Here is a 144179-nt window from a genome sequence, read left to right as displayed (position 1 = left end):
AAAGTGGGATCCTTCATCACTTATGATGGCATGAGGAGTGCCAAAACGAGTGAAAATATTTTTCTTCAGGAATTGGAAGACTACCGTCGCATCACTTCCGGCGCATGCTATTGCCTCTACCACTTGGAGACATAATCGATGGCCAATAAAATGTAATGCTTCCCATGCGAAGGAGGGAATGGTCCCATAAAATCAATCCCCCATACGTCAAATAATTCCAGCTCCAAGATAGTGTTCATTAGCTTTGTGTTTTTCCATGAAATATTGTCTGTGCGTTGACACCGATCACATTTCATTGCGTAGTCAGCATCCTTGAATAATGTGGGCCAAAAGAATCCATTTTGCAAAACTTTGGCTGCAGTGTGCTACCCTCCAAAGTGTCCACCATATGGTGAGTCGTGGCATTGTGACAATATGCGTTGTTGAGCAGCATTTGGTACGTATAATCGAATAATCTGGTCTACACCTCTTTTATACAGATTTAGCTCATCCCAATAATAATGTTTGCATTCGTGCTTGAGCTTCTTCTGTTGGTGATAGGTGTAATCTTCAGGAAATTGCTCACAAACCAAATAATTAACGATGTCCGCATACCAGGGTAATTCTTCTATGTGGAACAGCTGCTCAACCGCGAATACAACACTCACCTCAGATTCATTGCGATCAACCTCGGGATTTTCCAGTCTGGACAAGTGATTCGCAACTTGATTCTCTGTCCCTTTCCGATCAATTATTTCGATATCAAATTCTTGGAGGAGGAAAACGCACCTGATCAACCTTGGTTTTGCGTCCTTTTTTGTCTTTAAGTATTTGATCATCGAGTGATCGGTGTGGATGAGTACCTTGGTTCCCAACATATATGCCCGAAATTTTTCCAACGCAAAAATCACAGCCAGGAGTTCCTTCTCTGTGGTGTATAATTTGTTTGAGCAGGGTTTAAAGTTTTACTCGCATATGTGATGGGATGCAAAATTGTTTTTCTCTTTTGCGCTAAAGCTGCTCCCATCACATACCCGCTTGCATCGTACATGATTTCAAATGGCAATGTCCAATCTGGCGCAATCAATATAGGTGCGGTAATCAGTGCATCTTTTAAAACTCTAAATGCATTGAGACAGTTGTTGTCGAACTCAAATTTTCTGTCAGCCTCTAGCAATGCACTCAGTGGTCGTGTTATCTTAGAAAATTCCTTGACAAATCGTCTATAGAATCCAGCATGTCCCAAGAAGCTTCACACAGCCTTCACGCTGGTTGGAGGTGGAAGCTTTTCAATTGCGTCGATCTTTGCTTTGTCCACCTCAAACCCATCCCAAGAGACTTTATGTCCCAACACTATACCCTCCTTGACCATTAAATGAATTTTTCCCAGTTGAGCACCAAATTCGTCTCTTTACATCTTTTTAGAATCTTCTCCAAGTTGGCTAAGCAGACTTCATAAGTGTTCCCATAAATGGAGAAGTCATCTATAAATATTTCCACTGAGTCCTCGAGATAATCTAAAAAGATCGCCATCATGCACCTTTGGAACGTAATTGACACATTATAGAGGCCAAATGGCATGCGGCGAAAAGCGAATGTCCTATATGGGCAGGTGAATGTGGCCTTGTATTGATCTTCAGAAGCTATCATGATTTGATTGTATACGACATACCCATCCAAGAAATAGTAAAAATCATTACTTGCTAGTCGATCTAGCATTTGATCGATGAATGGCAGGGGGAAATGATCTTTCTTTGTGGTCGTGTTCAACTTGCGGTAGTCGATACATATGCGCCATCAAGTGATGGTCCTTTGCAGTATTAATTCGTTGTTCTCATTTGGGACTACAGTCATTCCGCCCTTTTTCGGCACACATTGCACAGGGCTAACCCACGTGCTATCTGCTATGGGGTAGATAATGCTCGTGTCTAGCCATTTGATAATCTCCCTTTTCACGACCTCCTTTATCGCAGGGTTGAGTCTACTGATGTTCAATTGTTGCTTTGTGGTCGTCTTCGAGACGAATGTGGTGCATACAATTTGCGGAGCTAATTCCTCTGATGTCAGCGAGCGTCCAGCCAATTGCTCACACATGTTTCTTGAGAATGCTCATCAACGCATTCTCCTGATCTTCGTTGAGCGTAAAGGAGATAATAACTGGCAGCTTTTTATTCCGCCCCAAAAATGCGTACTTCAAATGGGTTGGTAGGATCTTCAGTTCAAGTGTTGATGGCTCCACCAGGGAAGGTTGCGTTGTTTTTCTTTGATCTATTTCTGTTGGCTCTTCTTCTTGCTTTGCGATCATTTCTTCTTCCTTATTTGTTTTTGTTGTGATTGCATTGCAAGCAGCAACAGATGCACTGGCATCCTCTTCTTTATACTCTTCATCAGACTTTTCTTCTTCAATCAAATTCAAGTCTGATGGAACACGAGACATACACAGTGGAATTAGGATCTAATTACACTCTAATTGCTTTTAACTTAAAGAAAAAACATGCAATTTGAAGGGAAAAAAACAGTAATTAACTTACCTTTGAAGCTTCCGAAAACCACTTCTCCTCATTGAATCTCGACCCGAACTCTTCCAAACCACCACTAGAGTTGATCTACTATCCTCTGGACTCAGAACCGGGTTGTGGGACCCAGTGGATGAAGAAAACCGAGAGAGAGAAAGAGATGGAAAAAAGAAATGGAATTTTGGATTAGGTTTGGGTTTTAAATTTTTCTCCAAAAAAAAAGTAATTTTTCTAGCCCAAATTTACAAAACAATTCAAACTCTTTTCATTTAAAATGAAAGCCCATTTTATAGAAAAAATCATGCAAAAATTGCATGAACCAAATCCATAAAAACCCAACACTTATACTTCACTATCTTAGTGGGCTTAATGTCTCCACTATAAGCCAACACCTAGTCCACTATTTTGTTAGTGGAATTATTCTACAAAAGTTTGGATTTTCCCACTAACTTTGGACAAAGGGCAAAATAGTCATTTGGTCAAAGTCAAACTTTGACCAAAAAGTCAACAATTTGACTTTTTATGATTTTTTTCGTATTGACTAATTTTGACCTCCCGAGCATGAATCCACATTCATTTTCTCGAAATTCAAATCACATTTGAATATAAGGTCGGTCAAAGTTTGACTTTTCAAAGTCAAAAGTCAACTATTTGACTTTTTACATCTTTGACCATTTCCATTATTTTTGAGCTTACGAATATGAACGTATTCATATTTTTTATATTTAAATCACATTTAAATATTAAAGCTGTATCTCTAAACTGAAAAACCCGACAACTATATCACAAATACTTGTCGGTTTCTCTCTCTTCACCTAATTCGAACAATTCAAATCATTCTATCATACTGTTCTAAGTTTATTCCATATGAGCTAGTAGGGGAACCTAATGGACCTATAGATCATGGGCTCCAACGATCTGAGTTTAGCTGGCTAAACTCTTTAGACGGAGCTAATCAACATTCGTCAACTAATGGGTCATTCCACTATAGTCCCGTAGTTGCACTCCCCTCACTATAGATATATTTGTGTCCATTTGATATAACCATGATTAGTAAGCTAATCCTTCACAGGTTGTTCGTAATCTCGACTAGGTCATGAAAATCGTTTTACCCCCAAGACTACATCTTGTTCCTTAAGTTCCACTGTTCCTCTAATAAACAATTGGTTTAAGGTCCAACCTATAAACCGAATCCCTCTCAGGCCAAGGAGAGGGTGAGGCCCCTTGTTCAAGACCTGGATTCAGTACTAAAGGAAACAACCTATTTACTATCCTTATAACGGGTAGGAGTAAATTCCATCTTGCACCCTATGTTTCTAGCTATCCATCCGATCTTACCCCTGAAATGGGAGGCTTATTGAGCCAACGATGATGAGCTGCCCTCACCTATGCAGATTTAGGATAATTCCAAGTGAATAGGAGTTTATAGTTAGCTCAGGATTAAGATTAAGTTACCTAGGTCATCAATTAACGAAATAATCAGTTTTATACATAAAACGACATTTATAACGTAAAAAGTGACTATTTCATGGTTCAGTCTTATGCAAACTCATTGCATAGGATGCCCCCACTCATATATCTCTATATGAACGATTCCGGATCACATCGTTTGTACTAATTACAAAGTGGGCCGCATCCATAGTGAACCCAGAATAAGGCACCCAATCTTATTCATATACTATAGACCATTTTGGCTATATATTTGAATTTGATCCATATTTATGTCACTACATAAAGTTCAAACTACATTAGATAGCCTCTGGACCTTAGTTTATTGGATTCAAGATTACAATTTCAATAACAAATTTATCGAAAAACAAAACAAAATATGTTTATTAATTTACAAACTACGAGTTTTAGGACATAAAATCCAACAAAGTCATCATCAGAATCTTGCAGGTCTTCTTCATCAAGAAATTTCATGGCATGAATTATATTAAATTTGAGCTTCTGTCCGTTGATACTCAGAGTGATTTTCTCCTTATGCACATCAATTTGAGTACGACCCGTTGATAGAAAAGGTCGCCCCAAAATGATGGGCACATCTTTGTCGACCTCATAGTCTAAAATGATGAAGTCAGCTGGCAGGATAAATTTGACAATTGTTATCAGCACATCCTTCACCTTACCTTCTGGATGGACCAGAGATCTGTCAGCCAATTGGAGAGTCACTGATGTGGGCACAAGTTGCCCCACATTTAATTGTCTAAACATTGATAGCAACATCAAATTTATGTTGGCCCCCAAGTCACATAGGGCTTGCCCAATGTAGAGTCCTCCTATGGAGCAAGGAATGGTAAAGCTCTCAGGATCGCTCATCTTCGATGGGATAATTGATTTGGAACTTTGCGTTAACGCCACCGTGGCAAATTTTCCAGCTCCCCTCTTCTTAGTTACCATATCCTTCAGAAACTTGGCATACGCAGGCATTTCCTCAATTGCTTCACTTAAAGGAATGTTAACATATAATTGCTTTAACATAGATAAGAAACGTTGGTACTGTACCTCTTCGTTTCTCTTCTTCCTTAGTCTTTAAGGGAAAGAGGGTAACTGAACTCTCATGATTCCCATTTCATTAGGCTTCAAGTTGATGCAACCTCCAGTTCTACTGCTTCTTCTTCTTTTTCTTCTTCTCGCGTTACCGCAATCTCAAGTTCAGCTGCAATGGAAGTTGTTCTACTATGCTTCTTCTTTTCTCCCTCCACAGCCTTCCCACTGCACAATGTCACAACCTGACATTGCTCCTTACCTGATCCCCTTGGGTTGCGTGGAAGTTTGGTTGAACTTGGCAACGCCCCTTACGGTCTACTTTTCAGCTCACTCACAATCTGGCCCATCTGTAATTCAAGGTTGTGAATGGACGTGGCCTGACTTTGAAGCACTGTCTCATTTTTCTCTATATATTGCTTCAATAGGCTCTCCAAAGAAGAAGATTGCGGTGGTTGTTGTGAGCTACTTGCTTGATTGCTCGGTTGACTGTTGTTGCGTTGAAAGAATCCTGGTGGCCCTTCTTTTTGCGCCACAGGTTGAAAACTTTGCTATTGATTCTTCCAAGAAAAATTGGGGTGGTTCCTCCACCCGGGGTTGTAGGTGTTTAAAAAGGGATTATTCTTTACAAAGTATACAGATTGTGGATTTTGCGGGCAATCTTCCATCGCATGCCCATCACTGCAAGTCGCACACCTTGCGGTGTTTTGACTGATTGCATTGATTGCCCACCTTGCGGTGTTGGGCTACTGATCGTCATTCCTTGGATCAAATTCATCATTGCGGTCATTTGATTTTGTAATGAAACAATAGCATCGTTGTTTGCGTCAGAGTCTTTAAGTCTCAATCTCTGGTCACTCTCTCACTAGTCTTCATGGTTCTTAAAGATGCGATATAGGATATTCTTCGCCTCATCGTATGTTTTGTCAAGCAGACCACCAGTGGCTACCGCATTGGTAGTGGTCTGCGAAGCGGGATTCAAACCATGATAAAAAATCTACATTTAAAGGTAGTCTGGTAACCCATTATGTGGACAATCCCGAACCAACCTTTTAAACCTCGTCCAAGCATCACTGAGTGATTCGTCCATGTCTTGTTCAAAATTTGTGATAAGTTTCCTTCGTCTTGCGTTCTCGGTAGGTGGAAAATACTTCTTCATAAATTTCTCCACTACCTACTCCCAAGAAGTGATCTCTCCCGGTTCAAGAGAATATGCCCATTTCCTAGCCTGATCACAGAAAGAAAATGGGAACAACGTTAGTCGAACTTCTTCAGCAGAGATGTCCGGGAACACAAAAGTATTGCAGATTTCAATAAAAGTTCGGAGGTGAGCGTGCGGGTCCTTGCCACGTCTTCCTCCAAATTGACCTACAGTCTGGAACATCTGCAGCATCACCAATTTCATTTCAAATCTGCTTCCGTCAAGGGCAGGCCTCATGATTCCCGGAGAGAAATCATAGAGATTTGGCGATGCATAGTCCCTGATGGGCCTATTGCGATCGTTTGCCAATAGAATTGGATTCGCCATGACATTATTATCATTTGGTGCTCCATTTCTAAGCTGCTCCACCATCTCTTCTTTGTTTGATTGTGGTTGCTGTTGGCGATCTCTCAATCTTCCTCTAAAAGTCCTTTCAATCTCCGAGTCGTAATGCATCAGAGATTGAGAGTTCTGCAAAGAAATAAAAAAAATACCATTAACAAACTATTTTGCCGAGTCCCCGATAACGGCACCAAAAACTTGATGCTCGTATTTATGAAGTGGAAATATGGATGATATGCATTGATGGAATTGCATTGTGCACTCAAGTTTCCCCAGCGGAATTCAAGTGTAAATTCCTCTGAGTTTCCTGGTAAGTCTAGGGTCGAACACAGGGACTTGTGAAAACAGATTGCATTGGTAATTTTTATAACAACTTTGCGGTAACCAAGTAAATAAATAAGTGTTGGGTTTGTTGTTTGCGTTGATGAAAAAGAAATAAACAAATGTGACGGAGGTTAGAAAAGATAGTTGTGTTGATAGATGCAATGAGTATGCGATGAACGGGTTGAGAAGATCTTTAGTTAGCGTTACTAGGGAATGCATCAAACTATGCGATCATGTTACAACCATGCACAACAAGTCATTTTCCAATGTAAATGCGATGCTCCTAAATCTAGGACGCATGTGTTGAATGCAAAATGTCCATAGAGCTCATCCCTAAGTCTCTACTCTTGTCCTATGCGATGATGCAAAATGCATGAAAGCAAAGTGACCGCATATAATCATATCAAATTGACCGCATATAATCATATCCTATCTCTAGGATGTCTGCGATGAGTTGATAACAAATAGTGCTCATTCCTAAGCGCCTATCTCTTGTTTATGCGTTCTAATCTGGCTCTTCCGAGTCTAGAATCAAACCTGACCTTCCCAAGTCTAGATCCTGTCCTTAGACTACCCTCCCGAGTATCTCTAATGGAAGAATGAAGCATACATAAACAAGATAATCGCAAAGAATGAAGATTCCCTAGTTGTGCTAGCTAAATACTTCTCAACCCATTCAACTGATTTAGCTACTCATGCATGAATAAAGAGAGTGAACAAATATAGAGAAGGAAATTCCATTTTCATAAATGAGTTGAGTACAAAATGACAATGGAAAGTAAAGGTAGAGAGCCTGGTAGAAATTCCTTGCTGACAGAGGCTTTTTACACTAAAATCTCTATTCTGATCTAAAGATGTTCCCGCTTCTACAGGCGTCAGCCCTCTCTCTGTCCTTGGAGATCCGACACTCTCCCAAGCTTACTAGAACGATCTACCGGCACAACTTTCTCCCTCGCGTCTGCCTTAAAATGAAAGAAAACTAAGAACAAAGACGTGCGAACTGATCAACTGGTTAACTTGTCAACCCCTTCTCTGAGAATGCCCTTGGTATTTATAAAGCATCCATGGTGAAAGGCAGCTTCTCTCTCCTGGTTGTACAGATGGGACAACTTTAATTTCTGACTGATGTGCCGAATAATCGTTACCGATAAAGCTGAATGTACTTTGTGACCGTTATCGGCTGTCAGTTTAATTTGGATTCGACTGTCATCAGCTTTCTATCCCATCACTCTTAATTATCCTTTCACCCGGATGCGCCCACCATGTTGCGCTAACCAAGTTGCGTCGATCCTTCTCGAGCGAATGTTTGCGAGCATGATCGACGTAAAGCTTTGCGGTGAAGTTGCGCTCGACCAATAAATTCCTATGATCGCAATCTTTGCATTGTGTTAACGCATATTCTGCACAAAAATACAAAAATCAACTGTTCTAATGCGTTGGACGCATGTGACCACAATATTAAGAAACTGATGCCTAATGGATGTTAATTAACATATTTCATCAACGCAATCCAACATTATTTAAGGACTTAGCACTATGATAATGTGCATTTCTGCCCGTTATCAATAGCTGCATTTGATATGTCTCAACCAGAAGGATTTATTGAACGGGGACTTAGGACTTAGGACTTAGCACTTGAGAAGAGTATCTATATGTCTCAACCAGAAGGATTTATTGAACGGGGTCAAGAGAAAAAGGTTTGCAAGCTTAATTGATCCATTTATGGATTGAAACAAGCATCTCAATCCTGGAATATAAGATTTGACATTGTAATCAAATCTTATGTCTTTGACCAAAATGGTGACGAATCTTGTGTTTACAAGAAAATCGTTAACAAAACTACCACTTTTCTGGTTCTATATGTTGATGATATTCTACTTATAGGAAATGAAGTAGAATTTCTAGTTGACGTCAAGAGATGGTTTGCTACGCAATTCCAAATGAAATATTTGGGTGAAGCACAATATGTTCTTGGGATCTAAATAGTTCGAAACCGAACAACAGAACTTTAACATTATCTTAAGCATCTTATATAGACAAGATGTTGTCTAGATATCGAATGCAAAATTCCAAGAAAGGAATGTTGCCTTTCAAAAATGGAATTCATCTGTCTAAGGAACAAAGTCCTAAGACACCTCAAGATGTTGAGGTTATGAATCGAATTCCATATGCATCAGCAGTAGAAGATTAATGTATGCATAACTATGTAATCGGAATAGTCAGTAGATTTCAGTCCAATCCAGGATATGATCATTGGACTACCGTTAAGAACATCCCCAAATATCTATGCTCATGTATGGTGCTAAGGATCTGATCTTTACTGGATACACTAATTATGTCTTCCAAATAGATATTGGTTTAAGGAAATCATCTTCAGGATCAATATTCACTCTGAATGGAGGAGCAATAGTATGGAGAAGTATTATGTAAAGTTGTATTGTTGACTCCACAATAGAAGCTGATTATGTAGCTGCAAGTGAAGCAGCAAAACAAGTAGTATGGCTCAGAAAGTTCCTAATTGACTTGGGAGTGATTCCAAATATGCACATGTCGGTCAGTTTATATTGTGATAACAGTGGAGCAGTTTCAAACTCAAAGGAACCTAGAAGCCATAAACGTGGATAGCACATTGAACGAAAGTACCATCTCATCAGGGAGATTGTACACAGAGGAGATGTGATTGTCATGCAGATAGCCTCAAAAGACAACTTAGCTGATCTATTTACAAAGGCCCTTTCGGCTAAAGTGTTTTAGGGTCACCTAGTGGCACTAGAACTGTGAGATACTTTATACTAGGGCAAGTGGGAGAAATAATGGGTATACTCCCTAGTTTATTGTATTTATTCTTTTTGTTTTCTCTCATTGAATTCAACATTATATATATTTATCCACTGGAGTTTTCGTCCAAGTGGGAGTTTGTTGGGTTGTATGTCCTAAAACTCGTAGTTTGTAGAGTTAAACATTTTATATTATCAATAAAGATGTTATTCAATATTTCTTCAATAAACTTGTTATTGAATTTGTAAATTGCACTTGTAAAGACTAAATCCAATAAACTAAGATCCATGGCTATTATATGAATACTTGAACTTTATGTGGAGACATAAAAGCAGATCAGGTTCGAGTAAATAGTCAAAATGATCTATAGCATACGAATAAGTTCGGGTGCCTTACTCTGGTAACACTATCGGATGTGGCTCACTCTATAGTTCTTACAATTTGTTGTAAGATGCTACAAACGAAGTGATCCTGATTCGTTCATGTATTGACATGATGAGTGAGGGTGTCCTATGCAATGATTTTTCCTAAGATCGGACCAAGAAATAAGTCAATCTTACTTTATAACGTTGTTTACTGTTTAAGACTGATTTTTTCGCTTAGATGACCTAGGTAACTCGATCTTAATCCTGAGCTAACTATTAAACTTCTATTTATTCGAGATTATCTTTAGATTTACATAGCTGAGAGTTGGCTCAACAACCCGACTCAATAAGCCCCCCATTTCAGGGGTAAGACCGGGTAGATAGTTGGAGACATAGGGTGCAAGATGAAGTTCACGCCTACCCGATTTAGAGATGAGGAAAGTTGTTCTCTTGAGTACTGAATCTAAGTCTTGAACAAGGGGCCCCACCCTCTCATCGGCCTGAGAGGGATCCAGTTTAGTGATTGAATCATAAACCAATTGTTCTTTAAAGGATCGGTGGAACTTAAGGAGCAAGACGTAATTTCGGGGGTAAAACAACATTTAACCTAATCGTTACTACGAACAACTTGTGAAGGGTCAACTTACTGATTATGGTTAAATCAAGTGGACACAAATATATCTATAGTGAGGGGAATGCAACTCTAGGCTTTAGTGGAGTGACCCAGTAGTTAACGAATGGGGATTAATTTGATGTAAAATGTTTAGCCAATTAATCTCGGATCGTTGGAGCCCATGATCTGTAGGTCCACTAGGTTTTCTTACTAGTTCACAAACGGATTAGCCTTAGAGTAGCGTGAGAAGTTGATTTGAGACGTTCAAATTAGAATTAAGGAAATGAGTAATTATATGTGATATAATTATACGTTTAATTTTGGAATTAAATAAAATTGAAAAATCGATTAATATTTAAATATGATTTAAATATTAAATTCATGAATAGGATCATGATAGTGGAATTGATGATTAATTAATTTAATATTTGATATTAAATTAATTGAAATTAATTAAATTGTTTAATTAATTACTAATTATAATTTTATTAGAAAAAATAATTATTGAATTAATTTTTGTAAAATTAATAAAAACTCAATTTGAATTAAGGAATTAAAATTGAAAAGTTAATTTTTAATTTTAATTTTTGGAAAGTTTCAAAATTGAAATAAAAATGAGACAAATTAGAAAAATTGGAAAAGTGGGAATTTCCCACTTCTTCACCTAGCAAGTTAGTCACAATTCCATTGCATTTCCAACTCAAATTCTCAAGGTGGAGCTGTAATTTATACATGTTTGCTTGATTGCATGATAGTCATGCAATATATAGCTCAAATTTTAAGTGGAATATGCATGCATTGAAGAGATTTTTTGTTGAAAAATCTTTTTGAAGAAAGTCTTCATACTGCTGAAAACTAGAAAACCTTTCTCCTCCATTTTCCTAATTCAAGCTTATTTTTAGTCCCACAACTCACCAAAAGAATAGTAGGAAAGACCTTGTGGTGGTTCACATCCAAAGGAAGGGAGGTTCTTAGCTAGAATTCGTGATTCAAAGGTATCTTAAAAGGTTAGTGTTGAAACCTTCTTTTTAGTTTACGAGCATGCTAAATTTGAAGCCAAAATTAATAAATTAGAATGCTTAATGATCCTGGTTTCTTCTACTCCTTGTTTTTGTATTCCAACAAAGAATGTGGAGCCTATGGAGTGGCCAGACATACTTTTGAAACTTGCCCACAAGCTTAAGTGAATGCAATATGAGGCTTCCAAAGGAAGTACGATTTGATGGGTAAACTTACAATCAAGAGTAGAGAGATCATCCTAATCTCAAGTGGAGATCTCAAGGACAATTTGAAAATCTTCCTCATCATCTTCCTCAAGTATGTCTTTAGAGGATGTTGTAAAATCACTAGTTGACCACTCTTTGAAATTTCAACAAGAACTACATCAATTTCAATAAAACATTCCATTGCAACAAGAGACCAAATCACTCCAACAAGACACCAAATCTTTCCAACAAGAAACAAGACAAGGCTTCACCAATTTAAGGACTCAAATAACCCAACTAGCAATTGTGGTAAGCAAGCTAGAAAGCATGTCGTCCGGAAAGTTTCCCGCCCAACCAGAGCAAGTGAATGTAAGTGTAATAACTCTCAGAAGTGGAAAGGAAATTCCCTCCTCCTCTCCTCTCAAGATGAAAACCTGCTTCAATCCCATTCAAGAAGGAAGAAAAGGTAATGAAAGTACAAGAGAGCAAGGTAAGTGAACCAAAGGAGACTCCTAGTTTCCATGAGGTATGTGATTACTCTCCTCCTAAAGTAGAACCCTATGTACCTAAGGGACCATTCCCTAGTAGATTAGCAAGGCCTGAGGGAGAAGATATCGACCTAAAGCTCGTTGAGATGTTAAAAAATGTACAAATTAACATCCCTTTGCTTAATAACATTCAACAAATACCAAGGTATGCTAAACTTTTGTAAGACTTATGTACTAAGAAAAGAAAATGGAAGGAAGAGGAGAGAATAACCATTAGTAAGAATGTCTCTGCTTTGTTAAAAAAGATATGCCCAAAAAATGTAGAGATATGGGAATGTTTACTTTGCCATGCAAAATAGGAGAAAGAATCATTACGCATGCTATGCTAGATTTAGGTGCTTCAATAAATGTTATGTCTTACCATATTTATGAAGACCTAAAATTGAATGGCCTACAAAAGACTGATGTTTGCATACAACTTGCCGATAGGTCATACCTACAACCTCTAGGCATAGTTGAGGATGTCTTGTTGAGAGTAGGTGAATTGATTTTTTCCGTTAAATTTTATATCTTGAAAATGGATGAACCTTACACTACGTCTTCTTTTACTATCTTACTAAGAAGACCCTTCATGAAAATCGCAAAAACTAGAATTGATGTAGATAAAGGGTCTTTGTTGGTAGAATTTGATGGAGAAGTAAAATCATTGAACATTTATGATGCCATGAAATTTCCAGAAGAGTACTTGCCTCTTTGCTCCATTAATACGCATGATGAGAGATGACAGTGTTGATTCTATGTTGTACGAAAATTTTAATTGTTTGGTAGCTCTATCTATAGATTATGACTTTGATTAGATTTCCTATAATTCTTCTCATGCATCTCTTAATTTTTGCGATCATAATGTTTCAAACAAAAAACATGTTTCTAATTTTTCTCTTGAAATTTGCAAAAAAAAAAAAAAAAATGATCAATCTTCTTCAAAAGATGATGATTTAAAACCCTCCAACAATTTTTGCCAAAATGTTGATACTTCAAAAATAAATTCAAAATCTCAAAACAAAGTTTGTTTGAAAGAAAAACCTTCAATTCATGATTCTAATTCTAAATTTGTGTGTAGTAACGAAAACAAAAATAAGGCATCTAACTTTTGTCCTGTTTTTAAAGTGCAGTTAAAACTAATTGAGTCCAAGACTCTCCCATCTCCTAATAAAAGAAAATTCTTAGGTAGTTGTTTCAAGAATCCCAAGAAGAAAGGACCTAAAAAGACTGAAAATTTTAATGTTCTTTGAAACGGGAAAATTTTTCAAGGTAAACGGGCATGAGCTTAAAGTCTACAACGAAGGGCATGCAAAGCAAGTTCAATCGGAGTGCATTTGACTAATCCCTCATACATGGGATCCCCCTCTTCACCAATTTCGAGTAAGTGATACTAAAAATTTGCAAAACAAGATGAATTTTCTCTTTCTTTTCATTGTTAATTTTTTCTTTTCTTTTTCTCTTACTTTGTTATTTTTTTTATTTCTTAGCATAATCTGTTAATAAATAAAAGAATGAAAGAATAATTGATTTTTCTTTTTCTTTGTGTGTAAACTTTCAAAAGAAAAAGGAAAGCTCAACCAAAGAAAAACAAAAACAAGGAATTCTCACAATTAAAAGAATAAGCAACCATAAAAATCCGGGAAGTTTCTCTCTTCACCCTTTACTTTTTATTCTTGAACCTATATGCATAGTTTAAACATTGAGGACAACGTTCAATATTTAAGTTGGGGATGGAAAACATTGTTTGTATAATTTTGATATTTTTTCTTAGAAAAATGAGCCTTACTAAAACTTTTGCTCTATAATAATATATAAATGCATGTCTGAAATCCTCGAGCATCTGAGCTCGAGTTAGATTTAAATTTTGTCATTTTGATATTTTGATTTCTTGATTATATGTTTGTGGCTCTATGATGATGACTTTGAGATTGTGAATCATGATTTCTTTTTTATGCTCCAAATACTATTTTGCTATAAATGAATAAATGCATGATTAAATGAATGCATGAAAACACAAAATAAAAGAATCGCTTTCATTTTTTTTATATTCTAGATTTCTACACAATCATTTCTTTCTTTTCGATGAAAATTTTGATGACACACTCGTTTTAGCAAAGATACAAACAAAATTTTAGACATTTTAAAATTTTCTAACAAAATTTTGCAATATTTGTTTCAAATGAAAAATTCTTTTCCTTTTAATTTCATAAAGACTCGAATGCCTTAATTTTATGTTTATTTAGAATCTTAGACTTTTAGAAATGTCATTTCTACTTGATTTTCTTTGTTACCCCAATAGGACAACTTTTGGTCTTTAGAACAACCAACTTATTTTAGAAGCAAGTCTAGATAAAAAGAATAAAATAGAGCCTACTAAAAAAAAATTTCTAGCATATAAAAAAAAAATTTTAAAAAAATAAAGCAATCTTGCAAAATAACATAACTTTTACTAACACGTGTGTGTGTGCATGGATAGAGGTGAAAAGAGCTACCTCCATCGTGTCTAGTTAGGACCCACAAGAAAAGAGTGATAGTTTTCCGACCGTCGGAGTGTAAAAACTATCCCTCTAGGTAAAATAAATGTCAATTAAGATCTGTGTGCATGAGTTTATAAAAGGCACCCTTGTCTTAGAATTGTCTTTTTTTTTTTTTTTTTTTTTTTTTTTACAAGTTTAGGTATATCTTAGACCAATAACTGAGCTATTGTAAGGCAAAGAAGAATTGAGAGTCAGATAGAACCTTTTCACTAGCCTTAGACTCTTAAATAAACTAAAACTTTGCACTACTTCTTTCATGATTTTGCTAGAAAAAGAATTTTCTTTTAAAAAACAAGTCTCAGTTGATTGTTAGTAAATTCTAATTTTTTAAATGCTTGATCAATACTTCCTTGATTGTTAAGAAAAGAGTTAAGAATCAAATATTTGTGTAAGTCAAGTGAGCATATAAACAAATTGAATGAATAAACAAATGAATAAACAATTAAGTGATTCATAATTTGACTGAATGTATGTTTTCAATTTTACTTGCTCAGGACGATTATGAGATAAGTTGGGGGTATTTTGATAAGTCTTGAAAAGAATTATATTTTACATGTTAACTCCCACAATTTTGTACTATTAATTTGCTTAATATGGATTTTATACTATTAATTTGCTTAATATGCCAATTTTATAGGTAAAATAGTCCCGAGAGCATTTTAGAGTCATTACAACAAAATTCGATGAAATGGGAGCAAAAAAGACAAAAATATATAGCCAAAGAAGCCAAAATCGATCAATGGATCAAAGGAATAGAAGAAAAGAATGAAGAAAATATGAAGATGTGCAGTTTTTTGCCAACCGACATCTTTTGTGCGTCATTAAAAGTAGATTTCTGTTGTTTGCCATATTTTGCCTATCATTAAAAGGTCAAGGCAGAATGCTAATATACAACAGCATTGCAATGCTAAAAAACAGAGTTGTAATGCTATGAGTTTTGACAGAAAGATAAATAAATGCGTGCGCCTATGCAAGGGAGCGTTGCAACATTTCCTACCAATGCTGCAACCCTTCAACATCTGTGTAAAAGCAATTTTTCAGCCATTTTTACAAGAGAAACCCTTTTTTATAATTTTGAGAGCTTTTATCTCTATTTTTTAGAGAGATTTTCCTAATTTTCTTCAATCTTTGTACAAATTCTTGCAAGACTCAATGGATTTCTTGAATATTTTGCCACTTCATAAGTAGGTAAGTTCTTTTATCTTAGGGATTATGTTTGATTAATCAATTCTTGAGGATTTTCTTTTAATTTATTCTTACAATTTATTGTTCTTGAATGTTCTTGCTGAAATTTGAGTAAAATCTTTTAAAGATTGAATTGACAACTTAATTTTTATAGGTTTTTATATATAAAATTACATAGCTCTATAACAAATTTGTAATTAGGTTGCAAGAACTAGTAATCTTGAATGAGAATTTGGACTTTTTCATATTTTCTTGAAAATATTTACTAGTTTAAAACATTCAAATTATTCAATCTTGATTTTAGTCTTCTTAATTTCAAGAATGTCATAGTTAAGAAAACCCAATAATTCATGCAATTTAGGAATTAAATGTGAAATATCTTTAGGAAAAATTTATAAACTAAATTAGCGTTAACTGACCAATTTAGTTTAATTGGATAATTAAGGCATTAGGGCTTAGCATTAATGAACTACAGAACAATTGAATTGCTTGAAATCAATTAAGTATGTGATAGAATTAGGTTAATCTACATAAAATCTCCAAGATCCATTTTCCATTGAAATTCTCGCATAATTTCTTTCATACTCTTTCTCATTAATTTCATTACCAAAATTTCATATCAATTCTTGTTTTACTTTTACTTTGTTTCTTAAAACCAACAAACTCGCCTCCCCCCCCCCCCCCACCAAGTCAGTGGGAGTTTAATAGCATACGTGATATGTTATTTTTAGCTCTCGCGTCCCTAATAGTTCACATCAAGATTCATGCTTCGCTTCGTGTTGATTATACCTCAACTGCTCCATTCAGAAAGTGTTTGCATGAATCAAGATCTAGGTGAATAGGGGAAGTTGTTCACAGTAAAATCAAAAGTGATGTTTTGATTTTAAATCTCAAGTCCTAAGATGTTCATACCGTGAGATCTGTGCAATATTTCGTGTCAATTATACCTCGACTACTCCATTGGAAATTGTTTACATGGGATCAAGATCAAGTTGAATGAAGGGAAGTTGTTCAATGTAAAATCAAATATACGATATATTGATTTCAACTCTCACATCCCTAGAAAATTCACACCGTGAGGTCCATATAAAGCTTCGTGTCGATTATACCTTGACTGCTCCATTCGAAAAGTGTTTGTATAGGTCAAGATCAAGGTGAATGGGGGAAGTAGTTTATAGTAAGTAGGTGAAGGATATGTGTCAACACATCCTGCGATCTCTTCCATTTGTTTGGACTGAAAGATTCCTATGTTGCACCTGCTGGCTAGCTTTAGGTGGCTCTTGCTAGTCGTTTAACGACGGCTATCCCCTCGGAGGGTTGTAACATAGGATTCGGAACAACTCAAACTCCAGAAATAGATAGGATTTCTTAGCTCGTTTTCCAACCTTGACTTTCCAATTCAGTAGAATCGTTGGGGTTGACCTCTGAGGTCTGTAAATGGAGGTTTATACTTATGAAATTACTAGAGTGTTAGTAAGTTTTGACAAAAAAAACGGTAGCTAAATGATTATCGAATATGAGTTATTCTGGAGATAGTATTTAGTCAAAAATGTCTTGCTTTAGTGAAGGAGTATTTGACTGCTCTCGGTAGCACTTATTCTGACTCACTATAGTATCGTTGCAAAAATAATGAAATTTGGGTACATTATTACTTTGCTAAAACATGATTAGGTTTAAAAGTAATTCACTAACAAAGAATTTGTTTATATTCTCAGAATGACTAATTCATTATTACAATTATTGGCTTCAAATAAATTAATTGGGGACAATTATGCTACATGGAAATCAAATTTGAACACAATACTGGTGATAGGCGATTTAAGATTCGTTTTGACAGAGGAGTGTCCTCCCATCCCAAGCTCAAATGCAAACCGAACTGTTCGGGATGCATACAAAAAATGACAGAGGCGAATGAGAAAAACTATGTCTACATTCTTGCCAACATATCTGATGTCTTGGCTAAGAAACACGAAAGCATGTATCAAGGAGATTATGGAATCTCTACGTGGGATGTTTGGACAACCATCCTTCTCCCTGTGGCATGATGCTATCAAATATGTTTACAACTGCCGAATGAAAGAAGGGGCCTCTGTTAGATAATATGTCCTGGACTTGATGGTTCATTTCAATGTGGTAGAGGTAAACGGAGTTGTCGTAGATGAAAGAAGCCAAGTCGGTTTTATTCTAGAGTCTCTTTCGAATAGCTTCTTGCAATTTCACATCAATGCGTTAATGAACAAGATAGAATACAACCTGATTACACTTCTCAATGAGCTACATGATTTTCAGTCCATTTGGAGAACAAAAGGACAAGAAATGGAGGTAAATGTTGCCGTTGTTAAGAAAAGAGGATTGTCCTCTAAAAAGGCCGATGTTGCTTCTTCTTCTAAGAAGAATAGTATTCCCATGAATAAGAACAAGGGGAAAAGGAAAAATAAAATTTCTACTGGCAACAAAGGCAAGGCCAAAGCTGCAAACAAAGGAAAATGTTCCTACTGCAGGAAGGACGAGCACTGGAAGAGAAACTGCTTACAATACCTTGCAGAGAAAAAAGCGGAGAAAGCAAAACAAGAAAACTAGTTCCTGGAGATTGCTTGCAATGAGATAATGCTCCAGTTGTGAACATGGGAGAATATCTCAAAAAGACTAATGGGAGATTTTGGAGTTGCTGACAAAAGATGAATCCGATTACTTTTATTATTGTAATAAAAGTTGTTTTATCTTTTGTAAATGACATATTGTATATAATCTTTTGTTATAAATGAAATGTTTATTACCAAAAGTTACATTTTATATTTGTTCTACTATAAAACAACTTCTGTTAAAACCAACCAAAGTTCAAGCCATTTCAAATATTTAGATATTTAAAACGGCTGAAAAATAATAAGGTAAAAGATGTATTATGGTACTTATCTTTGGTAATTAAGATCATTGTCATATCATGTCTTAATGAGACTAAGAAGATTAAAAGTGGTCATCTAAATAAGTATGAAGACAAATCTTTTAACTCTATGTGTGTCTTATCTTGAAGATAAGATGATTAAAAGAACCAAATAACCCTTAAAAGCTTATACATTCAGATCTTTGTGATCTGGTGAATGTTAAAACATAAGGAAGGGTATAAATATTTCAATAGTTATTCTAAAGTATAGTTGTATTTACCTATGTTGTAAGTTTAGAAAACTTGAAAGATTCAAGGTGTATAAAACTTGTTAGGTAAAATAAGCAAAACACTTCGATGAGATTGAAGTAGAGAGTACAGAGAATCAAAGATTTTCAAGGCTATTTTGATAGAATATGAAATCTAGTGACAATTCTCTACATCTAGTTGCCTTAATTGTTTTGAACGTCATTCCTTTTTAAGGTGTTTCTGAAACTACATATGAGATATGGAGAGCTCACAAAAGCTATTTATGATATGTAAAAGATGTTTACATAGTTTAGAAATATGAAATAGATCGGCACATGTGTTAGTGTCGAACCCTTAAGTATTGGAATATTGTTCAGATGACATGCCTATCTGTAGACAACCCAAGAGTAGTATATTCTTCAAGTAAGAGAAAATCAAGTGTTTGTGTTGACAAATTATAAATTTTTCTTAGTAAAGTATACAAGATCACCATATATTATTTAGTTTCCATAAAAAGCAAAGTGTATATCAATCAGAGTTATTGATTATAGCTAACATTGAAACAAAAGTTGTTTGGACAAGTCAGATGCATCTTACTCAAAGAGTTGAGGGTACCTCGATGTAGTGGGACGAATGTATGACAACCTAACCATTATATGGGTTTAGTGGAAACTCAAGTCATCAAGTCTTGGTGGCAGTATCAAGAAACAAGAAGTTGTGGAAATAAGGTGCATTTCCTATATTGTTTTGAATCGAAGTCCGTTGGATACTAATATGTTTACAGAGATCCTCTCGGCTAAAGTGTTTGAGGATCACCTAGTGAGACTAGGACCACGGGTTGTATATCCTAGGGTAAGTGGGAGAAAAACCCATGGGTATGTGATACCTAAGGATGGATATGTGATACCCAAAGGCAAACCATGGGTATGTGATGCCCCAAAGCATTAAATATAACTACATATAAATAACTCATTGTATGTGATACATATAAATACAAACTATAAAGGCAAACTCATTCTGTTAATTGAGTTTGTATGTTACCAAAAACTCATTGTATTTATATGTATGTATGATACATATACATATGTATGTTACCACTAAAGGCAAACTCTCTATAAAACTCAAAAACTTATTGTATTTATATATATGTTACCACTAGAGTTTTAGTTCAAGTGGGAATTTGTTGGGTTTTATGTCCTAAAACTCGTGGTTTGTAAACGATAAAATCATTCTGTTAATTGATAAAGTTGTTATTGAATATATGAATTGCTTATTTCTTTTTAGAAATAAATCCAATAAACCAAAAGATCCATGAATACTACATGAGTACTTAAACTTTATGTGGAGACATAAGAGTGGATCAGGTTTGAGTAAATAGTGAAAATGATCTATAATATATGAATAAGGTTGGGTGCCTTATTCTGGTAACACTATTGGATGCGACCCACTCTGTAGTTGTTACAAGGAGTTGTAAAGTGTTATAAACGAATTGATCCCGATTCGTTCATGTGGTGACATGAGGAGTGGGGGCGTCATGTGCAATGAGTTTATATAAGATCAAACCAAAAAATAAGTCACTCTTACTTTATAACGTTGTTTACTATTTAAGACTGACTATTTCAAAACGATGACCTAGGTAACTTGCCTTTAATTCTGAGCTAACTATGAACTCATGTTTACTTGGAATTATCCTTAGATTTGCATGGGTGAGAGTTAGCTCAACAGTGTTGGCTCAATAAGCCTACCATTTCAGGGGTAAGATCGGGTAGATAGCTGAGGATATAAGGTGCAAGACGGAATTCACTCCTACCCACTTTTAGAGATAATAGAAAGGTTGTTCCTTATGTGCTGACTCCGAGTCTTGAACAAGGAACCCCAACCTCTCATTGGCTCGAGAGGAACTCGGCGTGATGATCAGATCACAAACTAATTGTTCATTAGAGGACCAGTGGGACTTAAGGAAAAAGAGGTAATCTCGGGGGTAAAACAGCCTTTTGACCCAGTCGTTATTACAAACAACCTACGAAGGGTTAACTTACTAATTATGGTTATATCGAGTGGACACAATATATCTACAGTGAGGGGAGTGCAACTACTGGGCTTTAGTGGAGTGACCCGATAGTTAACGAATGAGGGCTAATTCGGTGTAAAGAGCTTACCCAATTAATCTTGGATCATTGGAGCCCATGATCTGTAGGTCCATTAGGTCTTCCTACTAGCTCACAAACGAATTAGTCTTAGAATAGTATGATAAATTTAATTGAAACATTCAAATTCAAATTAAGAGAATTAGTAATTATATGTAATATAATTATACGTTTAATTTGGAATTAAACATGATTGGAAAATCAATTTAAGTATGATTTAAATATTAATTTCATGAATGGGATTCATGGTGATGGATTTGATGACAAATTAAGTTAATATTTGATATTAAATTAATAGAATTCATTAAATTATTTAATTAATTATTAATTATTAATTTTATTAGAAAAATTAATTATTGAATTAATTTTTGTAAAATTAATAAAATTTCAATTTTAATTAAATAATTAAAGTTGGAAAAAGTTTTGATTTTGAAAATAAATTTTAATTTTTTTTTTTTAAAAAAGAAGGAAATTGAAAATGGGAAAATCCAAATGTGGGATTTTCCCATTTTCAAGCAAGAAGGTTAGTCACCTTCTTACAGATAATTCCACCACAATTCAAGGAATAGCTAAAATCACTTCAAGTGATCAGTTTGCATGAGAGTCATGTAATAAAACCACTCTTGATTGAGTGGAAAAGCTTATGCAATTGTTAAATTGCTGAGTTTTTGAAGGTTGAAGAAGTTGTTCTTCAACAAGCTGGAAAGCCTCTCCTCCAATTCCCTAAGTTCAAGCTTGTTTTGAGTCTCACAACTCAATCTAAGGCTCCTAGAGAATAGTAGGAAAGCTCTAGTGGTGGTCCACAACAAGGATAGAAGAAGATTGCAGCTCAAATTCGTGTTTAAAGAAGATCTTTAAAGGTATGTGTTGAAACCCTTTTAATTCTCTATGAACATGCTTATTTTGATGTCAAGATTAAGGAATTAGAATACTTAATGATCCTGTTATCTTTCGCAGCATGTTTCTGTATTCCAACTTCCCCTTTGTGCGTTGTTGCAGCTCGACCAGCACACCCACGACCTGTAGCGACCAACAACCACCAGAGAGATATGATTACGGTGTTTGTTCAGTGATATGTGCAGTACAAGCAACCATCTTCAAATCTGATGCAGCCTACAACCACGAACGACATTCACGAAGGCCAACCCACGACGTCGTGACATTTGACAACCATGAAGCAGCTACCCACTCAACACAAGGCATACCATTAGTAGCATTTTTCCCTATTTGGTGTGTTTTGTCACTTACCCATTGAATTTTGACAAGGATTTGAATTACCCACTTCCCAATTCCTCCAAATATACAGGATCAAGTGAGTTCAAACACCAACCAACGAGGTTTTGGGTCGTTTTGGGTCTGATCCAGTGGGTATATAAGTCTAAATCCCTTTTTGAAATAGTTTAAGGTTCTTTATATTGGTCTCTAACGCCTGGAAGCTTTTAATTGTAGATTTGGAATGGCTTCAGAGTTATTTGAACACTCTTCAGCATGGACCCAAGCCTATTTTGGTGAGTGTTAAGCGTTATAGCTATGTTTAGAGCCTTTGGAACCAAGTCTAAATGGTGTAAATTAGCTTTTAACTCTTTGTTTTTCCTTGTTTGTATTTTAGGCTTGATTTGAGGTGTTCAGATTGAAGTTTAAGGTTTCTTTGGATAAGTTTTCTCTTTCTGAATACTTTTTCAACCAAGGTTGCGAACGAATTGTATTTCACTATCTCAGGAATGACTACACTTTTGTTTTTCTGAACGACTACAATTTTCACCTTGTTTGTAGTTTTGGTTTTTTGGCAGGTTAATGACTCTAAATTTCTTTTCGGACTAGCTTAAAGTCCTTTAGATTTGTCTCTAATGCTTGGAAGCTTGTATTCACAATTTTGAAACAGATTCATAACCGTTCGAACACTTTTCAGCAAGAGTCCAAGCCTTTTTTGGTGAGTTTTAGATTGAAGAAATCCATTTAAAGCTACCCCAATTAAATTTAGATGCTCTTTTAACCCTTGGATATGCTTTGTCTGTAGTCTAGACTTGATTTGAAGTGTTCGGATTGGGGTTCAAGGTCATCGTAGGTAAGATTAATCGTTCTAAACACTATTTAAGTTTTTTTTTATTAAGGTTTCAAACTGAGTTCTAACTTTGAGAACTTGAATCTATAATTTTAGGAGTGTCTTAATTAAGTGTTGGATGATGATATCTTATTTCTCTCCAAATGTAGTGTAAGGTGATAGTGGGTATTTATGTTGTAATTATGTATATTCCTGTCATATTCAACCATCGATTTTCATGGACAAAATCCATGTGCATGTTTGGTATTCCCTTTTTATCTTCAGATTTGGTGGTATTCAACTTCTTTTTTACGTGATGTTTTATCTTTGGGATTTCTTTGTGTTATTGAGTTATAATTTTGGTCTAATATTGTGTATTTTTTCAATTTGTTGATTCTTTTTTTTTTTTCCTTTATAGTTTATGGTTTCAGATGTATCTTGGACCCTAAAAATGTATATTCATATGTGTGCATCTCAAAAAATGTACATTTATATGTGTGTGCATTTCCTCATTTTTTTCCTTTTTTTTTAAAAAAAAAAAATTAGATATGTTAATTCCACGATTATTGTTGCTGTATCTATTATTTTCTCTTTCTTTTCTCCCTTTTTCTCAGCTTCTCTATTTCATATGTGTTTGTTAAAAAAAATTATGTTCTCTCGACACAGACAATTATACAAAACAACAAGAAATATTGTCGAACTTATAATCGTAGAGCAAATCTCCAAATTTAAGATTGATTATTTTGCATTGGAGTCTTTGTTGTCGACTTTTCAAGGTATTGATGTAATTCCTCTTTTTAGTTCAATATTAAAGGAATTTTATGTGAAATCACTGATTTCATTTGATTCATGTGCTCATTGGACTTGATTTTTAAGAAGTCTTCCATTGCATCTCAGCTTTATTTTGTGAATTTGGGCAAAGCATTCTATGACAAAGTTAAATTTAGTTGGAAAACAAACAGTAATTTTGTAACGTTCCATTAACTACAAAAGGTTCGAGCATTTGGTGTTCTTTTACAAGTGATCATTCGGTTTATAAAGAGTTAAGTATAGTATTGTTTACTTTATTTGCAATATTACAACTTCTTGAATGGCTCGACTCTATTCCATTTCCCATTAGTCAAAAAGTGGAAAACAAAAGGGGAGAAATTGATTTTAATGTTTGTTTATGTACATGTGTTATTTTTGTAGTGATTCATTCTATGCGAATACCATTTTGGCTAGGTGTTTTTGTATGGGGCTTAGGTGGTTTCTTGGAAGAACGGATTGGGAGAGGAATTGCTTTTTGTGAGCACAAAGGTAAATTATATGTTGGTGATAGATAGTTCCATTGTATATGTGTTGTCTGTGTTTGAAAGTTTGCTTGACAAATATTAATTTGAGGCCTGTTTCACAAAGGTAAATTATATGTTGGTGAAACAAACTTTGCAGGTATATTTGTCATCGTTATTATAGCAGTTCCTTTACTCTAATATGTACAATAAGCATGTCAATCTGTCATTGACTTGACCCCTGGTGATATGAGTTATTTTCTCATACATCAGTTTTAAGATTTTATAATGTGCTTTTAAACATGTATAAAATTTAATATTGGTTAGCTTGAGTTCATAAATATGTCTGAGATTCATATATGTTATTTTGCAAGGATGTTCCTTGTGTTGATTTTAATATGTAAAACAGACTGAAATGTTATTTTGTGACTTGGGAAATATGAGCATGTTGTGGAGTTGTTTGAACATATGTATGGTTAATGTTGAAGAGCATGTTATCATTTATGTGGTTTTATATAAAGCACGCTTAGAGGAACATCGATGACCTTGTTTTTAGAAAGTATAAGATGTTACCTTGTGAGTTTGTGTACATAGGAAGTCAGGTGGGTATGGGGGGCCTTGGGTGAATTTTGGTTATTTTGAATATTTGGAATTTGAATCTATTCTAAATTTAAGTTGGTTCTTAATTAGTTTTTTTTAGTTAAAAACTTGTAATAGGTATTAGTTTAGTTTGCTTTAGTTGCCATTGAATACAGTTGGTTAGTTTTTATCAAGTTTTGTTGGATTTGTTTTATGAAGTGTTGAATATTTATTTTTTCGTAATTCTGGTAGTTCTTTGAAGCACATGAGTGAATGATTAATTTCTCTCTTGCCTGCTAGACTTAGTTACAATCTTCATCATGGCCATCAGTTCTCAAGGTTGAAAGATATACAATTTCAATCTTTACAAGACCCATCCAAGTAAGGTCTATCTTTGATTTTTTTAGGGCTTAGAAATTGGGTCTATATTTTTCTTAATGGGTTGTCTTCCATTTATTCAACTATTGAGTTTTCTTGTTTTGCAGGTACAACAAAGGAGTAAAGATTTGGTATCACAGCCTTTTTATGCTTTTCCTTGGGGAACCCTAGATCCAACACATTATGTACTTGAGCTTTGTGGGTTTTTTTCTTTCTTTCTTTAGATCTCAAATAGAGACATTTTTTTTCTTCTTTAGATGTCAAACTATAGTTTTGATCTTTGAAAAATTCATGTCTTGTGAAAGGTTGTTGGTTGTAGGTTTGGACTAATTTGAACCCCCCAAAGTAGATAACTAGCTCTCTCAAACTTTAGACTTTTGAACTCTATGTATCAATATCAATGTAACTTGTTGATAGATTACTTAGTTAAACAATTTATCATTTTATTTGTTGTGAATTAGTTAATTTTTGTTTATTGTTGTATACATACAAGCAATTAAGATTTTATTTTGTGCATGTACAAGTAAACGAGAAATACTATTGATTTGCACGTGCGCAAGCAATATATATATATATAATATAACATATAATAAAAAAACAGTGACAGACATTTAATATCGAACAATTACTAACAAAAAGTAGGTGAAAAACCGACATTGAAGATAATATTCAATATCGGTTGAAAATCGACATTGAAAACGGTTTCAATGTTAGTTGAAAACTGACATTGAAGATAATTGGCATTGACATCTTGGTCATCTATAATGTCGGTTTAAAATTGATATTAAAGACATTTTATAACATGATCTTTAATACCAGTTGTCAACCGACATTGTACCCCTACAATGTGAGTTTTAAACCAACATTGAAGCCCACTTTTGTAGTAGTGTACGTGTTAGTATTAGTAGTTGTGCGTGTTTTACAAATTCTATTTGTTTTGGGTTAAGTTGAACTAACGACATCATACGGACTAGATGACTAAGTCTTCATAGCTCAGTTTGAGTGGTTTGTCTCTAACAAACTTGATGAAATATGTGATCGCTGTTCAATTTGAAAATCGGTTTTATAAAACACAAAATCAGTTAACTAAATCATACAAACATAGGATAAACATTAAATATACATTCTTTTAATGAGGATTGAAGATTTTTCTTATTCCCGTTTTCCTTTCCTTTTGGTCACAAACAAACTCGAACCTCTCAATGAACAAAGACCCCACTGCAAGAGTTTCCCTATTATGCTCTATGATTCCAAGGAGCTAGATATGTGGGCTCTAACACCTTGGAAGAGAGAAGGAAGGTTGGGGGAATATTCTTGAGAGAATAGAATAAAGAGAGTGGAAAGAATATGAGAGTGGAGCCTAGATTAAATTCACAAAATGAAAACCATTACCCTAAATGGATTATAATGGTATATTTATAGGGAAAGGGTAACCTCCTCTCCAAGCTTTCCACTCTCCATCATTTGTTAATTGATTAATTAACAATTAATTAATCAATTAACATATAAATTAAATAATTATATAATAAATCATATTTAATATAGAGTTAATTAATAACATATAAATATCACATATTTATATGCATACATCTTTCTTATACTATAATTCTATATAAATCCAACTTATATTAATTTAATATTCAAATATATCTCTCATATATGGTTTGGATTATAGATCATATCTATAATTAACCATATTCTATAATGTATAAGAATACACTATATATTAATCTTATTAATATAAATTCCTTTAAGTAATTTGAACAATTCAAATCATTCCTCACTACTATCTTTAGCGAGCTAATAAGGGAACCTTATGAACCTATAAATTAGAAGTTTCGATGATATGATATTAACTATTAAACTCTTTAATAAAATTAATCAATATTCATTATCTACCGATCACTCCATTAAAGATCGATAGTTATACCCTTTGCACTGCAAATATATTTTTGTGCCCATAAATATAACCAGTCAACAGTGAGTCTGAAAAATCTCTAATGAGAAAACCTTGAGTGAAAGTAGATCGACCAAATTCCATAATTTATTGAATATAAAGATTTTACAGTAAACAAGCAATAAGATATGCATTTAAAACTAAATTACAGCATACTTTAAAAGAAAAAGGGTTTCAAGAAACCTCACCTTTGAAGACCTTTTTTTTCACGTTTTCCTTGAACAGATCACGAACTTCTTGAAGACCTTCTTCAAGATAAAACTCGAAATAAAGCCAGACATTACCATAATGGATACCTTGATATTCTCAAGGTGAGAACCCAGAAGTGGCGCGCTTTGACTATTTTAGTTAAAAGAGAAAAGTTTAATGTGGAGGAAGAAGATTGAGAACTTTCACCCAAAACTCAAAGACACAAAACACTTCTGTCTTTCTCTTAATCGTTCAACCAACTTGCAAACGTAGAAGAAGAAGAAAAACATTTTTTCTTTTATTGTCCTTGCCATAAAAAATAACCACCACCCACTAATGTGGGTGGTGAGAAAAAATGGGGAAGAGAATTGTAACTTTCTTCCTTATTATCAAAATAATAATAATATAAATATAAATATGATAACTAACTTATCATATTATATATATATATATATATATATATATATTAAATTATATGTTATATCAAATATAACATATAACCTATAGTTTTAATATTGTATCACATACAATATAAAATATGGTTTCTTTTCTCTATAATATGGCATTTAATATAAATCATATTTATATTAAATTTAACAACTATGAATCTCATTCATAGAAAATATATTTGAATCTTATTCAAATATTTATTTCCTCACATTAAGCTATAATGTATCAAATACATTATAACAATTATTATATATAATTAAATCCCTCTATTAATTTGAACAATTCAAAATTAATCCAAAAATTGATTCTCAACTAAATCTTGTTGAGCTACCAAGGGGATCTCATAGACCTATAGCTTGAAACTCCAACGGTACATGAATAATGAATTAAACTCTTTAATTACATTATTCACAATCCGTTAACTGTCGAGCACTCCACTAAAGACCGACAACTACACTCTTCGCACTACAAATATATTTCTGTATCCATTGGATATAACCAATCAATAGTACGATGACCCTTCACAAATTCCTTGTAAGTACAGCTAGGCCAAATTACCATTTTGCCCCTGTAGTTACATCCAACTCCTTAAGTACCACTAATCCCTTTAATGAACAATAGATCATAGTCCTACTATGACTAAACCCCTCTCGAGCCAAGAGAGGGTTGAAGGAAATTAGAACTCGAGATTTCCATGAGCAGCAGAATAAGACTATTCCAAATTACAATCATGAATTAACATAACATTTACAATCGACTTCAAACAAATGGTTATACAATTCAAATGCAGAAATTATAGCATGAACAACTCAAATGTACAAAGGAAAACTGAACGCACAAATGCAAAAGCGTCTCTACGCTTCGATGCGCACGACCGCTCGAACAACAGCAACCTTGAACGTCCGATCTACACGACCGCAACAATGAACGAACACAGCACGAACACTCTGCGCTCGTCCTCAACGATCTCCTCGGTCACGAACTCCTCCATAATAGCGAACGACCTCCATAGCACCACAACGGCCTCTAGAAGACCTCGACAGTGTCGAGTTGAGTCTGACACCACCAACAAGGTGACCTTGGTATTCTCGGTGTGAGAATGCAGAGGGTGGGCTCTGTTCGGACTTGGTATGAGGCAAACGAAGGAGGAAACAATGATCGCGTACACGACTGGGCAAGTGGGAGAAGGCGGAGATCTATCGCATAGGCCGATACCCAATCGTTTAGATAAAGCTAAGCGATCGTTTAGTCTATCGTTTAGCTCGGTCTGTCACCTACAGACTCTACACGATCGTTTACCTTGGGCCAGCGATCGTCTAGCAAAACTATGCGACCGTTTAGTAAATACTGCACGATCGTTTAACTTGCACCTGCACGATCGTTTAGCTCACCCAGCCGTCGTTTAGTAAATATGTATTTACTTGACAACTAACGTGAGTTTCTTTTTGCGTGAGAGAAAAAACTCAAAAAACTTTTTAACGTTTGTAAAAACTTCTTTTCAAAATAGGAAACCACTTTCCTTTTAAACTCACGGTTACCATGATCCAATAACCACCCATTACTTTGGTTATTTAAAAGAAAAAGTATTAATTATCCAATAATTAATATTATTATAAATATAAATGATAACTAACTTATCATACTATATGTATAACCCATAGTTTTAATATTTCATCTCATGAAACATATAAACCATAATTCTTTTTCTATTCTATGGTACTTAATATAAATCTTATTTACATCAATCTTCCACTAGATATATCTTATACATCATATCGATTATATCATATATAATCAAAATACCTCTTGTCAATTTGAACATTTCAAATCAACACCAAGAATTGATCCTCAACTGAATCCAAGCTACCAAGGGAACCTCATAGACCTGTAGCTCCGAAGCTCCAATGGTACATAAATAACTGACTGAACTCTTTAGTCACTGGATCCACCATCCATTAACTATCAGACACTCCACTAAAGACCGACAGTTGAACTCTTCTTACCACAAATATATTATGTGTCCATCTTAACCAATCAGCAATGCAACAACCCTTCACAGATTGCTCATAAGTACAACTGGGCCAATAACCGTTATGCCCCTATAGTTACATCTGTCTCCTTAAGTCCCTCTGATCCCTCTAATGAACATAAGTCATAGTCCTACTATGACTGAGTCTTCTCTTCCAAAGAGAAGTTGTGGCTGAAGGAACTCTTACTCAAGAGTACCTACGAGCGGAAGTGGATCTTTCTAATTCATTGTGATAGAATTACAGCATATATATTCAAACATACTTTCATAATGCTAAAGGAATCAAGAAATCATACCAGATGAATATTTCTTGAGTCTGAAGCCCAACCGTCTACCTTGAACAGAAGGAATTGGAGAAGACAACACCACTTAGAGACCTCGGTATTCTTGGAGTGAGAATCCAAAGTGTGGGCTTTATTCGAATTTGGTAGAGGGAAGGAGGAAGAGCAACCGTACACAATGATCAAGCAAGTGGGAGAAGAGGTCATCTATCGTATAGACAGAATGCTTGATCGTTTAGGTGAAATATACAATCGTGTAGTAGAAGTAAACGATCGTCTATACGATCGTGTAGGACAAGGTAAACGATCGTCTATATGATCGTGTAGGAAAAGGGTGAGCGATCGTCCAATACGATTGCGTAGGAAAAACTAAGCGATCGTCTATACTATCGTTTAGTAAATACCAGGAGCTAAACAATCGCTTAGGAAAATGGTAAACGATCATCTAGATAATAGCACGCGAGGGTGTAATCGGTATGCAATCGCTTAGCAATATCATATATGTAAGCGATCGTGCAATCCTATCGTATAGGCACTCATTTTCTAAACAATGACACTATATTTTTCACAACACCTGCAAACACCGAGATCAACATACCGTCTGCTATTTATAATGCACTCGTTCGTTATTTTAAACGAAGAGGTGCCTTCCCATTTCCTTTAAAACCGTCCAATTAATGTGATCTTATCATATTCATAACTTATAAATTAATATCAAATATTAATTATAATATTTTTTCCTCTACTAGATATAAATCATATTTATATCCAATTTCCTCTAAATTAATTTATCTCATACATAAAGTTAATTATATCATATTTAATTAACTCGTTCAATTATATCATATATAATCGAACTCCCTCTTGTCAATTTGAACATTTCAAATTAACCCAAAAACTGACTCTCTACTTGTATCCAAGCTACCAAGGGGACCTTATGGACCTATGGCTCGAAGCTCCAACGGTACGTGAATAGCTGACTAAACTCTTTAGTCATGATATCCACCATCCGTTAACTGCCAGGCATTCCACTAAAGATCGACAGTTGAACTCTTCTTGCCATAGATGTATTTCTATGTCTATTGGATGTAACCAATCATCAGTACGATGACCCTTCATAGATGCTCGTAAGTACAGTTGAGCCAAATTATCGTTTTGCCCCTGTAGTTACATCTCACTCCTTAAGTACCACTGATTCCTCTAATGAACAATACAACATAGTCCAACTATGTGTGAACACTTCTCGGGCCAAGAGAAGGTGTGTGGCGCTACATCGTTCAAGCCCCGGAATCAGCCCTTAAGGAAGCTATTTATTTACTTACCCCTGCCTTTGGGAAGGAGTGAATTTCATCTTGTGTAACTGAGTTCCCGCTCCAAAATCAGACGAATCCCCAAAATGGTAGGTTTGAGTCGGCATTCTGGCCACTCGCACCCATGCAAATCAAAAGACCGCCCTCAATAGCAGGAGTTCCCAACTCACTCAAGATTAAGGTCATGTTACCTATGGTCATCCTAGTGAAGTGAAGTCTCAGTTATGAACGGTGTTATATAACAAGACGTTAACATTTCATGGTCAGGTCTTATATAAACTCTTTGTATAGACTCCCCCACTCGCATGTCCCCCACATGAATGATCAAGATCGGATCATCTGTGACAAGTCACAACACTTATGATCATTCCATAAAGTAGGCCGCATCCGTAGCGTTGCCAGGATAAGGTTTCCCTCCTATATCCATATACTATAAACCATTTTGGTTATCACTCAAGACATGACCCATTTGTATGTCACCACATACATACTTGAGTCACATATAGATAATTAGAGATTTTATGTTTATTGGTTTGTGGTAAAATCTAAATGTGCAAAGTCAAGTAGTGAAGTAAATATCATTTATATTATACATCACAAATGTTCATACAAAGTTGTTTACAAACTACTAGACACGAGACTTTAAGGCACAAACCCCAACAGTGGCCACTATGTTCAAGTCCCGAAATCAGCCCTTAAGGGAGCAATCTCTCTACTTATCCCTGCTTCAGGAAAGGAGTGAATTCCATCTTGTGGATTGAGTTCCCAGCTCCCAGATCAGACAAGTCCCCTAAAAGGTAGGCATGTTGAATTGGCAATCTGGCCACTCTCACCCATACTAATCAAAGGACCACCCTCAAATGCAAGAGTTCTCAAAATACTCAAGATTGAGGTTGTGTCACCTATGGTCGTTTAGGTAAGATGCAAGTCTCTAGTATCAACGGTGTTATATACAGAGTTTAGTCATCTCGTGGTCTAAGTCTTATACAAACTCTTTGTATAAGACACCCCCGCTCCATGTCTCCACATGAATGATCAGGATCTACCATCTGTAGTAGTTTACAACACTTGCAAACCTCTACAAAGCGGACTGTATCCGTAGTGTCACCAAGATCAGGTATCCCACCTTAATCCTTATACTACAGAACGATTTAGGTTATCACTTAAGGTATAATCCACTTGTATATCACATATATATGCTTAAGTTTACATAAGATAATCAAGGAGCTTTTTTTATTGGATATGAGTAAATGTCATAATTAAATAACACTTATTTTATTCATTTAACAATGTGTATCTTTACAAAACAACAAGACTTCAGGAGAATTAGGACACCAATCCCAACAAGGGTGTGGTGCCACATTGTTCAAGACCTGGAATCGACCCTTAAAGGAGCAATTTATCTACTTACCCCTACCTCGGAGAATGAGTGAATTTCATCTTGTATAGCGATGTTTCCAGCTCCCTAATCAGACGAATCCCCAAAATGGCAGGCTTGTTGAGTTGGTGATCTGGCCACTCTCACCCATACAAATCAAAGGATCACTCTCATAGGCAGGAGTTCACAACTCACTCAGGATTTAGGTCATGTTACCTATGGTCATCTTGGTGAAATGTAAGTCTCTATTATGAACGGTGTTATATAATGAGACTAAACATTTCGTGGTCCGATCTTATACAAACTCCTTTGTATAGAATATCCCCGCTCGCATATCTAATACATGAATGATCAGGATCAGATCATTTGTAGCACTTTACAACAATTGCAACACCTAAAAAGTAGGTCATATTGTAGTGTCACCAGGATAAGGTACCCAGCCTTATCCATCTACTATAGACCATTTAGGTTATCACTTAAACATGATCCACCCGTATATCTCCACATACATGTAAGTTAAAAAGATAACATTGGATGTTAGTTTATTGTTTTGTGGTTAATGCAACTAAAATACTATATATTTTATAGACAATGAATAAAATATCAAATATTTTAATAAATACATAATGAGTTCAACAATGTTTACAAACTATAAGACCCTATGAGTTTAGGGCATCAATCTCAAATATCTCCCACTTGACCTAAAGCTAGTGGGGTGTACAAGATAATCAAAATACAAAGTACATAAATAATAAACTAAGGAATAACACGCCCATTACAATATCTCCCACTTGCTCTAGTCCAGACATGGCCTGTCCCATAGACCCATACTCTGCAGGTGACCCTCAAACACTGTAGCCATGAAGGCCTTTGTAAACGGATCAACATTGTTGTGCTCCGAAGCTATCTGCGTGACAATCATGTCCCCTCAATGCACAATCTCTCGGATGAGATGATACTTCCGCTCTATATGCTTGTCGTGCATGTGACTCCTAAGTTCTCGGGAATTAGCCACAACTTCCAGATCAGTCAAGAATTTCCTAAGCCAAACGACTTCCTTAGTAGCTTCACAAGCTGCTACATACTCATCCTTCATGGTGGAGTCAGTGATGCACCCTTGCTTGGTGCTTTTCCATACTACTGCTCCTCTGTTAAGAATGAACACTGATATTGATATGGATTTCTTAGAATCCTTATTAGTCCGAAAATCAGAGTTTGTGTATCCTGTAAGGATCAAATCCTTTGAACCATACACAAGCATGTAGTCCCTCGTTCTCTGTAGATACTTGAGAATATTTTTAACGGCTGTCCAATGATCTAATACTGGATTAGATTGATATCTACTGACTATCCCCACTGCATAGCAGATGTCAGGTCTAGTACATAACATCGCATACATCAAGCTGCCTATAACAAATGTATAGGGGATCCATCTCATCTTCTCAACCTCTTGAGGTGTCTTAGGACATTGTTCCTTAGACAATGTAACACCGTGCCTGAAACAAAATGAGCCCCTCTTGGAGTTCTACATCGAATATTTGACAAGCATCTTGTCAATATACGATGCTTGAGACAGAGCTAGCATTTTGTTCTTTCAATCTCGAAAGATCTATATACCCAGAACAAAGTGAGCCTCTCCTAAATCTTTCATTTATAATTAGATCGTTAGCCAGTTCTTAACTATAGTCAGTAAACCTACATCATTTCCAATGAGTAGGATATCATCTACATACAACACTAGAAAAACTACTAAACTGTTGATGATTTTCTTGTCTACACAAGGTTCATCAACATTTTGATCAAATTCATAAGATTTGATCGCAATATCAAACCTTATGTTCCAAGATCGAGAAGCTTGTTTTAGTCAAGAAATATACCAATTAACCTTGCAAACCTTTTGCTCTGAACCTTGGGTTATGAATCCCTCGAGCTGCATCATGTAAATGGTCTCCTCAAGATTGCCATTCAGAAAAGCAGTTTTGACATCCATTTGCCAAATCTCATAGTCATAATATGAGGCAATGGATAGGAGGATCCAGATAAACTTAAGCATGGCAACATGCGAGAAAGTCTCCTCATGTCAACTCCCTCAACCTGGGTATAACCTTTTGCCACCAATCTAGCCTTGAAGGTTTATACCTTCCCATCAACACCATGTTTTCTCTTGTAGATCCATTTACAACCTATAGGTTTAACCCCATCAGGTTAATCTATAAGATCCATACGAAATTGAAGTACATAGACTCCATTTCAAAATCCATGGCTTTGATCCATTTATCTCTGTCAATATCCTCTGTTGCCTTCTTGTAAGACAATGGACCCTCAACTTCGTCATCAGCTACCATAGCCAAGATTTCAATTAAACCCATATAGTGAATAGGTGGGTCCGCAACCCTCCCACTACATCGAGGTTCCCTCAACACTTGAGGTAGATTTGACCTACTAGATGAACCTACTTCAACAACTCTTGTTGAGGTACTAGATTTTTCAACAACTCTTGTTGAAGATTCAGTAGTTTCTTTGGAAATCTCATTCAACACAATCTTACTTCTGGGCATGTGCTCCCTTATGTGGCCTTCCTCAAGAAAAGTAGCATTTTTCGATACAAATATTATGAATTCTTTAGGATGAAAAAAGTAACCACCTCTCGTTCCCTTGGGGTGGCCTACAAATAGGCACAACCTTGAACGTGGTTCCAATTTCTTAGGATTAACCTCAAGCACATGTGCTGGGCAACCTTAGATTCTGAAATGACGTAAACTAGCTTTACGACCATTCCATAACTCCAAAGGTGTTCTGGCAACACTTTTAGAGGGAACACAGTTCAGGATGTATGTTGCAGTCTCTACTGCATAACTTCAAAAAGAGTCAGGTAAGAAAGCGTAACATATCGTAGACCGAACCATGTCCAACAGGGTTCGATTTCTCCTTTCTGATACACCATTTTGCTGAGGTATACTAGGTGCTAAGAGTTAGGATACAATTCCATGATCTATCACATAGTTCTAGAATGTTAAATCCATAAACTCTCCACCTCAGTCAGATCGAAATGTTTTAATCATTCTATTTAATGCATTTTCAACTTCAACCTTGAATTCTTTGAACTTTTCAAAAGATTCAGACTTATGTTGCATTAAATAAACTTACCCATATTTTGAATAATCATCAGTAAAAGTGATGAAATATTCGTAACCTCCCTTAGCTTTTACATTCATCAGACCACAGAGGTCTAAATGTACTAGTTCTAAAGGTTCTTTGGCCCTATGACCTTTTCTAGTAAAAAGTCTCTTAGTCATCTTGCCTTTAAGGCATGACTCACACACAGGTAAAGAATTTTTTTTTTAACTCACTTAGAAGTCCATTCTTCACCAACATCTTAATCCTATTGAGATTGATGTGTCCTAGACTTAGGTGCTAAAGTTGGGTCTTTTCCTTAGGAGAAATTCTAAGTCTTTTATGTTGAGTTACTACAGTTTTAAATATCTCTGTGTTATGGAGGGCATTTGTTGCTAACGGCCTTAGCACATACAAATTATTTTCCAGTTTTGCATAACAAATATCAAACACCATTCTTTGTAATAAACACTTTATTAAAGGAAAAATTGATATAATAATAATGTTCTAACAACCACTTTACAGAAACTAAGTTCCTTTTTAAATTAGGAACTACAAATACATCTTTTAAAATAAGAAATTTGTTCTGTAAAGTCAACCGGAGACCTCCCACTGCCACAGCTGAGACGACGTGTCCGGTTCCAACTTGCATCGTCATCTCACCAGCATCTAGTTGCCACCAGGAACTAATTCCCTAAAATGAAGAACAAACATGGTTAGTGGCCCCAGAGTCAATAATCCAAGCATAATCATCATTTTTCACTAAACAATTTCCAATACAAGCAAATCATATTTTCCTTGTTTGGTCTTCTTTTCTGTCAAATATCTGGGGCAGTTCCTCCTCCAATGCCCATTTTGGTTGCAGTGGAAATATTTTTCTTTGTCAGCCTTGATGGGTTGTCTACCTTTATTCGCAGCAACTACTAGGTTAGTAGCCTTCCCCTTTCAACCCTTTTTCTTCTTCCACTTTTTAGTACCAGAGGAAGAAGGTATAGACTTAGTTCCAGAGGTTGAACCTTTGTGGAAATTTTTAGAAGATGAAGCAACATTTGCTTCACCCTTCTTCTCCTTGCTTTTTAACAATGATTGGAAGGTTTGTAGCTCGTTGAGCATGGTTGTTAGGTTGTAGTCAATCCTATTCAAAACAGCATTGCTACGGAAGTGCAAGAAACTTTCAGGTAAAGCTTCCAGTATTATGCTAACCTAATTGGCCTCATCGATGCTTGATCCGTTCATCTCCTCCACGTTGAAGTGGATCCTTATGTTGAGAATATGTTCTCGAATAGATGCCCCTTCTAGCATACGAGCATTGAAGATGTACTTGAGAGCGTCATGCCTGAGCTGTGCAGACGGTTGTCCGAACATTCACCTCATGGACTCCATGATCTCATGGGCTGTGAGCATGAGCTTATGCTTCTTGGCCAAGACTTCATTAAGGATTACCAAGATATATGCTCAGGCCTTTTCGTTTGCCCTTGTTCAGCGCTCATATGCTTCTAGAATGTTTCGAGGAGCATTGGCAGATGGAAGAGGAGGACACTCCTCCATTAGGACAAAGCGAAGATCATCGATGATCAAAATAGTATTGATTGTGTTTTTCCAACTAGTGCAGTTTTCACCCGTTAATTTATCAGCAGCTAGTAAACTTAGAGTAGCGGTAGCCATTTTAATGAATTGCTGAAAAAGAACAAACTTATTTTAGTCTACTTGCATTGAACCACTTTTAAGAAAACCAATCAATTTTTTAGCAAAATAGTCTAGTGTACCCTAAGTGACATCTATCTTGCAATGATGCTTCAGTGAGGTAGGACAAAAGTCATCGTAAGGTGATCAAGTGTCCTTTCACTGAAATGAGACATTCTCAACAATTAGATAGAAACAACTCCTTGTCACTGTAACTAATAGTCACCATTATTCGGTCCAGAATTTGCTAACATCCTTAACAGTTGTGTGTAAGTGTAACCTCTCATTTTAGGTTCTAGAGTTCCACCCTAATGAGCCCACCGTAGGGAAAAGCCGATTGGAACATGAAACTAAAGTAACCCTATCCATTTATGGAGATTAAATAGAGTGTCATGCAATACAACCATCCTTTAGGGGGACACCCACGATTCCACGAGGCGATGCATGAAACTTTATTTAACCTAATGAGAGAGACCGAGGGATGTGCTATTACACGTCCCGCTCCCAATTACTATAAACACTCTCTCCATTCACCTTGATATTGACCTACCCAAATGCCATCTGTATGGGGACACCTATGGTGCCTCAAGGGCGAGAGTAGATATCAAGGTATGAACTTTTAGGCAAAAACGTGTAGAGGTTAAAATGAAGTATCATATACCCCATTTTCCTCCCACTAAATGTTCTACCTAAGGTTAATTTACTTAGGAAACTCTGGCTACTGATTTTATCTAAGTTTTTGTTTAATTTGCTCAAAAACAATTCTTGTCTTTGATGATTAAAAAATTTTGATCGAAGTCTCATTAAACTCTTTAATAAACTTTTATCAAACTTGCATGCATGTAACAAATCTATCTAATTCACCTTTCCAGTTAAGTTCCCAGGTAGGGATGCGACATTTCCATCGACTTAAGTACCCCAGCCTAGCTAGAACCCGCCTTAAACAAAAGGTCCCTTGTAGATACATTTGTTACATATTTATTATTTTTATTAAGAATCAATTTAATCCTATTAAACCGATTAAAAGATTAAACTTAGATTTCTAATCTCATTAATGTGATCTTAGGTCTATCTCATTCATATTTTAAAGAAATTTTAAAAAATAATTATAGCCTAAGGTTTGCATGCAACTCTTTATTATTGAGTTTAATTCTAATTTCATTTAATTATAACAATTATAAATAATAAAACAATTAAAAAACCAACCATTGCATGCTAGACATACTTTAGTTAATTATAACATTTATAAATTAACCTAAGATAATATCATGCTTCATGCAATATTCATTCATTACTAAATATATAACATTTATATAACTAAGTAATGAATCATGATATAGCATACATTCCATACATTCATTCAACCATATATATAACACTTATACTATATGATGCATGAGCATGCTTTGTGTAATTTAAATCATGCATATTCATATATTATAACACTTATAATATAAAATAATGCATGAACATATATGCATAATCTATGGTGGATTTTAAAACTATATGACATACATTATGACATATAATATAAAACATACATCGCATGTATATTTATTCTAAAAGTTGATGGACTGGGATAGGACCTCTCTAAAAAGAAAAAACAAATGCCTAACTATTACAAAATTTGAGTCAACCAGTTCGGAACAGGTGAACCGGGTCTTGAACCGCTCAAATCGAACCACCTTGCAGCTGATCGTGTAGCAAAAGAACCATGCGTCTAGCATCTAAACAATGAGCATGAAAGACTATGTGATCGTGAAGCTAATGACTATGCGATGAGCATGAAAGTCTACGCGATCGTGTAGTTGGAAACCATGCGTTAAACAACTAAAGACCGTGCGATCATTCAGCAAGTGACTAAGTGATCTTCTAGCAAATGCAACATGATTGTATAGCAAACTCTACATGATCGTGTAGCATTAGCTATGCGATCGTTTAGCAAATGCTACATGATCGTGTAGTAAAAGCTACCTGATTGCATAACAAGAGCTACCCGATCATTTAGCTCTAGCTACACAATCTGGAACCTTTGTTTCGTCTTCTCCATCGAAACAATGCTCTGCAACCCTTCTTTGAAGCAACCCGAAACATCACGAGTGACTCAAACTTTGATATTACAAACTCGATTGCAAAAATAATGCCCAAAAATGAATGCAGGGGCCTTTACAAACCAAATTTGTAAATTAAAGAAAGCCTTAAACAGAGAGTTCTATCCTGAAACATCCATCAACGAATTCATCCACAACCATTCATCACATAAATAGAATGCAGATTATAAAATCCACCATTATTGTAAAACAATTCAATACAAGAATGGAATTTGGAATCAGAAACCTACAACCTAGCTCTGATACCAATTGAAGGATCTCTAATGAGAGAACCTTGAGCGGAAGCAGATCGACTAAATTCCATAATTTATTGAATACAAAGATTTACGGTAAACAAGTAATAAGATATGCATTTAAAACTAAATTACAACATGCTTTAAAAGAAAAAGGGTTTCAAGAAACCTCGCATTTGAAGACCTTTTTCTTCACATTTTCCCTGAACGGATTACGAACTTCTTGAAGACCTTCTTCAAGATAAAACACTACCACAATGGATACCTTGGTATTCTCAGGGTGAGAATCCAGGAGTGGCCTCTGACTATTTTGGTTAAGAGGGAAAAGTTTAATGGGGAGGAAGAAGATTGAGAACTTTCACCCAAAACTCAAAGACACAAAACACTTCTGTCTTTCTCTCAATCGTTCAACCAACTTGCAATCATAGAAGAAGAAGAAAAACATTTTTTTCTTTTATTGTCCTTGCCATAAAAAATAACCACCAACCACTAAAATGTGGGTGGAGAGAAAAGATGGGGAAGGGGGTTATGACTCCCTTCCTTATTATCAAAATAATAATAATAATATAAATATAAATATGATAACTAACTTATCCTATATATAAATATATGTATTAACTTATATGTTATATCAAATATAACATATAATCTATAGTTTTAATATTGTATCACAGACAATATAAACTATGGTTTCTTTTCTCTATAATATGACATTTAATATAAATCATATTTATATTAAATTTAACAACTATGAATTCCATTCATAGAAAATATATATGAATCTCACTAAAATATTTATTTCCTCCCATTAAGCTATAATTTATCAAATACATTATGACAATTATATCACATATAATCGAAACAATTTAATTATATCATATATAATTAAATCCTTCTATTAATTTGAACAATTCAATTAATCCAAAAATTGATTCTAAACTAAATCCTATTGAGCTACCAAGGGGACCTCATGGATCTGTAGCTTAAAGCTCCAACGGTACATGAATAATTAATTAAACTCTTTAATTACATTATTCACCATCCGTTAACTGTCGAGCACTCCACTAAAGACCGACAAATGAACTCTTCACACTATAGATATATTTCGGTGTCCATTGTTAACAGTACGATAACCCTTCACAGATTCCTCGTAAGTACAGCTAGGCAAAATTACCGTTTTGCCCCTATAGTTATATCTAACTCCTTAAATACCACTAATTTCTCTAATGAACAATAGATCATAGTCCTATTATGACTAAACCACTCTCGTGCTAGGAGAAGGTGTGTCGCCACATTGTTCAAGACCCGGAATCAGCCTTTAAGGGAGCAATTTATCTACTTACCCCTGCCTCAGAAAAGGAGTGAATTCCATCTTGCGTAGCGGTGTTCCCAGCTCCCTAATCAGATGAATCCTCAAAATGGTAGGCTTGTTGAGTCGACAATCTGGCCACTCTCACCCATACAAATCAAATGATCACCCTCATAGGCAAGAATTCACAACTCACTCAGGATTCCGGTCATGTTACCTATGGTCATCCTGGTGAAATGTAAATCTCTATTATGAATGGTGTTATATAATGAGACTAAACATTTCGTGGTCTGATCTTATATAAAATCCTTTGTATGGAATATCCCCGCTCGCATTTCTAATACATAAATGATCAAGATTAGATCATTTGTAGTACTTTACAACAATTGTAACACCTACAAAGCGAGCATACTCGTAGTGTCGCCATGATAAGGTACCCAGCCTTGTCCATCTACTACAGACCATTTAGGTTATCACTTAAACATGATCCACCTGTATGTCTCCGCATACATGTTTAAGTTACAAAGATAACCTTGGATGTTATTTTATTGGTTTGTGGTTAATGCAACTAAAATATCATATATTTTATAGACAATGAATAAAATATCAAATATCTTATTAAATACATAATGAGTTTGTTCAACAATGTTTAGAAACTATAGGACACTACAAGATTTAGGACATCAACCCCAACAGAGTCGACCCTTCACAAATTGCTCATAGCATAGCTGGATCAATATATCGTTTTACCCTCGTAGTTACATCTAACTCCTTAAGTATCAATGATTTCTCTAGAGAACAAACAATTTATAGTTTGACTATAAACTAACACCTCTCGAGCCAGTAAAAGGTTGAGGCCTCATTGTTCAGAGCCGCAATTAACTATTAAGGGAGCAATTTATCTACTTTCTCTATGATCAGGAAGGAGTAAATTTCTTTTTGTGCAGGTGTGTTCCCAATTCCCTACTGGGACAAATCCCCAAAATGGTAGGCTTGTTAAGTTGGTTAACATGATCACTCTCACCCATACAGATCAAAGGATTGCCCTTATAAATATGAGTTCACAACTCACTCAGGATTGAGGTCAAGTCACCTATGGTCATCCTAGTGAATATTGGTTTCTTCAAGTAATGGTGTTATAAAGAGAAACCAATCATTTCACGGTTTGGTCTTGTATAACTCTTTATACAAGATACCCCTACTCACTTGTCTCCATATGAACAATATGGTTCATATTGTTTGTAACATTTATAAATCATTTAACAATTATAAAGTGAGTCGTATCCGCAGTGTTACTAGGATAAGACACCCAACCTTATCCATTTACCGAGGTTATAACTTGAACATGAAACATTTGTATGTCTACCATATACTGTTCAAGTGTCATCACATAATCTTGGATCTTAGTTTATTGGATCGAATTAATGCAGTCTAAATGTTAAGTAAAATACCTCTTATTTTATTAAATAAATAATTTGTTTTTCAAAATAAAACTACAAGATATACGAGATTTAGGATATTAAATCCAATACTTTCCTTATCAGGTTTTTCCTTCTACATCATTATTTGCTGATTCTTTTCCTTTTTCAATGTGCAACTACTATAGAAGTTAGGATTGCTCATATGTGTTTCCATTGTGCATATTTATAGGACAATTGATTCTCTAGTTCGAGTTGGTCATTTTGTCTTTATGAGAGCAACATTGTAAGTGTATCAGTCGTGTAAGAAGGAGAGAGTTGCATCACTTGGAGACATACTTTGATCTGTTTACTTTCTGTGTATCGTGATTCATATGAGAAGGGATTCTCAAAGCTTAAGAGAAGCCTAAGCCATTCGAGTAAAAGATACAATTCAAATGAGAAGAAATTTCATGACTTGAGGAGAGTTCGAGCCTTATAAAGAGGGGGTCTTGATCTTAGGGAAAACCTAAGAAATTCTTCACCGATACTACTACTTAGTGTTGGGTTTTATGACCTAAAACTCGTAGATAGTAAATGCTATCAATTGATCGTCAGCAATAAAGTTATCAATGTTAATTCAATAAATGTTATTGATTATGTTGCATTATATTTTGTCTTAATAACCCGAAATCCAATAAACTAACATCCAGAGTTTTCTTATGAGTCTTGAATTGTGTATGGAGACATATAGGGATCAATGTTAAAAAAAAAAACAGCCTAAAGGGTCTATAGTATAGGGATAAGGCTGGGTACCTCATCCTGGTGACACTATGGATACAACCCACTTTGTATTTGATACAAACGCAATGATCCAACACGTTTATGTAGATGATATGCGAGTGAGGGTATCCTATGCAATGAGTTTGTGTAAGACCAGACTGCGAAATAGTGACCACTAGATGTAATGTCGTTGACTAGTTTGATTTCCATTTCGATTGGATAACCTAGGCAACTTAGTCTTAATCCTGAGTGTATTATAAACTCCTATTCATGAGGGATTTTCTTTTGATTTATATGGGTGAGGGTGGCCAGTTCGCCGACTCAATAAGCCTACCATTATGGGGATAATGCCGAATGAAGAGCTGGGAACATAATAATACAAGATGGAATTCACTCCTTCCTGACTTTAGGGTAAGTAGACGAGTGTTCCCTTAAGTGATGTCTCTGAGACTTAAACAAAGGTGTCCTACTCTATCATTGGCTCGGGAGGAGTTTTTGTTTATTAGTTGAACCATAAATAGGTTGTCCATTAAAGGAGCACTGGTACTTAAGGATACAGAGGTAACCCAAGGGTAAAATAATAATTTGACCCAATTGGTGTTATGGACACTCGTGAAGGACTAACTTGTTGTTATTGTTTATATCGGTGGACACAGAAATATATCTACAGTGCGAATAGTGTAGTTATCGGTGGACACAGAAATATATCTACAACAAGTACCCGGTAGGTTTAATTAATTAACCTCATATCATTGAAACTTCTAATTTGTATGTTCATAAGGTCCCCTTGTTAGCTCACTAAAGGAAAAGAGGGATGATTTAGATTATTCAAATCAATTGATAGAATAACATATTAATGAGATTAATATGATATGGTTAATTATAAACCCGATCCATAATTAAGAGAGAAATATTTGAATAGGATTCAAGTATTAAATTCTTATGAATTTGATTCATGAAGAATTAATTTACTAATTTTGAGAGGTGGAGGCAAATAAACATATGATGTTTATTAATTAATTAAATATCTATTAAATTAGATTCAATATTGTTATTTAATTAATGGACTAATTAATTAAATAGAAAGCTATGGAGAAGGTCTCCATATAAATTTGTTATTTTGTCCAAATTAGGGTAAGGAAATTCATTTGATGAAATGAAACTCTAGCCTCCAAATTAATCTCCTCTCAAATTTTCTCTTCTCCATATTCACTATTATTCTTCCTCATCCAATGTGTAGAGACCACTATCCTCCCCTTTGGATTCCTAAGAGAATAATCAGGTCTCACTTGTGGTGGTGTCCATTGTTCGTTGGAGAATCGTTCTGAAGAAGATGACGAGGAAATCGTAAAGAGTTAGGGAATCGACGAAGGTATGTGATATTTTTTTCCCCTTTTTACTTTTCAATTAGCATGTTGGTTTATAATATGTTTATCCAATGTGTTGGTTCTGTTTTATGTACTGATTTTGTTTCATTTAAACCGAAAAATCGAAATGAAAGCGTTCACACGCTTCCACTCGGGATTCGATCCCTTCATGTAGATGGAGCCTAAGTTTTCGTGAGAGGGAGTATCAAACCTAGGGGGAGCCTAGGTGTACAGTTGAGTGATAAAGCTGTTGGAGAGTCACTATAATTGTGTTATCATTACAAATAAGTACTATGTTATAATTGTTTATCATTGATATTAATGAAGTTGTCTTTCTTGGGTACACTATCCCTCAAACGTAGGTGGTTTACATAGTAGTCAATTTCTTTCTTATTTTCAGGATTTAAACAAGAAATCTAATATTATAAAACATGAAAAAAGAAATCTCAAATTTCAACTACATATAACTAAAAAAGAATTATATTATTAAAAAAATGAAAGAAAATAGATGTAAACTCTATAAAACTAAAAAAAAAATTATAAAATATATATAAGACCAACCTGCGACCTCTTATAGGGGTTGTTTGGGGCGCTGAGTTGAGATAAGATGTCTACAGTTCAGATGTCTGTGAAGTTCATATATCTGTAGAGTTCATATGTCTGTATTTGGGGTACAGAGTTATTTGGTCTAAGTTCATATATCTGTATTTATGGTGCATAGTTGAGTTCACATGTTTGAGTATCTGATGCAGTTTTTTGAACTCTAAATAATATGTTTTTATGATTACTAATTTTGTTTTGAAACTTTTTTATTCAATAATTCTACCCATCTTTGTTTGAATAAAATATAGATTGCATTTTTTTCTTTTAATTTTTAAAACTTTTCTTTCTTTCTTTCTTTCTTTTTTGGACAATGAACAACAATTAACGTATTACATTTCTAGTAGAAATATGGTTAAATAAAATGAGAAACTAAAGCGAAATCAAAACATTTGATTCTAGCTAATTTTTCTCCATGAATTTCATTATCATCTTCTTCTTTTTCTTCTTCTCCCTATGGTTGCTTTATATTTTTACTATGTCATGACTTTTTTTAATTAAATCTCCCTCATCTTAGTAATAAGCAATGGAATGTCACCACATTTCTTCAATAGTTTCACTTTCGTTTCCTCTAAATTTGGAGGATCATCAAAGAACAAATCTCTATTTCCCACAAATTCTTACTGGAAAATGTTCTAGGAAAAAATTTTTATTTTATGGTTTTTTTTTTTTTTTTGTTATATGTTACATACTTTTCAACTACATACATACTTTTTTTCTAATATTCTTAACACTCATTTGATATATGAATTCATTACGTATAAATATTGCATTTAATGTAGACAAAATAATATTTTTTTATATAATCAACAACCCTACAACATACTTTAACAGTCAGCAATCTTATAGTAGTCGGAAGTGATTGTCGAAGTTGATTATCAAAGATGATTTTTGCTGGAGTTTGTAGTCGGAGGTGGTTGTCGGAGCCTGAAGTTGGTCACATGAAGGTGTATTGGAGTTGGTTGTCGAAGTTTATCATCGGAGGTGGTTTTCGAATCTCAGAGTTGGTCGGACAAAAATGGTTGTCGAAGTTGATCATCGAAGATGATTTTCACTGGAGATTGTAGTCGGAGGTGATTGTCAAAGCACGAAGTTAGTCACATGAAGGTGGTATTAGAGTTGGTTGTCAGAGTTTATCATCTAAGGTGGTTGTCGAAGCCTCGAGTTGGTCGTCAGAGTTGCTCGCTCAAAGATGATCATCGAAGGTGATTTTCATCGAAGTTCGTAGTCGGAGGTGGTTGTCGGAGCCTACGAAGGTGGTTGTCAGAGTTGGTCATCGGAGTTTATTGTTGGAGCCAATTGGTGATCGAAGTTGGTAACACGAAGGTGGTCGTCGGAGTTGGGTCACCAAAGGTAGTTGTTGGAGGCCAGAATTAGTTGTCGGAGTTGATTGCGCGAAGGTTATCGGAGCTCAGAGTTGGTTGTCGGAGCCGTCATCAGAGGTGGTTGTCGGAGTCTGGATTTCGTCGTCGGAAATATCATCGGAGGTGGTTTTCGGAGCCCGGAGTTGTCGAGGAGTTTTCATTGGAGGTGGTTGTCGGAGCCCGAAGTTAGTTTTTGGAGTATGACAATGGTCGATGAGTAGAGCCGTTGAAAACATGGGAAGAAGGGAGAGTTGGGTTTTTAAAAAAAAAACGGTTAAGATATAAAAATTAAAAATATTATATAAATATATGGGGTGTTTAGCTCACCAACATGAGTTGAGTTGAGTTGGTATAATATACTAACTCAACTCCACCAACATTTTTAAAAAATTCCTTTTGAAATTCGTAGCCATTTAGTTTGTTTGATAATGTTATGGTTCCTTTATTCTGGTTTTTGTTTTCCATTTTTAAAGAAATAACGAAAAATAATTTTCTTTTATCGTTTAATAGATTTTATTGTGTATCAAATTCAAGAAACATTTCTAAAAATTGAGCACATTTTTTAGAAACTAAAAATCTATTTGATAAAATTTGTATTTCTTATTTCATGTTTCTTAAGAATGTGCCTCATAAAATTTAAATTTAAAATAATATATAAATATACATATTGAAAATTTTAAATCAAAATAGTACATAATTTATATTCTAATATAACTAATTTATGTAAGCCAACACAAATTAGTTGCAGTGAGATGACATTGTAGATTGAATTCGACTTTTGAAATGGTAATTTATGCTTTTATCTACTTAACTACACTATTAAAAATGGGCTTCATATTTGGCAAAATAAATTAAAAAATTAAGCTCATAGTCTAGACTTATTGTTTTGTAAAAATAGTAAAAAAAGAAACTCAATCCACATACTACACTTGATACACCTAATACACTTGTTTGATAGACATTTGATACACTTGAACGGTTGAAAATTACTAATTATTTAAGTGTTTTAGAAAAAATCATTAAAATGATTTCTTTGAAAAACACTTTTTCTCTAGTTATTCCAAACACGACCAAATTGTCAAAATGAGTATACTAAATTGAATGTTAGTGAGATTTAGGTTGAATCTCCCCGATCTATTGTACCTTTGTACTTAAAAATGAAAAAAAAAAAAAAAGAACATTATTTAAAAAGAAAAAAACTACAAAAGGGATAAAAAGAATGTAGCAAATATAAAAATTAAATTGGATAATAACTCATATTGTTGCAAACAAAAAATACAAAAAGTATACAAATCAAAGGAAGAAAATACACAACTAATATACTTTAAATGTGCTATATTAATTGATTGATATACAAAAAAAAAAAAAAAAAAGTGAATTTATTAAAAGGGAAAAATTGGAATATGGAATAAACAAAAAATAAATAAATTTGAGGGTTTTGTCATATTTACAATTTTTCATGGCGAAGACACACCTCAAATATTAGTTTTTAAATTTGTCATCCATTACAAATTTTCATTAGAAATTAAGAGTTGTGTATGTGTATTGTTTAAAATAATATATTAACCATATTTGAATTTTTAGTAGAATAAGAGTAGAAAAAATTTAAACCACATAGCACATATTATATGCTAGTTAGATTTGCACAACCATGCTCAATGATTTTACAAGTTTATGTTATGTTCACGAAGTTACGATTTGAAGAATTTTATTTTATTTTATTTTATACTCTTGTTCCAAAAATATATATTATTTATTTAATAATTATTATTATTCGAAGAGAACTGATAGAATGGCTGGGTGGGGGTTAGAACACGAATGAGACGACAAGATTCACCGTCGGGGAGTCCGAGCTTGTTGGTAGCAATTAAAAATTCAACTGTGTGCGTACTCCCCACAGCTTTGCTTTATTGCTTCCTTGTTTTCCAGTGATCGATCGCACCAAAGATGGAGTCTTTCTGACCAAAGATTTCTGCCACAGAGCTTTAGCCCTATCCCCCATCCCCATATTTCCATACATTCATCGCCTTCATTTCGGGATCTGAAATACCCACTCCCAATTTTCAACTCCGCTACTGATCAGATTCACTTCATTCCTCCAATACTTTCCCCCCATTCAAGAATCAAAACTGTATTCGGAAATCCAACCACAGAATGAGGCGGAGGCCCCCGGATTTCCGAAGGCCTGCCAGGAGAAGATTATCCAACGCCTTTTGGTGGACTCTGTGTTTTGTTGCTGTTTTGCTCTTCATTTTCATTCTCAGCAAAGGGAGTCAGATTGAGTCCACCAGGCCCGTCTTAGCAAGGGTAAAGATCCGTTTTCTTTTATATCTTTCTCCCCTAATTTGGTCTATATATATTGAGGAAAATGTGGGATGGGGTTCAATTAGAATGCCGATTGCTGCTCTTGTTATTCTTACAATCGTCTATGAATTGTTATATACTGAAATTCGCTCCTAAGTGCTATGAAATTCATGGGTTATTCTTCATTTCTTCCCTGCTACCTTGTGTAGTTCATGGGGTTTTGTTGATTTATGTCGTGTAATTTGACAAATAGAGGTGCCATCTATGATCTAACTTTGCGTCGTGTTACATCTTGATTTTTTTTCTTTGTGATCTGTTTTTAAGTAACTTCATATTTGATCTCATGTCCCTTATTATCTGGCTTTGAAGCTAGTTTGTCTCGGTGTATTTGGGATATTAAAAAAATGGCAGGTCAATGTGGGACTAGGTGACAGGAACCATTTCAAGAAACTTCAAAAATTTGATATTGCCGTAAAAGAACAGTCAAATAGGATTTAAAAAAAAGAAGAAGAAGAAGAAGAAGAAAAGAAAAAAAAAACCTATGCAATTGTTTTACTACTTCCTGTACCCCAGCTCACTTTGTTTATATCTATTTCCTTCTAACAAACTTACTTGCATTCAACACTTAAATGGTCCATATTTCCATGTGGCATCTCGAGTTATAACGATATTTGTATTTATTAGAATAATTTGCTTTCTTTCCCATTGTGTATAACGTATTGGTTAAATTAGGCTTTTGAATTGTTGCTGCTACAGCGCCAGCTATTTGCTAAATTTTAATATTTTCTGCACCATTATGTAGAGATCATATAGACATGAAAGAATTATGGAAGGCCTCAATATTACTGAAGAAATGTTGAACCCCAGCTCTATTGCTCGGCAACTCAGTGACCAAATTTCTCTAGCAAAAGCATTTGTTGTGATTGCAAAAGAGAGCAGCAATCTTCAGTTTGCTTGGGAATTAAGTGCCCAAATCCGGAATTCGCAGATCCTCCTCTCAAATGCTGCTACCAGGAGAGCACCTCTGAGGATTACAGAAGCAGAAACTGCAATACGTGACATGGCACTGTTGCTCTACCAAGCCCAGCAACTTCATTATGATAGTGCAACCATGATCATGAGGCTGAAAGCTAAAATCCAGACTCTTGATGAGCAAATGAGCTCAGTTAGTGACAAAAGTTCAAAATATGGACAGATTGCTGCTGAAGAAGTTCCCAAAAGTCTGTACTGCCTTGGTGTTCGTCTGACCACTGAATGGTTTAGAAACTTAAATTTACAGAGGAAGCTCAGTGAAGAGAAGCAAATAGATATGAAACTTAAAGATAATGATCTCTACCATTTCTGTGTATTCTCTGACAACATTCTGGCCACTTCAGTTGTTGTCAACTCGACTGCTTTGAATTCAAAAAATCCTGATAGGATTGTTTTCCATCTCGTAACTGATGAGGTCAATTATGCAGCAATGAAGGCATGGTTTTCAATGAATAATTTTAGAAGGGTGACTGTGGATGTTCAAATGTTTGAGAATTTTAGCTGGTTAAATGCTTCCTATGTCCCAGTACTCAAGCAACTCCAGGACTCGGATACTCAGAACTACTATTTTTCAGGTAATGGTGGCGACAATCGGACTCCCATCAAGTTTCGGAATCCCAAGTATCTTTCAATGCTCAACCATCTCAGGTTTTATATTCCAGAAGTTTTTCCTGTGCTTAAAAAAGTTATATTTCTTGATGATGATGTTGTGGTCCAGAGAGATGTTTCTGATCTTTTCAGCATCGATTTGAATGGTAACGTAAATGGAGCTGTTGAGACATGCATGGAGACCTTTCACAGATATCATAAGTACTTGAACTACTCCCACCCTCTTATCAGGGAACATTTTGATCCAGATGCTTGTGGATGGGCATTCGGAATGAATATTTTCGACTTGGTAGAGTGGAGGAAGAGAAATGTTACCGGCATTTATCATTATTGGCAGGAAAAGAATGTAGACCGTACACTATGGAAACTTGGGACGCTACCACCTGGACTGCTTACATTCTATGGGTTGACAGAACCATTGGATCCCTCGTGGCATGTGTTAGGATTGGGCTACACAAATGTTGATCCTCAGATGATTGAAAAGGGGGCTGTTCTTCACTTTAATGGTAACTCAAAGCCATGGCTTAAGATTGGGATAGAGAAGTACAAGCCCCTTTGGGAGAAATACGTTGATTATACTCATCCTCTATTGCAAAGCTGCAATTTCCATTGATTATATGAACATAAATATTGTATTCCCCAGTGAAGATTGTTGTTTAAGAACATCAGAAAATTTTGGGGACATGGTGCATGGACGTACCATTTTAGCACAAATCAAGCATGCCAAGTTGCTGTAACATGAATATTTCAATATTCAGTTTCCTGTTGTGGCACAGATCGTTGATAATAGATAGTTGATCTGATGTTCTTGAAGATAATTTCTGTCCTTATAGGTTAGAGTGAACAACAGTAGACCAATTTTTTTTCATGTGCCATTAACAGCCATTGATTCTATCTTTGTATCAGTAAAAGTGTAGCACTGATGCTCCCAGGAATGGGCATTCTGACTTATTTGAATTTGGAAGTTTTGTTCTTGGGAAGTCTGCACTTCCAGTTAGTATACTGTATTGATGGATACATATTTCATTCCCTATTTGATTGGCTGTTTCTCACTTTCACTCATTTCTTCTTCTCCCAGTCTTTGGTTTTTCACTCATTGCTCCTGCATTATTACTAATTACAACACAACCAAGGATAGATATATTGAGGTCTCACATGGATTGCATACTCTGATTTATTAGCGTTTTAGTAAATTGAATTTGCAACGATGGAAAACTGAAAATCAAGGCTGTGCTACAATTTTTTTTCCTTACTATAGTTTCACTTAGACTTGGTATTTTAAACCTTGATAAAAAGTGAAACAGAAGACTTAAAAGGCGCTCTTTGGGCCCAACTTGAACTTGGTGAAGCACTCAATTATAACTCCTAAATTATAATTACTAACAATAATAATCAACTTAACACCACCTTATAGATTTATAAGTGAAATTAGCGCGTATGATATTCATTGTTGTGCCAAGGTTGTATGACCATTTTTTAGAAATTCTTGTATAGATGACCTTACCGTTTTTTAAAAGTAAAATTTGATCGGCTATTTCAAAACAAAACTTTCTAAGCTTTTGCTAGCGTCGCCAACCTTTTCCTCGATTTTTTTTCTCGCTCTTGTTTTAGTTTAGCTCATTTTCTAGCACTTGCTATGGTTCTTGCTTACTTTCTCACACTTGCTCTAGTTCTTGCTCATTTTTTTCACTCTTGCCCTCTACACTAATTTCGTTAGGTGCCTAAAAAAATTTCATATTTGCCACTCATTGATGTACGTTGTAAAGAAAGAAGAAACAACTCCATTCATTGTTATTATTACCATCGTCAAGGCAAAATACAAAGAAGGGAGCACATTGTTGTTGCTAAGAAGATGGGAGGGAGATTTAGAGAGAGAAATTAAACAAGAGTTGAGAGAGAGAGAAAGAAAATGGAATATTAAAAATAGTTTGAAAAGAGTTATATTATAAAATTGTATTTAAGGGTCAAATACAAAATTACACTGAAAAATTTATATAACGTTTTACAAACAACCTTATTTACGAGCTGTATTGCCAATGAAATTTCAATTAATTTTTAGATTTGTTTTGAACCTTTTAAAATTCGTCCTAATTTTATTCAACTTTTAGCAAATTGTGAAGCTTGTATTGTAATATATATATTATACATCTCTAGTTGCTATCTACTTAAGAATAAGATTAGTATGGGAAAAGCCAAAGAAACAAGCGAACGATGACTTTGCATCAACGCTAGAAGCCCTTGGTTGATTCAAGAAATTAACCAAAAAATGAAGTAATTGGAGAAAGCAGCAAACAGAGAGAAAATTTTGCAAAATGGTAAGTAGAGAGGTGAATTGGAGTGTTGGTGACATCCACCAATTTTAAATTGAAAGTGTTTACGCTAACACCATATTCTATTATTATAGGGTAAGTTAATGGAAAATATTCAAATTTGTGAAATAGATTTCAGTTAAATTCCTCTTTAAAAAAGTATGATTTTCATCGTTAAATTTTAATATTTGCCTTAAAAAAAACACTTTTGAGGGTTTTTTTTTTCCTTTGAAATAAGATTGAGATTGATGCGATGTCTAAAGTGATAAAATTTGAAAGACCCATATTTATCATTTACGATATCATGTATTTAAATTAGTGTGGTAGCTGATGTAAAAAATTGATTATAGAAATGAACTTAATAATGTATTTTTGAAACGAAATAATGGTATCCTAAATCTTTTACATAGTCATACATAATGTTGCATAAACTTCTTAATTTATATACACCATCTATCATGTCAATTTTTAATATCAATTTTAACTAAAAAGATATTGTTTTTAAACAATTTCAAGAGTATTTTTAGATAACTTTAAAGTTTAAAAATAAAGATAAAACCTTTTCAAGTCTAAAAAAATAAAGGATTAAAATGTTGATGTTGATAGAAATATCGAATCTCAATTTTGCAAAATATCAATGAGTTGATATATATTTTTGAAAATTTATTTAAAAAGTTAAAAAAATAATAATAAATACACATTGGACACTTTTGGAATATATTAAAATGTTTATGATTAATTATTGTTTTCAAATATAGGAAAATAAATTAATTCATTTACAAATATAGCAAAATGTCATTGTCTAGATAAAAGTATAAGTACTATGTCAGTTGAGCTGCGCTCATGTTGGCTATCAATGGTAGACACCGATAGCAACTATTAGTGTCTATCACTGATATTGATAGATGTCTATCCATTTCTATAATTGTCTATCATTGATAGGAAGTGACATTTTGTTATATTTGAAAATATTTTCAGTAATATTTGTTGATTATCCTATTATTTAATATTATATTCATATTAACAATAGTTTGTTCCTTCTTTTTTATGTTTTTTATCTAATTTTTTATGATATAATGAAAATGGATGATTTACCTACGTTGATGTTGTATTGAATCTATCCACGTGTAGAAATGTTGATGAAAATTAGCCTAAAAATAATATTTTCATCCCATAAATTTATATATTGTATTATACACTTTTTACCATGTTTTAAAAAACAAGACAAGTTTTAACAACTAAACAACTAAGGACGTAGATATTGTGTCATGAGTATTGATATTAAATGTCTGTGCATCATGTCTGAAAATTAGATATAAGTCTTTGATTTACCAATTTTGTATATAGAAACCAAAACTAAATAATCGTTTAATTAATGTAAGAGAACAAGTAATACAGTCATAAATTAAATTTAGCATTATTTAATATAGTGCTATATGAATTAATAATTTAATCACTTAAAATATCAATAAATGAATATTTTTTTAATTGAACATTAATTATTTTATTTTATTTATTAATAAAAATAATTAAATAAATATAAATTATTCAGAATTTTAATAATTAATAATAAAATTTTATATTATATGGTTAAGATAACATAAAATATCAATTGTAAATATATTTGTTAAAATTTATTAAATCTAAATAATATATTTATATTTAATACTTAATGCAATTAATAGTAAAAATTTAGTATATTAAATAACCAGACCATATTTTTAGTGTCCATCTCTCAGGTATAAAGTTCCCACCAGTAGGGAGGTTAGAGCATATTAGAAAATTCATGTCATATGGTTTTAAAGTTTTCTAAAAATTATATATTGTGTTTTAAAAAAGAGAAATCGTATGAAAGATATTAAATGTCTGTCTTAAATTCTGCGTGCCTGAAGCATAGTTTTCAATAATGTTTTTGCATTTAGAATTGAGTTTTTTATAGTCGTTTGGCTCTTTTATTTAGAAAAAGTAACCATATAAACACTATTTGTATCAATGAGTTTCTTTGACACCTAATCTACTTTTTGTATGTGGTTTCAAAAGCCAAACAAAGTTTTTAAAAAAATCAAATACTTGTTTTGTTTTTGAATTTAGACTAAAAATTTACATAATTGTTTAGTAATAATAAAAATCATTTTAAATATTTGGTGTGCAGAACAAGCTAAATTTTAAAAACAAAAAATAAATGACCAAATAATTATAAAATGAGACCAAAATCAACAATACAATTGAAACATATTTCAAAATTGAAGTAATGAGGTATAATCCTAATATTAAATTTTTGTGGATATGGATATTTTTACATTTTCATGTGTTTGACATTGACATGAGAAAAATCAATATTTCTATTATATAAAAACTGACAAAATATAAAAAATAAACAATAAAATGTCACAAATATAAATAATAGACATGTTAACTTATTTAAAAATTATTATACATTAATTTACTAATTTAAATTTATTTTTCATTTTTTGATTTTATATCTTTTCTATAAATATCTATAATATGGATATTTTATCTTTATTTAAGTAAAATTAAGATCTCGATATTTTGATTGACATGGACATTTAAAACCTCAATGATAATTAAAGATATATAATATATGTTGGGTTGGTCCATTAAAATGTGTGTTTCTCTCGTTATATAGTTAGTAAGCTTCCAATTTTCTTGTTTATGTACATGACAGGTGTCACACAGCCACGTAGTCTACTGAGCAACTGCAGGAGCCGGCAGACTACAAAATCCTCCTCCTACAACGATTACAAAACGAAACGAAGCTTCGTTTCATTCTCTCATAATCCTCCAATAAAATTCAAATTTCTAACCGCATCCATTCCGTTGCGATCTCCTCTCCCTCCCAATTCAACATTCTTTTTTGCCTTTTGACGGAATCCTCAAGGAACTGAAAACGATAAATCCGATTCTGTTAAATGATTTTCTCTTCGTAACTAACTCCCTTTTCCTCCTCAAATACGGAGCAAAGTTGCCGGCGTTCATGAAACCATGAAGAATGACAATCAAACACTGGTTTCCGATCAGATTCGGAGACCCAGAAGACCCAAATCTCGTGAGGTAAGTTCCCGATTTCTCTCGCCGGCCTCTGCAACTGACACCACCACCGCTCCGTCGTCGTCGTCTCCCACTCAACCTCTTTCCCCCACTCATCGGAGATCAAGAGGGGGTTCATTCGATGCTCGTAAGCACCGAAGCCAAGAAGGGTCCTTATTCGTTCATGGACTTTGGCCTTCTTCCTCCTCTACTTCTAAGAGATTCGATACTCTGGCTGATCATCTTGGAAATGAACGATTGGAGGACGAGAAATTCACTGGCAATCCGTCACTCAATAAACAGAGAAGTTCCAGAGAGTTGAGTAATCTCGAACCGGAAAATGAATGCGCCAAAGAAAACGATAGACCCATTATTGGGGGTTCTTTGAGATATTGCGGGAAAATACAGGGGAAGAACGTAAGCTCTTTGTCTTCGAAATTACCAGTACAGAGTTTGGAATCTGGGAGACTGTCAGTGGATGAGAATGCTCTGTTTGGAAGGTCATCAAGAAGACGATCAGACAATTTCAAGAACAGTTTCGACTTAGAATCCGATTACAACGACATTGGGTCTCCGATGATGCTGGAAAAAACGCCGACTGTAATCTGCCGGAAATCGGGTCTAATAGTCCCTTCCAAGTATATGAATGATGTACCATCACGAAGGCTTCGAAGGGGGTCTTCAGATTCAAGCCTCCCAACTCCTGTTTCATTCGAGGGTTCTCCAACGGCAAAGAAAACTTCGGGAAAAAACCCATTTCAACGAGCTAATTCAATTTCGGGACATGGGAATTCAATGTCGCAGTGGGCGTTATCGCCTGGACGGTCAGGTTCGCCGCCGATGTCGGTGGAGAGCAAAGAAAAACCGATGTCGTTTTCTAGTTTAAAACCTGCAAGAACCCCATCAAAAGGCGCAACGGGTATGGAGAAGTTGCTTAACTTGGGATTGGATTTGTTCAAGAGCAGAAAATTTTCGATTTCTACCACAACAACATCTCCTATAGGGCCTGCAGTTTCAGATAATGTTCATCAGCTTAGAATGTTTCATAATCGATTGGTACAGTGGCGTTTTGCCAACGCTAAAGCTCATTCTGCTAGTGAAAACTTGGCTAATTTAGTAGAGGTAAAGATTGCTTAACATTGATCGAAACATCATGTGGGTAAACCAATAACCATAGGCTTAATCTAACAACAGGGCCCGGGCTTCTTCTTTTTACAGAAAAATTTGGCTAGTGCTTGGCATGATATTGCTAAATTGCAGCATTCAGTGCAACAAAAGAAGTTGCAGCTCCAGAAAGAAAAACTCCAATTCAAGTCGAACTTAATTCTCCTTTCTCAAGTAAGTGAATGTGAAGTGAAATAACACTCTCCCCCATTTCTAATATGGAATTTCATCACTAAAATTTATTGGGTTTCTTTTGCAGCTGAAGCCATTAGAAAGCTGGGGAACTATGGAAAGACAACATTTAACTGCACTTTCAATGACCAAAGATTGTTTACATTCTGTTATCTGCAGGGTGCCACTCATTGAAGGTGCAAAGGTAAAAAAGAAAAATAATAAGTAATTGAAACTTTCTCTTGTTTGTTAAAGTGAAGTTTCTAAATCATTGCTAATGCTACATACAGATTGATGCTCAAACAATCTCCATGGCATTCAGACAAGCTTCTGATGTTGCAATCTCTATGAAGTCCATGATGACTATATATGCGCCAGTGGTAAAAGTCCTCATCATACATATATCTCTATGTTCATAATAGAATTCTCTGAGTGTTTAAAATGAGCTGTGATTTATACAGGCCACGGAAACTGCTTCTTTGCTTTCAGAATTAGCAAGAGTGGTCATACAAGAGAGATTGCTTTTAGAGGAGGTACTTGAACTCCAAAAAACCATATCAGCACTAGAGGTATGAAGAAGAAGAATAAGACATATAACTGCCTCATATTGTTTTTTGTTAGATCATCTTAAATCACTTGGTATGTTGATCGACGAAGTCATATGTTTAAAACTCTATCACGTTATTTCCTTCTTAACTAATATTGATTTTCACTTGTTGGATCTTTGGGTGTTCTACATATTTCAAGCTTACAAGTTGATGGAGAGTGTTAGACGATTTCTATTTAGACTCTTCCGATAAAAACTGTTAAAAATATGCTTTGAAACTATTAAACCAAACACATCCTCATCAACTTACACTGGGTTAGTGGGTGTGTATATCAATTGGCTTTTTTGTGTTTTTAGTGTTTCTGTTTGTTAATTTAGTTGTTTCTTGTGTATGGTAGATGGAAGAAATGAGTTTGAAAGGTGCTATAATTCAAATGAAAACAAGGCAACATCATTTGCAGCTGCAAGAACAAAATGAAGAAGCTTCCATTACATGACTTGTTTTACCATTGATTATGATAGGTGGATTCAGGAACATTCATGTACAGAATTCTAATTAGTTAGATGTGTGTCTCTCCATTACATAGGAAAGATGAGTGTGTGATTAGGCTGTGAAAAGTCTGAGATTAGTGTAATTACATCTCTATATTAATCTAGTGAATAAATGCTTTTCGATTTCTTTTCCCCTAATGCAAATATATGTTTTTAACTTTAATCAATGAAAGAGTAGGGACGTGTACTTGAGTTTCTTGAAGAACAGTTTTTATTATTTTGCCTATTAAATGTACTCATTGTTTCTAATTTTGGCCTTGAAGTTTAAGAAGAGTTGCCAATTGGAGAGATGAGCATCAGTGAAAGTGCCAATGGAGTGCCGGCCTTGGATGGAACGGGACATGGTTACAAAAGATAACTCAAGTTAAATAAGTTAATAATATACACTTTTAGGATATGTATTTTTTACTCGGGTTCAACTTTCAATTCGTGTCTATAAAATTAATTTTAAAATATCACACATGTTTTTTTAGGGAATTTAAAAAAAAAAACTATTTACATAAAATAGCCAAATTTTGATAAAAATTGTATATTTTGGTATATTTGATTTGTAGATTTTGGTATCATTATATATATATATATATATATATATATTCACGTGTTAATTTTAGATGTCTGATAATTTTGTAGATTTTGGTATCATTAAAAATCACAAATAACAAGTCTAAATTGATTTTTTAAAATTTCAAATCTAAATTTTCTAAGTTAAACTCTTGTTTTCACTATGTATCCCCTCTTCCTTTTCTCTTCACTTTTCCTCAATTTTCTAAGGTATCTTTCTTATTTTGTTAACATGTGTTTTTTTTCTGCAACTCGATTGAACTATGTTGAAGGTATCTTTTTTTTCTTTTTTAATTATTTTTTAATATTTCATTGATTTTGTTTTCTTCTTTTTCTACCTCCATAGGTAGACATTTTCTCCAATTTTTCTTATATTTGTGGTCCGTTGGTTTTTTTTCTCCACCTTAACTATTTTTCTGTTCTTTAAATTTCTAACTTTATTTTTTTTAACGAGTGTAATCATAAATTAGGTGAAGAAGAAGTACAAACATCCTCTCTTCCTTTTTCCTCTTTATATTTATTTCAATTTAATTAACTTTTTATCCTTTTATTGAGATTGAGATTTAAATCCATGGATTTAGATATTATAGATATATTAGAAATAGGTTTTTAATTCTGATTAATGTGGTTTACTTTTATTTTAAAATTTTCTAATTACACATGCAAATAAATATTTTGGCATCCACGTCAAAGAGAATATATAATATTTTTAGTAAAAAAACCCTATTTTTCTTGGCATCAAGAAGATTTAAAAAATAAATTGATTTTAATCTCGATTTTTTTTTCTGAGATTCAATTTAAATATCAAATTGAATTAAAAATTGAATCTAAATTTCCTCTACTTGGTTTTAAAGCATTATCACATTAAAATCTTATTTTTTTTTCATATTTATTTTTAAATAATACTTTGATCATGTTAAAAAATAGTTTTATCATGTTAAAAAAAGATTTTAGTCTTGATTTTTTTTCTCCTAGATCAAACAGAATTAAAGTTTGAATCTAAATTTTTCTTTATAAATCGTCTCAATTTTTCAAGGTATCTCTTTCTTTGTTTTTTGATTTTAATAAGATTTTTTTTTCTTTTTATAGCTCCATGCTTTTCTCCATTTTTTGTATGTTTGAGATATTTACATTGTTTGTTTGGTTTTTTGGGTTTTTAATATTTTTTCCTTATTCGAATCAATGTTTTTTTTTTTTCTTTTTGCAACTCCACGACTTTCCATCAATTGTCGTTATCAATCAAGTGGAGTGGATCGGACGAAGGTAGATGAAGTGGAATATTTTTTATATTTATTTTCATTTAATTTAAGCTTTTTTTTACATACAAACTAAAAAATAATTATATAGTGAATAGATAACACGAGGAAAATTGGATGATAAAAATTTAAAAAAAAATCCCTAATTTTGAGAATCACATAGTAAAAAAAAAAAGTCGTGATACTAATCACACCTAAATAAAAAAAGAATATAAATTCAAAATTTTCCCTATTTTTCAAGATCACACTTAATAAAAATCCTCAGAATATATATATATATATATAATCACATTTTATCTCTAATTAATATCTTCACTAGATTTTTTTATATTCTATTTGTAAAATCAGTTTAGGATTTCAAATCTAAAATTTCCCAATAAATTAAACAGTTAAGATAAACTTTAGTTACATCTGATATCTCCTCTTTTTTTTTTTTTTTTTAATTTCGTTAGTCCACTCCTTAAGTCTTTATGGAATTTTTTGTGTAGAGTATTTTTTTAAAAAAAATTCTTTAAGCATCATTGCCATATTTTTTTTGGTTTTTTCCATTAACATTTTAAGTTTTTTTTCCCAACTCTTAGACATGCATTACAATTTTTTACTTCAATATTTTTTTTTAGAACTAGAAGTATCTAGGTATCACGCTTATGTTTTTATTTGTTTAAAATATGTTATTTTTTTCCGTTGTTTCTTTTTTCTCTTATCATCTTAGGTGAGTATTTATTTTTAAACTTTTGAGCAGGATTCAGATTTAGATTGGAGGGCCTTTATTTTTTATTTTTTTTTAAGAAAGTTAAATATGAGTTATAAATATATTAGAAATAGGTTTTTATTTCTTATAAAAGTGATTAGTTTTTATTTTAAAGTTTCCTTATTATAAATGCAAATATTATAAGTTTGTTTTTTCTCTTACTATCAACTATTTAAATTAAAATATAAAAATTAAATTCGAAAACCTTAAAAAAATTTCAAAAAGGAAAATTATAACAAAGCACCCAATTAGTCAAAATATCTACTAATATATACCTTTTAAAATTAATTGCATATATGATACATACTCACCATTTAGGTTTTAGATTTTTCATATATTTCAAGTTTGCCCTTCTCTTTCCTTATCATTCTCCCTTTCTCTATTTGGAAGGTCAGCTTAGAAGGGATGCAATTTTTCAACTCTACTTGGAAGCTCAACTTGGCAGTAATTTATTTAATACTTTAGCTAATTATTACCAATTATTTCCTTATCATTCTCCCTTTCTCCAAGAAGAATCGTCCTTGAATCTTTAGATCGTCTTGTAAAGCAACTTTATAATCATCATCTCATTAAAACCAATAACATACGAAAAATAATAGGAAATAAAGTTAGTTTAAAAACCAATCTCACTCTCATGATTTTTCTCACTTGAATACCTTTTCTCAATCTTACTCTTTTCTTTTCCAGCTTCTTCATTTTCTCTATTTTTTTAGTCACTTCTTGCTCCTCACATTTCTCTATTTCCCGAGTCACTTTTCTTTTCTCTATAGATTTTTTTATGACTTTATTTTCAACACATAATCCAAATCCCTCCACATTCACCTCAACAACCTCACCATTGATATCTTCCACATCGACTTGAGAATGATCTCTATCATTTTGAACCTGGTTACTCATGTTCAAGTATTGGATAATCAGGAGTGAACGAGATTCTGATTCAAGTTATTCTAGACTTGGAATAGATTGGTTGACTTGGTTTTTTCTTACTTGTTCATGCAACTTCAACTCTTCATTCAGTTGAGATATATAATCCATCAAATTATGTAATTCGGCCAAACTTTCTCGAATATTCTTCCAAAAACTATCATCACTGTGGCTTGAAAAATGATCATGATCTAGAAGAAAGGAGAACTTGTTCCTAACTTCAAGATTTCGAACTCTCCACAATCTAATTGATCAAACTAGATTGAAAGTCCTAAATCATGCATTCTAAACACAAGAATACAAAGAAAAGCATAAAGCTTGAGAGAATAAACTCTAACGAAATTTCATTTAAATTCAAAGTCCTGTTTTCAAATGTGGAGATTACAACCCTATTTAAACTAATTGAATAGACACCATGAAAGGATGCAACCTTTCACCTATATTGGCTATATTCATCCAATACTCTTTCAACTACTCTAATAAATGTAAATTCATAATATTAATTAAATATATGGGACGTTAATCATGTAAATGAATCTGAAGTTTTAGATTCATGATTGCTTTTGGATGACCAAATGACTCTTGGAGCTTCATTGGTTGCAACTCTTCACCATTGGCTGGAAACTTATCTTCAAAGCAAGCATTTAATCCTTCTAGAAGTCTTTAACTGTAGCTCATCATTGATTTTTGGAGCATAATGATTGCCTCATGATTTGATTGACTTTGAAAGCTCTTCCTTGAATTTTCAGCATGAGCTTCGATTGAGCTGGATTGAGCTTGTTAAGCTTCGTTTTTCTCTTGTAAAACTTCATGTTCTTCTGGTCAGCTTCTTATCATTATGCTTTCTTTGTATTCTTGTGTTTAGAATGCACGTTTTTAGATCTTTCAATCTAGTTTGATCAATTAGATTATGCAGAGTTCGAAATCTTGAAGTTAAGAATAAGTTCTTCTTTCTTCTTGATCATCGATTAATCTTTCAAGCCAAATTTGTTTTAGCTTTCTTGAGGTTGTTATCATTTTGTTTATTAGGGGGTTTCTTATTATCATTGTGGAGGTTCACCTGGAATATAAGGTTCTCATATATAGTTGCATAAGTTTCCTTTATCATTTGATATCAGAGCTTTGACTCTAAACAGACTATATCTTTTCTTATTTTTCGTTCCATCTCAGTTTTCTTTCTTCCATATTCAAACTATTCATCTCTTTTCTTAGATTGTCCATATGCTCTTGTTTTTTTAAATTTTACAGCAAATACAATAAAGTATGAAAAAAAACAAGAGAATATGTAAAATCACAAGAAAAGAGATGGATAATTTGAAATATGGAAGAAAAAAAAACTGAGATAGAACGAAAAATAAGGAAAGATATAATCTGTTTAGAGCCAAAGCTTTAATACCAAATGATAAAGTAGTTCACTCAAACACGTATGAGAACCCCCTATTCCAGGTGAACCCCCACAATGATAATAAGAATAACTCCTAATAAACAAAATGATAACAACCCTAGAAAGTTAAAACAAATTTGGCTTGGAAGATTGATCGATGATCAAGAAAGCATAACTTATTCCTAACTTCAAGATTTTGAACTCTCCTCAATCTAATTGATCAAACTAAATTGAAAGTTCTAAAAACATGCATTCAAAATACAAAAATACAAAGAAAACATAAAGCTTTAGAGACTAAACTCTATAATGAAAATTTATTCAAAGTTCAATTCCAATTATATTTTCAAATAACAAAAGTACATATATATTTATACTAATTGAAAAAACTGAAGGTCACAACCTTTTATCTAATTGTCTAAATTCATCTAATATCCTTTCAACTACCTCATAAATATAAATACATTAAATTAAATTGCTCCATAATTCATTATAGAGGATGAATTTGGATTTTAAGAATAATTGTAACTCTTGGTGGCTTTGATGCTTAAAGGGATGCAACTCTTAAATTCTATTTGGAAGCTTAGTTTGGAAGTAACCCATTTAATACTTCAACTAATCATTACCAATTATTTCCTTATCAAAGATGAAACTGGACTCATGTAGTTATTGACAATATTTTTGCGTATAATGTTGCTCTTGATATTATATCTTAAAATGAGGATCCTGAACCAAAATTCGTTGAAGAATGTCAACATAGAAAAGATTGACTTCAGTGGAAAGAAGTAATCGAGAAAAAATTAAAATCACTTTCAAAATGTCAAGTTTTTGGACCAATAGTTCGAACACCAGAAGGTATCAATCTGTGGGACATAAATGGGTATTTGTAAGGAAAAGAAATGAAAATATTGAGGTCACAAGATATAAAGCAAGATTGGTTGTATAAGGTTTTTCACAAAGACCTAGTATTGATTATAAGGAGGTGTACTTTCCCGTGGTGGATGTAATTACACTAATATTTTTAATTGGTTTGATTGTGTAAGAAAATTTGGACATGCATCTTATGGATGTTATCACGATATATTTATATGGATCTCTTGATAATGACATTTATATGAGAATCCTAAAAGGATTTAAGATATTTAAAACATATAAATCAAATTCCCAGGAATTATATTCAATAAAGTTACAAAGATCACTATATGGATTGAAACAATCAGGACGAATATGGTACAATCGCTTGAGTGGATATTTGTTAAAAGAAAGATATCAAAATAATCCAATATGTCCGTGTGTTTTTATAAAGAAATCATAGTCAGATTTGTTATTATAACTGTATACGTCAATGATTTAAATATAATTGAAGCTTCTGAAGAGCTTTCAAAGACAATATAATATCTTAAGAAAGAATTTGAGATGAAAGATATCGAAAAAAATAAAATTTTGTCTCGATTTGCAAATTGAGCATTTAACTGATGGGATATTTGTTCATTAGTTAACTTATGAAGGAAAAATTTTGAAAAAAAATTACATGGATAAATATTAAAGCAGAGTAAAATAAAGCACATCTATTGAACATTCCAATAGAAGTCCATTCGTTAGATATAAAGAAAGATATATTTCGACTTCAAGATGATAATGAATAACTTTTTGGTCTTGAAGTACCATATCTTAGTGCAATTGGTGCACTTATGTATCTTGCTAATAATACAAGACCAAGTATTGCATTTTCAATAAATTTATTAGTTAGATATAGTTCTTCTCCAACAAAAAAATATTTGGAATGGAATTAAGCATATACCACGTTATCTTTAAGGAACGATCGATAATAATAATAAGGTAAGCTTTCAAGCCCCTTGACTTTCGAAACTATTAGTAAAGCCCTGGAGCGCCCTTTGTATATAAAGGTAAGGCCTTAGTTTTCCCTATCAACCTAATAGGGTGCGGTGCTTTCTGTTTTTTGTTTGTGTGTGCAGTAAGGAGTGTTTGGGATAAAAGCCTCGTCTCCCTTTTAAAACGTTGAGAAAGCTCTGCGAGCTTCCCCTTTGCTCTATAGAAATGGATGGAAATGCCCGCCCGTTAGTTTGTTTTATTCAAATAAATCAAATTTTGTTCTAGTTGGTTATGCAAATTCTAGATATTTATCTGGTCCACACAAAGCTAGATCTCAAACAGGTTATCTATTCACATGTGGAGGAAATATTATATCATGGCGATAAATGAAACGGACCATAACAGCTTCTTCCTTAAATCATACTGAAATTCTTGCAATTCATGAGGCTAGTCGAGAATGGGTATGACTAATATTAATGGCTCAACAAATTCATGGAACATGTGGCTTATCTTATAATAAAAACCTTCCAACAATATTATACGAAGACAACACAATTTGCATAACCCAAATCAAAGGAGGATATAATAAATGAGATAGAACAAATTATATTTCACCGAAACTTTTCTACACTTATGATCTTAAAGAAAATGGTGACATCATTGTACAACAAATTTGTTCAAAGGATAACTTAGTAGACTTATTTACAAAATTATTATCAACCACAACCTTTGAAAAATTGGAATGTTGCGACTTAGAGATCTTAAGTGATATTTTCATGAGGGGGAGTAAATATGTTATATTCTTAGGATTATAAAATATATGAAATATGTACTATTTTTTTTTCCTTCACTAGGGTTTTTCTCATTGGGTTTTTCCGAGTAAGGTTATAATGAAGCATATCCCACACACATATATATAATGGACATCCCGAGTATTATAAATATTACAAAAAGGTGTAATTTAGATGCCTATTCTTAGTCTCCAAAGACCAAGTGTCACTTCTCCATTATCCTTTGTGTTGTTCACGTATCTCAAGATTACCTATTAGTGTTCATGTAATGCACTTTCTATCTGTCAATTTACCTGGTGACATTTGGTGGATGAAGAAATGCAAGAGTTGGTGAGAAAATTAAAGAGAAATTCCATAACTCTATCCTTTCCTATTTTCATTATTTCTATTTTCATAATTTTCTAATTTTAGTTATTATTACTTTATTTTTAAATTTTAATATTATAATATCTTGGTATTCATGTTGCCGTTTACCATCTTTTTCCCTCAATTTTACAACAATTTTTAGTTATTTCTGTCGTGATTTCTGCTCTAGCATACATACTTTTTGAGTGAACTCTTATTTAGTCGTGAAAAATAAAAATATTTTAACTGAAATTTTCATTGGGACTGACCTAAAAAAAAATATCAAAATTAAAAAAGGGAGAGAAGAAAAAAAAAAAGCTAAAGAAGCTAATACGGCGTCGTCTATATGTGCTTGTGATTGTTTGGAAGCGCTCAGGTCTCTATTTCTTGTTTCCGTTTCGCCGTATCAGCGTCATTGATCTCTCTCTCTCTGTAGGGAAGAAAATCTGAATCCATGGCTACCTTAGCGGCTGCTGCAGTTCGTCAAGCCAGAGCCCTAACTCGAGTCTCCTCTCCTCAGTCAACCGCCACCCTTATTCACAGGCGCGGTCTCGCTGGGGCTGCCGGTAGGTTTCATCTCCCGATCTCATTTTTATGAATTTAGATCATCCGCTTGGACTTATTTCATTTTCCGGTTTGTTCAATCTTCTATGGTCTCTGGATTTTTTGGAGTTTCATTTCAAATGGGAATCGTGGTTATATCTTTTTTCCCCCAAGTTCTGTTTTTAGGTTTGGCTCGTTATTATTTTAAGGTATGCATTGATCTAAGGATCTTGAAAAGGTGCGAATTTGTTTAGTTTTTCGGATGCATTTTACGTAATTGGACAACCCAGATTCCCTATGAGGAGATTTCATTATTATTCTTAGATGAGGGGGCTATAATCAAAATGGGTATGAAGCATACTGAACTCTATTAATTTAACTCGTTTCGGCAACGGAAAATTTCCAAGATGTAGAAATTTTGAAATTATATTTTTCTAACAACTTATTACCTTATCATTTGGTTCAACTGGGGACTGTTGCTATAGCTTTGATGGTGAAGTTTTAACAAGGAAACATTGGTAAATTGAAATACAATGAAGAGATATAAATAATAATCATAATGGAAATGCAGGCATTGCATTATTACTTGCACTCCACCACCACTTCGTTGAGTGTTTGATGAAGATCGTTGTTATGTTTTAAAAACATTATAATTTTGGTTTTCTTAGCTGGATCCCTTTCTCTCGTGGGTTTGCTCCTGTATTCTTTCACTTTCTCCATGAAAACAGTTACTATAAAAAATTGCAAAAATTTTGTTTGCTAATTTTAACGATATATGTCGACACCACACATGACTACCTGGCATTTAGTAAAGATACAATAGTTTCCAAAGAATAATCTGCATACTGAATGGAACGTTGAAAGCCACCTATGCACAGGACAGTCAGCTGATGATTAGTAAAATTACTCATACTCGGATATATAGTTTTCTTTAAAATTTAACTTTCAGGGTTTATTTACAGGACTACACTCTACGCATGCATTTGAACTCCGTTTGTATTTCCTTTTGTAATGTTTGTTGTGGGAGAAAGATGAACGAATAATCAAACGTTAAAGGAAAAGAAAGGAAGCATCAAAAGATGAACAAATAACCTTGTTCTTGTAAGTTTGACTCTCTTTGTTGATATTTGCAGATCACCATGGATCACCGAAGGTTAACTGCTGGCAAGATCCCATGAGCCCATCTAAATGGAAGGAAGAGCATGTGAGACTTATTTTCTCATATGAAACTTCTAGCTTCTTTTTCTTTTCATTTTCTTCTCGATCTTTTTCTTTTTTGTTCTTCCTATTTTCTCTCATCAATTAGGAGGATTTAAGAATGAGATGATGACCTTTTTAGACTTTCTAGCAGAAACTCTTATTTATAATCAACTCAATAAAATACTTGATTTTGTTGATTAAAAGTTCTTTTCGTACTCCATATTTTATGTAGTTTCATCAGTCACTTGTGGTGTTGTATTGGACTAGTTTTATTAATTCAGCTAAAATTTGGAATGCCTAGAGCTAAATGAAGCTATTACTGTATTACTTGTTCTCGTTACCTTGCATAGGCTTTGAAGTTGAAAATTTTACCACATTAAATTAATTAGTTTTGCTTTGAAACTTATGAATCTTATGTAGAATGCCCGTTCAAGAATTGATAAACCACGAGTGCCCTCTTCTCATAGGTGTTCTTGTCGTGGAGAATAAATAATTAGTAAACAATGACCTAATTATCATAGTTGTGCCGTCTTTAATAGATAGTGGTTTCGTCTTCTCTTTCAAATAATATTTACTAATGAGCTAATGGAACCTGTTCTGACATTTGCAGTTCGTGATTGTCTCTCTATCGGGATGGGGCCTACTCTTCTTTGGAGGGTACAAGTTCTTTACCAGGGGCAAAGGAAAGAAGGACGAGGTACTTCTGCACTTATTGTCTGTGCGCTTTTTACACTTCAAACCACTTGCAATTATTTACAGATGATGTTAAATGAAATCATATTTGGTAGTCATGGAACGGTTATGAGTTGTTTACAAGATTAACTTCTGAGAACAATTTATTTATGCCTCTTATTTCGGAGGGGGGAATGGCATCTTAAAAGTGTTAACTTTGTGCTCCCCTTAGTTTTACCTTCATAAAGTTTATTCATTTGGTAAATTCTACATTAGCTTGTAAGATGAAATGGAAATAGGTAAATGTTGATCTCTTCTGGAATACTCTGGAATACATGAAAACATAATACAAGGTTTCAAATTTATGTTTGTTCAGAGAAATTAGATTCTAATATTTTGAGGCTCCTTTTGTTGCCTTCTTAGCAAGTCGGTGGCGTTATATTATGAGGTGAATGGAGCTCAGCTGAAGAATGAAAAACATCTACCTGATTTCTCTCTCTTAATAGCTCATCATGTTTTTATCGTCTGCTTTTCTATGTCTAGTTTTATGGATCATTTGGATCACAATTATACATGGAGTATTTGAAACTCGTAACAGCATATAGCTGGCGTAGTACAGCAGCCTAGATCTATCATAATCGAACTTTTATTTGCACATGTATACTTTTCTCAGCGAGTTTTTTATTTCTCTCCTAATTTATTGCCCTCTGTTTTCAGAAAATTGTGGAAGCATCACAATGAGCTGAGCTGTGGACATTTTCCGATTGTTCTGAAGTGTACTCTCCGTAATAATGTATTTCCTTGGACCTCATGCGTCTGCGGATTTCATTTCAATCTGAAATTGTTTCTCAGACTAGCATATGATCCTATCTTGTAGTTATTTTTCTTAGACATTTTGGTTGTTTCATGCACCGAAGTCCTACATCTAATAATACAATTTTACCATCACTTAAGCCCCAACAAACTCATTCATTGAATTTGAAGGGAGGGCATTTGTGGTTCGGACTTTGTGATTGAACGAAGCATTTTACGACCCAATCACGAAGCATTTTACGACCTTACTTGAACAGGATCTGTTCTAATAGGTTGTACAATTGTGTCCTTGAGTTATAAAGATTGAACAAAGAATTTTTGAGTAATCAGTTAATTGCTTTCTTTAGTGTGATTCATTTAACGCTTAATCTTGGTTCGATTACTTGTAATTTAGTAACATTGTCCAGGAAGCTTTATGCACTACAACACAACTAACACAGCTACACAACACACCCATTTGCCTACTCAAATAATCGAAAGATGAAACATTTTCCAGTTGGGCATTCAATTTAAAACTCTGACTCAGCCTCTTCCTTGTATTCTTCTTCTTCTTTACCCTCTTCGTTGGATTCCATTGCAGCTTGTTCTGGTTCTTGTTTTTCTTCGCTTTTCGATTCTTTTTGCTCCATCTCTTCACCTGGGTTTTGCTTAATGCTACCATCTCCCATGTCCTCGTTCCCATTTTGCTCTCTCAAAGTGTTGCCGTTTTCTGAATTCAAATTTTCTTGTTTTAACATTTTGTTTTCCTTTTCCATCAGACTTTGTTTCACTTCCTCTGCGTGCTCCTCTTTCATTTTCGCTTCCTCTGCGTGTTCCTCTTTCATTTTCTCCACCGCCCCCTCGATGAACTTCCTATGGGTTGTGCTAATGACTGCACCGTCATCCAAATTTCTGTTGTTCATTTTCTTCGATATCAGTCTCCATCCATTATCCACCGTCCTCCTTTTGGCGATGTATCTCCATCTTTTTCCTCTAATCTTCCGTGTATTCCCATATTTGCCTGTTTCTGTTTTCATCTTCATCCCACTCCTTGGAATCTTATCAGCTCTCCCATTTTCAACTCCTTCAGAGTCCTCAGCATTTTTCTCCTTATTATCGTTCGTAATTTTAGTCTCCTCGCCATCAGCTTGCCTCCCATTGACATTTTCACCTTCGTCTCCCAAGTTCTCTTGCTTCTGCCTTTCCTCTCCCTCCATCTCCCTTCTTTCGTGGGTTTCCTCTAACTTCTGAGTTCCAATCTCATTACTCCTTGAAGTTCTTCCCTCACGAAAGCTCGTTGATTTACTGTCACCTCTGTTATTATCCATTGATTCAGTCTCTTCTCCTTTACCACCGCTCGATTCAAGCAATTGCACCTTGGGTTCTTCAGACATTGTTGAATCCACACGTGGGTCTGAATCTGATGGATCATCGGCAGTCACAGTTCCAAGAGACTCAAGTCGATGTCTCAAGTCCTCTAACTCATCTTCCTTTTGCTTGAGGCTTTGCGTTAAAGCAACCACTTGAGGATTTTCATTTCCAGATTCAATTTCTTTCTGTCTCAACGCTTTGATCTCACTCTGCTTTTCTTGGAGTGCAACGTTTATGATTTTCTGGTCGTCTCTGAGTGAGTCGATGGTGGATTGCAACTCTAGTAGCCTCCTATCAAGCTCCATCTTCTGGGTTTGGAGCAAATACAGCGATGATGTCATGTCTTCGTTTTTCTTCTCCAATTCTTTGCTTCGATCTCTTTCCCTCTGTTCATTCAAAACAGAGTAATTCAATTACCTGGGACAGAGAGATAAGGCATGCATGGAAGAAAGATATACCTGGAAGAGGAGTTGAAAAGAATGGAGGTCTTGGTCTGTGCGTTTGAGAAGAAGGTTGCATATACGCCTTTCTCTGAACTTGTGAAGGAGCATCACTCCAAGCAAGGCTACCCCAAATGCAATCAGCAACATCAGAGCATAAGGCCTTCCTCTGCTGCTGCTTGCTTTGCTGTGAAGGTTCCCAACAGCACCCATCTACAAGAAGAAGAAGAAGAAGAAGAAGAAGAAGAAAGTGTAGGAGAGAGAGAGTTTGGGAATTTTGGGGTTGTTATTGAAGAAGGGGAATTAGAAAATTAATTTATATGGAAAATGGAGATTGCTTTGCTTGTCATGTAAAAAGGAACATGCAACCACTACTCTGTTTCATATGCAAGGAAGCGGAGTTAGCAAGGTAGAGGAAGCATGGGGAATGCGCCCAAACCGCTGATTTTGAATGCTATTTTCCTCTTCTTTATTCTTTTTGTAGTCTTTCTATGTCACAAAATTACACTCAATTTTTTATTGAAAGAGGGTACATAATATATTTTACCCAAGTATTAAATCTTATTTTTGTATTCTCTAAATTATCCTCTTCCCATTCCAGGACGGATTTAGTATTGATTTAAAGGACTCACTCTTTTTATATATATAAAATTGGTATAGTATCAAAATCACTAACCCATCCATGGTAAATCTACCTTCCAATCTCCTTTAGACTTTGGTTCAAGTCCCATTCATTACATTTATTTTTACTAAATTATATAAAGCCTTTTCAAGTCAAATATACAACATTTTGTACGTTTTTGTTACCTAGAGTTGTGTTTTTCTAAGCTTTGCATGAGGTTCTTATGATGGTATAGAGCTATTTTTTTTTGTGCATCGATATTTTGACACTATATATATATATAGCTGAACTAAGAATTTGAACTTTTAGTCTTTTAGTCTAGGTATAATTCTTTAACTAGTTCACCTATGTACATATTGACATGCCTTTGGTAGATTTTCAAGGTTTTGTAGGGAAGTTAGAATTTAACAAAATTATAGGTTTAATAATAAAATTGAGTAAAGAAAATTGATTTCCAAATGAATGATGTCTATTTTTATTCATTTGCTTAAATTAAATAGGAAAACTATCCTAGTTTTCTCTAAATATGTAGTTTAATGTAAATGTTAGAACATCATATTATCTAAATAACTTCCTTTTGTCTTTCTCTTTGCAATATATGCGATGGTGGGTGCGAGAATTTAATTTCTGTCCTTATCAAAAATACCAATTTTACGTTAGTTTGAACTAGACTTATTTTGACCAAAGATACTATTGTTTATGGAAATATAGAAGACCATTTAATTATAATGAATTGTATGTTATTGTTATATATGAATTGGATTGGGTAATTTTGAGTTTTTGTTATATATGAATTGAATTGGGGAATTTTGAGTTTTGATTTGGAAAATAGGACTCTTCTAAAAAAACAAATTTCTTAGACTCGTCACATTTTACTAGTATATGAAAAGACCATTAAACCCTTTATTTTATTGTCAAACTTTTCAGAACTTTTCCTTCTTTCTTCCTTTATACTCTAAAAGCTGTAGTCTTTAGATAACACATGAAATTGCTTCGTTTATGCTTTTGTTGGAAGCAGTATCTCAAGCTTCTTTGACTTTGCTACTTCTTTCCGCACAAAGCTTAATCCTTATTCCTTAATAATTGGGTACGACTAGAGTAGTTTTGTATTGTTTTTTTGTTTTTTGTTTTTTTTCTTTTTTCGCGAAGAAATTGCAAGAAAATGTGGGTGCAGTTTTGAAAGATGATCATTTTTTGAATCTACTGAAACATGTTCATTAGTATTTGAGAAGGGATCCATCACTCATCAGATTTTTCTATATTTACCCCTACAAATGTCCTACATAATTCACATAGAATGTACGTGATCACACCTATTTTTAGTTAGCTTTGAAAAGATATTTACAAATAAATTTGATTGGAGATTTGATTTATGTTTGAAAACTTAAGATTATATCTTTTTAATTAATTAAAACATTTTTTAAAGTTTAATTTATCTTCAGTTTTATATCTCCAATAAAAATATCTTTTATCTCCAGATTTTTTATCAGACCTCTGTTTCTAGATTATATATATATATTTTTGTTTATGTTCTCATCTCCGGCGCCTTGGGCAAAATTTCCAATTTTTCGGAAAATATCGACTTCATTTTCCTCATAGACGAGGACGACAGCTGGATATGCACCGTGGCCAAATAACAACCGTCTCAAAACATGGCTACAACACCCACCCCTCGTCAATCAACGACGACATCTTGGACACCAATTTTTCGACCCTATCACTGGAAGCCTCAATTGTATTGCACAAGGTGGCAGCCAGAATCCGCATCATGTAGGTATGCAACGTGTTTTTCTTTTAAGTATATTATTATGAAGGTTTTAGTGTAGAAAGCCATTACTTTAAGTTTTAGTATAGAGAGTAGTATATTTGTGCATCAGTTGACAAATTTTTAGTACATAATATTTTTTAGTTATTACAAAGTATTTATGTGAGATTTTATTACTTTTAGTACAAGATGTGACGAATTATGATAAGAGTCTAGTTAATACAAGATATTTAAATGACTCATACTAATTTGAGATGTTGGAGATTGGAGTGAGTAGAAGAGTTTCTCGATGGATATGGAAGGTTGAAGATGGGAGAGTTTTCGTTGAATATGAAAGGTTTTTTTTTGAGGGAGGGGGGGAGTTATTTTCGAAATCCATCTGTTTTCAACCAGAAACTCATAGATTTTGACATACAAGTATGTAGTTTGTGGGCATTTCTTTTAGAAAATCTTAGGGTACATTTTCGAGTTTCACATTTAATGATCAAACGATCTAGTATAAAATTTGATTCGTTTATGCATTATCTATATGAGAATGTCTGTTTTCTGTATTTTGCATACAATTTTTTTTAACATGTTTGTGTTTTGAACAACTATGTTTCTTTTTGGTTTGATATGTATTTAATTGTATGATTGAAGAGTGCAAAACCAAAGCCATGAAGAATTGTTATCAGAATCAACCACCAAAAACGGTAATGGAAATATTTGATCATTAGCATCCGGTGTGCAGGCAGTTAACAATGTCCCAAGAAACTTATTCTTTGTACTTGTGCTATTAATTGAAATAATAGAACGACAGTGTTGCCAACCAAAAATTGATGTAGATAACACCATAAAGTAGTATAAAAATCTTCCTTAACCATCCATCTTATATTCAGTAATTGAACATACATAAGTGAAATGACATTTATAACATTCATAGAATGCATTTATATAAAATATTTTATGTTATATACAAAATATACTATAGTATATACAAAATATTTGTTGTTCTAACTAATGAGAGGGAAATGAGAAAAACGGGAAGTGTGTGAATTTCATTCTAGAAAACTCCATATAAATACATATCTTAAGTCTAAAAATAGATTCCACAATGTTAGCAACTAGAACTTAGACTTGACTACAACTAAAAATAATTTCAACTATTTCCTAGAAACTAGGAATTGACTAGACAAACTCAAAAACTAATTTGAAGTTTTGAGTTACTAACATTCTCCTCCTAACTCAAATACTGCAAACACCTAACTTGCTCCTAAGAGCTTGAAAACGACATACAAAAAGACTTAGTGAAGATATCAGCTATTTGCTCTTCTGAGCTGCAATGTACCAGCTGCACTTCTTCTTCCTTCTGCATCTCTCTTAGAACATAATACTTGATCTTAAAATGTTTGGTCCTTCCATGAAAAACTGGATTCAATGAAATGGCTAGAGTGGCTTGATTATCCACAAACACCTTCACACACTTTTTCTGCTTCAGATGCAAGTCATGCATCAATTTCTTCAACCAATCAGCTTGGGTGACTGCTGTCGTTGCTGCAATGAACTCAGCTTCTGTAGTTGACTAAGCTACTATATCTTGCTTTTTTGAACACCATGAGAAATACTCTAAGCCAAAAGTGAAACAATAGCTAGCGGTGCTCTTCATATCAACTAATGACCCAACCCAATCACTATCTAAGTAGCCTTGCAATACAAAATTTTCAACTTTACTAAATTTGATCCCAAAAAACAGCGTGCCTTTTAGATATCTCATAACCCTTTTTCCAGCAACCATATGATTCTTGCTTGGATAGTGAAGAAATCTAGATAAGACATTTATAATGTACATAATGTCAGGCCTAGTGGGTGTGAGATACATGAGGCATCCAACTAGACTTCTGTACACATTCTCATCGGCAGGTCCCTCTCCATCATCCTTTTGCAACTTCTCCTTCTGAATCATTGGAGTGTTCACACTCTTACACTCCTCCATATCTCTCTTACATACTTCTTCTGACAGAGGAGCATTTCATTTTGCCTTTGCTGAATCTCCACACCTAGGAAGTAATGCATTAGACCTAGATCAGTCATCTCAAACACCTTCATCATTTTTTGCTTGAATATCTCTATCTGAACATCATCACTTCCTGTCACTAGCAAGTCATCTACATAGAGAGATACAATCACAATAGCAGTACTTGATTTCTTCACATAGAGTTTGGATTCACTTGGATTCTTCACAAAACCCAGGTTCAACAAGTGATCATCCATCTTGCTGTACCATGCCTTAGGAGCTTGCTTCAACCCATAGAGAGCCTTCTTCAACAAATAAACCTTCTGCTCTTGTCCTGGTATGATGAATCCGTCTGGTTGCTCAACATAGATCTCTTCTTCTAACACTCCATTTAGGAATGCTGACTTCACATCTAGCTAATACACCTTCCATCCATGCTGGGTTGACACAACTAGTAGCAACTTGATTGTGTCCATTCTTGCAGCTGGTGCAAAAGTCCCAGAAAAATCAATTCCCCAAACTTGTGCATACCCTTTTACCACTAACCTGGCCTTGAGCTTGTTCATAGAGCCATCTGAGTTCAATTTGGTTTTGAAAATCCATTTGACTCCAATCACTTTCCTGTCTGCAGGCTTCTCCACCAGCTCCCATGTATTGTTTTTCTCTATCATACTCAACTCTTCCTTCATTGCCTCCATCCAATTCATATCACTTTTAGCTTCTTATCTCTAATCACTTTCCTGTCTACAGGCTCTAATGAAACTACACTACTTCTTTCATACACCTCTCTCAATAGTCTAGTCCTTCTAACTAGTGCACCATCAACTAATTCATCAGGATCCAGAGAGACTTCTTGTTGCTTCACCTTTGCTTCTTCTGTCCAGTCCCACTCCTCATCCTCCAAAACCTGAACATCTATGCTAATCATCATCTTCTCTATGTGAGGTTGATAGATCTTGTAGGCTTTGAACACCATGCTATAACCTACAAAGATTCTTGGTTCGGCCTTCTCACTCAACTTGTCTCTCTTCACCTGTGGAACACAAAGAAACACAAGCAGCTAAACACCTTCAAATTTGTCAGTTTTGATTTAGTATCAAACCAAACTTCATAAGGTGTCTTCTTCTCCAATACCCTCGTAGGTAGTCTATTCAATAAAAAGACTGTTGTGTTTGCTGCTTCAGCCCAAAATTTCTTTGGCAAGTTTTTCTCATACAATAAGCATCTTGTCATTTCTATAATACTCTTGTTCTTCCTCTCACTGACTCCATTTTGCTGTGGAAAATATGGAGCAGTGAGCTGATGCTCTATCACAGCTTCTTCACAGAAGGAATTGAACCTTTACGATGTATATTCAGTTCCATTATCAATTCTCGCCACTTGAATCTTACAGCCACTTTGATTATCAATCCATCTCTTAAACTTCAGAAACACTTCAGCTACTTCAAACTTATGCTTCATGAAATATATCGAACACATTCTGGTATAATCATCAATAAAGATGATGAAATACCTGCTACCATTTAGTGAGAGAGTTGGTTAGGTCCACATAAGTCAGTGTGGATGAGCTGCAACTTTTTAGTTACTTTTCATCGTGACTTCTTGAAAGGCAGCCTTGTTTGCTTCCCTATTAAACAAGCTATGTAGTTTGTTTTCAGCTTCTTCAGAACTGGTACTCCTACTGCCATCTCATTCTTCTATAGATACTGCAACCCTTTCTAATGAAAATGCCCCAACCTCTTGTGCCATAACTCAGTGTCATTCTCTTAACACTTGAAAGCTATCTGCTCCTTCTCGAGTGATCCAACGAAAAACTCTTGTGTTGCATCTTTATTTTGAGTAATTCATTCCCATTGGAATCATAAATGAGGCACTTTTCTTCTTCAAACAACAATTTGAATCCCTTCTCTACTAATTGACCAACGCTTAACAAGTTTTGATCAATTTCAGGGACAAATAACACTTCAGTAATCAACTTGGTTCCAACACAACTTTCTATTGACACTATGCCCTTCCCTTTTACTTCTAGATACTCACCATTTCCTATCTTCACCCTTAACTTGAATGACTTGTCAAGGTCCTTGAACAACTCTTTGTCACTTATCATGTGATTAATACACCCACTATCAACCAAACCATCACATTGAGTGACTGATGAGAAACAAGTAGCCACAAAGAGTTGATCTTCTTCTTGCTGTACTATAACAGTGCTCCTTCTTGCTGTTGAGTTTTTGTTTCCTTATAGAATCGTTCAACGTGCCCCAATAAATGACATCTTCTACACTTCATATCTGGCCTTCTCCAGCATCTGAAATGTGGATGATTCTGCTTCCCACAGTGCTTGCATGTATTACCAGCATCCTTTGCAGCAGACTATGAGCTACTGCTGCCACTTCCCTTCTTCCCTTTCCCCTTCTTCTCTTTTTCACCTTCTCCTTGCTGCACTCTAGCTTTCAATGCCCTCTCAATGCTTCCTTCTTGTCTCATCAACCTCCTCTACTCTTGTGCTTGCAAAGCACTAACCACTTCTATCACCTTGAGGTTTGAGAGGTCTTTAGTATTTTCTAAGGAAGCAATGGTTGCTTCATACCTCTTAGGTACTAAAACTAGAATCTTCTGAACCAATCTATTGTTAGATAAATTGGTTCCTAATGCTCTTGCCTTGTTAACAATCTCAATCAACTTATCTGAGTACTATTTAATGGACTCAGAATCCTTCATTTGCATTATCTCGAATTCTCGCACCAAGTTCAACACTTTCATGCCTTTAATCCTCTCATCACCTTCATACTCACTTTTGAGGAACTTCCAGATCTCATTTGTTGATTTCAAGGCTATAATTCTGTTGAATATGGCGGGAGACATAGCTGCATATAGGCAAGCTCGAGCTTTTGCCTTCCTGGTGACCCTCTCCTTGTGAGTCTTGATCTTATGTATTGTTGGGTTATCAGGAAATGGAGCAATCTCATAGTCTTGCTCAATTGCTTCCCAATAATCACAACCCTTCATGTAGGCGTGCATTCTGATAGCCCATGCTCGGTAGTTTTCACCATTAAACACAGGTGGAGCCAATGAAGAAAGACTGTTTGATCCTAATTCCATCTCTAGCAACTCTCACAGATGTATTACTCAATTTATCTCGGAGATATTTCACTGATTCTCACTCACAGATCCCTTAAGAATTGAAGGCTCTGATACCACTGTTGTTCTAACTAATGAGAGGGAAATGAGAAAAATGGGAAGTGTGTAAATTTCATTCTAGAAAACTCCATATAAATATATATCTTAAGTCTAAAAAAAGATTCCACAATGTTAGCAACTAATCCAACTAACTCCACAAGAATAAGAACTAAGACTTGACTACAACTAAAAATAACTTCAACTATTTCCTAGAAACTAGGAATTGACTAGACCAACTCAAAAACTAATTTGCAGTTTTGAGTTACTAACAATATTCACAAATGTTTTAGGAATTAACTTAGGTTCTTCATAAAGGAACTCTTAATGCAGAGCATCCATGAGCGCATTCGGATCTTTCTGATTTCATCGTAACCGAAATACAACACACACATTTTAACATACAGTTATGCAAAACACATTAATTAAAGGCATGCTTTGAATACTAAAATACAAGGGAAAGAGTTCTCATACCAGTTGAAGACCCTCTTCAAGCTTTGGAACCCTTACACAGTGGAAGACCTCTATGCGAACTCTATCGCCCAGCAAACAAGTCGTCTGCAGCAGCACGATCATCTACACGAACGGCAGCAACAAGAACAGTCACGAACAAGTGAATGCAATAGGGACGACACCACCAAAATGGAGCCCTTGGTATTCTCGGAGTGAGAATCCAAAGAGTGGTCTTTGGTGAATTTGGTAGAGGTTGGAGAAAGAGCGAATCGTGTAGACGATAAATAAGTGGGAGAGAAGAAGAGCTATTGTATAGCTAAGTGCTTATCGTTTAGAAGAAGCTACACAATCGTGTAGGTTTTACTAAGCGATAGTTTAGTAAATGGTAGACGATCGTTTAGAAAACGCGGCACACTATGCGATCGTTTAGGGACTAGCGTGCGATCGTTTAGGCGATGAGTGACTATCGTATAGGCTCTCAAACTATACGATCGTTACGTTTTCACACCGATGCCAATTTTTTTGAACTTTTGCAAAATGAAACAAATTTTCATTTTATTCATTGGTTACCATAACTGAATACGTATTTATTGCACCAATTATGTTTTACCCTGAGGTAGACTGGTTGGGGCGGGATTATAGAGTTGAAAATGAAGGGTTACACTTATAAGAAAACATTAAGGTAGTTAATGATTTCTAGACCAAATCAATAGTAATTAAGTATTATAGGAATAAGAGTTATTCTGGTGTAATATTTGATTGAAAATGTCTCAATTTAGTGAAAGAGAAACTGTTTGCCTCGAGGTGGCATTTATTCTAAATAATTGAAATATCATTGCAAAATAAAAATGATGTTGAGGTTCATATTTCTTTTTTTAAACTGATTGGATTAAAACGAATTTTTGCATGTCTAAATCATGACTAGTGCGGTTATTTCTTTACTTGGCGCCGATAAATTAAACAGTGAAAACTGTGCAACATGAAAAAAATATGATCAACACCGTCATGGTCATCGACGATCTCAAATTCGTCCTAACAGAGGAATGTCCTCTAGTTCTTGGACCCACTGCTTCACGAAACATTCATGAAGCCCATGAAAAATGGACTAAGGCCAACGATAAGGCCAGGGTCTATATTTTGGCAAGCTTGACTAATCTTGAGCACAAAGCTTGAGCTCATGATAACTGCACATGAGAACCATGGAGTCATTGCGTGGGATGTTGGGCCAATTGACTACACGTCTCAAATATAATGCTCTGAAGTTCATCTTGAACACTCGAATGAACGAGGGATCGTCTATTAGGGAACATGTCCTTAACATGATGGTCCACTTCAGTATCGCTAAGATGAACGGGGTTGTCATAGACGAGTCCAGCTAGGTAAGCTTTATTCTAGGATTTATCTTCAGTTTTGCAGCAATGCTGTCATGAATAAGATTGAGTATAATCTTACCACCCTTCTCAATGAGTTGCAGACTTGCGAGTCCTTGAGGAAAGTCAAAGGACATTATGGAAAGGCAAATGTTACCAATTCCTTGAAAAAATTCCATAGGGATTCTACCTTTGGGACTAAGTTCACACCTTGTTCCACTAGCTCTAAGAAATGGAAGAAGAAGAAAGATGGTAAGGGGAAGAATAAAACTATCCCACCTGCTGTCGCCCACAAGGGCAAAAAGGTGAAAACTGTAAAGGGAACCTGTTTTCATTGCAAGAGGATGGACATTGGAAATGTAACTACCTAAAGTACTACTGAAAAGAAGAAGGAAAAAGAAGGTAAATATGATTTACTGATTTTAGAAATGTGTTTAGTGGAAAATGATAATAATGGCTGAATACTTGATTCAAGTTCCACTAACCATGTTTGTACTTCTTTACAGGAAACTAGTTTTTGGAAGCAGCTGAAGGCTAGAGAGATGTCTCTATGGGTTGAAATATGGGAGGTTGTCTCGGTGGTTGTAGTTGGGAGCTTAAAATTACTTTTCAATTCAAAGTTTATATTGCTAGACAAATGTTTCTAATTTTAAGAGGAACTTAATTTCAATTTCATGTTTGTTAGAACATTCCTATAATATATCCTTTATTCGTGATAAAATGTTTGTCTCGAAAAATGGTGTTGATATATATTCTATAATAAATGAAAATAAATTATATATACTAAGACTGTTAGTATGTAAAATGCTCCATAATGTTGAAATGTTCAAAACACAAAACAAAAGAAGAAAGGTTTCTCCAAAAGAAAATGCTCATCTTTGGCATCTAACACTAGGTCATATTAAGCTCAATAGGATTGAGAGGTTGGTTAAGAATGAACTACCAAACGAATTAGAAGAAAATTCATTACCAGTATGTGAATCTTGTCTAGAAGGAAAAATGCTAAAACGACCTTTTTCTGGAAAAGGTTATAGAGCCAAAGAACCCTTTGAGCTATTCAGACCTTTGTGGTCCGATGAGTGTCAAAACAAGAGGAGGGTTTGAATACTTCGTCATTTTTACTGACAATTATTCTAGATATGCTGACAATTATTCTAGATATGGGTATGTTTACCTGATGAAATATAAGTCTGATACATTTGAAAATTTCAAGGAGTATAAGGTTGAAGTTGAGAATTTATTGGGTAAAAAGATAAAAACACTTCAACAGATTAAGGTAGAGAGTATATGGATATAGGATTCCAGAACTATATGATAGAATATGGAATCACATCTCAACTTTTAGTACCTGGTATACCTCAACAAAATGGTGTATCAGAAAGAAGAAACATAACTCTGTTGGACATGGTTCGATCCATGATGAGTTATGCTTCTCTACCTATCTCTCTGGGGTTATGCAGTGGAAACTGCAGGTTACATTTTGAACCAAGTTCCGTCAAAGAGTGTTTCTGAAACGCCTTTTGAATTATGGAGAGGTCACAAAAGTAGTTTACGAAATCTCGGAATTTAGGGGTGTCCAGCACATGTGTTTGTGGCAAACTCGAAGAAATTGGAACCGCATTCAAAATTATGCCTCTTTGTAGGCTACTCCAAAGAAATGAGAGGTGGTCACTTTTATGATCTAAAAGAGAATAAAGTATTTGTATCAAAAAATGGAACTTTCTTAGAGGAAGATCACATTAGAGAACATAGACCAATAAGTAAAATTGTATTAAATGAACTTACCAAAGAAACTACTGAAACTTCAACAAAAGTTGTTGAAGAGGTAAGCACTTCAGCAAGGGTTGTTGATATTGATTCATCTAGTCAAACACATCCTACTCAAAAGTTGAGGGAGCCTCGACATAGTGGGAGGATTGTAACCCAACCTACTTACTATTTGGGTTTGACAGAAACTCAAGATGTCATACAAGATGATATTAAAGATCCATTGACCTATAAATAGGCAATGGGTGATGTGGACTAGGATGGGTAGATTAAAGCCATAAATCTAGAAATGGAGTCTATGTACTTCAATTATGTTTGGCAACTAGTAGATAAAACTAATTGGGTTAAACTTATAGGTCGCAAGTAGATCTATAAGAGAAAAAGAGGTGTAGATGGAAAGGTACAAACCTTTTAGGCGAGATTAGTAGCAAATGGTTATACCTAGGTTGAGGGAGTGGACTACAAGGAAACTTTCTCGCCTGTTGCTATGCTAAAATCTATCGGAATCTCTTGTCCATTACTACATATTATGACTATGAAATATGGCAAATGGATGTCAATATTGCCTTTTTGAATGATAATCTTAATGAGATAATCTACATGTCTCAACTAGAAGGATTCATTGAACAAGGTCAAAAGCAAAAGATTTGCAAACTAAATTGGTCCGTTTATGGATTGAAACAAGTATTTCGATCTTGGAATATGAGGTTTGACACTGTGGTCAAATCTTATAACTTTGATCAAAATGTTGATGAACCTTGTGTTCACAAGAAGATCATCAACAATTTAGTAGCTTCTTAATATTGTATGTGGATGATATCCTACTCATTGTGAATGATGTAGATTTTCTGACCAAAATCAAGAAATGGCTAGCTAGTCATTACCAATGAAATATTTTGGTGAAGCAAAATTTTTTCTAAGGATTTAAATCATTAAGTATCATAAGAACAAGTCACTAGCATTGTTTCAAGCATCATATATTGACAAAATTCTTGTCAGGTATTCGTTGTAGGATTCTAAGAAAGGTTTATTACCTTTTAGGCATGAAATTATTTTATCTAAGGAACAATGTCCTAAGATACCTTACGAAGTTAAGGAAATGAGACAAATTCCTTATGCATCTATAATAGGTAACCTTATGTATGTCATGCTGTGTACTAGGCTCGACATCTGCCATGCAGTGGGAATGGTCAGCAAATATCAATCCAATCTAGGATTTGATCACTGGACAACGATTAAATCTATTCTCAAGTATCTTAGGAGAACAAGAAACTAAATGCTAAGGATTTGATCTTTACAGGATACATTGACTCTAATTTTCAGACTGATAAGGATTCTAGAAAATCCACATCAAGATCAGTGTTTACTTTGAATGAAGGGCTATAGTATGGCGTAGCATTAAGCAAGGATGTTAAAGAAGTTGTTAAAGAAGTTTTCTTGCTCAGAAAATCTTGACGGATTTGGAGGACATTCCAAACATGAACTTGCACATCACCCTTTATTATGATAATAGTGGTGTCGTGTAAATTCCAATGAGCCTCAAAGTCACAAATAAGGAAAACATATTGAGTGTAAATATGATCTCATTAGGGAAATTGTACGATGAGAAGATGTGATCATCACAAAGATTGCTTTGAAGCACAATGTTGCTGATCCATTTGCTCTCACGGTTAAAGTTTTTTAGGGTCACCTAGAAAGTCTGGGTCTACAGGATATAAGTCATCTAATCCAGGGCAAGTGGGAGATTTTATCGGGTATATTGTATACCCTAGTTTATTGTGTTTTATTTGATACTGTACACCCATCTCGCTTTAGGATAAGTGGGAGATTATTGATCTGGTGTCCTAAATCTCATATATCTTGCAGTTTGTAAAAAAAAAAATTTATATATTTAATAAAAAATAAGAGGTATTTTATTTGACATTCAAACTGCATTATTCAATCCAATAAACTAAGATATAAGGTTATATGATATCATTTGAACAGTAGTAGACATATAAGTGGTTCATGTTCAAATTATAATCTAAAAGGTATGGAGTAAAAGGATAAGGTTGGTTGCCTTATCCTAGTAACACTGTGGATACAACTCACTTTGTAATTATTACATGAGTTGTAAATGTTACAGACAATACGTATCATATTGTTCATGTGGATACATGTGAGTGGAGGTATCCTATATAAAAAGTTTATACAAGACCAAACTATGAAATGATTGGTTTCTCTTTATATCTGTTGAGGTTGATGCCTTAAATCTCGTAGGGTTCTGTAGTTTGTAATTGTATTGTATAAATATTTTATTTATTTAATAAAATATGAGATGATGTTTTATTTGGAATTTAGTAGCATTAAACCCATAATCCAATAAACTAACATCCAAGGTTATCTTTTGTAGCTTAAACATATATGTAGAGACATACAGGTGGATCACGTTTAAGTGATAACCTAAATGGTCTATAGTAGATGGATAAGGCTGGATACCTTATCCTGGTGACACTACAAATATAGCCCGCTTTGTAGATCTTAAAATTGTTGTAAAGTGCTACAAATGATCTAATCCTGATCATTCACATAGAGACATGTGAGTGGGGGTATTCTATACAAAGGAGTTTGTATAAGACCGAACCACGAAATGATTAGTCTCATTATATAACGCCGTTAATAATTGAGACTTATATTTCACCAGAATGATCATAGGTGACATGAACTGAATCCTGAGTGAGTTGTGACTCCCGTCTATGAAGGCGGTCCTTTGATTTGTATGGGTGAGAGTGGCCAGATTGCCGACTCAACAAGCCTACCATTTTGTGGATTTGTTTGATTGGAGAGCTGGGAACATAGCTACACAAGACGAAATTCATTCTTTCCCCAACGTTGAGGTAAATAGATAAATTGCTCCCTTAAGGGTTGATTCTGGAGCTTGAACAATGTGGCACAACACCCTCTCCTGGTCTGAGAGGGATTTGGTCATAGTTGGACTATTACTTATTGTTCATTAGAGGGATCAGTGGTACTTAAGGAGTTAGATGTAAGTATAGGAGCAAAATGATAATTTTGGCCTAGTTATACTAACGAGTAATTTGTGAAGGGTCATCTCGCTGTTGATTAGTTATATTCAATGGACATATAAATATATCTGTAGTGGAAAAAATGTAGTTGTCGGTCTTTAGTAGAGTGCCCAACAGTTAATGGATGTTGAATAATTTAATTAAAGAAGTTTAATTAATAATTTAAGTACCATTGGAGCTTTAAGTTGCAGGTCCACGAGGTCTCCTCTGTAGCTCAACAAGGATTAAATGAGAATCAATTTTGGATTAATTTGAATTGTTCAAATTAATTGAGGGAATTAATTATATGTAATATAATTAATTTAATTTAATTATATATGATATAGTTACATAATGTATTTGATATATTATAATATAAAGTTTATTTGAGAGGAAATAAATATTTGAGCATGATTCAAATATTAATTATGTTAATTGGATTCATATAATTAAGTTTAGTGCAAATGAAATTTATATTAAATACCATGCATTAATGAGAGAATGAAAACGGGAAAATTAAAATAATATTGTTGTTTAAAAAAAAAATTATAAAAATATTGTTGTTTTGAAACTATCTATAAAAATATGGTTGTTCTTTTTTTTTTCTTTTTTTTTTTAATGTGTCGAGTCTTCAAAATTCGACCAACCTAGGTCGAATTTTGAAGATTTGGCCTTCATTTTTTTTAATTTTCCATTTTATAAAAATAATTTCTAAAAATATTTTATTATTTTATTATTTTATTTAACTTAACTCTAAAAAGAAAAAATTAAAAAAAAATATATCTCATAAAATTAAAAAAGCGTAAATTAAAATATCTCATTTATATAAAAATAATTACAAAAATCAATGTGTCCCACAAGGCGGATGTCGTCGATTTCGAGTTGGTTGTCGTCGTCGACTTTGAACTTGAGGTTGCTCTGGTTCTTCTTGATGTTGCTCTAGTACCTCTATAGGCGCTTCATAATATAAATATTTATTATGCTCTCCACGACCCCGACCATGTCCATGCATGTATGAAGATGAAGGACCAGCCTCTGAGTCATAATATCCCAAACCAAATGTTGGCATCATCATCATCGGACTAACATAATTAGTTTGACTTTGCGTCTGCATCACAGGGGATGCTCTTCCATATTATGGGCAACCTCATCAAACTCATCCTCTTCCCGAACAGGTCCTCTATGTTTAGGAGCTGGTGAAGGAACAATAGGTATATCGTACATATAATGTATCTCCTCTATATAGCTTTGATTTTTACAACATATAACAAGAACCTGGTTCGGATCATTCGCAACATCACGGAGTCTACTGTTGTTCGATCTCTATGAATTATAAAATAATTAGATAATATTTAAAATAAATTTAAATTAAAAATAATTAGATAATATTCATTCATTTACCAGATGACTCACAGCTGCTCCGGACTAGTGACGTAGCGCCTTGTGATATTATTATACCAATGAATGTAGTCTTGAGTGACATCCGTGTTAAACTATTCAATAGAAACCACCACTGCAATAAACATTGTACGATAGTGCCATCGCACTACCAAATGTGCAACTTTTTCGAACCAATCTACAGTCCTTAAGTCGATATCATGCCGTAGGGGTTCAGTATTATAAGGCGATGGGACATCCTACTGAAAACCGAATTGTCTCATCACCCTGTCAGGAAGATGCCACTCACCAATGTGAAAACATATGAGAAGACTCATCGTTCGCCATATGTTTTGACCATTCGCACAGAAATTGGGCAAAGTATGCATAATAATTTTGTACGGCTCCCAAATAACCTGAAACACAAAATATTATATTGGAGAACATTAAAGACAAATACAATAAAAATGTGTATAAAATAATCAATTTGGTTTAGTGTTAATGTACCTGATCAGGTTGAAGCAGATCAAACATGTATCTGTACTGGCTGACTACATGTGTGGCTGTCCTAGTCACAAAAAATTTGTCTCTCCACCTAAATTTTTAAATTGATAATTTAGATTCTAAATTAACTAGATCAGTGATATAAAAATTAAATTGAATTAAAACAACATACTGAGAACCGTAGGCTCGTCCAGCTAACTGAGCGTCATTGACATGTTGTAGCTGTGGAGCCATTGTTGGAAATCGCTCCCAAGCCCATAGTTGCAAAAGTATGAGAGGCCCAGCTATCTCACGAACCTCAAGTCTTGTTGCTTTGCAGTTGTCTATACAACCATGCCAAACATGCTCCACCCCACGAATGCCGCCCCACATCATAGAGGTTAGCTAATAGTGGCAGGAACATTAAGTAAACAAAATGACTTGATTTGTCAGAAAACGGACTTCCACCCATCATTTGTAGTATATATGCTCGCGCATATCTTATGATGGTTTTCTCGTCTGCATCATCTGCGAGCTCATGAAATTGTGTTCTTAACCATATCAAACTTAACCTCGATCCTTTAATTTTGTCGGTAGGTGGGGTCACACCGAGGTATAGTTGACAAACTTGTGACCAATCATCGTGTATCACTCTAGTGACCGACTCACCGTCAACAGGTAACCCTATAACACTTCTATGTCTTGTAGAGTGATAGTACACTCTCCAACAGACATATGAAATGTATGCGTTTCATGCCTCCATCTCGACCAAGACTGTGATCAGATGCCAGTCCAACTGAATAAATCCCAATATGGCAACCCCATAGAATCCATATGTGCGGAGTAGCGATAGTATTCGAGGGTGGAGTGGGATAGTGCACTGGAGAACTGCCTCTTGATGCCTGCAAGATATTTCTCCAGTAGTACGATCTCGCCATACAATAGATGATCGATGAATGGACTGGTCGTACAAAACATTGAGATTAACAGGTCCTGGGTTTAAAGCCATGATCTGAAAGAAAAAAAAAATATTTATTTGTCAATTAGAAGAATAATGTACAACTTAATTAACTAAATTAAATATACATGATAAAAAAATTATTTATTTCTCAATTAAATAATGTACAACTTAATTAAAAGAATAACGTACAACTTTATAAATTATAATAAAAGAATTGAATTTACAATAAAAGTATCTACACTTAATTAAATATACATGATAAAAAAAGTATTTATTTTTCAATTAAAAGAACAATGTACAACTTTATAGATTACAATAAAAAAATTGAATATACAATAAATTAAATATATAATAAAAAAAAATATTTATTTCTCAATCCCTAACTATCTAGAGCCACCAGGTTTTCTCAACAACGATGAATCAGGATGTAAGACAGACATATTAGAGTGCGTGATCTAGTAATCTTCATGTGGTACAGGTTGAAATTGAGGAGAGTAACATTCAACATACGTTGACAATCTATATTAGTCCTCAATAAAGTCTTCGTAGTTCATGTTAAAATGTGAGCAAACGACCATAAAATGCGAGCATGGAATGCCGAACGCTTGCCACTTGTTACATGAACAGTACCGCTTGGACTTGTTTAGCCTCAATATTTGAATATTTCCTCCTTTGGCATTGAGATATGACATCCGGTCTTCACATGAAACACACCTTCATATCGATCGTATGATTATACTTCATGTTTACTAGATCTTGCAGCCCATTTATTTATTTTCTCGTGTGCGTATCTGAATTTTTACTCCACTTAGTATTATAAAATATGCTTGAAACAAATTGCTAATAACAATATATATATATATTTGAAATAATATTACCGGGTGTATTTATCTTGAAGCTCCAATGCATCCCTTATTTCTTCTCTTCTTTTCTCGAAATAATTCACGCACTTGAAGAATGTTATTTGAGCAAGAGCATTTATAGGCAACATTCGAGCTCTTTTGAGGACGCCATTTATGCACTCTGATAAATTTGTCGTCATCCACCCATATCTAAACCCTCCATCATGTGCATGAGTCCATTGCTCTAAACCAATGTGTCTGCTCTAATTTATTCCTTTGATATCTTCAATTGCTTTATTGAACTTTTGAATTTGAAACTGACACCCGACATGATAAACATAATTTTTTAATGTATTAAATTTGTACTTTTTATTAAAGTTGTTGACGATATGTCGTAAGCAGAAACGATGGTGACATTTTGGTCCCGTCCACCCATTTGCTGGATTGTTCATTGCTGCGATTATGCCAGCATGTTGATCTGAAATTAAACACACCTCTTCGTGTGTTACAATTTCTCTCAAGTATTTCAAGAACCATCCCCATGAGTTTGTGGACTCTTCATCAGCAACGACAAATGCAATTGGAAGAAGATGCTCGTTCGAGTCAATTGATGTAGAAATCAACAATTTTCCTCGATATTTGCCATACAAGTGTGTACCATCTATCTGAATTATCAGTCGACATTTATTAAAAGCTTCTATACAAGGACCAAATGCCCAAAATACAGAAGTTAGGATAACATGGTTTTTAGTAAGCATTTCTTTCACCCTCCATTCTACACGTGTTCCGGGATTGGTCTGCTTAACCATATACAACCACCTTGGTAACAATTTGTAAGACTCATCCCAATCACTGAACACTTTAGCCAACACTTTTCTTTTGCCCTCCCATACCCTATGGTAAGGAACATGATATCCAAACTTTGATTTGATGTCGGACTGCAGTTGTGCCACGCCGATAGATGGTTTTTCTCTTACGGCATCACAGAACTCTAGTGCAATCATTGATGAATCCAATTGCACATGACTTTGACTCAATTCTGAATAAAAACATGTATGCTGCTCATCGTACTTAGTGATCTCGAACAAGCCATGCAATTTTTTCTTTATTGCACGAAGTCTCTGTTAGCTTTAGGGCTTCAATCAAACCAAGTATTTTGATGATAACAAACTCAGATTTTTTGTACTAACATTTTTAGTGTTTTAGAGTCAGTATCTTGTAGAGCTCGGAAAGACGATTACAACGCAATTTGAATCGCTCAAATCGGAGTTCAAACGAGAAAGTTATAAGCAAAAGAAGATTGGAGAGGAAATCCAAAGTGGTAGTGACACGTGACACCTTGCTGATGTGGCACACAAATGGTCAATATTCGTGGCAGCTGATGTGGCGAATGATGTGGTGCTCCAACCAGTCACTTTTTGCTGATGTGGTAATGACATGGCACATGATGTGGCAATGACGTGGCGATCGTGGACGAATGAGATAATGACAAGTGGTGGACACCCAGCTTCACGTGCGGACGTGCGCGTACGCCGCACTGCCTGCGGGTTCTTCATAGAATGCGGCGCGTGACGCTCAATCCTCTCCCCTGTGTGTGTGGTGCTCATTTCATCCGGCTATTTTTTTTTATTTTCATTCTTATTTTCCTTTAATTTTCTGATCCAATTTTCTCCAAATTCTCACCAAATTTCAGCTTTTTCAAATTTGATTTTCTTACTAAATTGTCATCCTTCAAATCCTTTTTTATTCTCCAAATCTCAATAATTCCAGTTTTTCAATTCTTCTCTTAATTACAAATTCTTTCCTTTTCTATTTTTATTCAATCTCCACCCTTCATTTGCAATCATATCCAATGGCCAAAATTTATCTCCATCGCCTATAAATTCAACTTGATTTTACTCTTCATAGATACATCAAAAAGCTATAAGTCTTAAGCTCTCAATTCTCTCTACTCTCAAATTCTTGTCCTCCTTGCTCCTAAATTGGCCTAGAGTTATTTTTGTGAGTTTTTTTTTAGTGCTGAACTTGTGTATTTTGCCCTCAAGAGGTAATATTGTGAGGTTTTCTTTTAATTTTTGGGAATCGTATTAAGGTGTGGGTACACCTTGGGTTGTGAGAAAAAAGAAATTGATTTGATCCTGAATTAGTAAAAAAGATCTTGGGTTTCTCTTTAGCCTAAGAAAAAGAGGGTTGTGTGTCAGTTTGGTCCTCACCTGCAAGAGGATCACTTAGTGAAATGCCCAAGAAGGAGTCTTGGAAAGTGGAGTAGGCAATTTGCCGAACCACTATAATTTCCGGTGTTTTCTCTTCCTCTCTCTCTTTTATTTCTGGTTTTCAATTTTTGCTTCTTGTCTTAGTTATTTTTTAATCTTTCCTAATTGCATGATTTAATTTTTAGTGTGTTATTTAAATTTATCCTTGATTAAATTGTCTATAAATTTGAAGTTATCATAGCTTGCATGATTTAAGTTTTGTTTTACATAAATTTTCTTTAATCAAATTAGTGGGTTAACTTTATTGAGCATTGTTTGAAGATAAAATTATTTTTTTAAAATTGGTAGTCAACCCTATTCACCTCCTCTAGTGTTGCATTTAGATCCTACAATTAATATCAGAGCGGGTAGCTCAGTTTTCTTATTTCAAAAAGGTTTTGTAATTTTTTTTTCTTGATTTTACATTCTGTCTTTTTAATCTTATTAAATCTGAAAATTTTCTAATTTCTGCAAAAAGTTTGAAAATTTGAGTTTTAAAAGCCATTTTCATAGAATTTTTTTTTTTGAAAATTGGTTATTAAAACCATTATTTTTTTTATACTTCTTAATCTTTGAAATCTTTTTGATTAAAATCTAAATTTTGGAAAAGTATTTCTCTTTATAAAAATATTTAAAAAAAATTATTATATTCTCTTCCTTTTTCGAAAAACTCAATTGTTCGAGCTTATGACAACTACCGGAATAAATGGGTATGGTGAAGGTCAATCTACCACTAGGCCACCTTTGTTTGATGGAAATAATTATGCATGGTGGAAAACTAGGATGAGAATTTATTTGATTTCTATTGACTATAATCTATGGGAAGTTGTTTCTAATGGTCCTTTAATTCCTACTAAGATAGTTGATAATAAAGATATTCCTAAGGAAGAAAAAGAGTTTAATGATGAAGATAAAAAGAAATTTTCTATTAATGCTAAAGCCATGAACGGTTTTTTTTTAGCTTTATGTCCTGATGAGTTTAATCGAGTCTCTGCATGTAATTCTGCTAAAGAAATTTGGGATACGCTTGAAGTAACTCATGAAGGAACTAATCAAGTTAAAGAGTCAAAGATTAGCATGTTAGTTCATAATTATGAATTGTTTAAAATGGATGCAAATGAAACTATATTTGAAATATTTACTAGGTTCACTAATATTGTTAATGCTTTGAAGGGATTAGGAAAATCTTATACCACCTCTGAAAATATGAGAAAAATTCTTAGATCATTACCTAAGAGTTGGGAAGCTAAGGTGACGGCGATCTAAGAAGCAAAAGACCTCTCAAAACTTCTACTGAAGGAGCTCGTTGGATTTCTCATGACACATGAGATAATCATGAACCAATGTGGAAGAAGATGTCAAAAAGAAGAAGAGCATAGCATTAAAGTCCACTCAAGTTCAAGAGGACCTTGAAACTTAAGCTGAACTAAATGATGAGGAGTTCTTACTTGACCAAGAAGTTCAAAAAGCATTTTAGGAAAAGGAACTTCTCAAAGAAAGTTAACAATCAAGAAGGCAAAGGAGAAAAGAGCAATAGAGATACAATCATCTATTATGAATGCAAAAAGCCCAGACACGTGAAGTGGGACTGTCCTCAAAGAAAAACCATTTCAAAGAAGAACAAGAAGGCCATGAAAGCTACTTGGGACGAAAGCGATGAAAGCGAATCTGAAAACGAGGAAGAAGTAGCAAATCTATGCTTTATGGCTTTTGGAGACGACGACGACAACGATGATGAGGTAAGTCCTGAAAACCTTACTTTTGATGAGCTCATTGATGCATATAATGAAGTTAAAATTGAATTTGAAAAACTAGGTTGCAAATATATGTCTCTTAGGAAGAAAAATGCTAAATTAGCTCTTGAAAATAATAAATTATTAATTGAGCTAGATAATCTAAAAGAGAAAAATGAGACATTAGGAAAAGATCTAGATTTATCTAAATCAAATTTGCATGCTTTAAAAGAAGAGTATAAATTATTAGAAAATAAAAATGAAATATTTCAGCTACTCTTTTAAAGTTTACAAATGGGAAAAAGAATTTAGATATCATGATGGGTAAGCAACAATGCATATTTGATAAAAGTGGCTTAGGTTATAAATCTCACCAAAAACAAAAGAAATTTACAAACTACTTTGTCAAAGAAGGTTCTATTATTTGTCATGCATGTGGAAAATATGGTCATAAAGCTTATGCATGCAATTTAAGAAAAATCAATATTATGAATGAAAAGAGATGGATTCCTAAATTTTTATTAGCTAACCCCCAAGGACCCAAACAAATTTGGGTACCTAAGGTTACATCTTGAGAATTAATTCTCTCCTGTATGTTTGAGATCCATTAAGAATAAGTGGTATTTGGACAGTGGATGTTCAAAACATATGACTGGGGACCACACAAAATTCACATACCTAGAAAAGAAAGATGGAGGATACGTTACCTTTGGTGACATTAAAAAGGGTAAGATTGTTGGCAAAGGTAATATTAATAACGGTTCGAATTTTCTTATTGAAAATGTTTTGTTGGTTGATGGTTTAAAGCATGATTTATTAAGTATTAGTCAATTATGTGATAAAGGATATAGAGTAATTTTTAGTGATAAAAATTGTACAATAGAAAATGCATGTGATAGAAAAGTTCTGTTTGTAGGAAATAGAGATAAAAATGTTTATACTATTGATCTATTAGATTGTCCTATAGTAGAAAATAAATGTTTATCTGCAGTGCATGATGATTCGTGGTTATGGCATAAAAGGTTAGGTCATGCTAGCATGCATTTAATTTCAAATATTTCTAAGAAATCCCTTGTTAGAGGTCATCCAAAATTAAACTTTGAAAAAGATAAAGTTTGTGATGCTTGTCAAATGGGTAAACAAACTAAGTCTTCTTTCAAACCAAAGAAAATGGTTTCTACTTCTAGACCTTTGCAACTGTTACATATGGACCTTTTTGGACCTACTAGAGTTGCAAGTCTAAGTAGAAAACATTATGCTTTTGTTATAGTTGATGATTTTTCAAGATTTACTTGGGTTTTATTTTTATCTCATAAGGATGAAGCTTTAAAATATTTTATTAGCTTTTAAAAAAGAATTCAAAATGAAAAAGGTTTTATGATTTCAAAAATTAGAAGTGATCATGGAGGAGAATTTGAAAATGCTTCTTTTGAAAATTTTTGTGAAGAAAATGGAATTTCTCATGATTTTTCCTCTCCAAAAACACCTCAACAAAATGGTGTTGTAGAAAGGAAAAATCGATCTTTACAAGGATTAGGTACCTCCATGCTTAATGAATATGATTTACCAAAATCTTTTTGGGCTGAAGTTGTTAATACTGCATCTTATGTAATGAATCGTGTTTTAATAAGACCTGTTTTAGATAAAACTCCTTATGAGCTTTTTAATAATAAAACTCCAAATATTAGCTATTTCAAAGTCTTTGGTTGCAAATGTTTTATTTTGAAAGACAAAGGGAAACTTGGAAAGTTTGAGTAAAAAACGGACATTGGCATATTCTTAGGATATTCTACATGTAGTAAAGCATATAGAATTTTTAATAAAAGAACTCATGAACTTGAAGAGTCAACGAATGTTGCTTTTGATGAAACACATGTTGCCACTAATAAAGTTTCTGCTAGTGATGAATTAGAAATACCTGTTGAAGATCTTAGTATTAAAGATAGAGAAGCAATGTCAAATGAATCTCAGAAAGAGCCAGAAAAATCCCTCCCTCAGGATTGGAGATTCTCCACTCACCATCCTCAGGAGCTAATAATAGGTGATGTATCTCAAGGGGTAAGAACTCGCTCTTCTTTAAATGCTTTAAATAATGTTGCTTTCGTGTCTCAAATTGAACCAAAGTCTTTTAAAGATGTTGAATCTGATAAGTTCTGGTTAATTGCTATGCAAGAAGAATTAAATCAATTTGAAAGAAATAATGTGTGGGAACTAGTCCCGCATCCTAGTGATCATCCTGTTATAGTTACTAAATAGATATTTAGAAATAAAATGGATGAATCTGGTAATATTGTTAGAAATAAAGCTAGTCTAGTTGCTCAAGGTTATAGTCAAGAAGAAGGAATAGATTATGAGGAAACATTTGCTCCTGTTGCTAGATTAGAATCTATTCGCATGCTGCTTGCATTTGCATCTGATAAGAATTTTACTTTATTTCAAATGGATGTAAAAAAGTGCTTTCTTAAATGGTTTCATAATGGAGGAAGTATATGTTGAACAACCTCCTGGTTTTGAAAGCTTTGATAATCCAAATCATGTTTTTAAATTAAATAAAGCACTTTATGGTCTTAAACAAGCTCCTAGAGCTTGGTATGACCGTTTGAGTAAATTTTTGCTAGAAAATGGTTTTAAAATGAGACTTATTGATACTACTCTTTTTATCAAAATTAAAGATAATGATATTTTATTAGTGCAAATCTATGTTGATGATATTATATTTGGTGCTACTAACTCTTCTCTTTGTGAAGAATTTTCTAAGTGTATGCATAGTGAGTTTGAAATGAGCATGATGGGAGAACTTAAATTCTTCCTTGGGCTTCAAATTAAACAACTTGAAGATGGAATCTTCATAAATCAAGAGAAGTACACAAGGGATCTACTCAAAAGGTTTAAGTTCGATAGTGCAAAAGTAGCAAAGACCCCAATGAGTACCACTACAAAGCTTGATAAGGATGAAAAAGATAAAAACGTAGATATTAAAGCTTATAGAGGTATGATTGGATCCTTGCTTTACTTAACTATGAGTAGGCCTGATATTATATTTAGTGTATGCATGTGTGCTAGATTTCAATCATGTCCTAAAGAATCGCACTTGCATGCTGTAAAAAGAATGTTTAAATATTTGCTTGGTATCGTTGATTTAGGCTTATGGTATCCTAAAAATGCATCTTTAGATTTGATTGCATATTTTGATGCTGATTTTGCTGGTAGTCTAACTGATAGAAAAAGTACTAGTGGAACATGTCATTTTCTAGGTAGTTCTTTAGTATCTTGGTATAGTAAAAAGTAAAATTCTGTTGCATTATCTACCACTGAGGCTGAGTATATTGTTGTTGCTAGTTGTTGTTCTCAAGTTTTATGGATGAAACAAACATTGCGTGATTTTGGTTTAAATTTTGAACAAGTGCTCATTTCATCCGGCTATTTTTTTATTTTATTTTTATTCTTATTTTCCTTTATTTTCCTGATCTAATTTTCTCCAAATTCTCACCAAATTCAGCATTTTCAAATTTGATTTCCTTACTAAATTGTCATCCTTCAAATCCTTTTTTATTCTCCAAATCTCAATAATTCCAATTTTTCAATTCCGCTCTTAATTACAAATCTTTTCCTTTTCAATTCCTCTCTTAATTACAAATCCGTTCCTTTTCTATTTTTATTCAATCTCCACCCTTCATTTGCAATCATATCCAATGCCAAAATTTATCTCCCTCGCCTATAAATTCAACTTGATTTTACTCTTCATAGATACACCAAAAAGCTATCAAGTCTTAAGCTCTCAATTCTCTCTACTCTCAAATTCTTGTTCTCTTTACTCCTAAATTGGCCTAGAGTTATTTTTGTGAGTTTTTTTTAGTGCTCAACTTGTTTATTTAGCCTTCAAGAGGTAATATTGTGAGGTTTTCTTTTGATTTTTAGGAATTGTATTAAGGTATGGGTACACCTTGGGTTGTGAGAAAAAGAAATTGGTTTGATCCTGAACTAGTAAAAAGGATCTTGGGTTTCTCTTTAGCCTAAGAAAAAGAGGTTCGTGTGTCGGTTTGGTCCTCACCTGCAAGAGGATCACTTAGTGAAATACCCAAGAAAGAGTCTTGGAGAGTGGAGTAGGCAATTTGCCGAACCATTATAATTCCCGGTGTTTTCTCTTCCTCTCTCTCTTTTATTTCTGGTTTTCAATTTTCTGCTTCTTGTCTTAGTTATTCTTTAATCTTTCCTAATTGCATGATTTAATTTTTAGTGTGTTATTTAAATTTATCCTTGATTAAATTGTCTTTAAATTTGAAGTTATCATAGCTTGCATGATTTAAGTTTTGTCTTGCATAAATTTTCTTTAATCAAATTAGTGGGTTAATTTTATTAAGCATTGTTTGAAGATAAAATTATTTTTTAAAAATTGGTAGTCAACCCTATTCACCCCTCTAGTGTTGCCTTTAGATCCTACAGTCTCTACTTGCAACCTTCCTCCCACTTCTTAAACTGAATTGTCCAAATCGTTGGTGTCGATTCCACAACCTCATGTGGTGTGTGACATTTAATAGCAAAACATTTGACCACGTGTTGTAGCATTTCTTTGTCTTGACAAATCATCACTTTATATAACTGAGTATTATCAACGTCCATAGGGGCTACAATTGGGTTATGTTCTCGAATTTTATCCAGTACATTCATATCCAAATCGTTGAATGTATCTGAAGGTAACTTATGTTCACGACCGATGCAACTGACTCCGAATCAGGATCAATACATCAGTTGGATCTTCAAACTGACTAAATGGTGCATTCAAGTTTATATCTAACCCTATCCTATTTACCTTTACATACAAATGCACTAAATTCGGCAGTGACATCGCGATTGAAAACATCAAGTTCATAGCTTGTGCATTCGGAATAGGGAATGACATAAACCTTATTGATTCTGATGGTTCTAGGTTAGGATGCTATATATTATTTCTAACTGATTTGTTCCCATATCTACACTAAGTGACATCCCAACCATTTCAATGAATTGTTCAAATACAATTGCACTCTTCGCATTTTTGCTAAAACCCCCACTTGGTGGTTGGTCATAGTCAACTCCATCAATATCATCAATCATATTACCATTTGTAAACAACATAAATCTCAAGCATTTGTCCGCCATTTTCTAAAAAAAAAAAAGAAGACAAACAATACATTACTAATTGTGCTACTAATTATAAAACTTAAACAAAAACAAACCACAATAAAAATCACAATAAGAAATATATATATAAGAAATATAAGAAATATATTTAAAAAATCACAATAAGTTAAACTTTTTAAAACTATTTTTAAATTGAACAATAAATTAAACTTTTTATAACTATTTTTAAACATAACAACAAATTAAAATTTTCAAATATCATAAGAAATTTATACAAAAAATCACAATAATTTTATATTAAACTAAAAATATTAAAGTTTTTAAACTATAAACATCAACTTTTAAAACATTACAATGAGATAAACTTTTTAAAACTATTTTTTCAAATTTAATAAAAAAAAATATTATAAGGAGTATATTAAAAAAATCACAATAATTTTGTATTAAACTAAAAATATTAAACTTTTTAAATTATAAACATAAACTTTTTAAGGTTTATGAACATCAACTTTTTAAATATAACAATAAATTAAACTTTTTATAATCATGTTTAAACATAACAACAAATTAAACTTTTTCAAACTATTTCAAACTATATTTTCAAAGTTAATATTAAAAAAATCAAATATCAAGAAATATATTTCAAAAAATCATAATAATTTTGTATTAAACTAAAAATATCAAAGCATAAACATCAACTTTTTAAACATAACAATAAATTATACTTAAATACAAACAAAAAAAAAACAAAATATAAATAGGATTAACATGTTGGTATAATATAATATAAATAAGATTAACACTAATAGAGAAAGAACTACTAATATCAATATGTAAATATTATTGAATCCAACAACTACTAAAAAATTAACATGATAGATCTACTAAATATAAAAAAAAATTAGTAATAAATAAATAGTAAACTCACCAATTTAATAGTAGTTTTACTTTTTTTTCCCCAAAGTGATAATGGTCTCTCTTTTTTTCGTTATCTGGCAACAAAAATTGTGAAAAAAACAAAATATTATGAGAATATATGATTTTTTTTTGTTAACGTTACATTTTTTGTTCTTTGTTTCCCAAATAGCAACAAAAACTATATAAAAAAAAATATAATAGTATGAGAATAGGAAAAAAATTTATAGTTATTTTAAAAAAAAATGAAATTTTGTATAGTAAAGGTACAAACCTCACAATTTAATGGACAAATGTGAGAGAAGAAGAAGATTTGCCAATGAAGAAATGAAGAAGGCAGAAGCAAATTTGTAAGAGTTTTAATTAGGTTCAAAGAAGGTAGAATGAGAGAACGAAGGTTGAAGGCAATGAGAATGAGAGAATGAAGGCAATGAGAAAATGCGAGAAAATGAGAGGAGAGGAGGGGGGGGGGGGTTATAAGATTAAAGGTCAAGTTTTCAAAACTCGACCCACGAGTGTTCGGTGTTGGGAAAATTAAATGGATGGGACGGGACGAGACACTGACACACTGCAGAGATTTAGATTCGTTTTAAAGGAGGTCGAGGGTTAAACTCACTCTGACGTGCGCATGACTGGTTTAGTTTTTTTAAATGCGGCGTACAGGGCTAATACTAAGCCATCGTTTAGATAATACTAAGCGATCGTTTAGGTTTTGAGAAGGCAATCGTGTAATGAGGAAAGAGAGCTCTCGAGAGTGGGAGTTCGGAAGACGCTATCGTGGAGAAGCCATCACAGCGTGCTGCTCATCGTCTACTTCCACTAGGCGATTGCGTAGTAAAGCTTAACGATTGTGTAGCACTTGGTAGACGATCGTATAATAAAAGGTATGCGATCGTATAGGTTCTGAGAAGGTGATCGTCTAATAGTAATAGCTAAGCGATCATGTAGAAGTTTATGGGCGATTGTATAGTGAGGAAAGAGAGCTCTCGAGAGTGGGAGTTTGGAAGACATTGTCGTGGAGAAGTCCTCGCAGCGTGCCACTCATCGTCTACTTCCACTAGGCGATCGTGTAGTAAAGTTCAGCGATCGTATAGCACTTGGTAGACGATCGTATAGTAAAAGGTAGATGATCTTATAGGTTCTGAAAAGACGATTGTCTGATAGTAATAGCTAAGCGATCGTGTAGGAGTTTGTAGGCGATCATGTAGTGAGGAAAGAGAGCTCTCGAGAGTGGGAGTTCGGAAGACACTGTCATGGAGAAGCCACCACAGCGTGTCGCTCATCGTCTACTTCCACTAGGCGATCATGTAGTAAAGCTCAGTGATCGTGTAGCACTTGATAGACGATCGTATAGTAAAAATAGACGATCGTATAGATTCTGGGAAAGCGATCGTCTAATAGTAATAGCTAAGTGATCGTGCAGGAGTTTGTAGGCGATCGTGTAGTGAAGAAAGAGAGCTCTCGAGAGTGGGAGTTTGGAAGACGCTATTGTGGAGAAGCCATCACAGCGTGCCGCTCATTGTCTACTTCCACTAAGCGATCGTATAGTAAAACTTAGCGATCGTGTAGCACTTGGTAGACGATCGTTTAGTAAAAGGCAGGCGATCGTATAGGTTCTGAGAAGGCGATTTCTAATAGTAATATCTAAGCGATCATGTAGGAGTTTGTGGGCGATTGTGTAGTGAGGAAAGAAGGCTCTCGAGAGTGCGAGTTTGGAAGACGCTGTCATGGAGAAGCCATTGCAGCGTGCCGCTCATTGTCTATTTCCATTAGGTGATCGTGTAATAAAGCTCAGCGATCGTGTAGCACTTAGTAAACAATCGTATAGTAAAAGGTAAGCGATCGTATAGGTACTGAGAAGGCGATCGTGAAATAGTAATAGTTAAGTGATCGTGTAGGAGTTTGTGGGCGATCGTAGAGGATTTAGTAAGCGATTGTTTAGTCATATTAAACGATCGTGGAGAGATTGTAAATGATCGTTTAGCGTCTCATAAGCAACCAGTTAATCTTGTTTGATTCCTATCGTCTAATAAAGAAGTTGTTCATCGTTCACTTGTTCTTTCTGGAAGTTTGCACCTATTGTTACGTTAATAAAGAATTACTGAATAATTGCATAGTAATTTACTAAACGATTGTGTGCGATCGTGTATAATTACTAAACGATCGTGGATAATTGATAAAGCGATTGTGTGCGATCGTGTATAATTACTAAACGACCGCATAGTTTACTAAGCGATTGTGTGTGATTAATGTGGCGTACGGGGGAAAGAAACTAAATAAAATATTCTTGAATGACCGGTTGAACCCTCGACCTCTTGTTTAAATTTTGTCGTCTATTTAGGTCGAGGGTTCTCGACCTCTTATTCAAATTTTGTCGTCTTCTTTAATTTCCTTTAGGTCGAAGGTCAAACCCTCGACCTCTTCTTTAATTTTCGACAGGTCGAGGGTTCAACCCTCGACCTCTTCTTCAAATTTTGTCGTCTTCTTCAATTTCTTTTAGATCGAGGGCCAAACCCTCGACCTCTTCTTTATTTTTCGACAGGTTGAGGGTTGAAACCTCGACAAAATATTTTACACAAAATCCCCGCCCTCGAAAACTCCAAAACAACCATAAATTTGTAAATAGTTTCAGAACCACTATATTTTCCTAAATTGTTTTCCTAATCACAATATTAAAAAAAAAAAAAACCTGAATGAAAACTATAGGTTATATTGTATTTGATACAATATTAAACTATAGGTTATATGTTATATTTGATATAACATAAAGTTTAATATATATTATATGATAAAGTGGTCATCATATAAATATATATTAATGTTTTATTAAAATAAATTTTCTTTTTGAAAACAATTTTCCTTTTTCTCTCTACTATGTGCTTCAAAGTAGGAATGGGTAGAGGAGTTGTTACCTCCTTCTTCCTCTTGAGTTTTACAGAAAAGCTCTCTGGGAAAAACATAGAAAAAACTAAAGTTCTCAAGATCTCACCCCTCTTTCCTCTCAAACTTGGTTTCCCTCTCTTCCAAAATACCAAGATCTCACAACTCTTTGGATTTTCATCCTAGAGAATACAAAGGAATCCTTCGTGGTAGTGGCCAATTAGGATTTTGAGTTTGTTGCTTTTTTGGAGAAGAGGATTATGTAAAGAAGATTAGATCTTCAAGGGTTAGAATTTTCCATCTTTTCTTCTCTTTTCTCAATTTCATAATAGCATGCTATAATTGTTGATAATGCTAATATTTATGTTTTTTTTCCTGTAAAATTTATGATTATGTAAAAATTGGGATTTGGAACCGATCCCCGCTTCCGCTTCGAACCTTCATCGGTTCCTTTAATAACACCGTTACTTGAAGAAACCAACATTTTACTAATATGACCATAGGTGACTTGACCTTAATCCCAATTGAGTTGCGAACTCTTGTCGATGAAGGCAATCCTTTGATCAATATGGGTGAGAGTGGCCAAGTTAGACGAGTCAACAAGCCTATTATTTTGGGGATTTATTCGAGTAGAGAGCTGAGAACACATTGTTGAGATTGATGCCCTAAATCTCGTGGGTTTTATAGTTTGTAATTGTACTATACAAACAATTTACTTATTTAATAAAATAAGAGGTATTTTATTTGACATTTAGTCCACAAAACCAATAAACTAAGATCCAAAGTTATCTTCTGTAACTTAAACATGTATGTGGTGACATATAGATGGATCATGTTTAAGTGATAACCTAAACGGTCTGTAGTAGATGGATAAGGATGGGTATCTTATCCTGGTGATACTACGAATACGACCTACTTTGTAGTTGTTACAATTGTTGTAAAGTGCTACAAATGATCTGATTCTGATCATTCATGTGGAGACATGTGAGTAGGGGTGTTCTATACAAAGAGTTTGTATTAGTCTGGACCATGAAATGAATAGTCTTACTATATAACACCATTGTTAAACGAGACTTATATTTCATTAGGATGACCATAGGTGAATTGACCTGAATCCTGAGTGAGTTGTGAACTTTTACTTATGAAGGCGATCCTTTGATCTGCATGGGTGAGAGTGGTCAGTTTTGCCAACTCAATTTGCCTACTATTTTGGGGACATCTGATTAGAGAGTTGGGAATACAACTATACAAGAAGAAATTCACTCATTCTTTATAGATAGAGTAAGTAGAGAAATTGCTCCCTTAAGGGTCAATTTCGAGGTTCAAACAATGTGACGCCACACCCTCTTCTGGATCGAGAGGGGTTCGGTCATAGTTGGACTATGACTTATTGTTCATTAGAGATATCAGTGGTACTTAAGAAGTTAGATGTAATTACAGGGGCAAAATGGTAATTTTAGCCTAGCTGTACTTATGAGCAATTTGTGAAGGGTTAACGCGCTGTTGATTGGTATCCAATGGACATAGAAAAATATATGTAGTACAAAGAGTGCAGTTATCTGTCTTTAGTGAAGTGATAAGCAGTTAATGGAAATTGGTTAATTTAATTAGAGTTTAATTAACTAATCAAATATTGTTGGAGCTTCAATCTATAGGTCTATAAGGTCCCCTCGGTAGCCCACTTGGGATAAATGAGAATCGAATTAATTTTGGATTAATCTGAATAGTTCAAATTAATTGAGAAAATTAATTATATATGATATAATTAATATAATGTATATGGTACACTATAATATAAAATTTTATTTGAGAGGAAATAAATATTTGAATTTGATTCAAATATTAATTATATGAATGATTCATATATATAAAACTATAGGTTAAATTTAATATAAATTTGATTCATATTAAATACTATAAGTTAAATGAGAGAATAATAAACTGTAGATTATATTATATGTAATATAATATAAACTATAGGTTATGTGTCGTACTTGATATAACATAAGGTTTATTATACATATATATTAAAGTAGTTAATATGTATATGTATCTATATTAATTTAATTTATTTGAATTTAAATTATCTAAATTTGGGGAGGGAGTTATCATAACTCTCCCACCCCAACTTCTCTCATTTATCGTGATACACGCAGAGACAGAAAGTGTAGTTTTTCATCATCTTTTTTGTTTTTTTTCACAGAAGGATCTTCTCCCTATATAATGACAGTGAGAACTCTCTACATCTTCAGTCTCAAACAAAAAGCTCTCACTCTCCTTCCAAAATTAAAACGAAGTCCACTCCTCTCGTTGATTCTCACCCTACCGAGAATATTGAGGTTTCACTTAGTGGTGTCCACATTGGGTTTTGGTGTTGCTATCCTTGGAGAGTTTGTTTGTTGTGTTTGAGCAGTATCAGAGAGTAAATGCAAAGATTACTTGGTCTTCAAGGGTAAGTGTTACACTCTCCTTAGTTTCTCTCTTTGTTCTATGTAAAAGCATGTTGTACGTTTGAATGTTTATTGCCATGTTTCCGTCTTCTTTGTATTTTATACTATTCTGTAAAATTGAAATTAGAGACATGATGCATTTTACGCTTCCACTTCGGTGTTTCAAACCTTCAATTGGTACTAGAGCGAGATTGAGTCTCTTAATTTCTTTTTTGAACATTAAAATCAAAGTTTAAGGTGGGTGCATTAGATCTGGATGATGGATATATGTTCTGTAGTCTGTGATATGGATGTTTTGAAATTGACATTTAAGCTTATTTTCAATATCTCAATTTATAAGGATCCGTTGTATTTTTTGGACCTATAATCTTGCTACCGTGTCTGGATTATTCCAAATAATAACGTGGGCAGTTTCTTCGTCTTTTGCAAGTCGATGGGTGGGCTTACTCTGAAAGCCCTCGAGCTTCCACCCCTTCCAAGCCCACTAAAAAACTCTCCAATTTGAAGACTTTCAGGATATTCCGATGCCTCGAGAATGGAGCTCCCTTGATTCGGCCGAAGAGAATTGCCCTAGCTGACAAGACCCTCTATTTGCCAAAATTGAAGCCATCCCAGCAGCCGACAGGTAAAATTTTAGTCGAAAAAGTTTTCCCTTTTCCCGTTAAATCAGTTTCCATGGACGACATTTTCGATTCTTCCCTCAATCTTGAAGAGACACACTTGAAGGAAGGCTTTGCCGAGGGCTATAAAGATGGTCTAGTCGCTGGCAAAGAAGAGGCAGAACAAGTAGGCCTTAAAGTTGGTTTCGAGGTCGGCGAGGAGCTAGGATTCTACAGAGGGTGCGTGGACGTGTGGAATTCTGTAATTCGGATCGAACCAGAACGGTTCTCGATTCGGGTTCGGAAGAGTGTGAAGCAGATGGAGGAGTTGGTAGAGAAATACCCGCTTCAGGACCCCGAGAATGAGCAAGTTCAGGAGCTGATGGAAGGGTTGAGGCTCAAATTCAGAGCGATTTCCGCCACTTTGGGTGTCAAATTGGAGTATACTGGCTATCCTAAATCGACTTCAGATGGAAAGGATATTGAATTTTAATTTGATTTATGTGGAGATTGTGTAAGCAGGCTCTTTGGGTGATGAAAGCATTGGTGGAATTTTGGGGTTTGTTATGATTGTTTGGTCTTATATATCTAATGAGAATTCCCTGTTTCGTCTTTTATGGAGAGAACTTTTGGTTGCAGTGTACAGGCGGGCTGTATTGTTTGGCATTTAGTTTGTGCATTAGATTTTGTAAACAAAAAATGGTGAAACATTATTGAATATACATGTTGTATGGGCTTGTGGAAGTTCTTGGAAGAAGTACTAGAAAACTATTGCTTGAAGGTGTCAAGTTTATCACCACTCTTGATATTCACTTATTCCGTGTCATATTTTGCATAAATCAGTGCATTTCTCCCAAAGATGAAGTGCAAAATTGCTTCCCTTCTCAAATAATTTTAGATAGGTTTTCAAACTTCATAAATCTGGCCATGAACCTTGTAAAAACTTGGATAAATCAGATTTTGATCAAAGGAAATTTATACACGCAAAGTTGCTTCTTCTGACTACTAGGTGTTACATATTTGTACCATTTTGTGTGCAGCTAGTGACCTGCAGTAAAGAGAAAAAAAATGTCAAAATTGGTTCTTGCTTGCTGCAAGGTTTACATTTCAGAAAGCAGAAACAAGGCTGGGCTGGAGTCAATTGAACAAGCTGCCAAGCTCTTCCCTGATGCACCCATTATCAACAAGTTCACGGATGAGGTATATAACAGGGTTGGATATACCCTTGTTTCCAAGCTCCCATCACAGCCATCTGGAAAGTCTTGTTCCCTGAGAAGTGCGGTCCTGAACATGGTTAAGGCTGCATTTTCAGCAATTGACTTAAATTTGCATTGTGGCAGCCACCCACGACTCGGAGTTGTGGATCATATATGCTTTCATCCTTTGGCTTCTGCGTCTTTGGATGATGCCGCTGTAATTGCAAAATCTTTGGCAGCTGATATTGGATGTGGTCTACAAGGTTTGTACTTTCCACGTTATAGTACCACCACAATGTTAGATTCTAAAGACATTTGCAAATATAGCAATTAGACCCAAAGTGATATAGGACAATGTCAAAGAATTTCAAATATAGCAAAATTTCAATCCAACTCTTAGAGTCTATCACTAATAGGAGTTTATTAGCAACAGATTCTATCATTGTTTGATATTGCTATATTTGCAATTCTTTAAAAATGTTGCTATACAGTTAATTATTGGCCCATAAGTGCTTTCCATTGCAATTACCCTCGGCTTTTTCTAGGCTGTGAAAATGGATGGAATGCTAACTTCAGAAGCATTTCCATCAATATGCTGAACTGATAAACCAGTGACGTACACTTCTGCTCTGAAATTCTCTGAACATTTGCTCGGACTTTTTAAATGCAGCATTCTCATGTTAATATGAACATCTTGTTTGTTGCTTGCTGTCTTAGTAGGCATTCAATCCCAGCTTGCAAAATTTCCTAGTGTTGAAGCCTTGATTGAACTGACTGTATTTTATTCTGAAAACATCCTTCCTTCAATGGTGCTATCAAGCTTCGATGTTAAACATTATTATCAAATGTCCTTGTGTTTTAACTATTACATGCATCTGAGAGTTCGATATTCCAAAGTGTTTCATGGCATCAATTGCTGTGTGTTATCATTATCCCTCATGTCATTTATATTCCTGTGGTGCTCATGATCTAAACCGTAGCCTGCAGTCCCAACATTTCTATATGGAGCGGCTCATGAAGAGGGGAGGAAGTTGGCAATGATCAGAAGAGAGCTGGGTTATTTCAAGCCAAATTCTGATGGCTTACTGTGGGCTGGAGGGCTGAAATCAGATTCATTGCCACTGAGGCCAGATGAGGGTCCAGCTGAAGCAAGTAAAGCAAAAGGCGTTGTGGTGATTGGAGCAACAAAGTGGGTTGATAACTACAATGTCCCGATTTTCTCTACCAATATCGGCGCTATTCGTAAAATTGCAAAGCAAGTGAGCGAGAGAGGAGGTGGACTTTCTTCTGTTCAAGCAATGGCCCTTGCTCATGATGAAGGAGTGATTGAGGTGGCTTGTAATTTGCTTGAATCAAATAAAGTGGGAGGGAAAATGGTTCAGCAGGAAGTTGAACGGCTTGCAGAAAATGAAGGTTTAGGTGTGGGGAAAGGATATTTCACAGACCTCTCGCAAGAGAGTATTATTGAAAGGTACCTCAAATTGCTTTCTTTGTAACCTTGAGATTTACATTTAACCTCTCATATCTTTTGTATCTTATACTTTGGATTTTATTATACCACCACTTGACATCGTGTTGAAACTTTTGATATTCTAAGTATGTGGTTTAAAGATTCGAACCGTTCTTTTTTTTCTTTGTTCTTTTAATTATTGTTGTTTATTAAACTTATGGCAGGCATCATGAGATATAAAAGGATGGTTTATGACTTGAAATAACAAAATAAGATTCATGACAAAATAAACACACTTTTTAGATTTACAACTGTAATTATAAGTACTGTCCTAAGTTTTATCAGACACCGTCTAGAGAAATATATATATAATTATTTTATTTTATTTTTGATAAGTATTGAAAATTTATATTGTTAGAAAATCTGGCAATCTTTTAAATATAAAAGGATGTTTGGTTATGGAATTTTGCTTAAATTACAAGCTCAACTTTTTAACTTTGAAGATGGTGTATATTTAATTCTTAGAACGTTCAGAAGTGTTCAACAAGTCTTGCCTTATCTTTTTTTTTTTAAAAAAAATTAGTGTCTAACAAATCCCTTCACTTTTAATTGTGTCTAATAGGATTCTAACCAATTTAAAAATTGAAATTTTGATTTTATATGTAGTAAATAGGTGAATGTTAAAATATTTAAAAGCTCAAAAACTAAATTAGTAATTTTATAAAAGTTGAAAGGAAATAGATACACACAAACATCAAAGTTTAGGGATTAACAGAAGGTTGAAATTGAAGGAGACGACTTTACATAAAGAAAAGCAAAAGCATCAGCTTATCTATTGTCGTCCAATGTCCAGTCTATTTTATATTCCTTGTTATCACATCACTGTCCACATATTCATTTGAATCATTCAATTTCTTTTTATTTATTTTTCCCCCAAATTCATGAATTTGTTTATTTCCATGTTCTCACATTCTTGTTAGATCCAAACAAACAAGTCCCAATTAATTAAGAAAGAAAGTTATCATGAGCGATTATATATAAGTGATGATAATTTTCTAAAGATCTTTTAGGTGGTTTCAAAAGCAAAACTGAAATTTATTCTAAAGATGAAGAATATTTTATTATTGTAATATATATATATATATAAAGTTCCATCGATCCTCCCCCAATTCATCTATTATAATAAAATTAATAACCACGTTTTCTGTTGTCCCACGTTGTTATTAAATTAAATAACAGCCAACAATATATATATATATATATATATATATATATATATATATATATATATATATATATTACTATTGTTATTAATAACAAGGTGTTGATCCATCTCTCTGTAATTAGCAACATCCCTAATGGTGTCTTTACTTTGACTCAGCAATCTGATGTGGTCCTCCTTCCTCAAGTGCTATTTCTTTAAGTGGAAGAACATGAAAGTTCATTTATAAATAAACTACAATTTCAAACCCTATTAAACAAAATGGAGAACAAGGCACGGGGTGGATTAAAAAAAGAAAAACCTTAGGTGCCCGTCTTTTGATCAATACAAATGTGTCATGTAGTATTTTTATTATTTTTTTAAATAATAGTTATGTGCAGTTAATCTCATGCTACACACAAGAAAAAATATATTGGTCAGCGTTGAATAAGGCTGCTGCCTGTTGCTGCGTCGTCAGGCTCCATTCGGCTCACTTTAAAGCTTCTAGTTGCCGGCCTCACGGGTCTCTCTTTAAAATCCTCACCCTTATCCCTTCAAATCTTCGACCACTTAAACAATCAAGCAGATAGAGCTACCTAGAAATGGCTTTCGATCTCACCCCCAAGGTAAACATTCTGATACCCATTTCATTTCAAACATATATAATTGATTCAATTCTGTCAAAACGAAATGAAACCTTGTTATTCCAGGACAAGAGAAGAAGCTTGGATCAAAAAGTGCTTTTATGCTGCAAATACTACGTTTCTGAATCGCGCAATCGTTCTGTACTGGAGGCGATCGAGAGAGCTGCAAGAGAAGACCCAGATTCGGTTATCGTCAACAAATTCGAAGACGGAGCTTACAACAGGACAAGGTACACCATCGTCTCCTACGTCGTTCACGACACTACAGGCAACGCCATTTACAGCCCGTTGCTTCAAACCGTGCTGGCCATGACTCAGGTTGCTTTCTCTAGCATCAATCTCGAGTCTCATTCCGGTACCCACCCTCGCCTAGGAGTCGTAGACGACATCGTTTTTCATCCCCTCGCTCGAGCCTCCCTCCATGAAGCTGCGTGGCTAGCTAAGACCGTCGCTAAGGACATTGCGGCCATGTTTCAAGGTCTTTAATAAATTACAACAGTGGGATTGGTCTGGTATCAGTAATTTAGTATTAGATTAGTTAATAACAAGATTGGGATTGTTATTGTGTGTACAGTGCCTGTATTTCTGTACTCTGCGGCTCACCCAAGTGGCAAAGCGCCGGACGATTTGAGGCGGGAGCTTGGGTATTTCCGGCCCAATTACAAGGGGAATCAGTGGGCTGGGTGGTCCATGCCGGAAACTTTGCCGGAGAACCCTGATGAAGGGCCAAATACGGTATCTCGAGAGCGAGGAATCACGATGATCGGTGCGCGTCCGTGGACGGCGATGTACAATATTCCGATATTGTCGACCGATGTGTCGGCCACTCGGAGAATAGCAAGGATGGTGAGTGGTAGAGGAGGTGGGTTGCCGACGGTGCAAACCATAGGGCTTCTCCACGATGATGATACGACGGAGATAGCTTGCGTTCTGTTGGAGCCTAATCAGATTGGAGCAGATCGAGTCCAGAGACATGTGGAGATTGTTGCTGCTCAATTCGGGTTGGAAGTTGAGAATGGCTATTTCACTGATTACTCACCGGAGATGATCGTTGAAAAATATTTGAATTTGATTTCTGGTGCCAAAAATCAACTGGGAAATCGTTTGGACCAACAATGATTTCTGTATTGAGATTCAGATTTCGTAATAAAACGGAAATCGAATTTCATCATTTCTAAATTGCATAATAATAATAATAATAATAATAATAAAAGATATTAGTTGTAGATTTATTTACGAACACTTTTTTTTGTTAAAGAAATTCTACCTGCAATATTATATAATTTTATAACACAGTATTTTAATTTTAAAAATTGAATTGAGTCTATAATATATTTTTTAAAATTTTTTTATTTTTATTTAATATAATTTATATTTTAAAATTTAAAATTCAAAATCTACGTACAAAGAAAACATAAATTATTGTTTTTTAGAATTTACACGGTATAATTAGAAATCATATTTTTTACAAACATATATTTACTCAATTAAATATGCATAGAATTTTGGATAAGAATGGAAAGCTAACAACACGTGTTGGTGTTTTAGTTTTATATGTAATAAAAAAATAAATTTGGGAATCGAATTATAGGAGTGAGATGAGAGATGTGATTGGATAATGCATCCCAAAACTATTGGACTTACACTTATCCTGTTCCCACACGATTCTTTCCTCCCTCACATACCAACCGCATCGTTGCGTTGCGTACCCCACTGCCCACTGCCCACTGCCCACTGCCCACTCACAGCTCAGGTATTACTTCACAATTTATGCATTTCCGTATTACGTTCTTTTCTTCTTTCGCTAAATTATCTATGCACGTGAATCTTCGGCTTGGAACCCACATCTTTTTTTTTTTCTTCTTCTTCTCTCCTCAACACTCCAAAGTTTGTAGGAGTTTTCCAACGTCTAATTTAGGAGTTTAATTGGATACTGAAGCCACGTTTACTATTTCACAATCATAATAGATGTAGTCCAATTCATGAAAGTGGGACCTACTTGATTATTGTTGTAACTGTTTATCCAATTCTATAAATATAAAGTGTTGGTGTGATCCGTGTTTTAATATTATCCTTGTTTCTACAATTCGATTGCTCCCACTTGAGGTGTCAATTTGATTACAATGTGTTGAAATGCCTTAAATCTGTTTGTTGGCGCTTCGAACAACCAAGTACAGTGCGCCCTGGTAGGGGTTCGGGGGCAACACCCCCGAAACCTATTCAGATTTCGTATTCAGCATATTTATTTGTTTGTAATTATTTACGATTTTGACTCTAGGATTTAGAGTAATGCGCTATATAAACTCTCTAATCCTAGAGGCGTCATTTTGATGTAATTTCTGAAAACATTCTCTCAAATAATATTGTTCTCCCTCTGCTCGTGGACGTAGCTAACACACTATTATTAAACCACGTATATCTGTGTGTCGATCTTCCCTATCTCTACATTCCTTTTTTGTGTTCTTTGATTGTCGATTTCACAACAAACTGGTATCAGAGCCTTGTTAAGTTTTTTTTTTTTTTTTTTGAAATTCCACATTTGTTCTACAATTAAAGATGTCTGGCGTGAACGTAAAGATCGACAAATTTACCGGGAGGAACAGTTTTGGTTTATGGTAGATCAAGATGCGATACCTGGTAAAGCAGTAGGGGCTGTGGGCGTCGCTGACGGGTAAGTCAAAGAAGGCTGCCGTGGATGACGAAAAGTGGCAGACTCTTGAGGAGAAGGCTCATTCGACGATCATGCAATGTTTGGCTGATGACGTCATCATCGAGGTCGCAGATGAAGAAACTACCGCTGGTCTTTAGTTGAAGTTGGAAAGTCTTTACATGACGAAATCTTTAACCAAGAAGTTGTTTATGAAGAAACGTCTGTATCATCTACGTATGCAGAAAGGTACGTCTCTACGAGACCATCTTGATCAATTAAATAAAATTTTATTAGATCTATGTAACGTAGAGGTTAAGGTTGATGATGAGGATGCTGCCCTAATTCTGTTGATATCTTTGCCCCCGTCGTATGAGACCTTCGTTGACTCATATATTGGAGGGAAAGAAACTCTGACCTTAGAAGATACAAAGTTCACGTTGCTTATGAGAGAGGATCGTCAGAATGCAGGAAGTTCAGTTATAGAAAGTCAGGCATCTGGGTTAGCTGCTACAGGGAGCAAGGGACATAGGAATTCTGGTAAGCAGAAGTCGAACCAGAATAAAAAGTCTTCGAAGTCAAAGGGTTCTAGGTCAAATGATATTTGTAACTACTGTAAATAAAATGGGCATTAGAAAACTGAATGTCCTAAGATAAAAAGGAATCAGGAAAAGAAGGAAAAGAGTGACAAAAGGGAAGCATCCGCCTCTGTTGCACAAGTTGAGATTGATTCTGAAGAAGTCGAGATCGATTTTGAAGGAGATCTAGCTTTAGTTGTGAATGAACATTCATATTCTGATGATGTGTGGGTTCTTGATTCTGGGGCATCTTATCATATGTGCCCAAATAGAGAGTGGTTCTCAACCTATCAACAAATAAATGGAGGGAATGTTAGCATGGCTAATGGTGCCTTCTACACTTTAAAAGAGGTTAGGCATGTTCCACTAATGAAGAAGAGTTCGATATCCTTTAGTGTACTCGACAGCAAGGGTTACAGTTTTAAAGGTAAAGATGGAGCAATGTATGTGTATAAGGGTTCTGAGGTAGTTCTGAAAGACATAAAGCGTGGAACACTGTATTTTCTATTAGGTTCCACGATAACAGGTTATGTTACTGTTGCATCATCGGTTGTTCACAAGGATGATATGACTAAGTTATGGCATACGAGACTTGGTCATATGAGTGAAAAAGGGATGCAAATTCTGTCAAAAAGAGATCTTCTTTGTGGGTACAAGGTGCAGGATTTTGAATTTTGTGAACATTGTGTATTTGGGAAGCTTCATCGCAGTAAGTTTTTAAGAGGTATTCATCGTACAAAAGGGATACTTGATTATATTCATTCAGACTGTTGGGGACCTTCCAAAGTTGTATCTATTGGAGGCAGTAGGTATTTTTTGTCTATAATTGATGATTATTCAAGAATGACTTGGGTTTTTATGATGAAATATAAAAGTGAAGCCTTCAAGAATTTCAAGCAGTGGAAGATATTGATTGAAAATCAAACTGGGAAGAAGATCAAAAGGCTGCGAACTGATAATGGTCTAGAATTTTGTGGATCCGAATTTAATGAGTTCTATAAAGCTGAGGAGATTGTTCGCCATCACATTGTTAGGAATACTCCACAGCAAAATAGGGTTGCAGAACGTATGAATCAGATGTTGTTGGAGAGAGCAAGATGCATGCTCTCTAATGCAGGGTTAACTAGAAGGTTTTGGGCAGAAGTAGTAAATACATCATGTTATCTGATCAATCGTGGACCTCACACAGCTATTGATTGTAAAACACCTTACGAGGTGTGGTCTGGTAAGCCTGTAGATTATTCTTTATTAAAAGGTTTTGGTTGTACTGTCTACTATCATGTTAATGAGGGTAAATTAGAATCGAGAGCTAAAAAGGGTATATTTGTGGGTTTTGGGGATGGAGTTAAGGGATATAGAATCTGGTCACCTATTGAGAATAGAGTCATACTTAGTAAGACTATGATATTTGATGAAAATTCCATGCTTAACTCAACTGTAAAGCCTTTTGTGATGTCTACTGACGTGGGAGAAAGTAGTAGTGTTGATAAGCAGGTGAAGATGCAATTCACTTCAGCTGTGAATGAATTACAACATCAAGGTGGAGAAGATCAACACGTTACTACCGAAACTGATGTGCAACCAGAAATTAAAGTATTTATGTTTAACTAATGTTTTCAAACTATTTAGTGGATTGAAAACATGGCAAGCCAAGCACGATCTCCAACACCATCGGTCTTCTCCAAAATGGAAACCTATAAAGGTAAATTTGCATTCATTTTTTTTTTAACAATTTATGTTCATTTGAACATAAGAATAATTGTTTTCAACTTCTTTATATGCAGTGCCCCCGTCAATTAGATTATGTAGGATGCGGGTACTATGTGCAAAAGTATATACACGAAATAGTGCATAATCCTACTACTCCCATTACTAGCGTCGTACATAAATTATTTGTTTATTTATTTTTATATACTAGCTTTAATTTAATAAATGATGTAAACTTATATTGAGTTTATCTTTTTTTTTTTCTTTTTGTAGTTCAATACAAAAAATGCATATACCCAAGGAGAGATTGACGTAATTCGAATCCAATGGGCAAGTTTTGTTGGCCGATTTTTGTAAGGATGTACTTCTTGTTTTTTATCTCAATAGAATAAATGCTAGCTTAGAATGAATCTTGACGAGTTTTGAATAAAATATGCAAGTTTAGAATGAATCCGAAGTATTAATCGTTGGTTTTTGGATAGACGAATTGTTATCTAACCATGATCTATTTATTGGAAGATTTATGTATATTTTTTTTGTTTATGGGCTATTTGGTGTAAGTATTCATGGAAGTACTAATTGATATTTGTGAATGAGAGAAATGATTATTATAGAGGTGGTTGATAATTATAATTATTTTTTTATGAAAGTGTGTTATCGATAAACAAATGTTGGTTAGTGTGTTTATTTCATATTTGATGAGTACTTATAGAATGGATTGGAAATATTAATTCTTGTTTGTGGATAAATTATTATAGAAGTGTGCTTCATTTCAAGTAACTTTGTATTTAGTTTTGTGGTAGAGTATATTGTTCTGTACATTGTTATATTTCAGGTTTGAGTTCAGTGAATTCATAGGTGGAAGACAAATATTATTGGCTTGCCATGCAGAATATAACAGGCACGCATTACAATGAATAAGTTTTTTATATTTTTTAATAAAAAACAATGACAGACATTTCCTGACTCAACATGAGATATATAATGTCGTTTTTAACTTTTTGACCGAAGAAATAGATTCGACAACGGACTTTTAAAAAAAGGACAATAATTGAAAAAAAGGGACATGGATTCTGGGCTTCAATGCCGGTTTAAAATCGACATTAAAGGTCTTTAATGTCAGTTGACAAACGACATTAAAGGGCTTTAATGTCGGTTGCAACTGACATTAAAGACAGTGTTATTAAAGCCCTTTAATGTCGGTTATCTTTAATGTCGGTTTACACCCTTTTCAACGTCGGTTTAAAACCAACATTAAAGAGCTTCAATAACACTATCTTATGTCGGTTTAACCTAGAATTCTTGTAGTGTGTCTAAGTGACACTTTCACTCCCAAGCCAACATAAAAAGTACCTACAAAGTTTCTAAAAGACAATTTGATTCCCAAAAACAACCATAACTACATGATAGCCACACCATATTACAACTCAATGAGAATCCATACTATATTGTATAATGCATGTATGTATATACGTATATATATCTTCAAACCTTAAATATATATGCAAATATATTTATACGTATATATATCGTCGAACAAGTAATACATGGCATACTTGAATCAGTACAACATATATTTTGAAAATAAATATATGTTTATAAGTATACCTTATTATATGAAATAAAAATCTTGAAGGGTAGATCTAAAAAAAAAAAAAAAAAAAACACGCCACTAAACATATGATGAACATTCTCATATTAAATCAAAATTTAATAAGTAGCGGAAGACGTACACATTGAATTTTTTCAGAAAAAAGTGGAACGATGATATAAAATTAAAATTGAAGGGGAGAGAATTTATAAAAGGCTAAAACTGAAGAAGAAAAATCTGAAAAAATATTGTATCTAAATTTGCTCATGAGGAGAATCGCATACTGTGTATTGAAAGTCAATAATTTTATATATTATTATTATTATTATTATTTTTTCCATTTAATAATTTTGTTTGAAACTAGAGAAAAATATGGAAAGGAATAAATTAAAGGAAGGAAATGATTGAAAAAGAATAAGCCATAGACAAGGCTCGTCCGCTGGTGCAAGGTTCCAATTTTAATGTAAAATCTAAAATTGAAAATGTTTAAATTTGTATACATTTATAAAGGGTGTGTTTGGAATGTAATTTCAAGTATTTAATTTAAAAATAAGTCATTTTGAAAAAAATGAAGTATTTGACAACTATTCAAAATAGATTTTGAAGTATATTTTCAATAATTTTTGTCAAAAGTGTTTAAATAAAAATGAGTTTTTTTTTAAAAACAAGTTTTCTCAAGTCAATCCAAACGGACACAAAATTTAGTGAACAAAAGAGCCCTTCAAGCTAAATATTCCTTTTTTATGAGGTTAAATATGTTGCTACTCTATAGTTAAGGTAGCAAAATATAGTTATGTCTTTCTACTATTCGTAAATGAGCTTGTTTGACTTGTGTTGGGAATGCGACCAAAGTCTCACATTGGTTAGATAAGGGGAGGATCATGGGTAGATAAGTGAGGATGACTATCTCCATTAGTTTGAGGTCTTTTTGATTGTTCCATTAGAGTTTTGGAAATAGTCATGGTGTGATCTGTGGTTGAACTCTATTAGATAGGCGGTGTGTTCAGGTGAATAGATAAAGGAAGGATCATGAGTATATAAGTGAGAATAACTATTTTCATTGGTATGAGACCTTTTGGGTGGTTTCAAAAGCAAAGTCATGAAGGTTTATATTCAAAATAGACAATATCATACTATTGTGGAGATAGTTGGAGAGTCGTTGTCTCTATCATCTTGTTTTGATGAATTGGATAAGATTAATGATGTGTTTGAGATTAGTTTAAGGGAGTGAGGGTGAGTGAGAAAATTGTTGTTTTGTTTAATGATGAATAAGATTGCTTTCATGGTAGGTGGTTGTGAGGGGTGGTACTTAAATCTTGTTTCTAGTTCTTATATTAACAAGTTTGATCAGTGTAGGAGGTGGGTGTGAAATTATTGTTTTGTTCATTTATTTTGGTTAGATCTAAGTTTAATTAAAATTTTGGGCAGTTGTTATTCTTTATGAGTGTTTGACCTTTAGATAAGTTTAATCTTGGGTTTGAGATTAGTTTCAGGGATGGAGTAGTGACATAATTATTTGTCTTGCTCTATAATGAATAAGATTAGATTTATATACCGAAGCAAGCTTAGTTAAGAGGTGAGAGTTTCCATTCTTCCATCTCCATGATTGTTGTATTAAAAAAAGATTACATTCATTGATGATAGTTGATGTGATAATAAAGTCTTGATTTTAGTTGTTATATTTATGAGTTTGAGTGTAAGGGAGTGGGTAGGAGAATATAGTTATTTATAACAAATAATCCTATTTAGCTTAATTCAAATTTTGGGTAGTGTAGTTGTTATATTTATGAGTGTTGAGATTGAATAAGTTTAAGTGCAGTTGTTTTGTTCAATAAGTTATTTAATTAATTATTTTTAAATGTCTGGTTAAGTTTCGATGTTTATCACTTTATACTTTTTTAAGTTCAATTTTAATTGATAATCTTAAATTTATTGCGTTGGTATTCAATTAATTAAGGTTTGTTCATTAGGTGCTTTGGAGTTGATACTTGAGGAAAAGATTATGCCAAAGAATGACAGGATAATTAAACAAAAATTTTATAAACAAATTTGGTTGGTTTGAATGAGAATTAAAATACCAAAAACTGCAATTGCGAATTAAAAAATAAAATAAATAAATAAACTAGACATTGTCAAATAGATGCTCTCTATTTCAAAACTAAATTACTAAAACAATAAATTAAATAAAATTATAAAAAATTTAGTCACGTCTCTATCTAAAAAAAAAAAAAAAATACCAATATTCTTTTAAATTTATTAGTTTCTTTTAAACTTAACTATATTAAAATCGTTAAGATGATAAGTTTGAACTAATCTAAAATCTAACAATTTATTAAATATAAGAAAATATTTGAAAATTTCATAAAATAATCCAAAAAGCAAAAACTCTTCTATGGATGACCTCTCTCTAAAATTTTTATTCTCATTGATCTTTTCCATACGTGAAATGCCATTTTTAACCCCGATCAATGACAAGATGACCACAAACATAGTAGAATACCGCTAAAGGATGCTTGAGAACTCCCCATCACAAAGCTGTTGGAGCACATACGTGAGTAGTTACATGGTTGGTTCTACATTCATTGCACAAATGCAATTGCATGCAGAAACATAGTTTCTGATTATGCATTTGATATTCTGAAGGTTAAGGAATTGAAATCTAGAAAGTACCATGTTTTTCTTGTTGACATGCATGTAATCAATGTAGATGATGGACATTTAGGTGGGTTGGTGGATCTTCATGCACGTACGTGTAGTTGCATGAAATTCAACTATTTAGATTTTTTTTTTTCACATGCAATTGATGCGACTGCACTGCGACACATAAATGCCCAAACTCTATATGCAAAGTGGTTTACTGTTGAATGTGTCCAGGTTGCATACGCAAAACCGATTTACCCCATTGGTCATAGGCAAGAATGGAGGCTATGGTCGGACTTTAACGACATTGAAATTTTACCACCACGAAAGGTAGCAAGTGTTGGTCGACGTCAGACCGTTCACATACCTTTTACTGGGGAGGAGTCACAACAAATCTATAGGTGCACAAGATGTAGTGGCGTAGGACATAACAAAAAGAAAACATGTAGGCAACCACTGATAACACCAAACGCGGGTCCATCGAAGATAAACAATATGTAACCAAATTAAATGATCGTGTAGGTTATACTAAGAGATCTTATAGGTTTAACTAAGCGACCGTTTAGATAATATTAATAGATCGTTTAGATATAACAATATTTTAGTATTATACATAAACGATCATTTAGTATTATCTAAACGATCGTTTAGTTAAACCTAAAAGATCTCTTAGCATAACCTAAACAATCGTTTAGGTATAACGATCTTTTAGTATTATACATATACAATCTTTTAGTATTATCTAACCGATCGTTTAGTTAAACCTAAACGATGTCTTAGTATAACTTAAACGATCGTTTAATTATACTAAAAGATCATTTAGGTTAGGCCAAGTATACTAATTAAATGTGATTGTTACGGATACTATGAAATTCAAATTACTAGGGGTGGTCATTCAAACTGCAAAAATCGATCCGTTTCTAAAAATCAAACCGAACCGAACCGAAAACTCAATGAAACCGAAAAATGCGGTTCGATCCAGTTTGAAGGAATTTTGAAACCGAATTAATTCGGTTCAGTTCGGTTTCACTTTTGATAACTGAATTTGAAACCGAACCGAACCGTTTTTAACTAATATATATATATTTTTTAAAAAAAGAGTAAAACTGAATTTAAAACCGAACTGCTTTTAATTTAACGAACAAAACCGAATTTAAAACTAAACCATTTTTAATTAAAAAAATATATAACATAGATTTTTTAAAAATGCCAAAACCAAATTTAAAACCGAACCGAACCGTTTTTATCTAATATATTTATTTATTTATATACATATATATATTAAAAAAAGAGTAAAACCAAATTTAAAATCGAACCGCTTTCAATTTAAAAAACAAAACCGAATCGAACCGAACCGTTTTTAATTAAAAAAAAATATAACATGAATTTTTTAAAAATGCCAAAACCAAATTTGAAACCGAACAGAACTGCATATATGCGGTTCGGTTCGATTCGATTTGAACCAATAAATCGGTTCGGTTCGGGTTCACATTTAAAAAAAAATCGGTTCCATTCGGTTTGACCACCAAACCGAACCGAACCGAAACGAACCATTTCCACCCCTACAAATTACCATAAATATTTATTGGCCCACAATTGGGCAACATATTGTTTCAAACAGTTGCATGTTTTCTTGTTGTAAACTACTACTACTTTTCTTGTTACAAGGTATTCAATGAATTTTGCACAAAAAATACCACAATCTAGAAATTTTCCCATCTAGAGGATGATTTTCGATCGTCTCACTTCCCATGGACCATATTTGAAGTTTGAATGACCTTCATTATGACCAACGACTATCAACATGGACGGTATTGATCTGGCCACCCATTTGCAAATAGTCATTACGATGTCATCGGGGATGTAGTTTGGCATGGAGTCGAAGACCTTTATCTTGTAGTTGCGCAAGTTGATGTCAGCCATAAGCCAATGTTGTCTGATGTTAATTAGCCCAAAAAAGAATTCCACTTCATTCCATGCAGGCTTGTACTCATCAAATACCCAAGCACATAGTCGAGAAAGAACTGATTGTTCGCCCAGTGCTTCATATGTGCTCCTTGATTCGTCTAGAGTGCCATGTTTATATCCTCCATTACCAAACCATCTGCACGAATATTCTTTGATATACCTTCCAATTCCACGATGGCATCCTAAAACGAAATATATACGTTATATTGTATTCATAACTATGTTTCAAACTGTAATTAAAATTAGATAATCCGTAACATGAAGCTTGAATATGCCACTGTGAATCGATATTGACAGAGGTTAGGTAATGTATGCAACTTTTGATGCACGTGCATCACTAGAACGTCCATATCCTATTACAAACAATTAATGGTGTAGTTAATTATAAATGTAGATCAATCTACACGATCGTATTTTTTTTATCTATACGATTGTATAGTTTATGATTAAATCTACACGATCGTGTATATTACGTACACAATTGTATACTTAATAACAACACGATCGTATAGATCATTCTATAAAATCGTACATGATTAACAGCATGATTGTTTATGATTAAATGAGCGATAAACTATTAAATACTTACATCTCCAAGCACCCATGTGTTCTTTTCGAGTGTTTTGAAGAAATCCTTGGTCCAAAATGTATACACCACCGTTCGCTCTTCGTTTTTTATTTTTTGATTGGCTCTCCATGTCTGGTATGCCGACCATAAAACATCTGGGATGGGGAGCAGTGGTCATATGATCTAACCATCATAGTGGAAAAGTCAGGGACCAGGACCAATGGGTTCAGATTTATAATATTTATGGGTGGTTTCAATTTCTTTGCAGGTGGGTGATGCTCGTGTGGAGATGGTTGAGGTTGTCTAGGGACATCTAGAGTTGATTGCGGTTCTCGAGAGTCAACCTCCTTTTTTTTCCTTTTTCACCTTTTCAGGTGTAAATTTTTCTAACTTCTTCCTTTTACGGCGCTCAGGGCATTCAGCTTCTTCCTGCAATTAGATTCTAAGTTAGTGACTATGATGTTTTGAGTGTGTCAATATTTGATACTACAGTTGTACCTTGTTCTGAGTGACCTCTTCTTGTGTTGCCAATTGTTCAACATCAGCTTGTAACTCAATGGGAGAATTCAAGTCGAAGTGGGTCCGTACATTAAATGGTTGTTCAGGAAGTTGACCTTCATAGACGATCGGTCCAATTGATGGTTCGTGGATGATCTATCCAATTGATGGTTCGTTGAGGATATGTGCAATTGATGGTTTATCGACTTCATGTTCTATGGTTGTCATACGTTCAACAACTACGGATGGTTCATCAACGGTTCGACCCTCAAGGGTCAGTACAATTGATGGTTCATCAACTGTTATATTCTTCATTAATTGTTTGGCCCTCAACAACTACGTCCATATGCATTGGCTGCATCAACGTTTCGACCCTCAACATAGGCTGCTAGTTGTTAATAGGAATGGACTGATTGTGGAGGAGGGTTTGTCCAATATCTCTACGATCAGCTGTTTGGTCATCAATAGTTTGATCACCATCAACTATTTGGTGACCAACATCAGTATGATCATGATGACTAATTCCTTCATCGCTATCTCCATCATCATATTGGGGGGTTATTCTGTAGAAATAAATGAAACACAATCGTTCAGATAAAGATACACGATCATCTATCCAAATCTAAACGATCGTGTAGATAAATCTAAACAATCTTTTAGAGTTAATACACGATCTTTTAGATAAATATAAACGATCTTGAAGTAAATAGCACAACATACAATTATTACCTTCCCTAAATTCTGGATGCAGAGATTGTGAACTTCAGTTAGCTTCTCACCCAACCGACGAACCATGCTAGTTAAGTTTACCAATGTGTTGCAAATTTATGATAATTCCTCAAGTATAACTCTATAAGACTTATTTTTCTTATGTTTTCATGAGGATTTTGTGTGTTTCTCTGCATGTTCAACCTGCCTTTTATTATGTGTGTCAAGCTACTCCACATGAGATTGACGAATTTGGGGGGAGTTGGTCATCTGGTGCTCATCATGATTACCATGTCCCATAGTCACCTCATCGCGATCAAACTCCTCATCTTGATCACCATGTTCGACATCACCACCTTCGGATATACCCCATCCTCCATTCTTCTTTCTTCAAGCACTTGGGTCATATCGAGCCCTAGTAGTTTGTTGGGTTTTTTGTCCTAAAACTCGCAGTTTGTAAAATGATAAATATTTTCTATTATCAATATACTTGTTATTGATCTCATAAATTGTTTGAAAGTCTAAATCCGATAAACTAAGACCCGTGACTATTGTATGAGTACTTGAACATTATGTGGAGACATAAGAGTGGATCGGGTTCGAGTAAATAGTCAAAATGATTTATGATACATGAATGAGGTTGGGTACCTTATTCTGGTAACACCATTGGATACAACCTACTCTCTAGTTGTTACAAAGAGTTGTAAAGTGCTACATACGATGTGATCCTAATTCATACATGTTATGATATGAGGAGTGGGGGCGTCCTATGTAATGAGTTTGCATAAGATCATGACCAAGAAATAAGCTACTCTTATTTTATAATGTTGTTTACTGTTTAAGACTGACTATTTCACCTAGATGACCTAGGTAACTCGATCTTAAACCTGAGCTAACTATGAAAGCAGTTAGTATAAGTTTTTAGTATAACAGTAGTCTGTAAATAAAAGCAGTTAAAATTAGCATGACAGATTACTCAAATACATGATCACATAGTATAAGATAGACGATCGTATACTTAAAGCTATTCGATCATTTAGTATAAGCTAAACGATCTAGTAGTATAAGCTAAACAACCTAGTAATATACGGAAACACATTCTCACTTTTTTGGGTTGGAAGACATCTCTTTCCAACAGCTTCCATGATGGTGCTACCAAACATGTCCACTTCAAGATACGTGGGATGCACTTTTGCTAACTTTGGTAGCTATGAACTTACTAGATGAGGAAAGCAATTCGTTTGCCCATATCTACAAGATTAAATAGATAAAAGTGTTAGTATACAACATATCAGTTGATATTGAAATAAATTGGAATAGTATATACCAGAAATGCACGTGCGAATCCCTTCACACAGTAACATGTGACGTGTTTATGATTTGATTGTCTCCCTAATTCGTGTACCTTCTTTTTCCCATGAAAAATGTCCTTCAGAATTTCCAATGTTCGTTTATATATGACCAAGGACCAGTCATAATATCTGAAGACTTTAGTGTCATCGACGATTCCAAGTGTTTTCAAATCAAATTGGGTTTTCTTATCTTTCCTCATCGTCACCATTTCTATGTATAATGCCAATGCAACCTTCACAGCATCTTCGTCATTAAAAAATTTGAACTTTTCAAATGCAGCCTCCACATCCTTATAGGAAATTAGTTTGCTATCGTCCTTGGGTTCGAGGAAGAGATGTCATAGCCTCTCATAGCTAGTATCCATTTCCAATATTTCCTCTGTCGGCCACAACCCAATAATCAAATTAAAATCATCTTGTGTGAATGTTACCTTCTTCCACATGATGTAGAAGCTTATGACATCTGGATTCTGGTTGGTGACCTCCCTTAGAAGAAAATGATGTACAAGCTGGCCATTGAATACAAGGTCGGCGTCTAATAATGGACCAAAGCATGTTTTCCAAAACATGCCCATCTGTGTATTTGTAGTTTCTTCTTAATCAGTGCATTCGTCTTGTCAATGTGGGCCAAGAAAGTTATGGTAGCAGAAAAATATTTCTCAACTGGGACTGAGTGCGCCATCTACAATATAGAAAACATATATGATTAGGTATTAAAATATATGAGATCAACTATGAAATGCTAAACGATCATATAGAGTTTACTACACGATTCGTATAGATAAATCTATACAATCGTTTATCTTCTGCTATACAATCTATTATATAAATCTGCACAACCTAGTATATGAATCTATGCAATATAATATTAAAAGCTATACGCTCGATTATATAAAGTCATGCTATTGGTTATATAAAGCTATACAATTGATTATATAAAGCCATGCGATCAGTTATATTGAGTTATACAATTGATTATATAAAGCCATGCGATCTATTATATAGAGTTATACGATTGATTATATAAAACCATGCAATCGGTTATATAGAGCTATACGATTGATTATATTCAGTTATGCGATCTATATCCATGTACTAAACGAACTCTAAACCCCAATCAAACCCATGTACTAAACGATTTCAAACAATGATAGATGAGAGTACCGTACCTTTCAGGTTACTGGAACGATGTAGGAGTTCAAATGAAAGAGAAAATGAATAGATACGACTGACAAGCAGCGAACGACTTCGAAGATGAAGTGAGACATTAAGAAAAAACTGAGAGAAGTACTCGAATGCGAATAGGAATGCGAATAGCTGGCTTGTTAACGAAGATGGAATAGGCATTTGTTTGGTTTTAAAAAGTAAGATTATATATGGTATTTCACATGTGAAAAAGGTCAACTATATAAAAAATTTTAGAAAGAGGTCATCCATATAAAAGTTTTTGTTTTTTGAGTTATTTTACGAATTTTTTCAAAATATTTCACAAACTCAAGATTTATAAATCAGTACTTTATTCTCATTCAAAATATGAGTATCTTAAGTTTGAACTTCAAAAAACTACACTCTAAATACAATTTTCTTAAACTTAAGCTACCTAAATTTTTCAGCCTAATTCTAAACTTAACATTTTGAAACTTAAGATTTCAAAGCACCAAACGCTCTCTCGTTAAAGAGGAGACGTAGGGACTCGAGAGTACTAAACATTCTCCTCATGTAGAGATAATGATAACGACTATAAAACAATCTGTCCGAGACGCCATCTACGAAGGCATCAGAAGTTCTTTATAAATTTGGCCCTAAATAATTTTTTTTTTTCCAAATCCACCCCTATGGACAAAACAACAATAATAATAATAATAACCTACCACGTACCTGACGTTGCAACTAATCATTTCCTTTTTAAATTCAGAGAAAAAAATAATCATAGAATAGTTTAATGAAGACAACCTTAAGAAATTTTATTCGTTCGTACTTTTTTCTTTTTTAATTTTTCCCCAAATGATAAGTATCCAATAATTTATTACAACTATTGCAGGGATGGGTCTCCGATGTTAATCTTTTATTATTTTTATTTTTATTTTTCATTTGCACAAAGTTAAATAATTTAGGCTTTAATGGGGTAATCATTTTGTTTTTTATTTTTAGTTTTAAAAAATAAGTCTATTTACTCTTAATTTTTTTACCTTGATTTGCATCTTTTTTAATGGAAAGATTTTTAAAAATAGAAAAATAAGAAAAATTATTTACACAAAATAACAAAATTTTAATTTTTTTTTTATAAAGGTTGATAGAAGGTGGTAGAAGTCTATTCATGTCTATCAATGATAGAAATTGATAAAAGTATATTAATATCTATTGGTGTTCTTTTTGCTAATTCTGTAAATACTTTTACATTTTTTCTATCTAAATTTTCCTTTTTAATTTCAAGAGTTGAATTCTTAGCCAAATTTGAAAAAAAAAAAGTTTTTTAAAACTATTTTTTTAGATTTCAAAATTTCACTTGGTTTTTTATAATATTGGTAAAAATAGATAACAAATCTAAAAATCTAGAGGCAGAATGAGTGTTCATGAGCTTAATTTTAAAAATAAAAAAACTCAAAAAACAAAATGGTTAACAAATATAAGCTTAGGAACTAAATAAAAAAGAGCATTTCGACCATGGATCTTTTGAGTTACCTCTGAGCTCTCTGAGCTCTCTCTCTAGGCTCCTCATGGTCTTCTTAGCTACCTCTAGGCTCTCTAAAAAGTTCTCTATATTACCTTTAATCTCTTTATGGGTCTTCTGAGCTTTTTCTAGGCTCCCATGAGTCGTGGTCAATCCACTTAGACTACCTCTTAAAGTCATGGGTGACTAGTGGTCGAATGCAGGTCTTGTCGAGCTTGGTTTACCAACTTAGGCCTTTATCTCTATCCATAGGCTTTATATCTCTCAAAACTCTCAAGCTCGAACTATTAAGTCTATCCATAATAGTTAGGAGAATTGTGTGTTGGAAGCGTGTGATGGATATTCACAAATAAATAATCAACAAAAGATTCTTTGAGAGGAAACAATTAAATCACTTTGATTTGAGAAATCTCCCCTAACTTGTTCACACTTTTAAACTCAGAATTCACTTAGTTACATTAAACAATATAAAAACAATCTTATTTATAAAATTCTCATTGATTCATAACTCTCATACATGAAACCCATATTAACCCTATACTTTAATTCATAACTCTCATACATGAAACCCTTGTCAGTATCTTCATGTTCTTACTTGATTGGTAGTTTCTATGGCAAAAATTTACTTCTTTTCTGACTCTTGTCTTATTAATTAACCTTATTTATTTTTGTAAATCTCTTGTTTTGAATTGCTTTTTTAATCAATATAGTTTTAAGGTCTTGATCCTTCTTTGTTCCCTTGTCCTTAACCAATGCAACATTTCATTCAGGTCAGTAATTCAGAAAGGCTTTGTATACACTAGAAGCAGTATTATTATTGTTTGTCATTAGTCTTTTGGAACAAGCTTAGATAATCAAACGTAAACTCAACTATGGTGGCAACTAAAGTTTTCCTACTACTTTACATCTAAAACGGTTTATCAGATTGATAAAACGTAACATAACATGATCATTTGATTAGATATTTCAAATTGTGACTTTATTGCGACTCATATAAACGATTCAAGAATCTAAATTAGTTACAAATGACACCAGCAAACCTGATATCATAATAATATCCCTCTATTAAGAGTTTCTTTCTGTAGCAGTTCCTCCATTTAAGAGTATAAACAAATGTCACAAAAAAATGGCTTTTAAATGCTTAAGTTCTTTCTTCTTCCATATTTATATCCAAATCAGCAAAATAGTTGGTTGATTTACATCCATATCAACAATCTAAAAAATTCGTAGAATGTCGAACAAGTTGAAACCAATATTCTTTTTTAAACAAAACCTTATTTTTTTTTCCCTAAGGTTTTTTTTCCCTTTTCGTAGCTATTTGTATAAAATACTATGAAAAGGGTTATTTCTCGTAGTGATTAACATTGTGAAAAGTGTAATTTCAATGAGAATATGATCTTTTGTGGTTTTAGTTCAAGCTTTGACGTTGTAGATACATCTCCACCTGTTTCTTCGAGTTTTTCCATTTTGAAATTTTCATTACAATCATTCGCGCAACTACGTAATTTTCACTTTTCAGCAAGAGCCTTTCTTTAATTTTTTGCAGTATCAATGAAAAAGCGTCATATTTGATTCAGTAACATACAGATATTGAGCCACCAAGCAATTAAAAAGAAACTAACTCCTCAAATGGTTGCAAGTACATGACAGATTTTTTTCAAAATGTAGTAATTGCAAACAACCTATATCCCTAAGCATGAAGCTGAAACAAGTAAAGAGACTCATCTACTTTGTCGCCCACCTCTTCTACCTCTAAAATGAGATCTACCACGACCATAGAATTTCCTTCCCTGGTTTGAAAATGAATTTTGGTTAAACTGTTGTGGTGCGATGTTTCCTGGAAATGTAACTGGTGGGTTCATGTTTGAGAGATTGAATTGTTGTGTTGCAGGCTGCAAGTTGTTTTGATTCTGTCCAAACTGTAGTCCACCGGATTGGATTCCTTGTGGCCCTACGCTTGTCAAGGGATTAGGTAGGGCGGTTGATGGACCTACGAATCCCGGAGGATACGCTGCTCCAGCAAATGTATTTGCCATGGCCATTTGAGGCACTTGCTGCACAGGATTCTGTAATTGCCACGGCATGCCATTCATTGGAAGAAGACTGTTGGGAAAGAACGGATTCTGCTGCTGCTGAAACTGAAATGGCATTTCTGCTGGCCTAATTCCATTCATTGCTGGCGTAAAGTAGGGGTTGTACGATGGTTGAAAAGATGGCATAATGCCAGTTCCATTGATAAAACATGGACGTGCTGCTGAAGGGTTTGGACAACCACCGTGATATACAACTGGGGCCAAAGAAGGGCCAGTTTGCTGGTTCTGATTGGGGGATGGCTGAACCATATCCATCTTTCCTTGCTGTGGTGTTGGCTGATCGAATTTCCAGCCTTCAGATATTGTAGCTTGCTCGGGTGTGCGCTGGCCATCAGGTACATTTGCAGTCTCAAATGTACACTGACCAAATTTTCTGGCTTTAGCATTGTTTTTCTTCTTCCGAACATTATTTCTGTTCCCATTAATCTGTTGGTTGTCATTCATAGCCCTCTTAGCCAACTTTTGCATTTTCTTGAACTCAAGCTCTTTCTCATCATCTGAGAACTCACCATCATCTGACACCTCTTCATCATTCACTCCAGATGCATCATACCCCTTCTTGTACAGGTCTTTGTTATTTAGCACATAATCGGCAAACTCAAGAACGGAGGAGACGTGAGTGCCACCACTAATTCCAAGAGGAACTTCACTTTCAGAATTGTACCTAATAGAATAATAAGGATTTTTAACCGGCCCAAAGATCTCATCTACCAACCCCAATGGGGATCTAGCTTCAGTTATCCAGAGGATAGAGCCTTCGTTAAGAGGATTGTGCTTCTCACCACCCTCTACAATGACTTGATTGCCTATTATCTGAAAATTAGTACAGAACATCAAATTAATAGCAACTTGAGTAAATTGCATAACATCAATACTCGAAAGGGCTGGCCTCTTAAAGATCATTTAGTTGAATAAACAATGAAAACCATGTAACGGGGAAACAAAGAAATAATTGGAGTACTTAATTCTTTTAAAAATCGAGATACTTACTGACAAAACAACTCCAACAGGAAGCATTTGGTGGTGCGGCTGTAGTGTCGCATGCACTTGAGGAACTGGAGGAAGAACCTGCGACCAAGTCAAGAAGTAATTCACCAACACTGAATATTAATCAACTGCAACATCAACCATGGGCATCCAACACAGTCTCCATATTTAATCATATACAAAATGCAAAAGTAGCAAGCATCGGGATGAAAAAAGAAAACGAACCTTAAGCTCATTTTTAGACCTAATTGGCCCTCCTTCAACCCCAGCCTCTTCATCTTCTCCGTCGAGGTTTTCACCATCATCATCAACATCTTCAGCATCATCATCCCACGCAACCATGTCATCTGCAGAAGCTTCTTCATCTTCATCGGCAATGTCTCTTATCTCACCTTCTTCGAGTTCACCGATTTCTCTCTGTCCCTCTGCTTTTACCATGTACTCCTCTTCTTCATCATCGCAATTGCTGTCACCGCTACTAGAAGATGATGAATTTTCTTCCTCCTCGTCTATTTCATTATCGCTGCTTCTCCCAGAGCTACTACTACTAGATGTTGAAGTTGAACTTGTGCTCTCGGACTCCACATCACTTTCACCTTCATCCTCCTGAGACTCCAACTTAACGTTTGCAATGCACCCGCCATCAAGAACCAAGCTAACCTTTGACATCCCTTCTTCAATGATGGAATTCAAATTTGCAGACTTACTACCACAAGCCTCACCACTCGCCTGCACTTCTGGTTTAAAGTCTTCAGACCTGACAACATTAGATTGAACTCCATCGATAATGGGAACAGGCTTTTCCACGGATTGATTCAAATGGGCATCTGCTTCAGGAAGAAGCGTTTGTGCATCAACCATATTAGGGGATGTTAATTCGTCAATCCAGTCTTTTAAAGAATCGAAATCGAGGAAGGAATCCGCGAATGAGTAATCAACGGCTTTGGAGTCAAAAGAGTCAAGTGGCTCCGAGTTCTTGAGCTTAGAAGAAGCGTGAAGAAGGCCGTCAGGGGCAGACGCAGTGTTGGAGTTGGGAGCAAACTCTACCATTGGAGAGCTCCAAAATTGAGACTTGATTGAGAGGGAACAAGGGTAAACATCTATATCTATATCTATGTATACTATATATAAATGCAGCTAAAACGGAGAATCTCAACTTTGTTAAAATATGTCTATTTTACGCAAAATATTATCTCAAAATACAAAGCATGATTTCCAGTAAATTCAAAGTATGATAAGTTATTATATTGGGTAATTTATGTTCTTCAAGTGAGAAAGGAAGACGGAGATGGAGACGGAGATTGGGAGAATACCAGTGACGGACAACAACAGAGCAACAACAAGGAAGGTTACAGCCGCACGAGCGAAAGAAAGAAGACGGCGGCAGCGGCACGAGTGGAAGAAAGACGACAAGGGCGGGAGCTCTGAGCGGGAGAGAGCCGGCGGCGCCACTGAGCTGCAGAAACAGAGGAGGTGATGGCGAGAAGAGGAAGAAGAAAGAGGCGTGGACCACGTAAGACTGTGAGAGTGAAGAGGGAAATAGTTGTTTTTAGGGTTTCCTCCTCTTTTTTATTTTTATTTTATTTTATAAAGTGTGCTGATTTTTTCCTTTTTCTTCTTTTATATGCGAAAAACCGTGCTAATTTATTAGGTCATGTAGATGCTAGATAGTTTAAGAATTTTTTTTTCCTAATTGTATCAATCTAAACCATAAACTAATAATTACATCAATTTAAAGTAAATTTTAAAATTTTATTGTATTAATTTAAACTCTAAATTTTCATAATATATAAATTTAGACCATAAATATATAAATTTAGATCATGAACTTTCATAAGTGTATCAATTTATATCGTTTTTTAGATTTAATTTGAAAAATATCATGCAAAATATTTAATTTTTTCAATTGAACTTATAAATTATTATAAGTGAATTGATTTAGAACCTTATTATGATTATACTTAAAAATCGTTAATGCATAAATTTTTATACATGTCTAGACAAATGTAATTTGAATGGACAATTTCTAAGTAAATCTTCTTTGTGAGTTCTCTTATGTAAGTTTAGAGGTTTAATTGATAAAGTTACAAGTTTGTCACGATATTTTTCCAAATAAAACATAATTGAGGGTTTAAATTAATACACTTGTGAAGTTCAAGGTTTTAATTGATAAACTTATGAAAATTAAAGGTTTAAAATGATACAACTATTACTTTGGGGTATAAATGGATAGAACCTCCAAAGTTGATAATACAGAGGCTCCGTTTGGTGGTATCCCTTTGGGAGAAGGAGATCCATTCGTGATTTGTTTGATAGATTCTTGAAGAATAATCTTCAAAGGTAAGAGTTTCTAAAACCCTAAGTTTTCATTTATTAAAACATGCTATAATTTATGTAAATGCATATTTTTATTCTTGATTTACTGTAAAACTTACCTTCAATGAAAAATGGATTTAGGACGATTTTGTTGATTTTGGAATTAAATGAAGTTGGAGAATTGGTTAATATTTAAATATGATTTAAATATTAAATCCATGAATGGATTCATGGTGGCGGAATTAGTGTTTAATTAATTTAATATTTGATATTAAATTAATTAAAATTAATTAAATTGTTTCATTAACTATTATTAATTTTATATTAATTTTTGTAAAATTAATAAAATTTCAGTTTTAATTTTAAGATTAAAAATAGAAATAGAAATTTAATTTTGTAAATAGTTTCAAAATTAAATGGAAAATGACGAAAATGAGAAAATCTCAAATAGGGATTTTTCCACTTCTTCAACCTAGTAGCTCATTCATGGTTCTACTAATTTGACAGTTGAAATTGTCAAGCTTGAGTTGGAATTCATGCATAAAGTTTATTGCTTGAAAGTCATGCGATATAAACTTCAGTTTTGAGTGGAAATCGAGCATGCAAGTAGTTAAATTTTGCTTAAAAAAAGTGTTTGAAGAAGTGTTCTTCACACTGTTGAAAAACCAGTTCTTCACCTCCAATTTTCCTAATTCAAGCTTGTTTTGAGTTTCACAACTCAATCTAAGGCTCCAAAAGAATAGTAGGGAAGACCTTGTAGTGGTTCACAACCAAAAGAAAAGAAGATTGCAGCTGGAGATCGTGATTCAAGAGGTACTTTAAAGGTTAGTGTTGAAACTCTCTTTTTAGTTTATGAGCATGCTAAATTTGAAGCAAAAATTAATGAATTAGAATGCTTAACGATCATGTTTTTCTTCTGCTACTTGTTTCTATAGTCCAATAATTGGTATCAGAGCATCATTTAAGCATTCAATTCGGTTTAATTTTGGTTTTGTGGGTGTTTTTCATAAGTTGTATGAAAATGATGAACTGATATGGTTTTTCTGAGTTTTGGCATACTTGATGGTATTTTTGAAGGATCTCTTATTGAAGAGTTCTATGAGCACGTTCGGATCGCTCTGATCTCACCGTGACCGAAAAACACAATATACATTCAAACGCACAGTTATACAAACATACAGTGATTATTGTCATGCTTTGAATAAGAAATAAACGAGGGAAAGAGTTGCCATACCAGTTGACAGTCTTCAAACTTCGGAACTCTACGCAGTGGAAACCTCTACCCGATTAACCAATGCCCAGCAGAAGCATCAACTATAGCAGCACGAACAACCGCACGAACATAAACGCCATGGGGACGACACCACCAGAAAAAAGCGCCAGGTATTCTCGGAGTGAGAACCCAAAGCGTGGTCTTTGGTGAATTTGGTAGAGGAAAGAGGACAAACAAATCGTGTAGGCGATAAGCAAGTGAGAAGGAAAAGATGCTATCATATAGCAAGGTGCTTATCGTTAAGGAAAAGCTACACGATCGTGTAGGTTTTACTGAACAATCGTTTAGGAAACGGTATACGATTGTTTAGCAAACTCAACACACAATACGATCGTTTAAGGAAGCTATCCGATCATGTAGGAACTAGTGTGTGATCGTTTAGTCGTGAGGTAGACGATCGTTTAGACGTAGAGCAACTATCATATAGGCTCTCGATTTGTAAGCGATCGATTACGATTTCACCAATGCACGCTTCTATCAGTTTTCGGATGACTGACGAACGATTCAAAAAATGAAACAAATTTCATTTTATTCATCAGTTACAATAACCGACGCAGTTCTCACTAACGCATGTCCGAACGTAAAAAATTGGCTTAATTATCATAGAAATAACCAATTAATTAATAATAAATATAATCATATTATATTTTTATCCTATAGTTTGATATCACATATCTACTATAGTATTTTCTCCTCTACATGATATAAATCATATTTATATCTAATTTCCTCCAAAATAATGTATCTCATACATTTAGCCAATTATATCATATATAATTAACCAGTCCAATTATATCATATACAATCGAATTCCCTCTTGTAAATTTGAATATTCAAAATTAACCCAAACACTGATTCTCGACTTTATCCAAGCTACCTAGAGGACCTAATGGACCTGTGGCTCGAAGTTCTAATGGTCCGTGAATAGTTTACTAAACTTTTTAGCCATGAGATCCACCAGCTATTAACTGCCAGACATTCCACAATTGAACTCTTCTTACCACAAATATATTTTTGTATCCATCGGATATAACAAATCATGAGTACGATGACCCTTCACAGATGCTCGAAAGTACAGCTGGGCCAATTACCATTTTGCCCCTATAGTTACATTCCACTTCTTAAGTACCACTGATTTCTTTAATGAACAATACAACATAGTCCAACTATATAACACCTCTCGGGCCAAGAGAAGGTGTGTGGTTCCACATCGTTTAAACCCCAGAATCAGCCTTAGAATCAGCCCTGCCTCGGGGAAGGAGTGAATTCCATCTTGTGTAGCTGAGTTCTCAGCTCCCAAATCAAACGAATCCCCAAAATGGTAGATTTGAATCGACAACCTAGCCACTCTCACCCTTACAAATCAAAAGACCGCCCTCAATGGCAGGAGTTCCCAACTCACTCAGGATTGAGGTCATGTTACCTATGGTCATCCTAGTGAAGTGAAGTCTTTATCATGAACGGTGTTATATAACGAGACGTTAACATTTCGTGGTCAGGTCTTATACAAACTCTTTGTATAGGATGCCTCCACTCGCATGTCCCCAACACGAATGATCAGAATCAGACCATCTATGACAAGTTACAACACTTGTGACCATTCCACAAAGTGGGTTGCATCCATAGCGTTACCATGATAAGGTTTCCCTCCTATATCCATATACTATAGACCATTTTGGTTATCACTCAAGACATGATCTACTTGTATATCACCACATACATGCTTGAGTCACATACAGATAACCAGAAATTTTATGTTTATTGGTTTGTGGTAAAGCAAATAAAACAAGAAACTGAGCAAAATACCAGATGTGAAGTAAATACCATATATTATACAACACAAGCGTTCATACAAACTGTTTACAAGCTACGGACACGAGACTTTAGGGCATCAACTCCAACAATGTCCCACTTGTCCTAAAGTGAATTGGAGTGTACATATGTAACATCCCGCACATTTTTTAGTAATAATGTAATTTCAGTAACTTTATTATTTGGAATTTCAGTAATTGTTATTAGTTGGAGGCCATTTTTGGAATTTTGGACTTTAAGTGTAATTGCGGGAATTTAATTATTGATGTTGGAAATTGATGGCAGAAATTAATTCCATTTTGGAAAGAGAGAGATTTTAAAGAAATAATGTGGATTAAGAAAAGAATAAAATAAAATAAAATCTACTATTTATTTTATTTTATTCAATTTTTTTCTTTTCTTTTTCTTTTTCTTTCCCTTTCCCTTCCCATCTCCTTTTACGTGCAGTAGCCCTAAGTCCTCTTCCCCGATTCGAGCCATCGCCCAACCACCACTCTTCGTCGCTCGTCCTCCGCGAGCCAACCGCCTCGTCTCTTCAGCCGACCCAGCCCACTCTCGTCACGTCGCCGCAGAAGTTCAGCCCCTCGCCATTTTGCCCAACCGAAACCCACTCAATCGTCCTTTCCCTTCAGCAGCGCGCCACCCTTGCCAAAACCAGATCTGCGCTTCAGTCGTCGTTTCTAACTTTAGCTTTCGGCCGCCTCTCCACGCTCGCCTAGCAACCGATCGAAATGTAGCTGCTGCTACAACTGTCGACTCCAGCCTTGTCACTGTTTCACCACTGTTGTAGCCAAGGTACCGCCTGCATCTGCACTGTTTCATCCGTCCAGTTGTGCCGTGTTTTTTTTTCTTTTGATCACGACCGTCGCTGCCGCTGTCATTTGGGTCTCGTTGGATTCTTGAATAATTTGGGTAAGAGTTGAGTTTTGGCTTTTTCTTTGAGGGGTTTGATTATCTCATTTGGTTTCGGGTTAAAATTGTTAATCTCTTTATGTTTGGACTATAGATTCAAGGATTGGAGATTTTGAGACATTGCTTTGGAGTTTGAGACTATTTCCGATAGAAATTGTTCAAATTTGGTAAGTTTTTGGGTAAGTAGTTCGGTTGGTTGTCTTTTGGGTTAAGAGTACTTGTGAAAAATTAAGTTATTAATTTTGGATTCAAATTATGTTCAAGTTGGATTTGTGACTAGAGTTGTTGGGTTGTATTGATTTTGTAGCATGGGGTGCGTTCGGACCAACACACTTTGGTCCTAATTCAAGATTCATCTAAGCTAAGAGGAAGATTATTTTGCTCGTCGCTTAGACATAATTTTGGGTAAGTAATCTTACCATTGGAACTGCCCACGGGCCAGGCTTTAGTTGTATACTAGCATGATGGGTGTATGTTATGGTAAATGTTAGCATGTTGATTGATAGTATAACCTGAATCAAAGTATGTTCTGGCACGAGTTCTGATTTGTTTACATATACACCTAGGCACTTGATTGTTAGTATGAGGTGGTATGTGTTTCCATATGTTGGTATTTGATTTGCTGATGTTGAGGCATACTTGTATGTTGTGGAACTATGATGTTAAGGTATACATGAATGTTGTAGAATATGTTGTTGAGGATTATGTGTATGTGGTAGAGCCATGGTATCGAGGATTACATGTAGGTCATAGATTCGTACGGTGTTGATTTTTAAATGTTGAGACTGCGTGAATGTCCTCACTGATTAGTTAGATGCTCACCAGTTTGTGTTTCCTTCGGGATTCACCAGTTTGTGTTTCCTTTGGGATTCACCAGTTTTGTGTTTCCTTTGGGATTCACCAGTTTGTGTTTCCTTCGGGATTCACCAATTTTGTGTTTCCTTCGGGATTCACCAGTTTTGTGTTTCCTTTAGGATTCACCAGTTTGTGTTTCCTTTGGGATTCACCAGTTTGTGTCTCCTTCGGGATTCACCAGTTTGTGTTTCCTATAGGATTTACCAGAGGTAGTGGGCATACTTAACTATAGTAGGATAAGACTCAGTCTCTTACCTGTTTCATGTGTGTATATGTGCCATAGGTGGGTATCTAGAGGACATAGATGCCTAGCCTGACCCCAGTGGTGGGGTTACTTACTGAGTATTTCATGCTCATTCTTTCTTAGGTTGATGTTTCAGGTAAGGGTAGAGATGCATCAGCGATGGCGCAGTGGAATTCGTGATCGTGCCACTAGGACTAGTTTTTACGCTTCTGTATCATGAAATTTAGAGTCCTTGTTTTTCCCTTAATGTTTAGTTTTACTGTTTGAAACTTATTATGAAGGATTGTTTTTTTATATACTTTTAATAGTCTTTACGAATCATGGGTACCCTATTATTGTTTTAACAATTGCATTTAATAAATGGCTTTTGTACTTCTCTTGTCTATTTAGCATTTATTTCAACATAATTAAGCGTCGTTTCAAATCCTATGCATGCATTTATTTTAATAACGGCCTAACCTAAGTCCTAGGGGGTCGGGTCGTTACAGTTGGTATCAGAGCCCATGTTTTGGGTTCTGTAAACTGACTAACTATGTAAGTCTAGATTGTCCCTGTGGCCCATGAATGGATTCCTCGTCATCGCCAGGTACGTCTTATCAATTACAAGTTTTATGATAGTTGTGCATTAAAATATTTGTTTAGCTTAAATGCATAGTTATGTTCTAATGCTAGGTCAGTGACTCGTTAGAAGTTATTATAAGAGGATTATCAGGTACGACACTACAAAAGGAGAAAAGTAAAATAGAGTAAATTATGAGGTAACTTGGTACTAGTTAATCTCATGGAAATTATGTTAGGAACGAATAAATATATGCCTCGGTTCAGAGATGCTAAAGATTGATGAAACTATGTAGAGTTATGACAATTTAGGAATGAAGGTATTTAAATGTTTAAGCCAATGAATAAAATTGTCGAGACGAGAATTGATCAAGGACTAATGTTATGTTTTTGTGTTGGATAGTGCAATCGGTGGTAGCATAAATCCACAAGCCAGTACTCAAGTATAAGGTTAAAAGTTGTTTTATGAATAAGGAGGAAAAGAAAAAGATTCTATAAATTTATTGAAGGTTTTGAGGTATTAAGAACCCAACATTTCGAGAAGAATTTTAGAAAGGATTCATAAGTCATAATCATTTGGGTAATACTACGACTTGATGGAGTAGGTAAAGTATATGTGATGATATGAAGGATTCTTTTGGAATATCTAGCTAAGTTGATATCATTAAAGAAAGTTAAAATAGTTAGGCATGAGTTTGGACTTAAAGGGGATAAAAGCAAGGTGTTATTTGTTTGGGTTAAAGGATTATTTTAGAGTACCTAGATTAAATTCATAGCATTATTGTGATGAGGAGATCCAAGTTGGGCAAATTTGAACAAACAAAAGTCTTTTGGAGTCTAAAAGCATGAAAATTGGCAAAGGAGAATTCTACAAGATGGAAATTCTTAGTGAGAGATATAAGATTTATGGAGGAGTTAAGTAAAATATAATTTAGTAAAGAGATTATGTTCCAATTGGACAGTGGAAAAAAAAAAGTGTCTTGAATTTAGTGGTTTTATCAAAGATAAGTAAAGGAGAGAGAAGTATCCAAGGAAGTTTACTTTTTGGAAAGAGAAAGGAATTTAATGTGTTCGAAACTCCTAGTTAAGTATGGTTTGAGGGCTTGATAAGAGGGGTTACAAGGTATTTGTTTTGGTGTAAAAGAAGAATACCTCATTGTCATATGGAACTTTAGGACAATATGTGTTAGATGGAAAGATAGCTTAGGTAGGTGATTGGTATGGAAATTTGTTTTAACACAAGAATCTATTATCGAAATAGAAGGTTGAGAAGAGATAAGTTGAAATGGAGTTACTAGTAACAGTAGATGATCGAGAACTATTGACATGGTATGTTGAGGCTTCATTAGTTAAGAGGTAAATCATTGAGGGCATTAGTAAGATTTAAGGGATTTTGAGTTTGTGTGCTAGTTGAAAGCATGAACTAAAAAGACCATCAAGTTGATTGAGAAAAGAAAATAATCCAACTCGAGGTAGACAATAATAGTACATGCATAAAAGTAAGTTGGATCTTCCAATATAACCATTAGTGTAAGGAATAGACTTGGCAATAAAGTTGAATTGATAGTAAGAAGTTACTAAAAGTGGGTTTGGAGTATTACAAGATAGTATGTATTCTCTTGCATGGGCAATGAGTTAACTAGCTTTAGGGAGTACGAGTAATTCAAGCTAGGACTTATGAATCAAGAAGGTTTTATCGTTAAAAAAAAATGACTTCAAGGATCAATTACGGTTATTACGAGGTTATGAAAATGTGTTATCAATTGACTTATGCTTTAGCAACAGGGACTTCAAAACCCCATTTTCGAGGGAAATTCCAGATTCGTTCGCAGCGGGGTCTAAGTAATGATATGTGATTGTTTCAAGCTTAAAGAATAATATGAGGATGGCTCAAGCAAGTTTTGTAGCCCATGACAACATAGAGCCTCATGATGAGTTTCTCATGAATGTGAGACTTAATTAGATAGAGTTATTCTAAGACATGTAAACCCTAGGAGAGACATCACAGTTGGCGCTTCTAGAGTAGAAGCAGTTTTCAGTTGACTAGATTTATTTTGGTACGTATCTTTAGATGACACATTATATAGTATGACCAGTTTCTTCACTGCACATATGAAGTTTTCCCAGTGACAAAATGATAAGTTCAAACGTATGTTTTTAGTAGATAAGACTTTCTTAACTTCATAACCGTTTTCACAATTCTCAGCTCGGACGTGTAGAAGTGTTGCTGATTTTCAACATCTTAAGTTTCATAGTTATTTTTGGAAGGGTTGTTACACCTCTTTTGGTACTAGTTTTAGCTACGTCAAACGATGACCCTTGTTTTGCATCTAGTTTTTTGAAGAGTCTCCAGTTAGCATTGAGTACTCAATTGGATTTTGGTATAATTTTTTTCACTCATAGACTGATGGTCAAATAGAACGTCTGAACCAGATATTGGAAGATATGTTGTGCGCTTGTGCACTAGAGTTTTAAGGGAGTTGGGACTTTCACCTGCATTTAGTAGAATTCGCATATAATAATATGCTATCAGATTGCCACTGGCACATTGCTATTTGAGGCCCTATATGGAAAGAGTTGCGAGTCTCCAGTATGCTGGGGTGAGGTTGGTGAGAGGAAATTGCTAGGACCTTAGTGCAAACCATGAATGAGGAAATATAGAAGATTAAGGCTCATATGCAAACAGCTCAGAGCAGACAAGAAAAAGCTATGCCAATATGAGACGTAAGGACCTAGAATTTGAAATTGGTCATAAGGTGTTTTTGAAAGTAGCACCTATGAAAGGTATTATGAGGTCTGGCAGGAAAGGGAAGCTGAGTTCGAAGTTCATTGGGCCTTTTGAGGTCTTAGAGTGATGACATACAGAAATGCATGTCATCTTAGGCCTTTTACTTAGAATTATGAAGGTTGTTAGGCAGAATATGCATCAGTCATGATAGAAATTCACGAAAATATAAGTTTGCGTCGATCAGCATGTCGAATCTCAGCTAACCCGTTATTTTGCGTTAATTATGCGTTCAATGTTCTATCTTTGTAGCTAATGCAGGAAATGAACACAAACGCGAAAATTAGACCACCTCATAGACGACTGCATACGAAGAAACTCTCCATCGCAAGGCAAACACATTAGATCAACGCATGAATGTTGCGGTAATCAGCCGTGTGCGTTCATCGCATGGGAATTGCGCTGGTCAGGCGATTCCAGTCATCATGTTGAGTTGCGGTATTAAGCGAATGCGGCCATTGAATGATTGCGGCTACGCGACAAAGCATTCTAATGGGATCAACGTAAGGTAGGTGGAATGAACGTATCAATGCATCTACCTCGAGAAAAATCAAAAGAGGATGTTGACAATTCACCTACCACGTCATTGGTGGCAGAGGTTTAGAAAAGACAAACGCACCGAACGTCAGACTCAGAGCAGTCCAATTAATGCTATCGGCGACCCGATCTCTATAAATAAAAGCCGATGAGTAGAAATTCAAGCTATCCAAGGTTTTCACTTGAGGTTTGCCTATGGAAGATCCTTGTGATCCAGAAAAAATGCGTGAGAAGATGGCTGAAAGTTCTTCATCTTCTTCATCCATTCCGAGTGATGACTAGAGCCTTTGACCGGAGTCAGATCTCGAAAGAATCAGCTCCTCCGCCCATCCATGGCACTACCGGCAGCCTTGACGCACATCCGCTGTAAGCAAGTCTTTGCTTCCAGCTAGTCATTTCCTCTTCCTTTCTTTTCTCATATTGTATTGTATGACATTTTGGAATTAATGAATTAATACAATCTGTTTTCAATACATTTCTCTGTTCCTTCGACTCCATCTCCATCTTCTTGCTTAGCATCATTACTTTCATTGCAACATTTAATGGGATTGTTTGGGTATTGCATACTTAGTCATGTGGATTAGGGATATGAAGCATGTAGCAAACCACCGAAAGGTGTGCGTTGCGTGAGTGTGTGAGAAAACCTAATTTGCTTAGTGTGGGGTTACGGCAACGCCTATCTATAGGCTAACGCATTGCTTGTCTATGAGTAAAATTAGCAACAATCAATTGCTTGGGAGAGTAAATGGTTGGACGCATTAAGAAAGGTTTGCGTTGTTCACTAGGGATAGTAACAATCTTATGTCAACCAAGTTCATGCGGTTACCTTGTCTCATGTATGCGCCCATCACACCTTTAGAGCGGCTCGAGAGAGAGTCTAAAGAAAAAACCTAATGACTCGAGATAGCTAGGTTAGAATCGATGCTCGAGAGGGCTAGATTAGGTTTGCATAAGCAAGAATGGAGACTTAGGAATAAGCTCTGTTTGTTATTACACAGCGTATGCACCCTGCGGAGAGGACAATGGCTTCGTTCAGGAAGTAGGATATGGTGGCGGTATGCGGTCATCTCGACATTTATGCATACACACTACATACGTCCTAGATTTAGGATTTTAGTATGTGTAGCATGATTGCATGGCTTGTGTTGACTAAGGTTGCCCTCACGGTCACTCTTAAGTATTGCAATGAAAACATCTCCGCATTTTATCTATTTTCTCACACATTTATTTCATGTCAAGGTTTGTCGTATCTCTACCTTTCATACATATTCTCATTGCGTTGTCTGTTAGATAGGAGTAGGAGTAGGATTAACTGAGCAACATCCCCTCCATTCTTTTACTTAAACCACCGCATGCACATCACCGCAAACATATAGCTACAAGTCCCTATGTTCAACCTCGGATTACCCGAGAAACTTGCGTTCGCGTTATACTTGGCATGAACACAAGAAAACTTGTGGCAGGACGCATGGTCATCGCATACATTAGCGCATTATCATTCCAACGCATGACCATCGACGCATGACTATCAACGCATATCTTAGGAACATGCATCGTATATCGCGTCCATGGGATTTTAGTTGTTGAATAATTTGACTTATAATTTCCACCCATCAAAAGCCCAGTACAAGAATATCTTCCACTTGCCCTAGTCCAGTCATGGGCGACCTTGTAGACCCATGCTCCGTAGGTGACCCTCAAACACTGTAGCCGTGAGAGCTTTCGTAAATGAGTCAGCAACACTGTGCTCCAAAGCGATCTTCGTGACGATCACATCCCCTCGATGCACAATCTCACGGATCAGATGATACTTCCGCTTTATGTGTTTGTCGCGCTTGTGACTCCTCGGCTCCTTGGAGTTCGCCACTGCCCCACTATTATCACAATATAGGGTAATGGGCCTTGACATACCTGGAACAACTTCCAGTTCTGTCAAGTACTTCCTAAGCCAGATGACCTTCTTTGTAGCTTTGCAAGCCGCTACGTACTCCGCCTCCATAGTGGAGTCGGCAATGCACCCATGCTTAGTGCTTCGCCACATTATAGCTCCTCCATTAAGAGTAAAGACTGATCTTGATGTGGACTTGTGAGTGCTCTTATCAGTCTAAAAGTCAGAATCCGTGTATCCGTTAAGGATCAAATCCCTAGAACCATACACGAGCATGTAGTCCCTCGTTCTCCGAAGATACTTGAGGATATTCTTTACTGCGGTCCAGTGACCCTGGCCTGGGTTAGACTGATACTTGCTGACTATGCCCACAACATAGCGATGTCTAGACGAGTATAGAGCATCACATACATCAAACTGCCAATGGCAGATGCATATGGGACCTGTCTTATCTCCTCAACCTCTTGAGGCTTCTTAGGATACATGTCCTTAGTCAAAGTGACTCCATGCCTAAACGACAGTAGGCCCCTCTTGGAGTCTTGCATCGAGTACTTGAGCAACATTTTGTCAATGTACAATGCCTGAGATAGTGCTAGCACTTTGTTCTTACGATCCCGAAAGATCTTTATACCTAGGACAAACTGAGCCTCTCCCAAATCTTTCATTTTTTGAATCGTTCGTCAGTCGTCCAGAAAAAGATAGAAGCGCGCGTTGGTGAAATCGTAATCGATCGCTAAAAAATCGAGAACCTATATGATAGTCGCTCTACGTCTAAATGATTGTCTAAACGATTGTCTACCTCGTGCCTAAACGATCGCACATTAGTTCCTACACGATCAAATAACTTCTCTAAATGATTGTATTGTGTGCTGAGTTTGCTAAATGATCGTATATCGTTTCCTAAAAGATCGTTCAGTAAAACCTACATGATCGTATA

The 144179-nt window shown here is 34.5% G+C and overlaps 8 protein-coding genes and 1 long non-coding RNA gene across 17 annotated transcripts; 7 read left to right on the top strand and 2 right to left on the bottom strand.

The window, feature by feature from the left end:
* The first annotated feature begins 48935 nt into the window (after window positions 1-48935).
* GAUT10 (galacturonosyltransferase 10) lies at window positions 48936-52170 on the top strand. Of its 2 annotated transcripts, none has more exons than XM_039046043.2 (2): window positions 48936-49470; window positions 50270-52170. In XM_039046043.2, exons 1-2 carry the CDS (start codon window positions 49318-49320, stop codon window positions 51719-51721), a joined length of 1605 nt encoding a protein of 534 aa, XP_038901971.1. In that variant the 5' UTR covers window positions 48936-49317; the 3' UTR covers window positions 51722-52170. The 2 variants fall into 2 exon arrangements, with proteins under 2 accessions (XP_038901971.1, XP_038901972.1); XM_039046044.2 differs by having other exon boundaries at window positions 48940-49470; window positions 50281-52170.
* A 3924-nt stretch (window positions 52171-56094) lies between these two features.
* QWRF3 (QWRF motif protein (DUF566)) lies at window positions 56095-59055 on the top strand. Its single transcript, XM_039047023.2, has 6 exons — window positions 56095-57587; window positions 57684-57803; window positions 57889-58005; window positions 58091-58180; window positions 58262-58369; window positions 58746-59055. The coding sequence occupies exons 1-6, from the start codon at window positions 56421-56423 to the stop codon at window positions 58842-58844; spliced, it is 1701 nt and encodes a 566-aa protein (XP_038902951.1). The 5' UTR covers window positions 56095-56420; the 3' UTR covers window positions 58845-59055.
* A 7832-nt stretch (window positions 59056-66887) lies between these two features.
* LOC120087716 (uncharacterized) lies at window positions 66888-70295 on the top strand. The gene is made up of 4 exons (XM_039044591.2): window positions 66888-67307; window positions 68418-68488; window positions 69095-69181; window positions 69874-70295. The coding sequence occupies exons 1-4, from the start codon at window positions 67196-67198 to the stop codon at window positions 69895-69897; spliced, it is 294 nt and encodes a 97-aa protein (XP_038900519.1). The 5' UTR covers window positions 66888-67195; the 3' UTR covers window positions 69898-70295.
* A 26-nt stretch (window positions 70296-70321) lies between these two features.
* On the bottom strand, window positions 70322-72181 carry LOC120087715 (uncharacterized). Its single transcript, XM_039044590.2, has 2 exons — window positions 71778-72181; window positions 70322-71705 (listed from the first exon to the last, which is right to left on the bottom strand). The coding sequence occupies exons 1-2, from the start codon at window positions 71970-71972 to the stop codon at window positions 70479-70481; spliced, it is 1422 nt and encodes a 473-aa protein (XP_038900518.1). The 5' UTR covers window positions 71973-72181; the 3' UTR covers window positions 70322-70478.
* Window positions 72182-73342: 1161 nt separating this feature from the next.
* On the top strand, window positions 73343-96190 carry LOC120088032 (uncharacterized). Of its 3 annotated transcripts, XR_005484799.2 has the most exons (4): window positions 73343-74155; window positions 74786-81148; window positions 81244-81541; window positions 81646-81785. It is a non-coding gene; the product is annotated as an uncharacterized LOC120088032 (long non-coding RNA). The 3 variants fall into 3 exon arrangements; XR_016523664.1 differs by lacking the exons at window positions 74786-81148; window positions 81244-81541; window positions 81646-81785 and adding exons at window positions 93039-93604; window positions 94231-96190; XR_016523665.1 differs by having other exon boundaries at window positions 74786-81541.
* Window positions 96191-105430: 9240 nt separating this feature from the next.
* LOC120088990 (formiminotransferase cyclodeaminase-like protein) lies at window positions 105431-109948 on the top strand. Of its 3 annotated transcripts, none has more exons than XM_090305590.1 (3): window positions 105431-105589; window positions 106604-107022; window positions 107747-108377. In XM_090305590.1, exons 2-3 carry the CDS (start codon window positions 106632-106634, stop codon window positions 108253-108255), a joined length of 900 nt encoding a protein of 299 aa, XP_090161716.1. In that variant the 5' UTR covers window positions 105431-105589; window positions 106604-106631; the 3' UTR covers window positions 108256-108377. The 3 variants fall into 3 exon arrangements, with proteins under 3 accessions (XP_090161716.1, XP_038902357.2, XP_090161717.1); XM_090305591.1 differs by lacking the exon at window positions 105431-105589 and adding an exon at window positions 109812-109948 and having other exon boundaries at window positions 106632-107022; window positions 107747-108230; XM_039046429.2 differs by lacking the exon at window positions 105431-105589 and having other exon boundaries at window positions 106485-107022.
* LOC150033206 (uncharacterized) lies at window positions 105640-106343 on the top strand. The gene has a single exon (XM_090305592.1). The coding sequence runs from the start codon at window positions 105640-105642 to the stop codon at window positions 106054-106056; it is 417 nt and encodes a 138-aa protein (XP_090161718.1). The 3' UTR covers window positions 106057-106343.
* LOC120088199 (formiminotransferase cyclodeaminase-like protein) lies at window positions 109897-111290 on the top strand. The gene is made up of 3 exons (XM_039045324.2): window positions 109897-110036; window positions 110121-110532; window positions 110629-111290. Exons 1-3 carry the CDS (start codon window positions 110013-110015, stop codon window positions 111171-111173), a joined length of 981 nt encoding a protein of 326 aa, XP_038901252.1. The 5' UTR covers window positions 109897-110012; the 3' UTR covers window positions 111174-111290.
* Window positions 111291-128426: 17136 nt separating this feature from the next.
* LOC120088369 (uncharacterized) lies at window positions 128427-131678 on the bottom strand. 4 transcript variants are annotated; one of them, XM_090306167.1, is made up of 4 exons: window positions 131376-131658; window positions 130288-130819; window positions 130066-130143; window positions 128427-129888 (listed from the first exon to the last, which is right to left on the bottom strand). In XM_090306167.1, the coding sequence occupies exons 2-4, from the start codon at window positions 130729-130731 to the stop codon at window positions 128704-128706; spliced, it is 1707 nt and encodes a 568-aa protein (XP_090162293.1). In that variant the 5' UTR covers window positions 130732-130819; window positions 131376-131658; the 3' UTR covers window positions 128427-128703. The 4 variants fall into 4 exon arrangements, with proteins under 4 accessions (XP_090162293.1, XP_038901527.1, XP_090162292.1 ...); XM_039045599.2 differs by having other exon boundaries at window positions 128430-129888; window positions 130288-131105; window positions 131376-131678; XM_090306166.1 differs by having other exon boundaries at window positions 128485-129888; window positions 130288-131133.
* Between the last annotated feature and the right edge of the window lie 12501 nt (window positions 131679-144179).

Source organism: Benincasa hispida, chromosome 10 (genome assembly GCF_027475165.1).
Source record: "Benincasa hispida cultivar pf3 chromosome 10, pf3_genome.v1.1, whole genome shotgun sequence".
NCBI classification, from domain to species: Eukaryota; Viridiplantae; Streptophyta; class Magnoliopsida; order Cucurbitales; family Cucurbitaceae; genus Benincasa; species Benincasa hispida.
The sequence above is the reverse complement of the archived record's forward strand: the minus strand, read 5'-3'. Positions and strand labels throughout refer to the sequence as shown.

What these genes read in the sequence shown, in the direction of transcription:
- GAUT10 (XM_039046043.2), top strand. Translation starts at nt 49,318, where the DNA reads ATGAGGCGGAGGCCCCCGGATTTCCGAAGGCCTGCCAGGAGAAGATTA. An exon ending in CCAGGCCCGTCTTAGCAAGG is followed by an intron (nt 49,471 to 50,269) that starts GTAAAGATCCGT and finishes ACCATTATGTAG; the next exon opens with AGATCATATAGACATGAAAG.
- LOC120087715 (XM_039044590.2), bottom strand. Translation starts at nt 71,972, where the DNA reads ATGGGTGCTGTTGGGAACCTTCACAGCAAAGCAAGCAGCAGCAGAGGA. An exon ending in CTTTTCAACTCCTCTTCCAG is followed by an intron (nt 71,706 to 71,777) that starts GTATATCTTTCT and finishes TTGAATGAACAG; the next exon opens with AGGGAAAGAGATCGAAGCAA.
- LOC120088199 (XM_039045324.2), top strand. Translation starts at nt 110,013, where the DNA reads ATGGCTTTCGATCTCACCCCCAAG. An exon ending in CTTTCGATCTCACCCCCAAG is followed by an intron (nt 110,037 to 110,120) that starts GTAAACATTCTG and finishes TTGTTATTCCAG; the next exon opens with GACAAGAGAAGAAGCTTGGA. An exon ending in CATTGCGGCCATGTTTCAAG is followed by an intron (nt 110,533 to 110,628) that starts GTCTTTAATAAA and finishes TTGTGTGTACAG; the next exon opens with TGCCTGTATTTCTGTACTCT.
- LOC120088990 (XM_090305590.1), top strand. Translation starts at nt 106,632, where the DNA reads ATGTCAAAATTGGTTCTTGCTTGCTGCAAGGTTTACATTTCAGAAAGC. An exon ending in TATTGGATGTGGTCTACAAG is followed by an intron (nt 107,023 to 107,746) that starts GTTTGTACTTTC and finishes CGTAGCCTGCAG; the next exon opens with TCCCAACATTTCTATATGGA.
- QWRF3 (XM_039047023.2), top strand. Translation starts at nt 56,421, where the DNA reads ATGAAGAATGACAATCAAACACTGGTTTCCGATCAGATTCGGAGACCC. An exon ending in ACTTGGCTAATTTAGTAGAG is followed by an intron (nt 57,588 to 57,683) that starts GTAAAGATTGCT and finishes TTCTTTTTACAG; the next exon opens with AAAAATTTGGCTAGTGCTTG. An exon ending in CACTCATTGAAGGTGCAAAG is followed by an intron (nt 58,006 to 58,090) that starts GTAAAAAAGAAA and finishes TGCTACATACAG; the next exon opens with ATTGATGCTCAAACAATCTC.
- LOC150033206 (XM_090305592.1), top strand. Translation starts at nt 105,640, where the DNA reads ATGGACGACATTTTCGATTCTTCCCTCAATCTTGAAGAGACACACTTG.
- LOC120088369 (XM_090306166.1), bottom strand. Translation starts at nt 131,112, where the DNA reads ATGGTAGAGTTTGCTCCCAACTCCAACACTGCGTCTGCCCCTGACGGC. An exon ending in GGTCTAAAAATGAGCTTAAG is followed by an intron (nt 130,144 to 130,287) that starts GTTCGTTTTCTT and finishes ACTTGGTCGCAG; the next exon opens with GTTCTTCCTCCAGTTCCTCA. An exon ending in CTGTTGGAGTTGTTTTGTCA is followed by an intron (nt 129,889 to 130,065) that starts GTAAGTATCTCG and finishes ACTAATTTTCAG; the next exon opens with ATAATAGGCAATCAAGTCAT.
- LOC120087716 (XM_039044591.2), top strand. Translation starts at nt 67,196, where the DNA reads ATGGCTACCTTAGCGGCTGCTGCAGTTCGTCAAGCCAGAGCCCTAACT. An exon ending in CTAAATGGAAGGAAGAGCAT is followed by an intron (nt 68,489 to 69,094) that starts GTGAGACTTATT and finishes TGACATTTGCAG; the next exon opens with TTCGTGATTGTCTCTCTATC. An exon ending in GCAAAGGAAAGAAGGACGAG is followed by an intron (nt 69,182 to 69,873) that starts GTACTTCTGCAC and finishes CTCTGTTTTCAG; the next exon opens with AAAATTGTGGAAGCATCACA.